Source organism: Tenrec ecaudatus, chromosome 1 (assembly GCF_050624435.1).
Source record: "Tenrec ecaudatus isolate mTenEca1 chromosome 1, mTenEca1.hap1, whole genome shotgun sequence".
Lineage (NCBI taxonomy): Eukaryota > Metazoa > Chordata > Mammalia > Afrosoricida > Tenrecidae > Tenrec > Tenrec ecaudatus.
In genome coordinates this window covers 4,203,847-4,339,523 of record NC_134530.1, presented here as the reverse complement: position 1 = coordinate 4,339,523, position 135,677 = coordinate 4,203,847, and the positions used below count along the sequence as shown (strand labels likewise).

Genomic DNA, 135,677 nt, shown 5'->3' with positions numbered 1-135,677 from the left:
GCAAGCTCCTGGGGAGGGAGGATGGGGAAGCTTAGTGTTAGCTTCCAAGCAGTATCCACTGCAGGGCAGTCAAAGCTGGCTTACAGGGCCGCTATGGGTCAGGGGAGCACTAATCTTGTGAGTTTCTAAGACCGAAGCTCTTTCTGGGAGCAGCAAGCTTTGTTTTTCTCTTGAGGAGCCACGGGTGGTTTTGAACTGCCGACCTTGAGGTCAGCAGCCTTACGCGTCATCCCTACGTCAGCAGGGCTGCTCTGAGCAATATAGAAAGTTATGAGCGTTCCTGAGACACTGAGTTGGGAGACGGGGGCGGTGGGGGAGAATGTGTGAGTCAGGCTGACAGACAGGTGGTCGATGCTGTGGTCAGGTCCATTGCCTTGGTTCTGTCGGTAATGACCCATAGCGACCCTGCGCACAACCGAAGGAGACACTGCCCCGTCCTCCATCATTCTCACGATGGCTTCTATGCTGTAGCCCGTGGCTGCAGCCCTGTGTCCATCGATCTCTGAGGGCCTTCCTCTCTTTCACTGACCTTCTGCCAGTCAAGCAACTAGTCCCAAATCCACTCCCACCCCACCCTCCCAAAAAACCAACTCCCCAATCCCTGACCGACTTTAATGTGGATCAATGAACAGTGCACTATGCGGCCAGAGGCCCTGGCAGAGAAAACAGGAAAATGGGCTGGGCTTTTTCGGGAGGATGCCCGGCCTCATGTCAGGAAAAATCTGGGGAACTTAGAGGCGGGCAGGTGGCAATGGCCTAGCTGGCCTACACCCAGGACCTGGTGGGGCAGCTGCCTTGGCCAGACCCTTCCAACTGCACCTAGTGTCCACACACGGTCAGGACACCCCCGTGGACCATTGCCACCTGCTTCACCCGGGATCCCCTGGCCTCTGTCCAAGCATGGACCGTCTGGTGGTGTTAGCTGCCCGCCAGTGGACTGATCTGCGGCTACCTCGCACGTGCAGAGAACCGGCAGGGTTTGCAACCACGTGACCAAGGTGCCAGATGAGTTCTGGTGCTGCTGCGGGTAAACTGTCAAGCTGGTAGCTGCCAGGTTGCTGGTTTGAACCCGGGGGCCAACCCAGGGGCCAAGGTTGCTGACGGCTTGGGGACTAATTTATAGTGCTCTGTTTTGGGTTGAGATGAGTCAGGATAGAGGCACCCTGGTATCGTAGTGGGTTATTAGCTAAGTTACGAACTGCAAGGTCAGCAGTTCAAAACCACCAGCTGCTCCGAGGGAGAAAGATGTGTCTTTTTATTCTCATAAAGAGTTCCAGTCTTTAAAACCCACAGGGGCAGTTCTACCCCGTCCTACAGGGTCACTGTGACACAGAATCGAAGGGACGGCAGTGAATCAGAATTGACTATAAAGTCCTTTGTTTATTAAATAATTTTATTGGGGGGCTCTTACAAATCTAATAACAAGACATCATTCAATAGTATTAAGCACACTTGTACATTGTTGCCATCAACATTTCCCAAAACAGTTTCTTTCTTATGAAGTCTTTTTGTCTGAAATGAACTTGGATGTCGCTAAAGAATCCCAGCCTGCTTCTGTTTCATTTGTCCTCCTTTTAAAGACGACAAACGTTGAGCAGTTACGGGTGAGAAATCTCCTGTGTGTGTGTGTGTGTGTGTGTGTGTGTTAAAGGCTGTGACCTTTCTCTGTAACATTATTTAAACAATTATAAATTCAACATTGGTCTCCCTTTTGTTGGTGGAAGAAGAGTTACAAAGAAACACATATTCTGTGTAGTCCCAGGGCCCACGTGATCCAATCAGATTGGTGAGAGTATCACATTCACCTCCCTCCTTCCCTAGTTTCCTGTCCCTTTCCTGGCCCGCCCTGGAGCTCCCCTCTCCCTGCTCCCCATTTCCTCGCCCCCTGCCCTCCTTGCAATCTTTAAAGCCTCAGCCTTTGGTAAGCAAACCATTTCCTTTTTATTTCTTTTTCTCTATAATAGTTCGCTGAGCACAATGTCATGTCTGGCTTTGTCCGTGTCTTAAGGTGTTCGGCGGACGCGCCTTGTGTTCTCACAAGGATCCTTATTCCCTGGTGAAGGAGTCCTGGCAGTGGAGGCGTGCTTCTGGGCTGGACTGTGAGCCTCATGTTCCACAGTTCGAAACCACCAGCAGCCCCGCAGTAGAAAGACAGTTTCCACTCCCGTCTGCACAGTCTTGGAAGCCCACGGGTGGGGCTCTGAGTCAATGGATTGTGCGTTTGTATAGTCCAGTCACGATTCCATTCTGGTGTGAATGTACCAGAGCTTGTACCATTCCTCGATAGCTGGACTTTAAAAAATTGTTTCCATCTTTTTGCCATTGTAGAACTTGCTTCCATAAACACAGGTGTACCTAGGTGTGTTCATGTTCTGTTGTTTACTTCCTTAGGACACAGACCCAGTAGAGAGACTGCAGGATTATAAGATACTTGTATTTGCATTTTTAAGGAAACTGATCTTCATAGTGTTGTACAATTCGACAATTCCATGGGCAGTGTATGAGTGGTCCAATCTCTCCACAGCCTCTTCAGCTCAGCAATTTTTATTTTCTGGGTATTTTTTCTTTAATTTTCCTGTAGGTGCCATTGTGAAGTGGCACCTCATGATTGTTCTAATGTGTATTTCTCTTTCTGATAATGAATATGAGCATTTCTTCATATGACTCTGGTCCCTGGATGTCATCTTTAGTAACGTGTCTGTTCATGCCTTGTGCCCCTATTGTATCGGGCAGGTTGTGTTTTTTTAATTTTTTATTAAGAGGTGGTGTTTTCGATAGATTTGTGAAACTAGCCCTTTCTCTGATACAGCATTGCTATTCCGCGCCACCCCCACCCCCATCTGTGCATTCTGTTGACTCACCTGATGAAGTTTATTGATGTGCATAGATGTCATATTTTTAGACGGTCCCATTCCTCGACGCTACCTTCCATAATGTGGGTATTTTTCATTGTGTATTTATGCCTGGTGCTATCACCCTTACGTTTGCCCCTATTTTTTCATTGCTGGTCTTTGTGGCTCTAGGGTGTCCAGTTAGGTCGGTAATCCATCATGAGCTCTTGATTGTACACGATGTGAGGTATGGGTCCTGGTTCCTTCTCCTGCAGGCGGAGAGCCAATGTCCCAGCACCATTTATTGAGAAGGCCATGTCTTCCACACTTAATATGTTTTAGCCCTTTATCAAAGTTCAGGTGTCTGATGTACTTGGTTGTCTTTCTGAGTTCTCAACTCCCATCTGTTGGTCGACGGATCCAACACTGCATCAGTACCAAGCTGTTTTGAGGACCTAAAATCTTTTCCTTTGGCGTGAAAGCCATTTATATGGTGCTTCCTTCCTTGGTAATAATGGTGTCATAAAATATTCATATTTATGAGACTGATTAATTTTGCTGAGCATAATATCCTCCAATTTTGTCCATCCGTGTCATGATGTATTCGACAGACTTTGAGACTTACTCTTTTTAAAAAAAAACAGCTTTCTTGATGTAGAATTCACATATCATTCAATACTCAATCACATCAAGAAGAGCTGTACATCATCTCCGCAGTCAGGTTCAGAACATTTTCGCATTCTTGCATGCATCACTGTTGCCTCCCTGCCACAGCCCCACGGAACCATCGCTCCCCTACCGTCTCTATAGACTCACCCAGCCCAGGTTTCATCCACAGAAAAGCGTCAACCACAGAAACCACACTAACAGCAGTAACAAAGTAAAACCGACCAAAAACCTCAATGGAAAAGAAAGCAGAAGATATTTAAACGCTAGAATGCATTTAAATGAATCATAAGAGAGATCAAATGACAGGGTGCTAAATTTTAACCTAACCGCATCTGCAACAAGCCACTTTCCACTGCATTCTGCATGAGAGCAAGACTATTCCCATCGCTGGTCCATGGTCAGAGGGGGTTCATCAGGGGCTTAATCCATGTGTATTTCCCTTCACTAAACAACAACAACAAAAACCCAAAACTTAAACAGCTTTTAAGTGGGTCAAAAGGGAGAACAAATAATAAGGTATTACATATTGACCAAGGTGCGCCTGCCCGAATCGACTTTGTAATGCTCACTGTATAACAGAACTGCTCACATCACTCAACTATGGCAGGTGTGAACCCTGCAAACGGATTTGGGGCTTCCACCGGCATCTACCGCCTTCTGCAAACCAGGTGTTCACAATGTAAACTCTGATACCATTCCCTCTTTCTGATTTGGATAAGATTATTTATAATCCTTGGCTCACACAGGCTGGTGTACTTTTTCTTGTGGACTTGGTTGACACCTCATTTAGATGGCTACTTGTTTAAAAACAAACCTTTAAGACTCCAGACACTATTTTTTCCGATAGCTAGACACCATCTAGTTTCTTCACCACACTTTGCTGTAGCATGCATGTCTTCAGTGATCTCTTCATGAGGCCAGGCATCAAGCAGAGCTATGCTATAAGGACTACTTATTCTTAGACGGGAGCTAGAATTAAGTGCAACCCCAACTCCATTCATTCATCTATGGTTTACACAGGTCTCTGGTTCACCTTAGAGGCCTCACTGTCATTTTATGTTAAATGACATTATCAATCATCCCCTGGGGCATCACTTCCACTTCCAGAAGTCAAAGCTGACTCATAGCGTAGCGACCCTATAGGGCAGAACAGCTCTTGTGAGACTGACTCTTCACAGGAATAGAAAACTTCATCTTTCTCCTGCAGTGTAGCTGGTGGGTTTGAGCCCATGACCTTGTGGTGAGCAGTTTAATGGCTAGCCCACTAATCCCCTAGGGCTCCTTGCTTCACTCATTTGCTGTTGTTGTTAGGTGTCAACAACTTAGTTCTTACTTTCACCGCCTGGTCCTGCACCGTCCGCACAATTGTTGCTATGTGGAAGCCCATGGTTGCAGCCACTGAGTCAATCCATTCTGTTGTTAAGAGCCTTCCTCTTTTCCACTGCCCCTCTATTTCACCAAGCATGATGTCCTTTCCCAGGATCGGTCTCTCCTGACAACATGAGATGAAGTCTTGCCATCCTTGCCTCTAAGGAGCATTCTGGTTGTATTTCTCCCAAGACAGACCTGTTTGGAATTTTTGTCAGTCCGTGTTGCTTTCAATATTCTTCCCCAGCACCACAGTTCAAATGAATCCATTCTTCACTCTTTCTTATTCAAGGCAAATCAGAAGCACAGAGGATACCACTTCACTATAAAGGCTGTTATCAGGAAGCATGCAATAAAAAGTGTTGATGAGGCTGTGGAGATACCGGAATTCCCCTGGGCTACTGCTGGGAATGGGAATGGCTCAGGGGCTTTGGAAAACAATCCTGCAATTCTGAAGGTAAAGTTGGAATGGCGACGACGTAGTAGTTGGCTGCAAGGTCAGTAGTTTGAATCCCCCAGCCACTCTGAGGGAGAAGGGTGGGACTTTCTACTCCCCTAAAGAGTGACAGTCTCAGAAACCCACAGGGCCAGTTCTACCCTGTCCTGTAGGGTCACTGTGAGTTGGGATCAACTCGATGGCAGTGAGTGTGGATTTGGGGTTACCACCGAGTGAGCGCCCCATGTCTGTGAAAGTCTGTGCTTGTTTTCCATAACCGTTTGCATGTGACTGTGTCTGCACCAGTTGCTCAGTGACATTGGCGCACATTCCACAGTGTGCAACATTTCCCTCATTGTGTTCAGGTGGTTCTAGTTTCCCTACTTCCGTATCTCCTCTCTACGCTTTGGAGCTATTGCTGACTTTGGTCTCACAGAGATGTCTTTTGCACGGAACCCCACTGTTGTTGTTGTTGTTAGGTGCGGCGGAGCTGCTTCCCACTCACAGCGACCCTGTAGCACAGAGCAGAACGGCCCCGGTGGACTTCCCACGCTGCCACTCTTTACTGGAGTAGGATTTCTCCCACGGAGGAGCAGCCGGTGGTTTCCAACTGCTGACCTTGTTGACAGCGGACCAAAGTAAAGTGTATGTCACTAGGACTCACTAGACTGTCAGTCTTTGGGAGCCGATTGGCATTTTTTCCCTGAGGAGCGACTGATGGGTGCAGCCAATCTTCTGGGTGGCAGCCTAGATCTTTAGTTGCAGGGCTGCCAGGGCGCCTAGAGACTTGCTCCATAGAGAAGGCAGGGGGTGGAGCTTGGTGAAGGGGCGGGGCGTGTGACCAACACCCCCCATGCAGATTAGCCAAAGAGAAGGCAGGGGGTGGGGCTTGGTGAAGGGGCGGGGCGTGTGACCAACACCCCCCATGCAGATTAGCCAAAGAGAAGGCAGGGGGTGGAGCTTGGTGAAGGGGCGGGGTGTGTGACCAACACCTCCCCCCCGCCCCCCCCCACCACACTCAGATTAGCCAAAGGGAAGGCAGGGCTTCGCACATGGGCCAGGGTGTGAATGAGGGGCGGGTCACTGGCGCCCAGTAGGAAGTGAGAAGACGCGAGCTTCGCGCAGGGGGCGTGGCCAGCGGCACGTGTTGAGGCGCGAGCTGCACGCGGCTCGGCGGGGCGGGGCAGGCGTGACGTCACAGACGGGCGACCCGTCTCTTCGCGCCTCCTCGGGAGCCGGCTGGGCTCTGTGAAGACGCCAAGATGGCGGCGAGTCACTATTACGGTTTCGCGCAGGGTGTCGGCTCGCAGTACAGGTAACCGCCCCGCGCGCCGCCCGCCGCCCGCCGCCCGCCCCGCGCGCCCGGCCCGGGGCAGCTGCGCCGGGGAGCCGGCCGGCCGGAGCCCTCAGGCGGCGCCTGGCGGACCGCGGGCGGCTAGGCTGGCTCCGGTGAAGATGGCGGCGCCCGCCGAGCCCGCGACCCCAGTCTGGGGAGGCCGGGGTGGGAGGGAGCCCGAGCCGCGCTGGGGAGGGGGCTGAGTCCCTGAGGGGCGGGGGAGACCTGAGCGTGGCTGGCGACGGTTCCACGGGGAGCCAAGCCCTGATTCGGGGTGGGACAGAAAGACCCGAGGGAAGGGCAGAGACCTGGGGGAAACTGAGGCACGGCGGAGCAGGGCAGGCAGGATGGGGTGGGGGGGGGAGGATAGGCACCTGGAACTTCGAAGGAAAGGGGACAGGGAGGCTGCGGAGAAGGGCTTGGGACCTTAAAGCTGGGTGGAGTAAACCAAGACCTGGAGAAGATGCCGAAGGGACCCTGGTGGCGCAGCGGTTAAGTGCTCAGCTGCTAACTGAAAGGGTGGAGGCTTGACTCCCCCAGTGGTTGCGCGGGAGAAAGATGGGACGGTCGCCTTGGAATCGGTGGGGCAGTTTTCCTCTGTCCAGCAGGGTGGCTGCAGCCTGCACCCAGAAACACAAGGGTGGGGAGGGGAAGAGAGCAGTTTAGAGAGAGAGAGAGACCAATGGATGGGACACAGACGGGACAATGCACACACACACACACACACCACCACCACCACCCCCTTTGGCATCAATATCCATCTGTCTCCTAGTGCCCTCTCTTGAGCCAGTTTCTTACTGACCCCATTAAGTCTACCAGAGATGCCCAACAGTCCCCCACCCCCACTCCCCAGGCTAGCCAGTGGCATTAACAGCTTGTTGGTCAAAGTTGAAAACGCACACACAGACCCTGTCACTGCATTGCCACTTGCTCTGTTCCTTCTGGTGGGATCTTGGATGCCAGGGGTTGGAACAAAGGACTGTGAAGAGCCAACCAAGGCCATCAGGAGCACTCCTGGTGTTGCCTGCTCCTCAGCATTTCCATGGTGGAATGTGGGACGATTGGTATTGGTGGTCGTCCTGTCCCCATCAGGGTGAGACTGAGAGCTGCTGTGCTCCTGAGGCTGAGCTGCCCCTCCTGTGCCTGCTAGTTCCTTGCCCTCCCTCCTCCCCCTTTCTCCCCTCTGTCTCTTCTCCCCATCTCCCCCACCCATCTCCTTTCTCTCTCTTCTCTACTTCTCTGCCTCCCTCTTGCATCTCTCCTCTTTCTTGCTCTCTACCTGTTCTCTCTCTTTCGCCGTCTCTCCAGTGTGTTTTGTAATCTGATGAAAACAAGGTGAATGCTCTGCTTTCCTGAGGATCCCCTTCCAGAGGAGAACGGGAGTGTTGCCCTGGTTACACTAGGGAATTGCCAGGCTCCAGGAGAGGTTTCTGGTGTCTCCCAAATGAGTGGACTTAGATCACCTCAGCACAGCTCTTATCTGGATTCAGATGACCTTATGAGGCAGCTGCCCGAGGTGAGACCAGTCAGTCTGCACCTTCAGCATCTAACCCCACGGAGAGCGGGTGCTATTCCATGAGAGACCCAAGGCTAAAGATAGCAGGGAGTTACTGCAAAGTCCTCTCTTCTCTTAGAGTCTCAGACCAGATAGATCAGGGGTGTCCTCTGGGTGCCTCTCCCCTACCCTCCCAGCCCAATTCCAGATGATTTTCACTTCACTGGATCTCCTGGGGGTTGAGTGACTTTTGTTCAGCCCCAACCCCTACTTGTGCATCTGTATCTTCCCTTTCCCCCAGCCTGGGATAGCGAGTCAGAGCCCAGGTCTTAGGAGCCCAAGCAAATGTGGCGTTTGGGCGAGAATGCGTAACCAGCCCGTGTCGGAAATCACCAAGGCAAAGACACAGTTCATCTCCCAAGGTTCTTGAGTCTGTCTTCTTGCTTCTGGAGGTGCAATGCCATTCCCTGGGGTGTGGCTAGTGCCTGCAGGGACATGCATGTTTCAGGTGGTTTGGGGGCAACTTCGTACTGGTTTGTGTCTGAGGACGTAAGGAGTGCAACGGTAGGCCCTCAGCTGCTCATCGGAAGTCTGGCTCTTCAGAAGAAAGGCCTGGCCACCAGTGTCCATAAAGACCACAGCCCAGGAAACCCTGAGGGGCAGCTCTGCACTGCCACGTGGCGTCCCTACGATGCCATCGTTGGTGTGTGGTGCCCTCGTGCTGGTTCTGACTCCTAGCAGCAGTTCGGTTGTACGACAGAAGGGAACACTGCCCGCTCCTGCGCCATCCTCACAATGGTTCTTACATTTGACCCCATTGTTGCATTGTTTGCATGCCATTCCATTTTATTCAGGGACTCATACAACTCTGATCACAATCCATACATACATCAGTTGTGGAAATACATTTGTACATTCATAGCCCTCATCGTTCTCAAAACATGTGCTTTCTACCTAAGCTCCTGGCATCAGCTCCTTACTTTTCCCCTCCCTCCCCGTTCCCACTCCCTCATGAACCCTTGATAATTTACAAATTATTATTTTGTCATATCTTATACTGTCCGACGTCTCCCTTCACCCACTTTTCTGTTGTTCATCCCCCAGGGAGGTGGTTATTTCTAGATCCTTGTAATCAGTTCCCCCTTTCCAACCTACCTCCCTATACCCTCGCAGTATCGCCACTCACACCACTGGTCCTGAAGGAATCATCCACCCTGGATTCCCTGTGTTTCCAGTTCCTATCTGTACCAGTGTACATCCTCTGGTCTAGCCAGATTAGTAATTGGGATCATGGTAGTGGGGAGAGGTTAGGGGAAGCATTTAGGAACTAGAGGAAAGTTGTATGTTTCATCGTTGCTTCATCACACCCTGACTGGCTCGTCTCCTCCCTGAGACCCTTCTGTAAGGGGGATGTCCAGTGGCCTACAGATGGGCTCTGGGTCTCTACTTGCACTCCCCCCTCATTCACTATGATATGATTTTTTTGTTCTGATGATGCCTGATACCTTTTTCCTTCGACACCTCGTGATCGCACAGGCTGGTGTGCTTCTTCCATGTGGGCTTTGTTGCTTCTGAGCTAGATGGCCACTTGTTTACCTTGGACCTTCCTCTTTTTGCTGCCCCTGTTCTATCCCAAGCATGATGCCTTTCTCCAGGAAACGGTCTTTCCTGACAATGTGTCCCAAGTTTTTGAGATGAAGGCTCGCCATCCTTGTTTCTAAGGAGCACCTTGGCGACACTTCTTCCAAGATAGACCTGTTTGTCCACGGTGTGACTCCCTGGCACCCAAGATTACAACATGAATTGAGAGTGGGATTCCCTGGTAATAAAAAAGGTTAACACACTCAGCTGCTGAGAGGTTTGTGGTTTGAGTCTACCCAGAGTACCTCAGAAGAAAGGCCTGGTAATCTACTGCCAAACGATTGCCTGTTGGAAACCCCGTGGAGGTAGTTCTCCTCTGACATGGGTGGATGGCATAGGTAGGAGTTGTGGCTGGTGGTAAGCACTGGGTATAGGCTGTCCTTGAAGGTGGCAGAGCCATGTGCTGCCCTTCTGTTCCAGTCCCTGACTGGATCTGGCATGGCCTCAGGGTGCTCTTTGGGCTTCTGTGGGGTATCAGCACACCAGGGTCATGCCTGCAGGGGAGCCAACGCCTTTGAGTTGGCCTGGTGCAGACGCAAACTGGGGCATCCAGGCAGGGCTGCTGCATGTGTACCCGTCTCTGCGGATGCCCCACCTGGGCAGTTCCAAACTGCTGCTTTCCCAGAGCGAGTCTCTGAAGCTGAGTCCTTGTGAAAGCAGACAGCCTCATCTTGCTCTTGAGAAGCATCTGGTGGGTTCAAACCACTGACCTTGCCATTGTTAGCAGCTTGATGTTTCCCTAAAGGGTCCATTTCCCGGGGTGGGAGGTGCGAGAGGGGAATAACCTTCCTTGGGAAGTGGACAGATGTGGAAGAGACCAGGTGGAGAAACTGGCTTCCTGCCCTGATGTTTCCACTGAGTGGAGGAGTCTGGTTTTGGAGCAGGCTTTTGGACTTGCCCTGGAATCTGCGCCCTGCCAGGAGGAAGGGGCCCTGCTGCCAGGCCGTGAGTGGCTTTTGCAGCGGCTGAAGGAGTTGTCGGGGCTTAAGTAGTTGGTGCTGGTTTGGGTTTCTATGTGTATGGATTTGATTGATTGCCACTCTAAGCCATCCGGTGACTCATTCAGAGAAGCCAGGGGTCATGACCTCAATCAGACAGCAAGATTGCAGTTATTATCACAAAACGGCATTTATTAAGTTTATTGCTCCTCCTGTCCCTCTACCTCTCTTCACCCTCCCTCCCTTCTTGCTTTCCTCCCCTCACCTCAGCCTGCCTTCCTTCCACTTTAAACCTGAGACCTGTTGTTCATACCAGTGCTCCTGTAGCGTCTTGGTGGGACAGACTCTGGCCTCATTCTTGGTTCCTTTCCCTGAAAGTGGGTGAGGTGTAGCATGGGAGCTGTGAGCATCCCATGAGGCTGGCAGTCGCCACCTGGGACCAGGATGTCCTGATTCCTGGCCAGTGTGCCTGCAGTGCTGCCCCACCCCCATCTCATTGAGGCTGGTGAGTTGCCAGGAGGCTCAACAGCTTTCAGCAGAACTCCCAGACTCAGGTGGACTAGGAAGAAAGACCTGGCATCTATTTCCAGAACCCCCTGTGTGGGTTGCTGTGAGTCTCTGGCCAACTCTATGGTAGCTAATACCACATGCCACCCCCGGGATGGGTCCCCACTGTGCCCTTGGACCGGAAGCTTGGTTTTTAGTGCAGTGGGCAGTTTTCTGGTGTAGTGGGTTATGTGTTGGGCTGCTAACCATCAGCTGATCCGGGGATGAAAAATGAGGCTTTCTGTTCCTTTAAAGAGCTACACTCTCAGAACCCTGTTCTGTAGGGTCACTCTGAGTCAGAATTGACCTGATGGCCGTGCATTCACTTTGGTCAGTGTAAATTGCTTTGGGGGCAAATTGCTGTCCTCATTGCCTTTGTATGAGTGTGTTCTGACTTCCACAGCTGTCCCTGCTGACCAGGCCTGGGGCCCGCTGGGACTGAAGCCCTGTGTAGCTGCTTGCTCATTGGGACTGTGCCTGGGTTGTGTGGTTTGTTAGCTGGAGCCTCAGTGTTTGACTAGTAGGTAAGGTGGGGGACAGATCTCACAATTCCAGAAAGGCTGGGCTTGGCCCAGGTTGACCCCCAACAGTCAGAAGGTAGCAGTACCCTGTGGGTGCTTGGAGAGTTGTTCACCTTCAAGGTTGCCTCTTGGTGGCTTTGAGAGGGAATGGGTCCTCCCTTCTGTAGGATCATGCTCCTTCTCAGCGGCTGGAAGAGGAGCCCAGAGTCCCCTGTAGCCAGCGTCCCGGAGGCCCCCTTCCCCATGTGAGCTGGGCTCCTGGGAGCAGGAGGGAGAAGGAATGAGTGGCGTCCAGTAACTCAGTTCCTTCAACTGCTCCCCAGAAGGGTGGCTATTTTGGGGGTACCTGACCTGAGAGGAGAAGGCACGGCAGGGGGGGGTGGGGCAGTCCAGTGACCTGTCTGCTTCCTGTCAGCATCTCCAGGACCCAGCTGGGGAGACCATGATCTCCAACACCATTCAAGGTTAAACTCAGCATCCAGGTCTTAGTGCATGAAACCGTTGGAGCAGGATTTCCAGCTGGCAGCTGTGGGTTGGAGCTCCACCCCTGGGGGAGCAGTTGGAGGGGGGGGCGGGATCAAGAGATGCAGGCTCTGCATTGTCCCAGAGGATGATCCCAGGATGCTCCCGAGAGCCCAGCCCAGTGACATTTCCACAAGACTCTCATCTTGAATTTGAAGCCTTTCATGGAGGATAGAGAGGGTGTCACCATCTTGCAGGAACACAGGTCCCCAGGATGTTTGTTTCTACCTCTGCTTCTCAGGGCAAACTTGGAGTGAGCTCCCCCATAGCCTTGGACAGAGGCCAAGCCCCTGCCATCCTCTGGGCCTCGAAGGTCCCCATTAGGTCCCCATTGGCTGTCTTTGTATCCTAAAATCGTAACTAGAAATGGGCCCCCCAAAGTCCAAACAACACCCAACAACAGGCCAGAAAGCTGACAAAAGAAATGCTGCCCGTGAGCACCACATCGCCGCCTGGCCGGCCTGGCTGGGGGGCGGGCGAGCGGCGCGCCAGGAGGCCCTGGACCGGGAGCCCTCGCCTTACCTGGGCGGGTGAGCAGCCGCGGCTGAGTACCTCTGCGCGGCCACAGAGCGCGCATTGATGGCGGCGCGGCCTCGCGGGGAGGTGTGAGCACTCCGAGTGGCCGCGGGCGCCGTGTGCCAGGGAGGCGGCCAGCCGCGGGCAGGAAGGATGCAGATGGTGGGCCGCCCGCCCCCTCCGCACACCCCCCACCCGCGCCCCTTTCCCCAGGGGCGGCTGCAGCCCCCCCGGAACAATGTCATTTTTTGTGCATGAATGAAAGTGGGCCTGGCGTTTGAATGTCTTTCAGCAGCGTGACAGAGGCAGTCAGAGGTCAGCGCCTGCTTTTAGCTCCAGTTCCGCTGGTCCCTGTTTCCTGGGGCGCCGAATAGGCAGCGGCGGGGGAGCCCCACTTTGGCATTCGTATTCAGATGAAGATAGTTCTCTCACCGCTGGGGCGGGAGCCGGAGCCCAGCGGGCTGGAGGGGCGGGGTTTCAGCCCTCGCTGGGACCCTCTGGTTGCGTGGATGGGCCAGGAAAAGGCAACCTCTCTGAGGCCCAGGCCTGGCGGGGGCGGGGGCGCGGTTGGGATGTGTGCTATTGTCCCCTGCAGATGAGGTCCTTGGAGGGGGGACGCTGCAGCCACCCAGCAGTCTCATCCCCTCTTCTTCACTGGGCCTCCTGGCTCTCCCGCATTAGAGCTGATGAAACAAGTAGTGGGTTGATAGGTCAATAAACTGAATCCGGTTTCTTAACGAAATGGGGGTAAAAAACAACAAATGTTGCCTGTGGGGCTCAGGTGGAAGGCCGGTGTTTTGAGAATGATGATGGCAACGAATGTACATATGTTCTTGACACATTGGATGTATGTATGGATTGTGATAAGAATTGTACGAGCCCCCAATAAAATGATTTAAAAAAAAAAGAAAGAAATGCTGCCTGTGACCTTGCCTTAGTTGGAGCTGGGCTTCCAGACAGGCTGCTCCGTGCTGCCATGGAGACAGCAGCTGTCAGGGCCCAAGTTCAAGGACACATTCTCTTTGTGTCTGCTGCGGCTTGTTGTGTTAGGGGGCTTTGTAAAGAGGCAGGCCCTGACACTTGGGCACACTGGGGCTGACATCTGCCCTGACCCTTTGGTTAGCTAGAAGACAGGCCTATGAAGTGAACAGTCACACCAGGGAGATAGCTGCTCCTCAGATCCCTCAATCACTTGAAATCAGGAGGATAGATAGTGCTTGCCCTAGGATGCAGTTCCGTGGGGGGGAGGGGCGGGGCAGGGAGGAGGGAAACTGAATTCCTGGGGGACGTGGGCCGAGTGCCATTGTTGAGGGGGCTGAATGTCACGACACACAAAGTATGAAACTGCTGGACATGAAACGAATGTGCTCTGTAAGCTTTCACGTCAAATCACAATAAAATGTTTTTTTAAAAAAATAGTGGCCTCTCTGGTGGTACAAATGGTGACTGAAAGGTTGGCAGTTCTAGTCTCCCAGAAGCACTTTGGAAGAAAGACCTGGCCACCCCTTGAGAAAAGTCAGCTATTGATAACCCTCTTGGGCATAGTTTTCCCCTTTGGGTCAGTGCACTGACCCCTGGCCCCCACACCCTACCCTGTAGGTCACATCCGAGTCTCAGGTCCATGGCTTAGTGCCCATGACCCAACACCAGATTTCTGGTTTGCTTTTTTTGAATGGTTGCAATGTTTTGAAATTGAGCGATTTTACTCAAACCCTGGCTGCTGGCAGCCCTCCAACTGGAGCTGCAGGCTCACCCCCTCTGTGCGTTGCCACTCTCCTGCCCTTGCTTTATGCCCGTGCCATCCTGAGAGGTAAGGTGCCCATTTCACAGGCGAGTGAGTAAACGGGCCTGGGAACCAAGAAAGCAGCTCTCCTGCTTGGGACCTCGAGGTGAGCAGAGGTGGGCCTGAGAACCAAGAGCTTGGGTCCCGGGTCCCACAAGCCCTTTCCTGCATGAGCTTCCCAGTTCCTGACCCAATGGATGCCCACAGGCCCCCGATTTCTGCAGAGCTCTTCCCATCCTGAGCCTGGCTTCTTTGCTTCTGTGTATGATTCAGTGACACTGATGAGGTTCTTCACATTGTGCGACCTTTCTCCCCACTTCTGTCCTCAGAGTCCTGAGGACAGTGGTGCACTGTCACATGGGCCACCATGGTGGGTCGGAACCAACAGCCATGACCCAACAACCCCCGCAGCTTCACAGGGCCCCACCTAGTCTGCCTTTCTGAGCCCCCACCTCAGTGTTCTCCCTGTTTCTTGGGGGTCTCTGGTGGTGCATACTATTAAGTGCTTGACTGCTAACTGAAGGGTGAACATTTTGAATCCACCTGAGGAGTCTCAGAGGAAAGGCCTGGCATTCTGCTTTTGAAAACCCAGCAGGCCACCAAGTCAGGGTCTGTGGTGGTTGTCGATCCCCAGTGTCCATGTGTGATAAGTCACCACACACAGACCCTGCAGCAACAAGGCCCAGCTCCCCTACCCAGTTCTGAAGGTAGAGGTCCAAGACCAGGCCCCCTGAGCCCAGTCCAGGAGCGGGCAGTTTGGAGGCTCCAGGAGAATCAGCTTTCTGATGTCCCCACCATCTGAAGGTCACCTGCATTCCTAGGATTTCGGCTGCACCACATCAGTCTCCCCTTCTCCCTGGTCTCAGCTTCCACGGCTCCTCCCTCCTCTTCAGAACCTTCTGCCATCGCCTTGATTCCAGCACAGCCACCCTGCGGGACAGGCTTCCCCAGGCTGTGCATCACCTCTTCCTCCCACAGAGGGACCAGTGGGTTCAAACTGCTGACCTTTTGTTTAGTAGCCCAGGGTTGCAATCACTGGGCGCCCAGGGCTCTGGTCTCCCTGTCAGACCCCGGGGTGGACCAAATGGTTTGCATTCAACTATTAACCTAAAGGTCGGCCGTGGGCACCCACCTTGCTGCACTGCTGGAGAAAGGCCTGGTGATCAGCTTCTGTAAAGATTCCAGAACACCAAACCTGTTGCCATTGGAGTCAACTCTGTCTCATAGCAGCCATAGAGATTATAGCCCAGAAAGCCCCGTGGAGAACATGGCTGTGTATGGGTTCATGGAAGCCGGATCCACCTCGGCGGCAGAGAGAGAGTGTGTGTGTCCTCACCCACATAGCCCCATCTGCCAAGTGAGGTGACACGTTCACAGCATTGAGGGCTCTTATTCTGCTGACCCCTCTTGCCCCATGACAGCCCAGGTTACCCTGCCCACCATGCCTCATAGCCCTTTGCCTGCTCCTCACTGCGCCCCTTCTCCCCCAGACCAGTCAACAGCTTTCCAGAAATCAGACAGTGAAAACCAATCACGCAACAGCACAGGACCAGGACCCATCACCTCTCAGTCCCGTTCACAGTCATAGCCAGTCATAGCCGTAGGTGGGCCTCGGGAACATCCTGTGGCTGCTTCCTGCCCCGCACTTGCCTTGCTTTCAGCTTGACAGGCAAAATCTCAGACTTCTGCAGAAGAGATGGTCCCCAGCCCTCACCTTCCTGACATCCCCACCCCCACCCTATGTCTAGTGCTTCACCTCCCTGTTCTGGCAAAGCCCACCTCCCACTGAGGAACTAGATCCTGCCCCCTCTGGGCTGCTGGGGAGCTGTGTCAGGCCCTGTAAAGACCTCAGGTGTTTGAAGGTGTTTACATCTTACTCTCCCTTGTCTTCCATCTACAGCCAGGAGTCCTGGCAGGGCACAGACAGTGCCCATGAGGATGGTGACTTGAGTCTCCCAGTGGCACTTTGGGAGAAAGGCCTAGCAATCTGCCCACAGCTTGTTTCCTCCTGTTCTGGGTACCTGGCAACTGGCCAAAAAGTCGACAGCTGGAACCCACCCAGGGGCTCCCTGGAAGAAAGACCTGGTGGTCTGCTCCCATAAGGACATCCGCCTGGAAACCCAGGGGCAGTCCGACCCCCTCACAGGGGTCCCAGAGTCAGAATGGGCTCACTCCCCTGGAGTCAGTTCCTACTCAGGGCAGGGTAGAGCGCGCCTGGGGTTTGCAAGGCTGTGACTATGGGAGTGAGCAGCCTCATGATGGATGTTCAGGGTCAGTCCGCTGCCTTGCATCCATTGCTGTCCTTGATTGTGGGACCCCACGACCCCTGTCCCCTCACCTCTGCTTCATCTGCACAGCTGTTTTCTCCAATATGCCAGTGTTGCTGAAGGACTTCAGCTCAGACCTTGAATTCCTTTTCTGTTCAGGCCACACTCCCTTGTTACTGTCACCCAGACCGGAGGCTTCAAACTGCCCTGTGTCCGTCTCTTCGCCTGGAGCATCAGAGGAAGGAGGGAGTCAGGACCAGGAGGTAGGGTGGGTACGTGTGCTCAATCAGCTCCATGAATGACTGCCGCTGCCTTAACCATGAGCGCAGAGGAACTAGATGGTAGCCGGCTGCCATGACTGCACACAGTGATCAAGGATGCTGTAGTGGGATCCTGAACCAAAGGAGGGAATGCAGAAGAGAATCTTACATTCTCAAAACCCAGATGTTGAGGAGTCCTCGAGACGATGAACCCCAGAACAGTGGCCCTGAGGTCATGATTAAACCTTCAACCAAATAATCTAAATCTGCTCTCTCTAAGCTTCCATCTAATTAATGTAAAAAAACACGTTTTTAAAAAACACCCTAATAACCTGGGCCAGATATTAGGGTATCCAGTTGACAGCTGCGAAGACAGTTGTTCCAACCTGTCTTGAGCACTCTGGTCTTAGGAAAAACCACTGCATTCTGTTGGACCTACTGTGGTGGCTGGCATGCTGGAAGCTATGTCATCAGTGTTTCAAATCCCAGCAGGCTCACTGGCAGCAATAGCATGGGGCTACATCTGACCCCTTCCAGTTCCCAAGGCCAGTTGCTACAAGTCAGAGGTCAGACATACCTCCATCCTCCATCTCTTGTCACTCCATTCCCACACCACCCATCCTCCCAGGGCACTCAGCTTCTGTGACTGTGATCGATAATCCATCCCAGTGGGCCTCACACAACTCTGAGGCCATCATTGTTGGGTTTATTAGGGAAGTAAACAGGTCAAAATTCAGGTGAGAAATGCTCAGGATACAGTTGTCCAGTCAGGACAGCAGCTTCTCCGCTGTGCCCCTCAGGCAGGCCTCTCTGACCCTCAGCACTTGCCCTGGCCTCTGCCTGCTCTGGCACTGTTCCATACTCTCTTAGCATAGTCGATGAGGGTCCAAAGGGCATGCCATTCCTCTGTAAGCTTCAACTAAAGCTTTAACGCCGTGCGTGAGCAAACAGCCCCCTTCCCCATTAAGTGCCCAGTGGCAGCCCACTCCACAAGCCAGCCTCCTGCCCCAAAGCACTCAGCTTTACTTGCTTTCTGGGCTCTGTCTTGTGCTCTGACTCTTAGTGTCTCCGTACATCAAAACTGCCCCCTGCATGAAGGAGGTTCAATGTGCAGGGATCAGAAGGTCCACTCCTGGCTCTTCTCTTTTGCTGTATGAGACCCTTCCTGCTGCTGAGAGGACCAATTTGATGGCAATCGCAATCAAACCTGTCAGCAATCCAGTCGGTATCTTCTCCCCACCTTCCTACCCACACGTTTTATAATTCACTGCATTGCCATCACTCGTGGTGAACAGACTAGGAAGGACTAGGTGGTACCTTTCTGAGGGCTTCAGCCACTGAAAACGAACAGAACATTGTCTGATACAGGGTGAGAAGGTGAGTTAAAACATGGCTGAGGAGGTGCTTCCTCCTCCAAGTAGAGTCAGTCCTGATGACACGGACGGAGCAAAGCTTCCTCGGCCTTCGTTTACTGATGGGGCACGACTCAAGAAGAAAGAGCTGTAAACATCCATTCATAACTAGAAAGTGGGAGTCTAAGAAAAGCGTCACAGAGTAAGTGGAAGGCATAAAGATCAAGAGCCTGGGCATTAGTGAACTGAAATGGACTAGTATTGGCCATTTTGAGCCAGACGATCGCATGGCTGACTGCTCAAACTCATTGCCTCTGAGTTGATGCTGACTCTTAGTGACCCTGTAGGACAGAGTAGCGGTGTCTCGCTGAGTTTCCAAGACTGTCACTCATTATGGGAGGAGAAAGCCCCATCCTCTGCTGGGAATGACAAATGACAGAGGAATGGAGTCACATTCATCATCCAAAAGAACACCCCAAGCTCCCTCGAGGTACATGCTGCCTGTGATAGGACATGTCTGTCCACCTACATGGAACCCCAACACTTGTCTTTCGGTTGGCCCTACCATGGCGGCATGTGTGGTATGGTGCTGAAAGCTGTGGTCATCGGTGTTGCAAATACCAGCAGGGTCACCCAAGGTGGTCAGGCTTCAGTGGAGCGTACAGACTCCGAAGGAATAGGCTGTCCCCATCGGAGGGATTAGCCACTGAACCCTGAGGAAAAACATTGGGGGAACACGCGCAGCACATCTCAAGCTGGAAGAACGGAAGAAAGAAAGTCAAGCTTTGAGTTGCAACGTTGAATGATGCAGGAAACATCGAATGGACTGTACCACACACAGTGGGTCGGCGTTCAACCATTTTAAGAGGCAGCATGTGATCAAGAAGCAATGGTATTGAAGGAAGAAGTCCTACTTGCACTGAAGGCATTGGCCACAAACCAGGCTCCGGGAACTGTTGGACACCAAGTGAAACGTTCCCACGAGCTGATGAAGCCTTGGAAGAGCTCACTCGTCAGCGCCAGGAAGTTTATAAGATTGCTGTTCGGTCATTCAAGAAGAGGTCTATATTTGTGCCCATTTCAAAGAAAGGTGGCTCAACCGAACAGGGAAGTTATCTGACAAAAGCATTAATAGTGTATGCAAATAAGAATTTTGCTGAAGGCAGTCAGGGTGTGATGTAGTACCGATGAAGAACACAGCTTTCCCCCAGATCCTGGATGCTTCCTCCTGCCAACTACCATGATCCGAATTCTACTTTGCAGGACTGGATAGGGCAGAGGTTGTACACTGGTGCATATGGGAGCTAGAGGCACAGGGAATCCAGGGTGGATGATACCTTCAGGACCAGGGGTGTGAGGAGCGATGCTGGGAGAGTGGAGGGTGAGTGGGTTGGAAAGGGGGAACTGATTACAAGGATCCACATGTGACCTCCTCCCTGGGAGATGGACGCAGAGAAGGGGGGAAAGGGAGACTCCGGACAGGGCATAACAATCTGTAAATTATCAAGGGCTCATGAGGGAGGGGGGAGCGGGGAGGGAGGGGACAAAAAAAAGCGGACCTGATGCAAAGGGCTTAAGTGGAGAGCAAATGCTTTGAAAATGATTAGGGCAAAGAATGTACGGATGTGCTTTATACAATTGATGTATGCATATGTATGGATTGTGATAAGAGTTGTATGAGCCCCTAATAAAATGTAAAAAGAAAAAGAATTTTGCTGAAGGTAAGTCAACAAACGCTACAGCAGTACATCATCAGCTATCAGAAATTCTAGCTGGAATCAGAAGAGGCCATAGCACGAGGAATGTGGTTGCTGACGTCAGGTGAATGTTGGCTGAAAGCAGAGAATACCTGAAAAAACGTTTGCTTGTTTATTATTGGGTGTGTGCCAACGCATTGATTGGACTGTGGACCATCACAAACTCTGGGTAGCCTGAAGAAGAGTGAGAATTGTAGAACACTCCATTATGCTCACGTGAAACCTGTACTTGGGCCCTCTCCGGGGCCTGGAGCGTGCGGAGAGAACAACCCATGTGGTGGAAGCAGAGCGGGATTGTGAGGATTTAGATGATAAGGGTAGCAACCAAAAAGATGAGAACTAAGTAAGCGAACCCAGGAACCATTGCACAAGTTTCTTTTTCTAAGGCTCCACTTCATGACTTACTCTGCCTCCACTCGGTCGGTCGGTATCGTGCCCGCAGACCACGCTGCCACTTTCCTCCCGCTCGTCCTTTCACTAAGTTAGGTCGATAACGGTGACCCGCTTCCTTCCCATTTTCTAAGCTAAGACCAGAAGTGTTGAATTTAAGCTGTTCTCCCTTTAAGAGAAGTTTGGTAGCCACCAAAGAAGGCGGTTCAGGCAGTTTGGTCAGTGGTCACAGGAGTGCTCCCATTCTCCGTCTGCGCAGTACTTAACCGTCACCATGTTGAGCAGAAGGGCAAAGACCAAGGCCACCAAGAAGCGCCCTCAGCGTGCAACATCCAGTGTGTTTGCCATGTTTGACCAGTCACAGATTCAGGAGTTCAAAGGGGCCTTCAACATGATGGACCAGAATCGCGATGGCTTCATCAACAAGGAGGATTTGCATGATGTGTTTGCCTCCCTAGGTGAAACTTCAACTGGTAAGTATGTGGACGCCATGATGAACGAAGCTCCAGGCCCATCAATTTCACCATGTTCCTTACGATGTGTGGGGAGAAGCTAACAGGACAGATCCGGAAGGTGTCCTCAGAAATGCTTTTGCCTGTTTCCGTGAAGAAGCAGCTGGCACCATTCAGGAAGATTACCTGAGAGAGCTCTGACGACCATGGGCGATCGCTTCTCGGGTGAGGAAGTGGATGAGCTGTACAGAGAAGCACCCACTGGCAAAAGGGAACTGCAACTACATCAAGTTCATGCACGTCCTTAAACACGGAGCGAAAGACAAGGATGACTGAATGAACTTCAGATTCCAGCCAAACCTTCCTTGTTGCCATTTTGGGTATTTCCGAGATGTTCCCGTAGAGCTTATTGCATGCCCTGAGCTTGACCGCTTCTGCTTTCTTGTTGTGTTTATTCTCAGCCATTTGGGGCACGTGCATCGCTGTCATCAGACTGGAAATGGGACTTTGTAAAAGTAGAACTGGGAAAAGGATCAATGCCTTATCAAAGCCTAAGGAAAATATTCTCATTTTTTTCCAATTTACTGGATTTTAACTTTTTTTTTTTTGGAAATAAAAACTTTGGAAAAAAAGAAACCCATCCTTAGACCAAGAGGCAGGTGTGTAAACACAACGGCATGGAGTCCTGCATGGTTTACAAAGTCAGGTAAGGTGTGCATCACGAGTGTATCTTGTCTCTACTGTTCCATCCGTATGCTGCTCAAGACATCCGAGGAGCTTGACGATATGAAGAAGAAGGAAGCATCAGAGTTGGAGGAAGGCTCGTTAACAAGTGGCAATATGTAGATGCCACAACCTTGCTTGCTGAAAGTGAGGAGCACTTGAAGCGTTGCTCATGAAACGACTGTAGCCTTCAGTCTGGATGCAACTCAGCGTGAAGAAAACCAAAATTCCCACAACTGGATCAACAGGCAGAATCATGTCAAACGGAGTGCAGATTGAAGTTGTCAAGGGTTTCCTTTTGGTCGGGTCCACCACTCATGGAAGCAGCAGTCAGAAACCAAATGACACATTGCGATGGGCCGATCTGCACAAAACCTCTTTAAAGTGTTGACAGCAAGGACGTCACTTTGCGGACTGAGGTGCACCTGACACAAGCCATGGTGTTTTCAGTTGACTCATATGCATGTGAAAGTTGGACAGTGAGTAAAGAAGACAGCATTTGAACAATGATGTTGGCAAAGAATGGCGAAAGTACTATGGACTGCCAGCAGAACAAATTTGTCTCGGAAGAAGTACAGCCAGAATGCTCCCTGTAAGTGAGGAAGTCAGGATTTCTCATGCACTTTGACATGCTGTCAGAGAAACCAGCCCTTGGAGAAAGACATCAAGCTTGGGAGAGGAGAGGGGCAGCGGAGAAGAGGAAGAAGACCTTGGACGAGATGGATGGACTCAGTGGCTGCAGCAGTGGGCTCAGCGTAACGATTGTGAGGGTGGGGCGGGACTGCTCAGTGTTTCGCTCTGTCTCGTACATAAGGTCCCTTGAGTCGGAACTGCCTCGACAGCACCTAGTGACACCGACAACTATATGTCAACTCAGATGATGACCTAGAAACCGCAGGAAGCAGTGGGCCCATGTTCCTGAGGGAGGAAGGATTCAGAAAAGGAGGGTGAGAATAGGTGCACAGCTCCCTCCCTCACTGCCCTGGCACCGATGCCGACTCACAGCGAGCCTATAAGGCAGGAGGGACTGCCCCTGTGGGTGTCCACGGCTGTAGCTCCTTATGGAGTGGAAAGCCCATCTTTCCCCCAAAGAACAGCTGCTATTTTCAAACTGCTCACCTTGAGGCTAGCTGCCCAACTTGTAACCACTGTGCCAGCAGGGCTCCGAGCAGAGTGTCATAATGCCGCCGAGTGCCACACAGAGAAGCTGTTGAAAAGATGGGCTCTGCTGCACATCTTCTCAACCACTACAACAAAAAGTAAACTCGTGCAATTACTGGTAAGCAGCTGCAAAAAGCCATGGAGTGGAAATGTTCTACAGAGACGGGAGATCCAGAACAGGCGAGTCCGCCGGTACAGAAAGGGGCTTGGAAAGGTGCCCTGGTGGTGCAATGGGTTAATCTTTGGACTGCTAACACTGAGTTGGTAGTTCAAACCCAATAGCCACTCGGAGGGAGAAAGATGAGGCTGTCTGCTCCAGTAAAGATTGTGAGAGTCTCAGAAACTGTGGAGGGTCCAAATCAACTGATGACAGTAGCTGTGGGTAGAAGTTGGGAAGAGGGGAGATAGGGAATGAGGATGGGGAATGAGTGGAGCTTCCAGACCCGGACTAGGAAGAAAGACCTGGTGATCCCTTCTAAAAATCCACCACTAAAAGCCCTATGGGTCATAGCAGTGCAGTCTACTGCCAGTCCTGGTGCTGGGGTGAGACAGGACAGCGTTTGGCTCTCGAGTGTGGAATTGAGATGGGTCAGCCACCTCCACAGCAGCCAACATCAACCGACATGTACAGGGGAAGGGTGGCTGCAGACACGCGCTGTGGAAGGGTCAGATGTGGCCCCTGGGGGAAGCAGAGCAGAGCATGTCTTGCTGTTGAGACCACCTTAAGCAGTGAACTAAAGGCAGGGCCTTGTGTAGGGTCATGGTACCATGGGCTTCAGAAAGCTCATGGGAAAATCCCACGATCTTTTTTTTTTTTCTTAATCTTTTCATCTTATTTTCCCTGGAGCTTTTTTTTTTTTTTTTTGAGTTTTATTTGTAATTTTTTTTTTTTTAATTTTAACAACCCTGGAGCTTTTTTAAGCCCTCACTCGTAGCCTACTCTTGGGTCATAGGGCCTTCCTGGTCCACAGATCCCCACACATGCCTGTAAAGCACGGGGACTCCAGTCTCAACAGATGTGTTGCAGATGCAGGTTCCTGGGGTCCCAGTCGTGCTCCAGCGGGGTGGTGCTGTCCACCAGGTGGTCACCCCTCGTCCCAGACTGCCTAACCTGGGTCTGGGCCCAGAGGAAATGAGCGGCAGGTTTCCAGGGCCATCGGCTGCAGCTGTTTATCCGCATCTTACAAGGAGCCAGCAGAACACACTGCTTTCAAAGAGATGCCTCCTGTTTGCCCAAGTGGGTCCCAGACGATAGATGACCAGTGGTGACCTCCCCATAGTGGGACCCCAAGGAAAGCAGGGGCACCCATGTGTGTCACCAGAGGAGAACCGTAAGACTAACATTTCAGAGGCGATCATCAGGCTGTTCTTCCAAGGTGCCCCTGAGTGGACTTGAACTTAGCCGATTTTTTGTGAGCTACCATGCATGTGAACTACCAGCACTATCAGGAACTTCAGGTTAACTCCATCCCAGAACCTGGGGCCCCTCAACTGGCTTCCTGATCAACATGCTCCTCCCCACCCAGGGCACTGCTGATGTGAAAGTTGGACAGTGAATAAAGAAGACAGCATTTGAACTATGATGTTGGCAAAGAATGGCGAAAGTACCACGGACTGCCAGAAGAACAAATTTGTCTCGAAAGAAGACACTCAGGGGTGGGCATCCTGGGCACTGTGGGGTATTGAGCAGCATCCCTAGCCTCTACCCACTATGTCGGTAGTACACCCTGCCAAGTCATGACACCCACAAATGTCCCCAGACCTCACCTAGTATGCCCTGGGGGCAGAACTGCCCCAGGTGAGGACCCTTGGGTTAATGGGCTTCCACGGACCCCTAAGACTGTCTCCTGTGATTATCCACACACTGAGGTGCCCTGGCTGACCCAAACGAAATCAAACTCACTGCTATCAAGTTGATGCCAACTCACAGCGACCCTATAGGACAAGTTAGAACTGCCCCCGTGGGTTTCCAAGACTAACTTTACAGGAGTAGAAAGCCCTGTCTTTCTCCCACAGATCACCTGGTGGTTTTGAACTGCTGACCTTGGAGATTGCAGCCCACCTATTATGCCACCAAGGCTCCCAGCTGTCTTACCCAGTGGGGTTTTATTCTGGTGGACCAGGTCAGCAGGAATGCAAACCCAGTTACTGTCTAAATCATCCATCTAAATAATCCAGCTCTGCTGAAACAAAGGCCGGATCCTTCTCTGGGGTGGGGTGCCTTGGGCACTGTGGGGCGTCAAGCAACATCTCGGGTCTCCATACAGGTAACACACCCTCCTTTAACAACCTAGACTATATCCAAACATGGCCAGTGTCCCCTGGGGGCAGAATCACCCCAGCCCCTGGTCACCCCATGTCACCCTTTGTCTCCAGACACTTATGGTCAGTGGGGTCAGACACTCCTCTCACCGATCATCCCATTTGTCCATGAGGAAGCAGGTGCAGGGCATCATTCCTCTCTGGGGACAAGTAATGCTCCCTGGGGTGCAAGTGACCACCACACCCCCAAGTCTCCTCATCCCACGCTGTACAGAACTTGTTAAGTGGGAAGCTGATTTGCGCTGTAAACTCACACACAAAAGTACAGCAAAATAGAGGCGACGTTGAGGCAATTGTTTACTTATCAAGTCAAGGCGTGGGGAACCCTAGCTAGGCTCCCAGTGCGTCGGGATTGACTCAACAGCAATGGGTTGGCTTGGGTTGGCTCATTCACACCTCTAATGATAAACCAAATTCACTGCCATCGAGTGGACTCCCACTCCTGGCAAACCATAGGCAGGGTAGAACTGCCCCTGTAGGTTTCCAAGACAAACTCTTCACAGGAGTAGAAAGCCTTATCCTCCTCCTGCAGAGAGGCTGGTGGTTCGGAACTGCGGACCTTGCAGATTGCAGCCCAACCTGTAGCCCCTACGCCACCAGGGCGCTCCTCACTGTGATGAGACGTGCCAACTAAGAAAGGTGGGTGGTAAGTGCAGGTCACCGTCCCGTGACTGCCGTGCACTAAGCCAGCCCCAGCGTGACGGGGAACCATTCCTGCAGTGCAAGTTCTGCTTGCAACTCAGAGGTGACTGTTGGCTCCTGTGTTTCTCTGTGGCTCTAGCACCCAGCCGCCGACAGCCTTCCCCCACCCAGCCAGCGGGGCCAGCTACAGCGCACCGTCCACTTCCGGGATGACCCCCACTGTGACTGCAGCGTTTCCCCCGGCCACCCCACCCCGCCCGGTCTCCCCTGTGGGGTACAGCGGGTACCAGCCCCACACCAGCCAAGAATTTGGCTACAGCATCCGGGCCCAGGAGCCCATGCCCGTGGCTACAGCAGCCTACCAGGTATCTGCCTGTCTACTCTGACACGAGGCTTGGGGTTCCTGGAGAGTGGGGCCGGCTGCAGTGGAAGAGGGCGGAGGGGTTTCCGGAGAGGCCCCTTCTCCCAGGCCGGTCACCCAGACACCCCAAACTTCACGGCCATTAGAGCGCCCCCCCCACGGGTTTTCAAGACTGTTCATCTTTCCAGGAGCAGCCGGACTCCCCCTTATTCCACAGAGCAGCTGGTAGATCTGAACTGCTGATCTGGTGGTTAGAAGCCTAACCCACAGCACCACCAGGGGTGAACAGAAATCAGTGGCATTAGAATTGCCCCACTAGGGTTTGTCTTGTGTCCCCCCAAAAACAATGTGTGTGAACCCTGACCTTTAGGCCTGTGGACAGAGGAGCTCTAGTGGCATAGTGGGTACTTGGGCTGCAATTCACATGGGCAGCAGTTCAAAACCACCATCTACTTGGTGGCAGCAAGACGGGCTTTCTGTTCCTGTAGAGGTGTAGTCCTCTGCCCTGTAGGTTGCTGTGAGTCAGCACCGACCCGGCAGGGAGGGAGTGGGCCTGGTTAAGCATAAGATTAAATCAAGTACAAACCCACTGTAAGCAAGTAGATTGCACCCAGGGACCCTGTGAATCTACAGCCTCAAAAATGCCTGTGACCGTTCTGCTGTGTCACCTGCAGACCAGGGAGTCCATGGAGCAGAATTTTCTTTGTTCCACTCCTGGCGCCCTGACAGTGTGGGGTGTGCCCTCAGCTGGTCCCTGTTGAGATGGAAAGGGAGATGAGGCCCGGAAGCGTGGGAGCACTGAGAGGGAAGGTGGGGGTCGCCAAGGGACCAGGAAAAAAGCTGCAGAGAGACAAGGACCTTCCCCCAGAGCCACAGTGAGCCAGCTTCCCCTAGAGCCGGCCCCAGAATACAGGCTTCTGGCCTCCATCTGGGAGAAAGGAAGTGTCTGTTCAGGAAAGTTTGGTCCTTCTGTTACAGTAGTGAGGAGGGACCCACACATGCCCCCTAGGGGGGCCATGACCTACCCTGGGAGGCACGTCCACCGGGGGGCAAGCCTATTCTGGGAGGCCCTCCCACCCACTGCACTCTGGGCAGCTTCACCACACTGCAGGGAGCAGCAGACCCCCCCAGACTGAGCTCACTGCCAGCCAGTCAGTTCCACCTCTTAGCGCCCCAGACAGCACTACAGGCCGTGACAGCACAGGGATCTGAGGGGCCGTCAACTGTCCACAGCCCTAGTCCCCCTCCGCAGGCTCCCAGAGAGCCGTTCCCCCAGCGGGACAGGGTCCAACTCTGTTCCCTTCCCATGCCTCCCAATCCCCCAGTACCACCCTATCCCCCTCCCGCCCTCTACACTCCTCAGCTGAATGTGGCCCACCCCCTTGCTCACCCTGCCTCCCTGTGTAAGCCCCTAATCAAATCCGTATCCCAGTCTCCTCAGCTGCCCCACCAGAGTAAGCATGTCGTTCACCGGGTGTGGGAGGAAGAGGGCGGAGTTTATCTCAGTTCCCCAAGTCAAATTCAGTCAGGGTGGAGAGACTTCCATCTGGAGGCCCTAGGGATGGGTCCCGGTCCCTCTCATTCTGTAGCCTCGGGTGTTGCATGGTGCCTGGCTGAATGCCTGCGTGCCTGGACTTGTAGCAGGTCCAGTACAGCGCAGGACTCAACACACAGACACAGGGCTCAGTGCATGTGGACATGAAAGAGGAAATGAGTGTGTGTGCAGGGCAGGGCTCAGTGCATACGGATGTGAGTGAGTGACCATGTGCCAAGCAGGGCTTAGTATATCTGACTGTGAGTCAGTGCATGGGTGAGCGCTGGCCTGCAGACCGCACTGTCCTCTTGCTCTGACTCTTGGTATCTCTCTTGGACTCTGGGTCACAGGACAGTTACAACTATGGGCCAACGGCAGCCAGCGGCTACGAAGGCCATCGATATACCCAGCCTGCAGCCAGCCACCTGCCACACAGTGCCACTGACTCTCTCTACCAGGCAGGTGAGTTCCCCAGCTGTGAAAAACCATGTGTGGACATTGTAGACCCACCAGGAGTCACGGATAGTGTGCAAAGGCCCAGTGGTTGACTGCAAAGGCTGGAGGTTCAAGTCTACCCAGGGGTCCCTGGAAGAAAGGCCTGGCAGTGTACTTCTAGAAAATCTAAAAATGGGGGTTGGGTAGACAGACGCCTCAGTCTGGCCCCAGCCCCTGCACCACATGTCACTGGCATGGTGCTAGGAGGCTAACTGGATTTCCGTGGAGCTTCCAGATGGAATGGATGAGGTGACTTCTGAGACTCAGCAGTGAGAACCATGTGGCTCAGTGTCCTGCCCACAGCCCCTCTGGGGATGGCCCAGGGCCGTCAGACATTGGTCCTGGGTGCTTGGGCCACCTTGAGTGGGTTTGGCAGGCAGCAGGGGCTGGTTGCTGAGGTTGAAGTACGGGCTGGGAGTGAGGGGAAGATTGTTCCGTGCCAGGTCGCCAGGAGCTGGTGGCACCATGTAGGGGGATGGCAGAGGGAGAAGCAAGCTAAGAGTTCTTTAGGGGTGCCCAGGACAGGAGGGTACAGCCCAGTTCTCCCCCCTCCCCCCTAAGCACCCAGAAGAGGAAGGAGCTAGGTGCAGATAGAAGTCGTGAACACAGGTCTCAGAGCCACTGCCCCAGGCTCGGCCAGCACAGACCAGCCTCTCCATATGGGGCTCGGGGCAGAGGACAGCTTGACGCCCAATCTCCAGCCAGGTCGTGAAGGCTGTGTTTGTGCCCTAGGTATTAAAGAAGGCGACAGCCAGACCCAGCCCGGAGGGACACCTCCCAGCTGCACCTATCCCACCGGGATGAGCGGCCCGACGGCAGCTTCGGCCCTGGCAGCACCAGCATACACCCTGACCTCGTACAGCGTGCCCACTGCCCCCTACTCCGGTACGAAGAGACCAGCCCGGGCTGTGTTGGGGCCCCAGGGCCGTGCACACAGTGAACACGCTGGGCGGCTGACCAGAAGGCCAGCAGTCGGAATCACGGAGAAAGGCCTGGCTGCAGCGCCCGTGAAGACGATAGTTCCACTCTCATGTGGGCTCCCTAGGGGTCGGACTCGACTCCCAGGCACCTAACCCCACCCTCAACCCCACCTGGGGTACCTGGTGTTCTACTCCCCCAAACTCAGCCCTGAAATCCCCAGGGAACATAGCTCTTCGCCAAGGGGGAAACTGCAAGTAGCAGCAGCTGGTCCCTTTGGGAAGGGATGGAGTGACCCCCACCCCCGCCACCGCCGGCCTGCACAGTCCGTTTCTGCTTCCCAGGGTCCAGCTACTCCGCCTACGAGGGATCGGCGTACTCATCCGCCGCCGGGCAGTATTATCCGCCGACACCCACCCCGCAGACGCAGTCCCAGGCGCCCACCCCATCCGCGCTGCCGGCACCCCCGCCGCCTCCCCCACTCCCGCCCCTGTCCTCGCAGTGGGCTGCTTCCGGGAACAGCCCCGACACTGGGCCCGGCGCTGCCGCCGCAGCCGCCGTTGTCGTCCAGGGCTTCTCCAAGAAGCCGTCCAAAGCCAGAAGCAGCCCCAGGCCGCCGCCACTGCACTACTGCGAGGTCTGCAGGATCAGCTGTGCCGGGCCCCAGGTCAGCCCTGCCCCTCAGGTCTGCTGTGTGTGTGCGCGCGCGTGTGTCACTGCCTGCCCTGGGTGAGGGGCCCTGCCTCCGGGGACACAGTGAGCAGAGGCGGCCGATGTGGCCCCAACGCGGCCGGGAAGGGTGGCTGCGTCTAATTGAGTGCCATTGAAGCTGGGCCACGGGGATGGAGAGATGCTGAACGCTCTGTGGAAGGCGTGGAGAGAGACGTGTGTGTGGGATACTAACGGGGTCTCCCTGCACGCAGCTGTGAGACAGAGTCGCCGCAAGTGACCAGGCGGGCATTACTGTGGTGGTCAAGCCAGGAGCAAGCAGGGACTAGACTCGCCCAGGCCAACTCCCAGGAAAAGGGCATTGGCAGTGTTAGACAGGAAGCAGAGGGGATTCTGAATATGTCACATGTCACAGGGGTGGCCATGAATATGCATTAGGGTGGGGACCGAGCCTTGACAGCCTATGGCTCCTGGGGCCCCTCACTTTTAATGTCTTTGAAATTGATCTGGTTACGTCTTCCCAGCGATTTTGGCTTCCTTGACCAAAGTACTTTTGTTCCAGGTCAACTCACGGTTGTGAGTGTCCGTTCCAAGCATGTGCGGGCAGCCAGGTCTGCTCACAGGTGACGCTCGCTCGCTGTGAAGGGCCACTTTCCCAGGAGGAGAGGGCTCAAAAAGGACCGATCCTCGGTCACCAGGAAGGAAGGCCACGTGCATTGTGGGCAGTAGTTTGAGGCATGTGTGCCCTCTGGCATGCCGTGACAGCACCTCATACCCTAAGGGGAGGCGCCTTGGGCAGCTGTGGAGTTTGCCACGTGACACGGGGCCGACAGGGTGGGCGTGGTCTCTAGGGCATCTGCGTCTGTGTGTCTACGCCTTTCTGCACGTCTGCGTGCACCATGTGTTTGTAGCTTGTCGCTGTAGGAATGGAGGAAACACAGGCTGGCTTGAGACACGGCAGGCATGCTAGACTGTGCTGACGAGTTCTTTTTTTTCTCTGAAAAGATGAGATGTCCAGCTGTGTCCCTCCCCTCACCACCTGGACCCAGAACTGGCCTGGGATGAGGGGGGGGGGACCCACAGCAACACCTGAATCAGCAGGCTGAGGGGGGCTGGGCCCTGGCACCCACACTGGACCCCCACTTGACAGCAGAAGAAGAGCCCTGCATTCCTCTCCCTCATCCCCCTCCCGGCCTTGAGCCACCACTTCCCTGAGTCCCCTAGAACCTTCTAGTGCATCTTTCCCTGTGGAGAGAGCGCTCAATAGCACCTTCTCTTCACAAGACCTGATATTTTTAAAGAGGAAATTTCTAAAGAAAGAGCCCCCTGGGAGGTGCAAATAGTGGTTAGAGCGCCAGGCCCACCTGGAGGTGCCGCTGAAGAAAGGCCTGGTGACCTGTGCACACACAGAGCCAACAGCTGGAAACCGTGTGGAGCCAGACCCAGGACAGGGTGATGGGCTCTGGCCGAGGCTCTCGGCTCTCAGTGCACACGGACTCACTCTTCATGTGGTCCGGTCGTGTGTGCTCTGACAAGTATATCATGTCAGGGGTCCCTCTCTGTGCCTGTTGCCCTGGGCATCCGGCCAAGCAGAAAGCTTAGTGTCTGTCTTGGCACTTCTAGTGGCTGGGCTGAGTATCACCCCTCAGAGTCCAGACATCGTGGTGTCACATGGCAAATGTACAAAAGAGGCACCTCTCAGCCTGTGCATGTACGTGGTATGTGTGTGTGTGTGTATGCATATCATTGTGTCTACTGTGTATACACGGTGTAGGTATATGTAGTATATTTGAGTGTATCTGTATGCATGTACGTGTCTGTTTTTATGTTTGTGAGTGTGACTGCACATATCTTTATGGCATGTGGGCCTGTGTGCGTGTGCACATGTAGCACGAGTGCCTGTGTTGTGTTTGTACATGTATGTTTACGAATGCAGGCCTGTGTGTGTGTGCTGTGTGCATGGATGTGTGTGTGTGCACGGATGTATGCCGTGCGTGCGTGTGTGCGTGCGCCTGTGTTCTGTGTACACAGCCGTATCCCTGTGGGGTCGCAGGCATGGGACCCTGGATGGCTGTCCCACAGCCCTCCGCCCCCCCCCCCCCCCCGCTGTGGGGACGCACTCGCGTGTGCATAGCCGCCTGGTCGTGAAGATCCGCGTCCATGCAGACCTCACTGCGGCTGGATGCTGCTGGCGCCTCTGCCTTCTCGCTGGATACCTCTCATGCAGTTTTGGCTTTTTGGCTTTGCCCCATCTGTGATAAGCACGCTTGACGCCGCGGGCCGTGGAGGCGCCCCTTGCCCCGAAGGGCCAGCAGAGGGAGCCACTGCACCCGGAGCTCGGGAGCCAATGGCGTGGGAAGGCAGGCCTGCCGCTTGCAGAATCCCCTGCACCCCGTTTCTTTTGGATCGCGCACCTGATACCTGCTTGCCACGGGAAGCATGACAGCACAGATGACAACATAGCCGGCATCTGCTCTCCATATGTGCTCGGCGGACACCAGAAAAAGACTCCCCCAAGCGCCGGAAGCAGAGCGGTCACTGAGAGCTACGGTGCGCCTGACGGCAGCCGGGGGTTTGCACGGCCTCCCAGCTGGGCCCTGAGTAAGGAAGACTAGAGGAGAGCTGAGGCAGAGAACGAGGTGCTGGCAGGAACAGCCCCAACAGACGAGTCTGTCTTGGAAGCCGTCCGGCCAGAGTACTCCTTCGGGCCAAGGACGGCGACTTCGTCTCAAATACGTTGAGCATGGTGTCAGGAGAGGCCAGTCCCTGGAGAGGGCGGGGCAGCGGAGAGAGGAAGGCCCTCCAGGAGATGGGCAGTGACGAGGACGGCACAGGAGCGACGGGCAGTGGGTGTGCGCGGGGTGGCTAGAAGTAGAAGCAGCCCACCTGAGAGGCGTCCGGAGGGTGCAGTTGGTGACTGGCCGTTTGAGTCCACTCCGCCGGGCCTTGGAAGAAAGGCCTGGCCCTCTGGATCCCAAAGAAGTGGCGTGTGTTGTGTGTCTGTGTACATGTATGTTTCTACAGATGTAGGCCTATGTATGTGTGTGCCTCTAAGCATGGGTGCCTGTGTGTGTGCACACGTGTGTGCGTCTGTGTTCAGTGGTACCCAGCTGTATGCCTGTGAGGTCACAGGCATGGGACCCTGCATGGCTGTTCCACACTGCTGGCACTGTCGGGACACACTCACGTGTTCATAGCCACTTGGTCGTGACGAGAACCCTTTGAGAGCCACAGGGCCCCCACGGGTCAGAATGACTCTTGCAACTCTGGCACCCCAGTCACTGCCAGCCCGGGACAGAGACACTGCCCACGCCCCAGAGAGGCTGCGCAGCTTGTCCCAGGAATGGGGCTGCAGAGCTCGCCCGGGCTCTCCCCATCCACAGACGCACGCCCGGGAATCCCTCTGTCCAAGATAATTGACCATCGCCACTTAGTGTGCCAGCTTCCTGACTCCTCTTGCCTAACACGTGTGTGTACTTACCACAGCACTTCTGTGACATGGGCTCGGGCTGCAGAAGCTGACAGAGAACACGGGACAGTAACTCACCCCACCCCTCCACCCCCCACCCCCATGGCCTCATTTTCCTCCCTAAAACCACTCAGTACCCTGCGTGTTTCCCACAATGCGGTGACACTAGGGGTTCAGCCCAGCCCCTGCCCCTGCCAAGTGTGTGGGCCGTGGTTGGAAGGTTCTACGAACCAAGTCGGGCAGTTTCTGGGTCGGACCCCGGCGGTGTCCCTGGCCCTTTTCTGAGACGGAAGTGTCCCCGCCTCGGACCTCCCTCAGACCGCTCCTGGCTTCCGAGGAGGTCAAGCTCTGCTAGCTGAGAAGTGTACTTCCCAGCACCCCCCTCCCCACTGTCCAGGCTTGCAGGCAGGCCCTTGGGCAGTGCTTGCTTGCTTTAGTGCTTTGGTTTAACAGGCATGGTTTCCTATGGGACTGTCCACACACATCCTGATTCTACGTCTCGTTGCCCACCCTCACAGTGCCAGACGCCCTCACTTCCTCCCTGCGTTCCTGTTTCCATCCCTCCCCCCTCCCACCCTCTGCCCCTCGGTAGGCACTGCCCTTTTGATCTGAAGTGGCCGGTGGTGCTCATCTGGTCATTGCTTCCTTAAGAAGCCCAGTCTATTTCCAGCAAAGGGAGGAACCCAGACTTGAACCATGGGCCCATGAGCCGGTTTCAGGAAGATAAAGTGATCCTGGGGACATTGGGCCCATCTCCCTCCTGAGCCCTTCAGGGGGGCTGGGGCCACCCACCTGTCACAACAGGTCCATTCTCTGCCGCAGACCTACCGGGACCACCTGGAAGGGCAGAAGCACAAGAAGAAGGAGGCGGCTCAGAGGTCAGGCGGCCAGCCTGACGGCAACCCGAGGGGCACGCCGGCACCACTGCGCTGTGACCTGTGTGCCATCTCCTGCACCGGGGCAGATGCCTACGCAGCCCACATCCGGGGCGCCAAGCACCAGAAGGTAGGTAGGCGGCCTTCCCTGGGCCGGGCACCTCTCCTCAAGAAGCAATGTGCCTCCTTGCCCCACCCCCCAGGCCCACTGCACCAGGGGACCCAGGGGTGCAACGGTGGTACACTCACCTGCTCACTACCCAGCAGCCTCACGGAAGAAAGGCCTGGCAACCCCTCCATAAAGAGGGGAGCTCAGGAAGCGGTTCTGCGGTGTCGCTCTGTCACAGACATGGGGGCTCTGAGCCAGCACTGCCTGAGCCCCAGAGAAGAGCCTCCCAGGGACCCAACCCACCGCCATCGAGTCGGTCCCGACTCACAGAGGCCCTGGAGACACAGTGGGTAACGTTGCACTGCTAACTGCAAGGTCAGCAGTTAAAAACTACTAGTCACACTGTGGGAGAAAGATGAGGCTTTCTGTTTCTGTAAGAGCGGCAGTCTTCTCAGAAACCCACAGGGCCGGTCTGCCCTGCCCTCTAGGCTCACCGCGGGTGTGAGTGTTCACTACATCCTCTCATCGGTGCGGTCACGCGGCCTGTGTGTGCATCTGTGTTATCGATTTTCCCCGCCTCATCCTTGTCATTGAAAGAGTGTGCATCAAGGCATGTGGCAGTGCACCTGTTTCTCCCATGTAATCTGGCAGCAATGACGTCCTTTGAGCCGAGCCATCATTTGCCCCCTTCACCCCAAGGGCCCTGCCCCCTCAGCTGCTCATCAGTGTGACCCCCTGCAGCTCCTCCTTCTGGCAAGCACACCGCTCAGGGCAGGCACTCTTGACAAGGGAAGCGAAGCTATATTTTTAAAGGGGGGTGGGACCCTATGGACTGGGAGGCACCCCTGGGGTGGTGAGTCAGCTCCTCACTGGGAGTGTCGGCTGGATGTGAGCCCGTAATGCATCTCAAAGAAGGCCCTCTGAGCCTGCATCTGGGGTCTCTTCCAGGTCTACAAGCTGCACACCAAACTGGGGATGCCCGTTCCGAGCATAGAGCCTGTGCCAGCCAGCACCAGCCCGGCCCAGACACCTGTGCCCTCCACACCGGACAGCACCCCTGTGGCCTCTGCCAGGCCCGCCTCCACCCCCAGCCCAGGCGTCCCATCTGGCAGGCTGCCAGCCAAAAGGCCCGCGACCGTGAAGGGCACTGGTGCGTGCTCCTGGGATGTGTGTGAGCGTGTGCACAGAGGGGAGGGGAGTGTGTATACGAGCACGTATGTGTACGTGTGAATGAGTGTGTAAGTGTGGGACGGATGTGAGATGTGGGTGTGGGCATGTGTCTGCATATGTGTTGAGTGTGTATCAATGTGTGAGTGTGAGGGGGAGCAGGGATATGAGTATGAGTAGGTGTGAGTTTCGTGGGTGTGTATATGTGTGTGGTGTGTCAGTGTGTAAAGATGTGTGCATATATATACATATATGTGTGAGTGAATGTTATAAAGTTTATAAATGCATGTATGTAAAGGTGTGTATGTGTATATATGGGTATGTGTGTGGTGAATATATAAATACGTGTATGTAAGTGTGCTTTTATATGTTGTGTGTATGTGTGCAAATAAGGGGGTATGTGGGTCGGTGAGTGTGTACATGTGTGTGTGTTTTGTATATATCTAAGGGTATCTGTACAAGTATGTGGGTGGGTGAGTATACATGTGTGTGAGTGCATGCAGCGTATAAGGGTGTGTGTGTGAGGGTCGGTGTGTACGTGTATAATTGTGTTTATGTGAGTATGTGTGTGTACACATGTGTGAAAGCCACCAGCTCCACTGATCCGGGACTTGAGCAAAGATGGGAGGGACATGGGGAGGGAGGCCCCTCCCCCACGTCCTGCCTGGCTCTGACTGAGTAGCTGTGACCCAGGACAGTGACAAGGAGGGCACCGCCTGAGCCAGTCAGGAGCCCTGACTGATGTACAAAGGTGGGGGTTCAGACCCTCCAGAGGCTCCACCTGGCAATCTGCTCCCCTAGAGACGACCCCATGGTCACCAGTCCGTTCTGACCCACAGTGCCGTCAGGTGCCATCGAGTCTGTGCACGGCAGAACGAAATGCCGCCCGGTCCTGCGCCGTCCTCACCACGGTCCCCATACACGACGAGCCCTCTGTTGCAGCCACGGTGTCCGTCCACCTCGTGGAGGACCTTCCTCATTGGCACTGCCCCTCTGCTCCCACTCACAGCAGCCTTCTGGGCAGTTCTCGGTTCCCAGACCCTGAGCCGGTCACCTCTGAGCTCATGCTGTCACCCCTTCTGCCAGGACTGGGGGGCCCCACACCTGGTCTATAGGGTTGTGGTCACCGCCCCCACCCTGTGGAGGAGAAAACAGGTGCATAGAGGCAGGATTCAAACCCAAGCCTGCCCGTCAGTCTCTGCCCTGCCCCCACCCTCTGCATAGGTCACCAGACCTGGGGAACAGCATTGGCTCACTGTAGGCTCCTCATCGCCCTCCAGGGAGGCTGGGGTGAGAGTCTCCCCAGGCCCCTCTGCGTAGTCCCAGCCCTGTCGTGGCGTGTGGCTGGGATGCTGGACAGGTTTCAGCAGAGCTTCCAGATTGAAAAGGACAAGGAAGAAAGGCCTGACCACCCACTTCCCAAACCCTCCGGGTCTCTGTGGGGACAGCCCTGACCACAACAGGTGTCTTAGATTATCAATGCCAAAAGGCCTGAGTGTCACACTCCCTTATCCCTGCTGCCCACAAAACCCAGACAGCACCACACCCACAGCCCCCTGGTACCTTTGAGGGCTTTCTTGGCTGAGAACCTGCTGGGAGCAGATGGCCAGGCCTTTCTCCCGCGGCACTGCTGGAGTCTCTGCCCACGCCAGTTTCCGTCATTGCCGCCTTTTCACTCTTGTATTGACCTTTGGCCTCTTGCTCACGGCCATCAAATCCATGGTGACGCACAGCGCCCCTACAGGACAGGGGAGCAGTGCCCGTCAGTTTTCTTTCTCCCACAGAGCAACTGGTGGTGCTAAACTGCTACCTAAGCGTAACTGCTCGGCCGCCAGAGGCTCAGCAGCAGTGTGTCTAAGAAATGACACGGGTTTAAAATTGAAATAACGAGCTGCTCTGCCAACATCCGATGCACCAGAAGTGGGGAGCGGGCAAGTGGTTAAGTTCTGGGCCTCCCCCTGAGAGGCAGCGGTTCAAACCCACCTACCGGCTCTGAGGGAGAAAGGCCTGGCAATCGGCTCCCCCTGAGGCGACCGCCCAGGAGATAGTGCGAGACAGTTCAGCTGTGTCCCATGGGTCACTGTGAGTGAGGACCAGCCCGATGGCCCCAGGGACATCAAGGCTGTAGACATGTCCCTCGGGCTGCCCGGTGAAGTCATCCTGGCCCTGGGTGTGGACATGGGTGGGCTCCCACTGGGGAAGGACCCCAGCGGTCTTCCTGCCAGTCACAGGGTCCCTGGGGAATGGTGGTACCATGCCACAGGCCACAAGCCATTGCATAGGAGGTGGTATGGACAGGGTGGGACATGGGTTCGTGTCCCGGCCTTCCCTGCCACGGCCTGTACTTCCTGCGGGAATCAGGATATAACTCGGTTCTTCCCTCTCAGGGCCATCTCAGCCACAGGCTGCCCAAGGCCGGCCCACACAGGCGATCCCACCCAAAGCAGAGCGCCCAGGCCTGCCGGCTGCCCGTGATGGCTCCCAGGAGACCAGGGACTGGCGAGAGGCAGAGCCTGTGGGACCCAACTATGTGGAGGAGGTAATTCCGCCCTCAGGGAGGCTTGACTGGGCACTCTACACTGGTCGTGAGTACAGTGGTCAGCCCCGCCCCCCCCCACCACTACCACCAGACTGCCTCATCCAGGCAGCGTCCCTCCCAGCACACGGGCCCAGCCCCAGTGGAGCAGAGCCAGCGTCCACCATCCACCCCAGACCACCACCACACACACTCATAGTGGCCCCAGGTGGCAGTAGAACAGCCCCAAAGGGTCATGGGAGCCTTCCTCGGCAGAGCCACCCGGTGGGTTGGAACTACCGGCCTGTGGATCGATTCTACTCAGAGACACCAAAGATAGTTTGTGATGAAAAGGGTGGGGGGTGGGGTCTTGCAGAACAAAATGTCAAAGAATCCAGACTGATGAGATCCATTGGGGCTGGAGGAGTCACAGAGCTGTTGGCTGGGAATCGGTGTCAGGCTGGGTCGCCCAGCAGCGACCACATGTCAAGGAAGCACCACAGCCAGTCCAGCTCCAGTCCCTACGCCCCGCTTCCGACTCACGTAGCCGCAGGCTGGTAACGCAGATTCAGGAAGGGAAGCAGGAAGAGCACAGGCTGGTGCATGCAGAGTCCCCAGGATCCTAAGTCAGTGGGAATGTGGCAGGGTGCCCCTATGCAACCTCCCTCCCCCAGGCTGGCAGTCCCCTGCAGGCAGGAAGGCGGAGGCTTCTCAGAGCCCCTCCCTCTCACCAAAGGTCCCACTGGATTGGCAGGCTTGACTCGACCCCTAGCCCCCCGAGTGTCTCCTCACTCGGCATAGACTCTTCCAACCACCTCGCTCTCTCCTGAGGTCACAGCGGAGCCCTCTAAAGGGTCAAGAGGGTCACCATGCCTTTGACGAGATGGCTAGTCGACGTGCAGATGAGATGGCCCAGGGCTTAGGCCGCCCGGAATGGGCCGACCCAGGACGGAGGGATGGACACCAAGAGTGTGCACCTAGCGGGGAAGGTGGTAGCCGAGTCACACGTCAGTCTACAGGGTGTCAGTGCGCCTAGCAGCTGCGCAGTGGTTTTTCCCCAAGACTACATTTAATCTGTAAACAAGACAGGCAGTGGGGAGGGTAGGCCCCTGCCCCCACCTCCCCGCCAACAAAGGTGTCTGCCGGAGGGGGTAGACTGGGGGTCAGTGAGGCTAGGAGGCAGAAGGGCACCTGGGCGGGGAGCAGGCGGTGGAGGTCAGGCTGTCCCTCCTCCCTCCCCCCCTCTTGGGAAATCCATCGCGGACTGCGCAGGGGGCGGGGTTCCGCTGGAGAAGGCCCAGCCGCTTGTCCCCGTGGCAGGTGAAGAACGAGGATGGGAGGACAGTCCGCTTTCGCTGCAAGTTGTGCGAGTGCAACTTCAACGACGCCAACGCCAGGGACATGCACGTGCGGGGCCGGCGGCACCGGCTGCAGTACAAGGTGGGCCTCGGGGAGCTCTCAGACGGTTGTCTTGGGTGGCGTGGGTGGTGGGGAGCCCCCTCTGCTGCTCACCAAAGGGTGGGAAGTTTGAGTCCACCCTGAGGTTCCTCAGAAGAGAGGCCTGGCAACCTACCTTCAGACAGCAGCCAGCGGACCAAGAGCCTGCATCAACTCCGTGCACACACGTGGCAAGTGTGTGCGGCAGAATGGTCGGGACATTCTGGAAGGCCTGGAAGTCACTCCTGTCCCTGTCACCCTCTAGAGTAACTTGTCGCCCTTACACACATAACACACACACACTGTTGAATCGATTTCAACTCCTCTCAACCCCCGAGGACAGGGTGGCGCCCTTAGCCTTTGCAAGACTGTCTGGCTCATCCTTCACCTGCCAGCAGCAGGAGGCTGTGAACCACCAACCTTGTGGTTGGCAGCGCCTCCCTTGATCCTCCAGGCCATGAGTGCACATAGAGGCTGTGTATGCACATGATGTCTTCAAATGTGTCGAGCTGGTTCTGAACAAGGGAACAAAGTACCTCCTGGTGCTGCACCTTCAAAACAGGGTCTCATTAGCACCAACAGGACCTCTGCTTTGTGGGAGAAAGACGAGGCTTTCTATCCTCATGAAGAGTTGGTCTTGGGGACCTGCAGGACCGGTTCCGTCCTGCCCCGTATGGACACTGTGCATCAGAATTGACCTGATGACGGAATGCCTGAGAGTGATAGATCCGTGTCAGCAGTCCAAACCCCTCTTGTTCGAGTGCAGCCAGGTGGGATTGGCCCCGCGGCCCCTATCTCCCAGGCCATCTGAGCAGGGGGACCGTGATCCCTAATGCCACCCCAGTCGGGAGATGAAGGTCATGTCTGGGTTCATGCTAAAGAGACCCCCAATGAAAACTCTTTTTAAAACAGCAACAGCTCTCTGAGTTGTAGCGCACCCACCAGACAGCTCACCCATCTGGAGGGAACAGCTCCATGAGGTTTAGTCTGTTCACAGTATCGTGTCAGTCGCCACCAGTCGCAGAGCATTCTCACGCCCCTCCCCCGCAAGTAAGCTGCAGCCCCAGGCCGGGCCCACCATTCACTCGGGGCCCACAGCCTGTCCCTTCTCTGCCCTCATGTTCAGGGGGAGGGTGGTCAGTTTGAGGGGATGAAAATGCAGAAGCTTGTCAGCCTTTGGGGCTCACCCTGGCCTCCCCAAGATATACACGCTATGTACAAACACATACACGTTACGTGCATGCATACACATAGAAGCACCTCAGCACAACTACGTGCGTGTATGCCCATATATGCACACATGCTAGTGAACACAACATGCTTGCACACCAGTACACACTTGTCTACACACCATATTCGTGCATGCCTGTGCACATGCATATACACCCACACATGCACTTGCACACACCCCACCTTCTGCACACACATGCACTCACATGCATCATCCCATGCATACTTTGCTGTGCACACACTAGCCCCGAGGTGCATGCACCCACAGCATGTGTATGGACACACGCGTGCACATGCACATGGACATGAACACTCAGGTCTCTGAACTCTGAGTCTTTCCCCTTTTTTTCCAGAAAAAGGTGAACCCCGACCTCCCCATAGTGGGGAGGGCCGGCAGCGGAGCCCGCAGGCTGCTCGAAGAGAAGCTGCGGAAGCAGAGGCAGAGAGAGCTGGCACGACGGCGGGAGGAGACCCAGCGCTGGCTGGCCGAGATAAGGTGCCACGATGGCCACCCCGGGACCAGCCCATCCAGGACGCCCTGCGCCCAGAGCTGTGCTGCTTAGCCAGAGCTCCCCCTCATGGGCCCTCCGCATCTGTCCCCATGCTGCCCCCTCCCGGCCAGGCGGTGCGGCCTTTGGTGTCACGGCCGGAGGATCATCCAGTCAGAACCCAGACAATGAGGGCAGGGTAGCACTGCCCCTGTGACTCTCCGAGACTGACTCAGGCAGCCTCGTCTTTCACCCTCAGAGCTGCAGGTGGCCGTCCGGTGAGGCAGCCTGACTCGCCACCACTATGCCACCAGGGCCCTTCAGGTGCCTGTGATCACTCCGCCCTGGGGACGGGTCTCTGTGCCCACCAATGCCTCCGAGGAAGAAAGACTTTGAAGTCCCAAAAAGATGTAACCTAGGAAGTAGCTCCACCTGCCTTCCACCCTCCACCCCGCACGGAGGGGTCCAGCAGGCAGGGCCAGGCTGGGAGCCCAGAGGCCTGCAGGCTGCAGCCACTCTGGTGCTTGTCACGGACTCCCCCCTCCCTCCTGTCACCCGTACCCCCTCGCCTCCCCACCGCTTTGAGCAGGTCTGTCCCCAGACTGCAGCTTGCGGAAAATTGGGTGGTGACAACTTTTTGCGGGAGTCAGGCCTGTCTGGTTCCCCTCCACATACATGTTGGCACGTGACCCTCATGGGTGGCCAGGCTCCACTAGACACCGCAGCTCTGTGTGTGGGAGGCAGTAAAAGGCAGGGCGGGGCTGTGCGGACGTGTCTGGAGGACGGGGGTTTGATGGTTCCGTCTGCCAGGTGACGACTGACTGTCCCGTCCTCTGTCCCCGCAGGCGCTACCAGAAAGAGTGCTGGCAGAGGCGTAGGGAGGGCTGGCCATCCTGGGAAGAGCACCCGAGCTGGACCTGGCCCGCCTGGCCTCCACCCCCGCTCATGGTCCGGGCCGGGGCCTCCACCACGCCCCTCCTGGTGGGTCTGTGCCCCCACTCACCCCATCCCTCTATACTGAAATGACCGATGGCTGGGAGGAGGCAGGGAGCCCACCGGGTGGCACTGTCATGATCCCCTAGTTGCATTTGGCACCTCACCGGAAGGTTCTGGAACCCCCTGTGAGCAGCCCAGAGCCATGGTGGCCCCTTCCAAGCCTCCCGCCCCTGTGTCTGTCACATTGGCCCCCTCACACCCTGCACCTGTGAGCAGGCTGCCCCTAGATGGGCACCATGCTCAGGTGTGAATAGCACAAGCGTTTCACCTTCTGCTATTTAAGAGCTGGCGACTCAGACCCACCTGGCAGTGCCATGGAAGAAAGGCCTGGCCATCTGCTGCTGTAAAGCCTCCCCGAGCAGTACCGTGCGCTCAGACTCACCAGAGCAGGCTGGCTTCCAGGGTTTCTTGGGAAGATGTACAGCCCCCTGCACGCTCCCACTGGCCTTAAAACCTGTGGCTCCCAAGTCCAAGGGAACCCAAGAGCACCCCCCTCAGGCTGAGCCCCACGATCACCAACAATCACCATGGTCTGTGTGGACGCCAGGTGGGATTGGGCACCTCACACACTGGGCCTCCGTATCCCCACACCCCCACCACCTGCGTGCCCTAAAGCTGACCTGACTCTACAGCTCCAGACCCCAACCTTGCTGTCCTGTCTCTGCCTCCCACCCTGCAGCCAGCCCAGCGGCCCGAGTCCAGCGATGACCGGCACGTCCTGTGCAGGCACGCGGCCATCTACCCCACAGAGGCCGAGTTGCTGGCCGTGCAGCAGGCCGTCTCCCACTCAGAGCGCGCTCTCAAGCTGGTGTCAGACGCGCTGGCCCAGGAGCAGGAGGTCAGCCCCCAGGCCCAGGGCGCCCAGCACAGGTAGCAGGGTCTGGGCGAGGCCTCCTTCCGTGTGGGGAGGAGGGGGAGGGGAGGGCTGGAGAAGACCTGTCTGCTCAGGCCAGCTCCACCCCCAGGCACCCCCAGATCTGGGCAGGCTGTGTCATTGTTAGGTGCTGTCCAGTCAGCCCTGACGCATCGCAGCCTGATGGACCACAGTGCACGCCATCAAAACCCTGCCAGGTCCCGCGCTTCCCCACCATGGTTACGTGTCAGCTCACCGAGGGTCTTCCTCTCCTTCCAAGCGTGACGCCCTTCTCCAGCGACCGGCAGCCTCTCCCACTTACAGGCGCAGTCTCACCACCCATCCTCACTTCTAGGGAGCCTTCTGTCCAAGCTCTGTGTGGCCTTCACTTGGCTTCAGCAGTGATCAGCTCCCGAACACGCGCACGCGCACACACACACACACACACACACACACACACACCGCATGCGCGCTCCCCCCCGCGCGTGCGCGCACACACACACACACACACACACACCCCGCATGCGCGCTCCCCCCAAAACTGGTTGGATCTCTGCCTTCCTTCCTCCCGCTCCCTCGCCACGTGACTGATAACAGATCATCTCAGGCTGTTGTCCACATCGCAGCTCTTGGTAGTCTCACGGCCACCCCGCACAACAGACCCAAGCACCGCCCGGGCCCACGCCCACCTCGCAATCCTTCCATTTGAGCCCCTCTCGTCACAGGCGTTCCTCTGCGCCAGCGGTTCTCAACCTGTGGGTCTCGGCCCCTTTGCGGGGGTGAACGACCCTTTCACAGGGCTCGCCCGATTCATCACAGTAGCAGAATGACAGTGACGAAGTAGCACTGAAAACAGTGTTATGGCTGGGGGGGGGGGGGGGCGTGAGGAGCTGTGTTAAAGGGTTGCGGCCCGAGGACGGTGGAGAACCGCTGCTCTACGCCACCGCTAAGGGCATCTCAAGATCAAGTTTTCTGTGGGTTCAGCCACACCCAGCCTCAAACTCGCTGCCCTCGCATCATGCTGACTCAGAGTGAGCCCACAGGCCAGGGTGGAACTGCTCCCCGGGGCTTCCGAGAGCGTCCCTCTTCACAGGCGCAGAAAGCCTCCTCATCTCCCTGCTGGGTTCGCGCTTCTGCCCTTGTGGTTCACAGCCCAACGCGTCAACCACTGTGCTTTTAGGGCTCCCGCCGTCGTACTGGGGGGTGAAGATCGACAGTTCTTCGTGCCCAATCTCCCACCCCTCCTGTGACAAACAGCCACGGCCGGGCCACCCTCGGCGCACGGCGGCCCTGCAGGCAGACAGAGCTGGGTGTTCCGTGGCAGGGTGGTGGGTGTGGTCAGGCCTGCCCTGCGAGCTGCTTTTCTTCAAATGGTGGAGAATCAGGATCCAAGTGGAAAAGCCCCCATGGCCCTTGTTGCTCTAGACCCACTCACCCCTCCCTGCCTCAGTTCCTTCCCTCTCTGTTGAAGAGCTCATGGCCTGGTCCCGGCGAGGCTCCCTTACCCAGAGGCCTAGAGTCCATCTGAGGGTGCTGTAGCCTGCAAAGGGGTCCCAGATCCACCTTAGCGCCACTCCCCATGGGTGGGGTGGTCAGAAGGCCTGGCTCCTCGGCCGGGTCGGGAATGAGCCCTGTGTGGTTGAGAAATGGGCATGAAATAGCATGTGCAAATGGGACCGAGATTCATCCCGGGGAGGTGCAGGTAGGGGAGGTTGAGGCAGGCACAGAGCTCCCTGAGGGTTTGGGAGCAGGGACCAGCCGTCATTTGTATCCTCACACAAAGTGCTGCCGCCCCTGCGGGTTGGGCTCGCCCCTCGTGTGACCCTGTAGTGCTGACCCATAGGGCTTCCAACCGATAGTCTTAGGGTGCCCGGCTGCCCTCGAGGCTGCGGCGGGACTGTCCAGCTGCTCCTCAGAGGAGGGATGTGACCCGTGGGTCGGCCACCCTCTGAGGCAGGTCGACTCTGTCACATGGGTTGCTCCCTGTAAGAATGAGGGTCCCTCAACACCTGGGACACTGCTGGGAGCCATCGGGCACAGGGCCAGCTTGGGCCAGCACAGCATTCCCCAGGAGCCCTGCTTCCCAGGTGGGAGGTCAGGCCAGCCACTAGGAGCCCCCATGCTCTGCCCCCTCCTCTCGGCTCTCAGCAGTGCCAGTCCCACCTCGCGGGTCCTGAAGGGCGTGATGCGGGTCGGCCTCCTGGCGAAGGGCCTGCTCCTTCGGGGCGACAGGACGGTGCGGCTGGCCCTGCTCTGCTCCGAGAAGCCCACGGGTGCCCTGCTGCGCAAGATTGCTGAGCAGCTGCCCCGGCAGCTCCTGGTAAGCCAGCCGCCGCCCCTCTTTACACCCACCCCTGGACCTTGGGTTGGGCCCTCAGCCACCTCCTGGCCAGACCATTCAGGCCAGAGCAGAGCTGGGTACAGTTGGGGGTTTGGGAGGCTGATTTGTCAGCAGGCTGCCAGGCCTTTCTTCCGAGGTGCCTTTGGGTGGACGGAAACCAGATACCTTGTTGGTTCCCCACTGAGCACACTCACTCTTGCCTGGAGAGATTCCTTTGTTGTCACTTTGCTCCTCTGCCTGTGTGTTAATGACTAACCATATATACTTGTGTACAAGCCGAGTTTTCCAGCACATTTTTAATACAGTTTTTGTCGTCAAACGAGATGCCTCGGCTGATATTCGTGCGGCTTATACTCAGGTATATAGGGTGCTCATGAAGGAGCTGTCAGGCTGCAAGAGGAAGGCTGGTGGCTCGAACCCACCCAGAAAGGACCGACTGGCTGCTCCCACGGGACAGTTCTGCTCGGTGTTCTGGGGCCCCTGGGTTGGAATGGACCCCACAGCATGAGCACCAGCCGATAACTGGGAGAGAACAGACCCCTGGGTGTTTTGACCTGTGTTGCTGGGCCAGCCTCCCTGACCCCCATTGACCAGGAGTGTGGAGCTCCTCTAGCTGCCTCTCAGGCAAGGAGCCCTGGCCGTAGTGGATTGTGTGTTGGGCTGCTAATCACAAAGTCAGCGGTTCGAAACCACCAGCTGCTCCAAGGGAGAAAAAATGAGGCTTCCTACTCCTGTGAAGTCTTCCCACCCTGTCCGACAGGTTGGACTCGAGTTTGGCTTTGTCCCTGGTTCAGCTGAGTTCTGTGGTGTCCACACGCCGGGGCATCAGCCCATAGGGTTTATTATCAGAGGCCCAGCCTCCTCCTTACCGAGTTTTGAGAGCTCTTTCCACGTGAAGGAGTTTGCCCTTTGAGAGTGCCCGATGTCGCAGGGGCAGCTGTTGGCACTTAGACTGCACGTGGGTGGCCCTAAGGGGCTAGGCCTGGGCTTCAGCCCTGCTCACAGTCTGGGGTGTGGTGAGGGGCAGGGGACGGGGAGCTAGTGCCATACCTCCCTCCGTGCGTGGGCTCCCTCATCCAGTCTGGAGGGGCGTGGCCTGGCATGGTGTCTGCCTTCACAGGTGGTGACGCAGGACAGGTACGAGGTTTCTTCGGACACTAAGGACAGCATCGTCATCTCCTCCTGCCAGGAGCCCCGGATGCAAGTCACGGTGTCTGTCACCTCGCCCGTGATGCGGGAGGAGCCCTCCACAGACATAGGTGTGGCTGCGCCCACCCCCTCCTCCTTGTTCCCCCACAGGTGCCGCTGGTGGGAGGGGCCATGCCAACGACCTCCCTGGGCTGTGGGCAGAGAGCAGTAGGGTCCTGGGCAGCCACGGCGAACCCTGGCCACTGGGTGTCACCTGCGCAGAACCGGTTGCTGGCAGAGTCCGAGTTCTCTCGGAAGCAGCCACAGCGGCTTGGCCAGGGCAGGCTTTTATGACTGGGACCCTATGTCTACACAGCCAGGCCAGATGCTGCACACACCCAACTGGCCCATTACCCCACCTCGCACTAGGGACTAGGGGACCCGGGGGCTCAGTGCCCAATCGGCACTGTCTGACAGAGGGGCAGTCAGGGCTGTGGGACCCCATGACGTACACGCACTGAGGACATGTGGTCCCTACGTCATGGGGTCCCGCTGGCCTGGGGTCCTCAGCACAGGCCCAGACACGGGCTTCTACTCTCCGATCATCTGGACAGTCCTGCACTGGGTCCCCTGCTCTCTGTCTGTCTGTCACTGATCGCCAATGCCTTCCTATCTGAATCTCCTATCCATCACCTCTAGTCATTCATCTATCCTCCTGTAGCTCTATCCACTTCCTATTTATCATGTCTATCTCCTTACTGTGTTTCTCTCAGTGGTTCTCAACCTTCCTAATGCCATCACCCTTTAATACAGTTCCCAACCATAAAATTATTTTTGTTGCTGCTTCATCACTGTCATTTTGCTACTGTGACGAATCGGGAGACCCCTGTGAAAGGGTCGTTTGACCGCCAAAGGGATCTCGGCCCACAGGCTGAGAACCGCTGCTCTCTCTATGGTCAGAGTTCTCCTTAGAGGTGAGACTGCCTCTCACAGACCTTGGACGTGTTGTCAGGAGAGAGCAGTCCCTGGAGAAGAGCACTGCTTGGTGAAGTGGAGGGGCATCGAGAGAGAGGAAGGGCCCGACAAGATGGACGGACACCGTGGCTGCCCTGGAGTGGGCTCAGGCACAGGGACAATGTGAGGCTGGGTTCCTCTTTCTCTTGTGCGTGGGGTCGCTGTGGGTCGGAGCCAACTGGACAGCACCCAAAACAGCATCTACCCCTCCATCGATCTAGGAGCCATGGTGGCACAGCGATTAAGCATTGGCCTTCTAACCGAAACGTCAGCACTACAGAGTAGCAGCCTGTCTGAGGCAGAGCATGAGCTCGCCACCCCCATCAAGAGTTACAGCCTTGGAAACGATCTGTCATCTATCAGTCATCTAGCCTCTCCATCCTTCCACCCACCCATGTGTATTTGCCCATCTTTTACCTCGTGCTCCCTTCACGGCGGTGCGGGCGACACACACCCCAACACCACCACCAGCGCAGCCCCTGCATGAGCATCCAGCCGTCGCCGCGGGCCACGGGCCGCCACTGTCCTTTAAACCACTTGCTTGTTTTCCTTTTTGACTTAAAAAAAAGAGAAGAAAAAAAATCGGTACAGCACACTGACCAGACGAGTGAAGTTGCCACCTTCAGCGCACAAGCACAGCGCTGGCTGCTTTCTTCCCGTCCCCAGAAGAAGCCCCGCCCCCGGGGCCCTCTAAACCCGCTCCCTGAAAACTGCAGTTACCTGCGAAGGGAAGGCTTTGAATCCTCAGAGATCAGGTGTCAGAAAGGAGGTCATCCGAAAAAGAAACCCAATGGGGGTGGGGTGGGGTGCAGATGTGGTGCTGTTCCACAAGGTTTAGCTCGAACCATTGCCCGGTGGAAGGGAACCCCAGGAGGGGCTCACAGAGGAAGGCAAACGGGGTGCCCCACCACGTAGCCTCAGTGAACATAACACCGCATTGTCATATTCTCCGTAATTAAAGGACTTCCAGAGAAGAATGTTCTCGGAGCAACGATCACGCTCTCCACGCAGTGTTTCCCCTTGCGGGGGGGCAGCTACAGTTTCTGGGAACTTGGCTTAGCCTGCTATCCAGGAGGGTCGTCACAGACATCACTCAGTGGCCTTCCGCTGTGGTGCCACGGGACTGGTTCCCACTCGTGTCCACCCCAGTGACAGGGGACTGCGGAGTGATTCCAGCCTGGAACTGCTAACCGGAAGTTTGGAGGTTCAAACCCCCAAGCCGCGGCTCGGTAGCTAAACGAGGCTGCCTGCTCCCCAGAATGCCAGCCTGGGTTGGGACAGGTCAGAAGCAACCCAATGGATGGCACACTTCCAACCCAAGTCACTGTTGACCCCTTCAGAGCCACAGCGCCCCCACCGGACGGGAGGAGCCCCTGCGGGTTTCCTCTCCCGTGGAGCTGCTGGCGCTATGAACCTCTGACCTCGCTGTTAGCAGCGGCCTCGCCACCACTGCGCCTCCAGCACCAGGGCGGCTTTGCGTTCGTCTCCGCGGGCGCAGACAGCTGGGCCCTGTGGTGGTTTGGTTCTGGGGCCTCACTTCAGAGGAGGTAGGATTTGCACAGAAGTGACTTCTGCACCCTGAGTGTCCCAGAAGCACCACGTGGAGGCCAGTGGGGGGGGTCCCCAGGATTGCCCCTGTGGGCCTCAGTAGAAGGAAGGGGCCTGCACCCATGTCCCCACCCTACCCCCTCAAGAACGCCTCTCGTTTTCTTATAGAAGGCGCTGAGTCGAGGCCTGACCCCGGGGACGTCTTGAGCCCTGAGCGGTGCCTGGAATCCCTGGCTGCCCTCCGCCACGCTAAGTGGTTCCAGGTCAGTGACCAACCCCATCGTGGGAGGGACTCGGGTGTGGGGTCAGGGCAGCGGGAGGGGCCGTGTAAGCAGTGGCTGCCCCTAACCTCTACGCAGAGTTGGTAGCGTCGTCCTGGGACTGCCAGGCTCCCAGACGCAGGTGGCTGGGAGATTTCATTTTGGACATGATGCTGCCTCTGCCCACTGCCAGCCACCTCATCCCTGAAACCCTGCCCACTGTTGGCTCTCACTGCTGCTCTGCCACCATGTGGAAGTGGGTCCCCCGGGTGCTCTAATGGCAAGATCCTGAGCCCTGCCTGGTGCCCGCGGCTCTGTGTGGGGCACCCGTACCCCCTCTCTGGTTCTCCCTGCAGGCACGCGCCACCGGCCTGCAGTCCTGTGTGGTGGTTATCCGGGTGCTCCGAGACCTGTGTCAACGGGTGCCCACCTGGGGGGCCCTGCCCAACTGGGTAAGACCTCCCTGGAAATCCCCTGAGGGGACGGCGCCTTGCTTCCTGGATTTAAGGGGGGAGAGGCAAGAGGGGGAGGTTGTCACCTAAGGCAGCTAGCTTCCGGCCACAGCCCCATTTGGATGCTCTTATCACAAACCCGAAGCCAGGCCAGGCCAAACCACATGCAAATTCATGAGCAGGCAAATAGGTAAGGCACCCAGGCCCTCACAGTGCCCAGTAGGGGGAGGACCCCCACCCGCTTCTGCAGAGTCACCCTGCAGAGAACAGCCCCACCCCCACGAGCCCTTCCAGAAAGCAGGCAGCCTGCACTTGCGACATTCCCTGCCTGAGAACGGTCCCCGAAGACCACCGGGCCCGCGTGAGCAAGGGCAGGGCGGTCCAACACCGCTGGGCTTTAGGGTACCAGAGGGACAGGGACCGCGAGAAGAAAATGAAAAGCTGCTCACCTAGCTCAGGAAGGAGCCCTAGTGGCGTCGTGGTTTTGCACTCAGCAGCTGGAAACCACCAGCCGCTCCGAGAGACAGGCTCTCCAGCCCCACAGACCACAGGGGCAGCTCTGCACGTCCTGCAGGGTCACTGTGAGGCAGATCCCACCCAGCGGCAGTGAATTGGGTTTGACGTATAGACCAAGAAAAGTGTGGGGATCCCAGCTTGCCGGCAGAGTCCAGGGCACAGCCCAGGGACCCCCACCTCCCGCCTACCCCTGTTCTGGGTGCTTCTCTGTGAGACCCTCCCCACATCCACTTCACGCCCTGGGTCTTTCTGTCTGTGCCCTCTCTGCCTCTCCCCGTGTGGGCCTGCCGTGTTGTGCGCACACCCACTCCCCACTCCACGTGGACTCATGCCCCCGGGCAGAGGGCCTCAGCCAGGACTGCTCTCCACCCCGTACTGCATGGTTGGAGGTTGGAGGCACCACAGAAGAACAGCCAGGCGACCAGAACCTGCTCTGAGGCACATGGGGGGGTGCCCAGGTGCATGTACACCGTGCCCACGATCCTGCAGCACTCCGGTCTCTGCATTGCGCGTTCAAATCTGAGTCAGGACTGATTCTGGGTAGTTGTCTCATGAGTCCCGGGTGCTTCTAACCAGAAGGTCAGGGATCCAGCCCTTCTCTGGAGATGAGTGGGGGCCTCAGAAACCCTCTGGGGCAGTCCTACCTGGTCCTATGGACTCGCTGGGAGCCCGGATAGCGCAGGACGCGGTGGCGTTTGGGGGTTTCGTGACTGTAAGAAGCCCCTGCTGCTGACCGGTTTCTCGGGGGCTGAAGGCTGGCACCCTGAAAAGTGAGACCCTTCACACTGGGTCTTGGCCCCACTAGGCCTTGGCAGTGGTGGGGGCAGGAGGTGGATGAGGGAGGCACACGGATGGCCCTGGAATCCCAGAGTTGTGGGGCTGCCAGGGTCCTGAGATCCATCCCTTTTCTGCTAGCAAGCCCCTTCATGGGGTCACGGAAGCCATGCCTGAGCCCCGTTCACTCTGACGCCTGTCCCCAGGACCCCAGCCCCTCGGGAAGCTCACTTTCCACCTGTCCATGTAGAAGCTCCCAGGCCCGCTGCCCCAGACATCTCCATCCGTGCCTGTGAGAGCCATGGTCACTTACCGTCCCCCCTCTGAGCTGGCCAGCCGCCCTGGGGGCACCCACAGAAGGCTGCGTGGAAGAGGTGGCACTGAGAACAAATACTCTCCTTCACCTTCCCAACACCAGCCCACCCAGGCCTTTCAGATGGGGAAACTGAAGCTTAGGGGGGCTGGCCACACCCACCCCTTCCTCCTAGGAACGTGGGTGGGGGTAGGTGTGGGTGGGGGTAGGTGGGGATCGTGGCAGAGCTGAAAGACTTCCCTTGGGGCTCGGCACAGTCCCTGCAGTGGAGGGAGGCTGGCTTTGCCTGTGGCATTAGAACTCAGGTGCTCTGTCTCCCACCCCACCCCTGCCGCCCCAGGCAATGGAGCTGCTGGTGGAGAAGGCGCTGAGCAGTGCTGTGGGGCCCCTGGGCCCCGGGGACGCCATGAGGAGGGTCCTGGAGTGCGTGGCCACAGGGGCCCTCCTAACAGGTCAGTCCACGGGGTGCGAGGCAGGGACGGGAGGCGTGGCCACAGGGGGCACGGCCAGAGTGGGTAGAAACATGTCACCACAGCCCGCTCAGGGGCAAAGAAGGGAGTGGGCCAGGCAGGGCCGGTGTGGCTAGACAAGCCGGGACGCCATCGGGAGGCACAAAGGGCCAGGCCCATTAGCAGAGGGGCGGCTTCCTGGTGGCCACAGCAGAGGCTGGTCCAGCCTTCCGGAGTGTGGTGGGCAGCATGATGCCGCATGTCCTTGCGCTCGGGGATCCCTGCCCCTGGAGTTGGGCGCAGGAAGCCGGCCTCTCCTGCATCTGAGTTGGTGTTTGGTTTGTTCCAAATGGCGTGTTCCGAGCCAGTGTCAGGATAAAACTTCAGTGTGTGCCCTTCGGCAGTACCTGATGAAGCTCGGTCTGCTACCCAGAGGCTGCTGATCAGCACTCACCCAGAGGCACCTCGCAAGCAAGGCCTGGTGACCTGCATCCTCAAAAATCCTGTGGGTCCCCGAGCCTGAATCAACTCAGAGCCACAGACAGCAGCAGCTCATGACAGAGCCCCGGTGGCACAACGGTTAAGCACTCCACCGCTCATGGCAAGGCCAGCAGTTCAAGCCCACCGGCCGCTCTGTGGGAGAACCATGAGGCAGTGAGGGGGCTTCTGTAGAGACCAGCAGGGTCTCGAAGTCTGTGGGCATTTGTCCTCTGTCCAGGGGTCACTCAGCACCAGCCCCTACCAAAGAGAACGTCTCAGGGTCGGCACTGGAGGTGACGCCGTGTGACGACGGGTGGCAGGGTCTTTTGAGAAGGCCACACACCTCCTTGCCTGGGGGACCTGGGTCAGTTTCCGAGGGAAATGCAAGGTAGGGTCAGTTCAGGACCCCGTACTCAGTTCTAGGTGACGGCCGTGGAGAGTACCTCACCAGTCCTTTCTTCTCTGATGCCCACCCCCCAAAGACGGGCCCGGGCTGCAGGACCCCTGCGAGCGTGACCCAATGGACGTCCTGGACTCCATGACTGCGCAGGAGCGGGAGGACGTCACCGCCAGCGCACAGGTTGGGGCGGGGCCTGGGAGATGGGCGGAGGGCCTGCGTGAACAGGGCAAGATCCCTGGACTTAGGGTCTGGCCCTCGCAGTTCAACCTATGCTGAAGGACAGCCCTCCCCTCCATCCTGAGTCCAGCCCAGTTTGCAGTGAGGCAATGTCTTGGGAAATGGGGAGTGGGGAGGGTGGCTCCCAGGCCAGCCTGGAGCAAAGTTGCAGCCCCCAGTGTCAGGAGGTCCACCCAGCTGAGCCCTGGCCCTGTCGTCCGTGGCGCCTGGAGCCCAGTGTAGCGTCACCGCCGGCTTGAGTGAGGACCTAAGTCCCGTGGTCCGGCGTTTCATGATTTGGGGCCTAACAGCACCAGGAAACCCAAGGTCTGAGTCCTCCAAGCAGAAGCCCCCGGTTTTGGGGTGCCTCACCGTCGCTCGGGGGCATCAGCGTGGGGCGGGGTCCTGACAGCCCGTGTTCCCCGCAGCACGCCTTGCGCATGCTAGCCTTCCGGCAGATCCACAAGATCCTGGGCATGGACCCTCTGCTACCACCTGGCCGGCCCAGGGCTCGCTTCCGGAAGAGGCCGCACGAGGTGGGTGAGGCCGAGCAGGACCAGAGTGAGCCGAAGCAGGCCCGGGGGGGCCCGGAGGGGCCCACATGAGTCGCCACTCCCAGACGGGTACACACGGCCTGCACACATGTGTTCACTTACCCACCTGTGCTTACCTGCACACATTTCCTCCCTGACCCTGAACAAGCAGATGTTCTCCGTTTGACTCATTCTCTGAAGGTGGTTTTAAAAAAACACTGTGATCGAATCATGAATGACGCCGTGCCCCCACCCCCCACCCCCATCCCCTTCCATCAGTCCCACACAGCCAGAGACAAAGGGGCAGGTACAGTCCTCTTCAACCTTCACTGCTGGTTTCAAACCTGCCCCCTTCTGCGAGCAACACCCCCCCCCCCCCCTTGAGAGGTCAGCGTAAGAATGCCCTGCAGACGTGGGGCCATGAGACTGGCTCATGCAGGGGCCAGTGTGCAGAAGGCTGGCCTGGAAGGTTCCAGTAGAGCCTGCAGGAGCCCAGACAGGGTGGGAGCTGGAGGGACCCCCGGCCCCAGGCCCTCTGCTGGTGGCGCGCCAAAGCCCTGAGCCGGCTGCCTTGCCCGTCCACTGAGTGCTTGGGAAAGGGTTTGCTGATTCAGATGTCCTCCAGGGCCTGCCCCTCCCAGAGGGGCTCTGGGCTCCTGTCACCAATGGCTCTGACCATGAGAACAGGATGGCGTGACCCGGGCACAGTATGTAACTTGCTCAAATTCCTGTCTGAGATTAAAGGTGACTTCACATCCTGGCGTCTTGGTAAAGCCCCTTGGGGCTTGGGTATGTGTGCAGGGGGAATAAACAGGTGTCTTCTCTTCCGGTGTGGACTGGCCGTCCTTCAGTTGGATGAACCCAACTGTGGCACTTCTGGGCTCCAACTGGGGCCTCGGCACATGAGAGAGAGTTTAGGGACTGTCCCTATGTGGGAAGAGATCAGCATCCTGGTGCAGCGACTCTCTGGGGGCAGGGGGACTCCCCACAGTCTGCCCAGGAGGTGGACATTCACCCGACAGATACTGGATGGACCTGGAGACCAGGGAGGCTTCCTGAAGGAGGAAGCAGCCACGCTGAGGGTGGAGGGGCAGGGTAAGGCCCCACACTAAGATCTTCATACATTTTCCCCACACTAATGAGGAGGGGTGCCTCCCAGGTAACATCTGGTCAGGCAGAGCTCTGGGGGCCTGGGTATCCAGACAGTGGGGTGGGGTACAGAGAAGGGAACAGGCTCCCAGGGATTGGGGGGATGATACATGTCAGGAAAGCCAGCCAGGACCCCCAGTTCAAATCCAAGCCCAAAGGAAAGCCCACCTTCCCGAGTGCCCCGCAGGCCCACCCAGGTTCTAGCAGGACCCCCATCCCACCCCGTCATGGCAGAAACAGACAGAGGCTCATGTCCAGTGTTCAGACTCCCCTGCTCTTGTTCCTTCCTGAGGAATCAGGACCCTGCCTCACATGTAAATAAACACGGGTGTGGCACTGACTGGCTGGGAGGTGCTCTCCCCTGCTTCTCCACTCCACCCCCAGGGGGTGTAAGTCTTGTGGGTCCAGCGGCGGTGTAAGCATCTCAGCGCCGGCGTGGGTCTCCACGTGTCTCCTCCAGCTCCAGGGCTCGGGCTCCACCAGCGTGGCTCCATGTGGCTTGTCAGCAGGAAGACGAAGCAGAGAGAGTGGGTCTGGACTCCAGTGAGCAATTCATCTTCATCGCACCTCTGAGGCCATCAAGTCGCAACCTGGTTGACAAGCTAGACTCCACCCCTTCCTCAGGTTGACAGTAGATTACGTAACTGCCACAGTCTCCCACACGGAATGTGGCAGTTCTACTGATCCTCCACTGTCCCCACATGGACTCCCTTCCTGGTGACCCCGGACACGTCAGAGAAGGGCTAGTCCCACTGGTTCTTCAGGAACTGATTTTAAAATGTTTTAAATAGTTTTATTGACATATAATTCGCATATCATGCACTTTAATAGCCCAGTCGTATTAAATGGGCAGTACAGTCATGGCCACAGTCAGTTCCAGAACATTTTCTTCCTCCTGTACTCATGATTGGCTCCCCCTTTTCTTCCGACCTCCCGTCTCATGACCCCAATAAGCCATTCATCCAGTTACTGTCTATAGACTTACCTTTCCTGGATTCATATACTAGAAAATCTACCAAAACACCAGACCAACAACAATAACAAAATAAACCTCAGGAAACCCTCAATCGAAAAGAAAGTAGGAAGTATTAAAAACGAGCGAATTTAAAATGGGTCAAAAGGGAGCTCAAATAATCAGGTGTTACATTTTAACCTAATTACATGTGCCGTAATCCAGCTTACAGAGCTCGCTATCTGGTAGCAAGGTTATGCAGGTCCCTGTGGTCAGAGGGGATGCACGGGAGGCTTCATCCGTGTGGGGACCCTGCACATGGATTTGGGCCGTCACGATCATCCATGGCCTTCTGGGAATCTGGTGCAGTAACTGATTTTTCAGAAGACGATCACCAGGCCTTTCTTCCAAGAGGTAGATCCCATCCAGAGGGCGGATTCGAACCTGTGAGCATTTGGTCATTGAGCATGGCGATGTTTCCTCAGGTGGACAGGAATGACTGTTATTTGGTTCCGACTCATAACGACCACAAGTGACAGCGTGGGACTGGCCCAGGGGACAGCCAAAGCTGTCGTCTTGCCCGGAGCTGATATTTTCTCTCCTGAGGCAGCTGGTGAACCGCTGACCTGTCGGCTTGCAGCTCAGCACTAAGCACCGCGCTGCCCTCAGTGCCTCAGTAAACAGCTGCCCAAAGCGATTCCCAAAGACAACTCTCTCTGTGCCAGAGATCCGCAGCGCTGGGCAGGTCCAAGGATGGGCTCTGTCTGCTGCCTGGGTCACTGGGCGAGCGCTGTGGGGAGGACAGCTCCAGGGCACCGTGGGAGGGCCGGCCAGCCTCGCCTCTGGTCTGGCTTGGTGGCCGGTGGCCGTCCTCCCCACGGGCGCCCTTCTCATCCACCCCTCACTGAACACCATTTCCCTCCCGGGGCTGGGAAGAAAGGCGGGTCTCCCACTCGCCAGTGGCCTCAAAGCAGCCCCGTGGACTAAATAGTTAAACACACACACACACCCCAACTCGGAAGCCCGAGGCTGGTCTACACAGCAACGAAGCCCAGCCAGGAGTCTAGAGAGACACGGGGACCAGATGGCTGAGCCGTCTGCGCGCCCCAACTCGCTGTAGGCGTCACGAAGCCGCCACCTCTGGTCTCCAGTCCCCAGCCGCCTCTTTCCCATACCCCGCCCCCACCCGGCCAAGCAGGACAAAGGTGGGGGGTGGCGGCGAGGAGAGCGGGGGCCAGACCCCCCCAAGGAGTGGGCCTGCAGCGGCGCAGCGTCGGCCCGCAGACCTGGGCTGGCGGCAAGCTACTGCGGCGGATGCAGGCGCTGCTGCCGGGGATGCGGTCCAGCACGGTCGCTAGGCAACGCGGTGAGTGTGGGATGCTGCGCGGGCCGTGGGGGCGGGGCTGGAGCTAGAGCGGAAGGCTGCAGACGCGTGCGGTGGAGAAAAGGCCGGCCAGGCAGGTGGCTGCGCCACTGCGAGGTCCTTGGGAAGTAGGAAGACGAGCTGAGGTCGCCCGGTGCGCCCTCCTCCCTAGGGGTGCGTGGGAGCTGGTTGGCCCCGTGTGGCAGGGGAGAGCTGCCCCAGCGTCTTCCTGGAAGCAAGTCGCCAGGACTTCCTCCCTCGGAACCGAAGGGTGGATTCACACTGCCCACTTTCACCTGGGTGGCCGAGGGCAAGCCACTGGCCCTGTCGTGAGGGCTGAGTGAGTGTATTCATACCGGTAAACTGGAGAGGCAGCGAGAAAGAGGCAGGCCCTCAAGGAGATGGACGGACCCAGTGGCTCAACAGAACAGTCACTGTGCGGTGGGCGCAGGACAAGGGTGCTATGGGACGGAACTGACACGGTGGCACCTAACAGCGGCAACGTTTAGCAGAGTCGCAGGCCACAGGGAAAACCCGAAACCATACCTGTCTGCTCTCATGCCGACTCTCAGGCCTTTCTTCCGCGGTGCAGCCGGGTGGAGGGTTCCCAGCGTCTCGCTCCTGCGTGATTCACGTTGTTGTGGTGGACCTTCATTACCAGGGAGTTGGCTCACACTCAGTGCTCCCACGCGCGTGCAGGATAAACGGTGCTCCGCTTATTCCTGGCGCCACCAAGGACCCCTTCATGATCAGTGCTGCTGTCCTTGGGTGCCATGGGATCGGACCCCTGGGTTAGTAACCCCTGGGCCCCATAGGATTTTCTTGTCTTTTAAAAAAATCATTTTATTGGAGGCTCTTACATCCCACACGTCAGTTGTATCAGGCACATTTGTACACAGGTTGCCATCATCATTTCCTAAACATTTTCTTTCCACTTGAGTCCTTGGTATCAGCTCCTCTCTTCCCCCCTCCCCCACTCACCCCAGTAGGATTTTCTTATGGAAGCAGATGGCCCAGGCTTTGCTCTGCAGATCCGCTGGACGGGTTCGAACAGCCACCCCTGGGGGGGGTATCACATGTCACAGCTGGGTCTCTAACCGTTTGTGCGCCCCCAGCTGTCACTATACAGCCATGGGCAGTTTCCTGGGTCTCCCATCCCCCCTCCTTTTCTTCGTATTCTGCAGCGCCGCTCTCTGGGTTAGACCCGCTTGGGTTCGCCAGGTGTTTGCCACGCCTTCTCGCCCACAGGCCACGTCCTGGCTCCACAAAAGGTCTAGAGCTGCTGCTGATGTTTGGGGGCCCCCACCTAGAATGAACCCACCCCCCTCATAAAGAGCCCCCCTCAGCCCCTCAGCTCAATAGCACTGTCCCTAAAAGTGTTTGTCAGGGAGTGACCAAAACCAGCGAAGAGGGGGACATAACCAGGTGAGAGTCGATGAGATGGCTGCTTGTATCAGGTTAGGACCACCACTCCTCTGCCAGCCTGGAGTGCTCGGGTGGCCTGGGTGCCCTCCGTCCCTGGTATTTCAAACACCCGCAGGGTCCAAAAGGAATTGGCTGCCCACCTGGGAGGAAGGAGCCGCTGGAACCTTATCCATAACTTGGAAACACCGTCAGATCCTGAAGGCCTAATGACTGGATGCGGAACATGGTCAGAGAGAGTGTCCCCCCCGCCCCACTCGGAGGTCACTAGAAACTGACGGAGGGAGGAGCTGTTTTCCCAGAGTGGTGACATGAACGGAGTGTCGCCTGTGGGGTGGGAGTCTTTGGGATCTTCATTTGCTGACGGGGCACGACTGGGGGTGAGAGGAAACAGCCGCAGACATCTAAAGATCAGAACTGGGACTAGACGAAGTATGGACCTGGGAAGGTTAGGAGTGGTCAAACATGAAATGTAAGGCTTATCGATCGATCGCTGTCCTAGGAGATTCCTGGAGAACTGGAACGGGCAGATGTCGGCCATTCTGAATCAGAACATCACGTGGTTTCTGGTACTGGGACTGAAAGCAGAGGCAGGGTGTTGCCCTCCTTGTCCAAAGGGACATGTCAAGGTCTAGCTTAAAGCGCAAGCTTGTCCGTGATAGGATTAGATCTATCCGCCCTCCCAGAAATTCCATCAACAAAACTTTATTCAAATTAGGTAGCAACCACCCACGCTAGATGAAGAAATAGAAGAATTCTATCAAGGGGTTCAGTGGGAAATTTCTGATTGGTAGCTCTTTTGTGCCAACATGGCACCCATAGGAAGGCGTGGGTGGAGTTTAGCCTGTGACCAAGATAAATGGCTCTCCCGGGTGGTCCCCTTCCTCTTTCTCCTGGATGGTCAGACCAGGGTGCTGGCAGTGCTAGCTGACCCTGCTGTTACACACAAGCCAGCCCGTGGACCATGTCGCTGGGCCTTGCTGTTCCACGCTGCAGCGCCACCCCACCTTGCCATGTCTGCTGCCTGCGGGCAGACTCTGCTCATCTGGCCACCGCTCCAGACCAGCACCTCCCACTGGCCACTTTGCACCGCCACACAGGAGGCTTGACTGCAGTCTGCTTCGCTGCGCTACTGGCCTCTGCTGGGCATGGACATCTCATCTCCCCACGTCTGCTTCCTCGGCCGTGGGCCAGCATGACTTGGGTGGCCCTTCGGTATCTTAACTACCCCACAAAAGTGAGTTGGGCGGAGCTCTCTGTACTGCTGTGCGGACTCATTTGCTGTCGTTTTCCGTTTCACGATATCAGCCTATTCTGTTACGTTTATAATCCGAAGTGTCCTGGTTTTGTTCCTTAGAGAACTGTGTTATTCTGGGTTGACTAGAGAAACAAATTCATAGAGATACTCACAGGTGTATAAGAAAGAGGCTTACCTACGAGAGCAATTGAATATTGAGAAGCCATCCCAGCCCAGTTCAGATCAAGTCCATAAGTCTGATATTAGCCCATATGTCCGACACCAATCCATAAAGTTCTTTTCAGACTCGGGAAATGCATACAATGACACCGAATGCAGGAAGATCACAGGCCAGTGGGTGGGAAGTCTTGTGGATCCGGTGGCATTGTAAGTATCTCAGCACTGGCAGGGGTCTCCATGTGGCTCCTCCAGCTCAGGGCACTAGCGTAGCTCCATGTGTCTTCTCAGCTGCAATGTCTCCCAGGGAGTGAGTGTGTGTCCACCTCCAGCGAGCTATTTATCCCCTTAGCCCCTCCAAATGAGGTCATCAAGCTGTGACCTGATTGACAGGCTGAACCCCACCCCTTCACTCTTAAGCCTTAAATTGACAACAGATTATGGAGTCATCACAAGAACCCTACCCAACACAAAACTGATCAACCATGCGATCAAGATGCAAGGATTGGCAATTCGAATGCAAACGTGGGAAACGAAGAGGAAGGAATAGTCGTTGGAAAATCCGATGTTGGTGATAGGAATGAAGCTGGACTTCCCACGATAGTACTTTGCATGACCAACTTGTTGTCTGGTTTGTAGTAAACACCTTCTCTTGACAACATGAACCACAACTGTATGCACACACAGTCTTCTCCAGGTGAAATACACAGAAACCAAACGGACTACACCTGGGAGATGAGCCAATGTCCTAAAATCAGGCCAGGGGCTGACTGTGGAACAGGCCGTCGATTGCTCCTATGTAAGTTCAAGTTGACGCTGAAAAAAATGAAAACAAGTCCACGAGAGCCTAATTACAGCCTTGAGCCGATCCCACCTGAATTTCAAGCACCCTTCCGGAACAGACGCGATGCACTGAACACTAATTAGACCACACCTGGTGAGCTGTGGGAGGCCTTCAAGACCATCATTCGTGAAGAAAGGAAAGGCAGAAAGAAAAGGCCAAGGTGGATGTAAGAAGAGACTCTGATACATGTTCATCGTAGAGCAGCTGAGGCAAATGGGAGAAAAGACGAAGTCAGAGAGCCGAACAGGACATTTCAAAGGGCAGCTTGGGGACCTGCCCCACAGGGTTTGCTCGGCTGCCTTCCTCCATGAGTCTTTCTCGCTGGGGCCGCCATGTCGGCGAGAAGCGCTGACATTGGTTTGGTAGCTAGAGGCTCAAACATTGGCTCCCACCCCGGGGCGCCTTGAGAACGTGTATCGATTTGTATTGATACCTCTGTGTATATAGTATATGTACTCTTCAAGTGTCTACTTCTATTGATATATATATACATTTATATATAAACATATATATATACATTTTATTTTATTGGGGGCTTGTACAGCTCTTATCACAATCCATCCATCCATCCATGGTGTCAAGCACATTGGTACATGTGTTGCCATCATCGTTCTCAAAACATTTTCTTTCTACTCGAGCCCGTGGCATCAGCTCCTCTTTTTGTTTCCCTCCCTCCTTCACCTTCCCTCCCTCATGAACTCTTTTTTTTTTTTTTAACAATTTATTGGGGCTCATACAATTCTTATCACAGTTCATACATATACATACATCAATTGTATAAAGCACATCTGTACAGTCTTTGCCCTAATCATTTTTTTCTCCTCTTTTCTTTTTTTACATTTTATAGGGACTCATACAACTCTTATCACCATCCATACATATACATACATCAATTGTATAAAGCATATCCATACATTCCCTGCCCCCCCTCTTGAACTCTTACTAACTTATAAATTATTTTTTTTCTCTCATCTTACAGTGACTGCTGTCGCCCTTCACCCACTTTTCTGTAGTCTGTCCCCCTGGGGGGGGTTATATGTAGATCCTTATGATCAGTTCCCTCTGTCTCCCCCCACCTTCCCCTTACCCTCCTGATATCACTACTCTTCTTATTGGTCCAGAGGGGTTCATCTGTGCTGGATTCCCTGTGTTGTGAGCTCTTATCTGTGCCTGTGTCCATGTTCTGGTCTAGCCAGATTTGTAAGGTAGAATTGGGGTGGTGATAGTGGGGGGGGGGAGGAAGCATGAAAGAACTAGAGGAAAGGTGTGTTTCGTCAGTGCTAGCTGCACCCTGACTGGCTCGCCTCTACTTCTATTCATATTTGTACTTACCCTTCCATCTTGTTATATGTCAATATATCATGGCTGTGGGGTCCAGTCTCGTGCATAGCAAGTCCAGGTAACAATGTCCAGTGGCCCCAATGCGTCCTTCAGCTGCCACCTTGCATAGGAGGTGACTGAAAGACACCAAGACCTGAGGACAAATATACCTTAGTCCTCAAAGCGGCCTCTTTGCTCAAGCCAGGTTCAACACACGGTGATGTTATCTAAGGTCTCCGAGTCGTGATGGGAGCGGGAGCCTCATCTTTTGCCCTCGGGGTGGTTGGTGGGTTTGAACCGCTGACCTTGCAGTCAGAGCAGCCTCACGGTCAACGGGCTGCATCCCCAGGGCTGAAGGTGAGTGCTCTCTGCTGCTCAGACAGTTCCCTGTGGGCTAGGACCTCCTTAGGTGGGTGGAGGACCCTGACGGCCTGGAAGACCCCTGAAGTGCCTAAGGCTGGGAGGCTGGGGGACCCTGAATTCCTAGCCCCTTCCAACCCTGTCCCCACCCCTGCATAATGGAGACAGTGTCCGTGGGGGGTCTGGGGAGTCTTCAGCCCTCATGTGGGCTCTGCTCTCAACCGGCCCAAGCGGAAATGACCTCCTTGTCGCTGTGGGTCCCAGCAGCTCCCTGTGAGAATGCCGCGGTGGGGTTTCCCACGTAGTTATTTTTACACTTTTGTTTTTTGGGTGTCGGGTGTGACTGTCCACACACCTCAGGCTTCTGATGGCCTAGCTTGACAGGAAGCTGCAGGGCCCCCGGAACTTTAAGTCTACAGCCAGGGGGTGGGGGTGGGGAGCAGGCTGGGAACCTCAGCAGCAACTGCCTGGGCCAGGGAGCCCAGGGCTGGAAGCTGAGACCCAGAGCTGTGCTTAGCTGTGGTTGGGGCTCATGGCCGCTCTGTGTGACAGAGGAGGGCTCTCCCAGGAGGCTATCTGAGCTGCCATCCTGGCGGGGGCAGACCCACAGGGCTTTGGGTCCAAGGTTAGAACTGCCAGGTGAACAGCCAACCCTTCTGTCAGCAAAGAAGTCCTTCGCAGCTGCTCGGCCAAGCACCCCCCTCCCCCACAGGTTAGTTGTTTCTGGGAAGAGCAAGACCCGGACTCACTGTGATGCGGAGTCTCTGGGTTTGTGAATCTTCCCAGGAGCAGCCGGGCTCGGCTTTGCCCTCTGAGCGGTTGGTGAAGCCGTACCAGTTGTCTCTCTTGAGTACGAGAAGCAATCGCATAAAGATGAGCAGGAACAAGCGTGGAAGCACTTCAGCGCCCAGTGAGCACTCCAGACGGAATCAGAAGCTGCCTCCCTGGCCTTCGACCTGCCGTCCTGTGAACCACTTCACTGACTCCAGTGCCTTCGACCAACTCGCTTTCAAAGGGGCGTTGGCTAAGATGGGGCAGTCGGGTAAGATGCTGGACCGCCAGTAGCTCTCAGTGTTAACCCAGGAAAGCTCCTGCCACAGGAAGCCACGGGCACAAGGACAGTCAGAAGTCATTTGGGGCTTAGTGAGAGGGCTGAGGGAGTGTGGCAGTTACATAATCTCCTGTCAACTGGAGGCAAGGGGTGGAATCTAGTCTGTCAATCAGGCTGCAGCTTGATGACCTCATTTAGAGGTGCAAGGGAGATAAATAGCTCACTGGAGGCCAGACCCACTCTCTTGGCCTTCCCTTTCCTGCTGTGGAGACACTCGGAGTTGGAGGAGACCCGTGGAGACCTGTGCCAGTGCTGAGATGCTACCACTGCCACTGGATCCGCAAGACCTTCTACCCAAGACCTGTGATCTCCCTGCATTCAGCATCATTGCATGTGCTGCGTGAGTCTGAAGAGGAATTTATGGACTAGTATCAGACACCTGGGCTAATATGGGACTTATAACTTGATCTGGACTGGGCTGGGAAGTTTTCTCAATATACAATTGCTCCTTGCTGTAAATTTCTCTCACGCACATATGAGTCTCCCTACGTTTGTACTCTAGTCTACCTGGACTAACACAGGGAGGTTCTAGAAAGTCCCATTCAGTGGCCAGTGTCAGAGCACCTAAGCAGCCGCGTCTGTGACTTCATCCAGTGTCCTGTCTCTTGCCTTCTAGGCTCCCCTCAGCTTAGCGTCTCCGCTAAGAGCTCTCTGTCTGTGTGAGTCCGGGTAGACTAGAGAAATCCAGAGACACTCATGTGTATAAGAAAGAGCTTTACATCCAAGAGCAATTGAATATTGAGAAAACATTCCAGTCCAGTCCAGATCAAGCCCATAAGTCCCATATTAGCCCATATGTCCGATACTAATCAATCAATTCATCTTTAGACTCATGCAACACATGCAAAGATACTGAGTGCAGGAAGATCACAGGCCTGTGGGTGGGAAGTCTTGTGGATCCAGTGGTGGTGGAAGCATCTCAGTGCTGGCGTGGGTTGCCACGTGGCTCCTCCAGCTCCAAGGGTCTGGCTGCCATCAGTGTAGCTCCATGTGGCTTGTCAGCAGGAATGCCTTGTGTGTGTGTGTGTGTGTGTGTGTGTGTGTCCTGCCTCCAGCAGGCTATTTCTCTCCTTTGCTCCTCCAAATGAGATCATCAAGCCGCGATGATTGACAGTCCACCCCTTCGCAAGTTGACACCAGCTGATGTAACTGCCACACTCTCCACGAGGCCTCAGGTATGCAAGCCTGGAAACAGGTCCTTCGGACTCGCAGATGTGAGACTCTTCACTTGTGCTAAGAAGCAAGACGGTCCCTTTAATGACCAAGGTGCACCTGGCCCAAGCCGTGGTGTTTACCAATGGCCTCATCTGCCTGTGAAAGTTGGACATCGAATTAGGAAGACCAGGGGGGAAGCCAGGTATTGGAAGGATGGTGCTGGTGGTGACTATTGAAATGATCCCGGATCGTCTGTCTTGGAAGAAGTACAGCCAGGATGCTCCCTAGAGGCCAGGGTGGCGAGACTTCAGTCTCAGATACTGTGGATGTGTTCTCAGGAGAGACCGGTCCCTGGAGAAGGACATCATGCTGGCAAAACGAAAAAGAGGGCAGTCCCCGGGCAAGACGGACGGAGACAGTGGCTGCAGCAACGGGCTCAGGCGCAGCAGTCGTAAAGACGGCGCAGGACTGGCGACGTTGTGTTGCACGCGGGGTGATGAGTGAGACCAGACTGGACCCTCCACGGTGTCGGCGGGAGGAAGCAGCAAAGGAGAAAGCATCTTCTCACGGGTCTCCGAAAACGTTACCCGCAAGGCAGGCGCACTCGGAGTGGGCACGAACCTGCCCGTCAAAGCAGGGGCCACACAGCCCTGAGGGGCCTGCCTTGTCCCCGGCCTGAGTTGGAGTCCATGTCGGGTCCCGTCCATCTGGGTCCCGGTCTCTGTAGCAATGTCAGAACTGATGTCAACAGCCCCCCCCACCCCCACCCCTTGAAGGCGCAAGCAAGCTCCACCTAGAAGAACCTCTTGGGCAGGGCCATCTGGTCAGGGGGCTGTTGGCCAGGGCCCTGAAGGGCTCAGCGGATCGGCCGTCTATGAAGTCTTCCCATGGCTGGCGATCAGAGACTGGGAGGAGTGGGTGAGGGGGCATGTTCGGTGTACTTGCAGCCCTGTTTTATCTCGCCAAGCACTTTTTCGGGCTGGTCATGTGGCAAAAGCCCCTCAGCCGCCACAAGGAAGTGCCCTTTATCTGGTGAGAATCCCCTTCCTCGTGGCCATGGGAGCCAGTGTCTGCCCAGCAAGCAACAGGATGGGGTCAGGCCCGATATCCCTCCACCACATCCCCTGTTTCCGCCATCTGTTCCTGCTCATGAGTCCCTGGCTCTCCTCTGGCGCTGGCATGCTCTTGCAGAGCCGCTCCCAGGAAGGCGGGCCCACGTCTCCTGCCAAGATGCCAGAAAGACCCACCTTCTTTGACCCACCTCCCCCAAATGACCTGAAACTGGAAGCTCCCGGAAAGAAGCAGGACCAGTGAGTGTAGGGGCAGCGTCTGACTTCCTGAGGTCCCCAGCGGGGAGGAGACTCAGAGTCAGCACCAGCTCAAGGCTGAAGGCTACGGGAGTGGAATCAGGCCCGCCTCCACCCTCTGGCCTTTCTGACCCAACCCTGGCACCAAGCATTCTGCCCACCACCCTGCCTGCATCTCTGCTGCGTACGGCGACGACGAAGACTCGTTCTAAAGGCCACAAAGAGCTCACAGACCATTCTCAAGGTGAGTTAGGGAAGTTAACCAGCTACAACTGAGGCTCAGGAAAGCTCAGGATACAGTTCTTTGGTCAGGAGCTCCTTAGCCTGCGCTGGGTCCTCAGTGTCATGTGGCCCCTTACCTCTGCCCTGCTGTGGAAATGTGGCCCAGCTCATGCAGGGCTGCTGACAGTGCCCAAAGGGCCCACCTCTCCAGCATCAGTCAGCCTCAGCCCTAGCTCCACCGGTTGGCAAGCCTAGCTCTTCCGATTAAGTATTTGGAAACACCCTGTCGGAAGGCACTCAGCTTTCTCCCTCTGCGGGCTGGGGAGCCGCCCTGCCTCTCGCTCTTGGTGCTGCCGCCCTGGCTGCCAGGACTTCTCTGCTGTCACGACTCTGTCTCCCGCATAGAGGAGGTCCCTCGTGTAGGGACCCGAGGGGACAAAGGCTGAGAGCCATCCCAGCTCTCCCTTCATGATGTTAGTGATCTGGGGTGGACCATTCCTGCTTCTGAGATACTTACGTGATATGCAGTGGGTGGCACCTCTGGCCAGCCCCCACTTTCAGAGGCCCATCCACTCTATTCATGGTCTCACCCCACACGGGGTGGGGTGGTGGGGGCATGTATCGCATTTACATTCTTAGCAACCTACAAGCACCTCACATCTGCCTAGGCCTGAGGCCCTGGTGGCTTAATGGTTATGCATCAGGCTGTGAGCCACAGGGTCAGCAGTTCAAAAACACCAGCCGCTTCTTGGGAGAAAGACGAGGCTTTCCGCTCCTGCAAAGAGTTGAGTGCTGGAAACTCCCAGGGGCAGTTCTGCCCTGTCCTATAGGGTTGCTACGAGTCAGCATTGACTCGATGGCAGGGAGGGCTTTTTTGTTCTGTTCCCCCCCCCCGCCCCCGCCCCCGCCCCCAGTCACTTGGTGGGAATGGCCAAGACTGGCTAGAAGACCCTCGTCAAGTAGGAATTCACTGCCCTTGTGACACAGCACGGCATCACTCGTCTCGGTCACAGAACCTTGGCTAGTGCAATGTTCAGCATGCCCGTCTGCTCCTAATTCTGCCGTGTCTGCCTCTGCTTACCAGGAGAATGCCTGGGAGCGTCGGGAGACCAGCTTGCTGGCCCGAGACTGGCCTGGTGGGCAGAGTCGTCTGATGAACTCTTGCCAGCGTCCAGCCTGAACCTCGTGGAGCCGGGACGCAGGGCCTGTTTTGAGTGATTTCATGCCTGTTTCTTTCTTTCTTTTACGGTTGCTACCACAAGGAAAACGTCGTTTTTATTAGTTACTTTCATGAAGAAAGGGGCCCATGAAGGCAAAGGTTCTTTGGCCCCTGGAAATCATGATGTAATTAAAAAGATCATTTTATTAGGGGCTCTTACAGCTCTTATCACAATCCATCCATCCATCCATCATGTCAAGCACATTTGTACATTTGTTGCCATCATCATTCTCAAAACATTTTCTTTCTACTTGAACCCTTAGTATAGGCTCATTTCCTCCCTCCCTCGTGAACCCTTGATAATTTATAAAAATATATATTTTCACGTCTTACACTGACCACTGTCTCCCTTCACCCACGTTTCTGTTGTCCGTCCCCCTGGGAAAGGGTTCTATGTCGATCATTGTGATCGGTTCCCCCTTTCTGCCCCACCTTCCCCTTACCTTCCTGGTATTGCTACTCTCACTATTGGTCTTGAGCGGTTTATCGGTCCTGGATTCCCTGTGTGTCCAGCTCTGACCTGTACCCGTGTACATGCGCTGGTGCAGCCGGATTCGTAAGGTCATGGTAATGGTGGGAGGAACATGAAAGGACTAGAGGAAAGTTGTATGTTTCGTTAGTGATCATCATCTTCTAAACACTTACTTTCTATATGAGCCCTTGGTATCAGCTCCTCTTTTCTACCTCCCTCCCCACCTCCCACCTTCGTGACCCCTTGTTTTGTTTTGTTTTCATATTTTACACCAACCACCGCCTCTCTTCCCCCACATGTCTTTGGTTCATGGCGTTGGGGGGGATATAAGTGGATCATTATGATTGGTTCCCCCTTCCTCCCCCCTCCCTCTTTCCAGTTTTTGGCTGGCTTCCACTTGGCCTCTTTGAGACCTCTGCCTTCCACGTGGCATGATAACATATCCTGTATGATCGTTTAAAATATGAATCGGCAATATTCGAAGAGAACGGAAACCCACGGACTAGGTTATTTCTGTCCAATGTGTTAACGTGTGGCTCTTTTTTTTTCTTATTTTACTTTTTTTTAATGTGTGGCTATTTTAAAAACCATCATTCAAGCTTCAACCCTGACATTTTCACGTGTTTCTGAGACACTGAGGGTGTAAATGGGTTACATGTGGAGCTGTCAACCGCAAGGTCGGCGGTTTGAAGCCGCCAGCCGCTCGGTGGTGAAAAGAGGAGGCTCTTTGCCTCGGACAGACTGACAGCCTCAGACACCCATAGGGGCTGTTCGTTCTCCTCTGTCCTGCAGGGACCCTAGGAGTAGGAACTGACTTGATGGCCGTGAATTAAGAGGCTCTTGAAGGAAAATGGTTAAAGACTAAAAATGTGTTTTAACTGAATCGCAGGTTCCAGTTACCTCAAAGCGTGCATCAAGGACACATACCTGTCCCCCCCTGGTGCTTCCAGACGTCTCTCGGTGTGGTTGTCAGGGCGTCTGTCATCAGCCTTTGCTGTGCTTGTGAGCTTATTGCCGGGCTTCGCTGTAGCGCAACAGGAGATAAAAATAGCTGCCAATTGCCTACATGGGATTCTTTCTTAGATCGTGTGCATACTATAAATAAAATTGTTTGAAAACGCTTCCCGCGCCGAACGCAATGCGCTACGACATTGCTAATAGTCGAGCACACGCCTTTCAGACTTGTCCTCTGGGGCTTATTGCTGAGTTCACCGTGCTGGCCCCACGCCCCGTCCCTGAAGCCCCTGCGCGAAATCGGACCCATGGGGACCCAGGCAGCAGGGGAGGAAGCCGCATGACCAGAAGCACCGCTGTCCTGGGGGAAGAAGGACAGCTCGGGCCGGAGAAGGCTCAACAACGTGTTGCCATTGACTTCCGCCAAATGGCGGGGGAGGCAGATAGGCCGTAAAGACCCTGGACAACCAAGTCAGAGGCTACCAAGGGGGGTGAGCGGGGGGGGGCGTGATAAAGGGGGGAACCCGTCACAAGATTGGATCTATAGCCCCCGCCCCCCCAAGGGGACGAATAACAGAAATGTGGGTGAAGGGAGACCGTGGACAGTGTAAGACACGAAATAACAATAGCAATATATAATGGATCGAGGATACACGAGAGTGGGAGGGGGATAAAGAGGAGCTGATACCAAGGGCTCGTGTAGAACATGTTTTGGAAATTATGATGGCTGCGTATGTACAAATGTGCTTCATACAATGGGGGGCTGGAACTCTATAAGAGCTGCAAGCCCCCCATACAGTGATAATGACAACGAAGATACCCAATGAAACAGATGCAGATGGCGGATCCCGAGCTTCGGAGGAGAGGATGGACTTGGAGAAGTGGATCCAATACCCAACCTTGATTGTCGTCAGCATCACTGTCTGCTCTCAGTCTAGAACCGCGGTTCTCAACCTGGGGGTCAGGACTCCTTTGGGGGCTGAGCGACCCTTTCACAGGGGTCGCCTAAGACCACAGGGAGACACATATTTCCAATGGTCTTAGGAACCGAGACACGGCTCCTCTACCCGTCTCCAGGTGGGTCCGCCAACCTGCAGATACATCCCACATAAGAGTACCCGGCGTGGACTGTTACCCAGGCTATTCCATGCTTCAAGCCAAGAGTTAATTTATTTGTCATTAGAAATAAATACTTCACAGTGTATAATTACATATTGTTTTGTGATGATCACTGTGCTTTCGTGGTGTTCAGTTTATAGTAACAAAAATACATCCTGAATATCAGATGTTTACATGACAATTCATCACAGTAGCAAAATGACAAGTGATGACGTATCAACGAGAATCATCTCATGGCTGGGGGTCCCCACCACATGAGGAGCTGTAAGAAAGGGTCTCGGCGTGGGGAAGGTGGGGAACCGCTGGTCTACAAGGTCTCTGGGTGGCCCTCCTGGCACTGTGAATGGGGGCGTCATAGCTCCCAGCGTCCCAGCCACACACAAGCCAACACAGCACAACAAACTGGCAGCCACGTGGTGGGCCCCTGAAGGTGGTAAAATGAGAACAATTCAAGATACGTGGAAATCAGATTTTGCCACCTTGTAAGACCTGCCACAGGAAGTTCTCAGACTTGAGAGCCAATGATGGCAGGCAACCACCTGAGGCCCCGCCACCCAGAAGCTGACCCAGGTACGTCGTTGTGGTTGTTAGGTAGTTTCGAGCCAGCTCCGACCCATAGGGACCCTCTGCACAACAGGGTGAAACACTCACTGCCTGGTCCTGGGGTGACCTTTCTTCCCTGCCTGAGCCAACTGACAGCCCCTCAGGCAGGGCCGTGGTCCTCGTCACCCCCCTTCCGCTCCATCACACACGATGCCCTTCTCCAGGGCCTGCTCTCTCCTGACCACTTGGCCGAAGTCGGGAAGATGGAGTCTCGCCATCCTTGCCTCTAGGGAGCACTCTGGCCATACTTCTTCCCTGACAGGTCAGTTTGTCCTTTTCACAGACCAGGGTACTCTCCGTATTCTCCTCCAGCAGCACGACTCAAATGCACCCAATCTTCGACAGCCTCCCGTATTCCACGTCCGGCTTTCACACGTGCGACGCAATGGAGAACTCCGTGGCTTGGGTCCGGCGCACCTCAGTCCTCCAGGAAAAGCCTTGTCCTTCAATATGCTGAAGTGGTCTGTGCAGCAGATTCACCTAATGACGCCTTGCCGGCTGCTTCCAGGAGCATTGATTGTGGATCCAAGCAAGACAAGATCCTTGACTGCTTGAATGTTTTCTCCATCGATCATGATGTCACCTGTTGGTCCAGTCGTGGGGATTGGGGTCTCCCTTACATTGAGGTGTCATCCACCCTGAAGGCTGCCGTCCTTGATCTCCATCAGCAAGTGCCTCGAGTCCTCCTCACCTTCAGCCAGCAAGATGGTGCTGCAGACCACAGCTTGTTATTCGGTTCCCACCACTGCCTCTTGGGCCAGGCACAAGTTCCGCAGGAGCACGATGAAGGGTTGTGGAATTCCCGTCCTTCTCAAGGTGACCCACGGCTTGTCATGGTCCACACAGTCGAATGCCTTAGCCTAGCCGATGAAACACAGAGAAACAGCGTCTGGCATCAGCAACGATGTCCCTTGTTCCACGTCCCCTTCTGAATCCGGCCTGAAGTCCTGGCAGCTCCTTCGGGATCCCCAGATACAGACGTGTCCAGAGTGAAAACAAACCAATAAGAGCAACTAGGGAGCCAGAGGTCGCGATCGGCAATGACCCTGACAAAGGAGGAGGAGGGAAGTGTGTTGTGCCGGACCGTCAAGGTGGGGCAGGCGGGGGAGGGGAGTCGCTGGCCAGAGCATACGCAAGGGTTCACTTGAGTGACGAAGAACTCAGTGTCCAAATGGGGAGCTCACAGGCACGAGCACCTGATTGAGGACAATGGCCTCACGTGGGCTGCGGTGCTGACGGCAAGCCCTTCTTAGGATGAGTGACCGTGGACGTGTCCGGGCAGTGAATTGTGCGCCAATAAATCAATCTACTCAGAAAGCTCACTGTCCGTGGACTCGATCTCAACTCACAGCAGCCCCCGGGGAGAGAGGGACAGCGCCGCTCTGGGTTTCTGAGACGGTTGGTCTTTAGGGGAGCAGCAGACCTCATCGTTCTCCCACAGGGCGGCTCGTGGTTTTGAACCATTGACCTTCAGGGCCGTCATAAAGACGAGGCTGACGACGATGATGGAGGCCGGGGAAGACCCAGAGAGGTTTTCCAGAGTTAAAGTCAACACGGGCAATGCGGTTCTGTTCACCGCCCTTGATGTTGGACATCTACAATTAGATGCTCGGAGAGACTCGTGCAGGTATGGAGGGAGTGGGTGTCGATACTGGCAATTATGAAAAGAATTCACAGAATATTTGCACGGGTGCATTTATTTTCCTTTGCTTCGCACACATCCATGAACGTGACAGAGCAGAGAGGGGGCAGAGTGGTGAAAATTGCATAGACCTCGCCAAACACCTCGAGGGGGAATGAGTCGCTGGACCTGGGGGATCATGATCATGGTCTCGGGGACACCGAGGTCCACTGGCATAGCCCCCAGAGACAATATTCTACAGCCTACTTGGCTGAGTAGCAACAGGACCTAAAAGCTCAAGTGGAGCCACCTAAGACGCAGCCATCGTCTCTCTCTGTCCAGAGGAGAGCAGAGAGAGGAAAATCAACACAGGTGGTCTCAGGCTGAGCTTTCTAGAGAAACAGAGCCCACGCCTCGCACAGACGCACAGAGAGAACTTTATAGCAAGAAAGCAGCCCAGCCCAGGCCAACTCCAGCCCTCGGTCCAGATGCTAGCCGGAGACTCAGGCTGACCGGGCTGCTGGCAGATGAAGCAGGAAACTGGCAGATCACAGGCCGGCGGGGGCAGAGTCACGCGCGTCCGAGGTTGGCAGGGACCGTTCAGGGAGCGACAGTTAGAAGGGTCACCATGTGGCCAGTCCTCCTCGGAGTCTCCCTCATAAAAGCGCCACACCCCCGAGTGGGCATCACCAGGTGAGCACCCGATGGACAGGTTGTACTCCGCCCCTCCACACCGAAAACCCAAACCGAACTCACTGCCCGGAGTCAATGCTGATTCTAACACACACACACACACACACACACACACACACACACACTCTCTCTCTCTCTCTCTCTCTCTCTCTCTCTCTCTCTCTCTCTCTCTCTCTCTCTCTCTCTCTCTCTCTCTCTCTCTGATGGGTTTCTGAGACTCCAACTGTTTCCAGGAGTAGAAAGTCGTCTTTCTCCTGCACTGGTACCGTCAAGTTGACGCCAAAGCTAAACGCAGCACAATTAAGCCCATGGACCCCAGGACCACACAAATCTCAGCCTCCGCGACTCTGAAGACCAGCAGAAGTAGGGGTCCCGGCTTCCGCTCCCCACGGCTCTGCAGAGAAGCACCTGAGGAGGTCCTGAACAGAGCGGGAGCAGACTGTGCGCTCGCAGTGAAGATCACAAAAGCAACCAGGCTCGCTGGTCAGATAGTGACTTGGGAACCCCCAGACAATGATCTGGGGTCACCCGTCAGATCTCGCCCCCGTCTTAGGAGCATCAGACGTTTCCGCTGACAGGGCAGCACCGACCCAGAGGCAGCGTGCCCACGGCTCCGAGGGCAGGAGGCACGGAAACAGGAACTGCAGGGAGGAAGTGGGATAAGTGGTCGTAGGTGGAGGGGATGATCGTGGAAGAGTTCTTTTTTTAAAACAAACATATGCCTGACTTGTTCCTTACTTGTTGAATGTAAAACTGATGATCGGCTCTGTAAACCTTCCCTAACTCACAGGGAAACGTTTAAAAGTCTTTATAGTACACGTCAAAATGAGGAAAACGAACCATAAGAACACTGCCCGGCAATTTTGCTGGCAGTCATTGTGGGCTCGTCCCCGTTGAGGGTCACCCGGTGTGGTTCCCACTCCCTTACACACCCTCCCCCCAGGAGACACCACTGCTCCAGCTATTTGCCAGAGTAAAGCTGGGCTCTGTAGGGCTGACTGGCGGGGGTGGGGGGGGGGAGCTACTGGAGAGGGTAGGTTGCCAGGGCCTCTGAGTCAGTTTCAACCTGCAACCTCACAGTGAGCTGCCAGGCTCATCAGCCATCTCCAGCACCCAGGGGCGGTGTCATTCCCAGTCCTGGCTCTCCATCCCTGGTCATCCCAGGGCAACTTCAAGTCATGGTCACCTGCTGCCAAACCCCAGCAAATGCACTGTGGGGCGTCAACTTTTCGACACTTCCACCCAACCCCTGATAAAGCCGGCTGACTGGTCCGTGAGGGATCGAGGAGACCAGGCTCAGACGGAGACCCTCTCTGGTCGAGGCTGACGCTGACCCACCCTACAGAGGCAAAACTGAGGCTGGGAGAGGCCCGGGTCTGCCCTTGAGCTCTGGGGGACTCTGGCTCCTGCCCCAATGACCCAGTCGTGTGGGTGACAATCAGAGCGGGAATGAGGGCAGCTGCGACCTGCCCGCCCTCGGCACGGCCCAGGCCTCTGCCTGGGGACTCTGACCCCGGACCACACCCAGCCCACACCTTCATTTCCTTCCGATCTTTGTTCCAGGGCCACCTGCTCAGCCAGGTCTCCTGGGAAGCCCAGTGAAATGTCAGCCGTTGGCACCTCCAGTTCCCTCCCCTGGTATGTTTACTCCTGGTGCCGTCTTGGTCTGGTTGGATACTGTCAAGCAGAACCCGTGTGACAGAGTAGAACTCCCCACACCCTCCCTACTCTCTCTCTCTCTCTCTCTCTCTCTCTCTCTCTCTCTCTCTCTCTCTCTCTCTCTCTCTCACACACACACACACACACACACACAGCTGGTCACCAGACCTTTCTTCCTTGGGCTAGCTGGGAAGGTTCCAACAAACAACCTCAGCAGTCAGCAGCCAAGCGCTCAACCATCGCGACACCTGGGCTCCTGGTCTGCTACAAGCCCAAACCAGACCCACTGGCATTCCGAGTCACGGCGATCCTATAGAACGGGAGGAATAGAACAGCCCCTGTGGGTTTCCGACAGCCTGCAAGCCTTTCCAGGAGACGTCAGCCTCATCTTTCTCCCACAGAGCAGCTCACGGGTTCGAACCGCTGGCCTAGCAGTTACCAGCCCAAAGCGTGTAGCCCAGGGCTCTGATCTTAACTTGTTGGCTTTGTTTAGAGGCTGTGCCCCGGAAGCAGCTCTCCCTGGGCAGGGCCTGCTCTTCCCAGGTGGGGTCTCAGTGCCTGGTGCATCGCAAGGGCTCAGTGTTGGGAGGAACTGGGCACTGCTGGCCTTTTGGGTGAGCGGTTCTGGTGGCATGGGGTGAAGCACTTGGTCTACTAACAGAGAGGTCGGTGGTTCAGACCCACCAGCTCCTTCCAGAGAGACCACGGTCTCTGAAGCCCACAGGAGCAGTGCTGCCCTGTCCTGTAGGGTCGCTCTGAGTCGGAATTCACTGGTGGCATAGTGGCATTGGGCTACCAACTGCAAGGTCAGCAGTTCGAAACCACCAGTTGCTTTCTCCTCAGGTAGAGTTACAGGCTCGGAATCTCACAAGGGCAGTTCCACCCCTGTTCTGCAGGGTGGCTGTGAGTCAATGTTGACTTACTGGCAGTGAGACAGACAGCCAGTGAGATGGGAACTGCCAGGCCCCCATTTAAATAGGAGCGACCAGGCTCAGGCAGCCCAGTCGCCCACAGGGCAGAGAACCAGGGTGGAGACCCAGCACGCAGCAGCAGGGGTGCTGGTTCTTGGGGCCACTGAGAGTGTGCAGGGTATAGGGTCTTCAAGGCCATGGCCTTAAGGAAGCCGATCTCCAGGCCTTACACCCCAGGCACATCTGAGTGGGTTTGAACAACCAACCCTTGGGCAAACCAGCACCGCAGAGGTTCCAAAGCAAGGTGGTGGGAGCATGGGAGGACAAAGGACGATGGCTAGCCATGCACCACCCTGCCCCAAGAACCTGCCTGTTTTGAATCCAGCAATGGAATGGGCAGGCTAGTTTTGTTGTGTGTGGGTGGGGGGGGGACCCTGAGTCCTTGCGAATCTTCTTCAATCAGGCTGCACCCGTTGAGGCAGCAGGAGTCTGGCTCTTGAGCTCAGTGAAACGTCAGAAAAGGTGTCTGGTGTGGACGGAGCCACTTGCTCACCTCTCCAAACAGGCAGCTCACTACCAAGCACGCTGCATCACGTTCCACCCCTGAAGGTGCCACTTCACTGGGTGAGTGGAAAGAACGCCCCCCCCCCGCGACAGGCCTAGGACGTGCGTAGCCCCGCCTCAGTCCCCCATCTCGCGGGGGCGGTGCCGCAGAAGCCACGGGGGCGGCGCGGGGCGGGGCCGGACCGGCGGTGGCGCGCGGAACGGCCCGCAGTGCGGCCGGCGCTAGGACCTGCGGGGCCCTCCCAGGTCGGGCGCCTTCCGCCCCCGACCCCCCGCCTCCACTAAAAAAATGAGGAAACGGAGCAACTTGCTTCAAGTTGTGCAGCCCGGGCTGCCTCGGGGCGCGGCCGGCGCGCGGGAGCCCTCCTGGGGGCGGGCGCGGGGCGCGGCCCGAGGCGCCCCTTGAGCAGGTGAGCGCGGATGGAGTGCACGCGGAGACTGCGGGCGGGATGGGACTCCTGGAGTGCTGGAGCGGGGCGGGGGCCTCCCTGGCGTGCCCGCCAGGGCCCTGTGCACGCGCCAGTGCGCGCTCCGGGCACGCGGCGGGGACGCAGCTAAGCCGGGGCTGGCCGAGCCGCCCAGGCACCAATGGGGTGGAGTGCAGGTTGGGGTATTTTTTTTCAGGGTGCAGGGGTGAGCGTCAGCAAGCACCCGCGGTGTGTGTCCTGCGCGTCCACGTGGATGGATGCGCGCTTGGGGCCCTGCGTGTGCGCGGCCCTGCGTGCGCGCGGCGCCCAGGTGTCCCCGTGGGGCTGTGTGGGTGCCGGCCAAGCGCCTGTGCGCGTGAACTCTAATGGACACGCGTGTGCGCACCTGCCCCTAGCTGCCTGCGGCCCGCGTATCTGTGGGTCCTTGGGTCTAAGCCCCGCGTGTTTCGGGGTGTAGGCGTGTGTACATGGACCAGTGCAAGCGGGATCACAGGTGGGGCTGGGACGCACACCGGAGGTCCGGGGGCTTGCCCCCACCTCCGAATACCCAGACGCCCCAAGTGGGTGAGTTGGGGGCTCATCTGGCGCCTGAGGGTGGGAACGCTGGCTGACCCCCTCCTGGGCTTATAGGAGACTGCGTGCCAGCCTGGGAGGGGCGCGAGGTGACCAGAGAGGCTGGGCTGACGGTCTGGGAAGCCCAGCCCGGGCCGCAGCGGCCCTGCCCTGCCCCGCCCCGCCCCGCTCTGCCCAGGGGGTCAGAAATACTTGGAATGACCTTGACTCATCCTGGTTTCCTTGCCCTGGAAAGAGGAAGGAACGCGCCAGTGGCATCAGCGGGGCGGCCACGGTGCTAAGCAGACCTGAGTCTGGCGCTCTGCGCCCCCAGCCTTAGCCACCGGCTGTCTCCCCAGCTCCGTGTTCCTTTGGGGACCATGGCTGGGCGGGGCTTTCTGGACCCTTTACTGACACTTCATGGCTGTGACACCCCTAAAGAAGCCCCCCGGGTAAAAGCCAGTGCCCCAGAGGGCCAACGAGAGAGCCTCGCCCAGCCAGCTTAAGCTGCAGCCTTGGGCTCTGGTCTCTGACGCTTGTCTCTACCCGCTCCCAGGTGAGTCCCCGCTTTCTCCGCGCCTGGCACCCCCCAGCCATCGGCACCAGGATGCCCACGGTGAGTCTGCCATTCGGGGGCCCTGGGACCACAGCTTCCTCCTAGGGGGTGGGTACAAGGGGACTGCAAAGAAGGAGGGGGTTGGCCTTTAACCGACGTCCCTCCATCAGATCTGCCCCTCCTTCCTCCTTCCTGGGCCCTCGGGCCCCGGCCTGCGGCGCTAATATCACTTGTTCTTTTTTTCCCTCTTACTTTCTGGGTCTGTTTCAATGTCTCCATCTCTGGCGCCTGGTCGTTTGGACTTTGACCCCACGTCCCCCTTCCTCCCCCTGCGCCCTTCCATCACGGTCCCCCCAGAGGCGCTGGGCCCCGGGGACCCAGTGCATCACCAAATATGAGCACGCGCGCCCCAAGCCCGGCGAGCTGGCCTTCCGCAAGGGCGACGTGGTCACCATCCTGGAGGTCTGCGAGGTGAGGGGGCCGAAGGGTGTGTGCCTGTGTGCGTGAGTCCACTCAGGGTGCAGGCCAGGGAGTCTTCGCACCCTGACACCCCATCCCTCCCTCCCTGGCAGAGCAAGAGCTGGTACCGCGCCAAGCATCACGCCAGCGGGCAGGAGGGGCTGCTGGCGGCCGGCGCCCTGCGGGAGCGCGAGGCCCTCTCAGCGGACCCCAAGCTCAGCCTCATGCCGTGAGTGGGGACCGGAAGGGTGGTGGAGGCCGCCCCAGCCCCGCCCTTGCACATCCTCGTGCCCACTGCTGCCCCCCGGGCCGCAGGTGGTTCCACGGCAAGATCTCGGGCCAGGAGGCTGTGCAGCAGCTCCAGCCACCGGAGGACGGCCTCTTCTTGGTGCGGGAGTCCGCGCGCCACCCGGGAGACTACGTGCTGTGCGTCAGCTTCGGCCGCGACGTCATCCACTACCGCGTGCTGCACCGCGACGGCCACCTCACCATCGATGAGGCCGTGTGCTTCTGCAACCTCATGGACATGGTCGAGGTGGGCAGAGGCGGGGGGTCTCCGGGTAACCTGTGGGGCTGAGCAGACCCTGGACCCTCAGTGGATGGGGGGAGGAATTCCACAGAACCCAGCACCCTCAATGCAGAGGTGGGGGATTGGACAGACCAGGGACCCCCAAGGCAAAGGTGGGGGGACTGGGCAGGCCCAGGATGCCCATTCAGAAATAGGGGGACTGCCCCCCTATTTCCACCCACTGGGCAGACATGTGAACTCCAAGAGCAGGACCCCCCAGTTCAAAGACAAGGAGACAGACCCCTACCCCCCATAGACCTTTAAAACTCCCACCCTGTGTATCTGCTGGGAAGATACAGGGACCTCAGAACAAAGACCCCCAAGGAAGAGATGGAGGGCGGGCAGACCTGGGGTCCACCAATGCAGAGGCACCCACCGTGGACCTCTGAGTTCACACACCCTCTCCAGAGTGGGATCAGGAACTGGGGTGACTTCCAGAGGACCCCCAGGAATCTTGGAGTTGACAATGAGCCAGATGACCCCCCACCTCCTGCTCCTTCTACACTATCCTGTTTCCATGGAAACCAGCCCATCAAGTCCCTGGGAACCAAACTGCTCTCCTCTTCCCCAGTTCCTGCCCACCCAGTCCACCAGCCACCTGGGAGGGGGACATTGGGCTCCAGGGTTCCCCACCCCCTGGGCTCACGGCTGCCTTTCCATCCGCACCCCGTCCCCACTGCAGCATTACAGCAAGGAGAAGGGGGCCATTTGCACGAAGCTGGTCACCCCTAAGCGGAAGCAGGGCACCAAATCTGCAGAGGAGGAGCTGGCTAAGGGTAAGAGCTGGGCCCCACGGAAGGGCTTTGAAACCACCAGGCTGGCTCCCTGCCCACACTAGCCCGGCCTGGGGGGCTGGTTCCTGAGTTCACGGGCATGTGAGAGCCTTGTAAGGAGCAGGCCCCCAGGGCACGTGTCTGCTTCTCACCTGTGCCTGGGGCTATGCTATGGGACACAAGGATAGATACTTGCTGCCCTTGGAGCTCGGCAGTGCCATCCATCGGCACAGGTGAGTGAAGAAAGCCTTGCCCCTGCAGTTTATCCCCTGCCCTGCATCGCCTGAGCCAGGAACCTGGACCCGAACTTGTCTCCTCCCCCTCCTACCTCAGCCCCCACTATCCGTTGGGAACTGCCCGCCATAATCCAGAGTTTTCACAAGTAGGTCTCCAGGCCTTTCTTCCTAGACTCTTAGTGTGGAAGCGCTGCTGAAATCTGATCAGCCTCCTAGCAACCCACGAACCTCCACAGACAGATGGTGGGGGGGGGGTAACTGTGCATGAGTTGCGTGGGATGGGAGTCAGACCCAGGTTTCCCACGGAAGGTGAGAATCCCGCTTCTGGCCACTAACGCCCATTAAGCCTGCACCCCTCTGCCCTACCCATCCCTGCCTCAGGCCTTTCCCTCCCTCCTCCTAGGGCACAAACCCCTCCCAGCCCTCAAGGTAGCTACATGAATAGCCACCACCATCACTCCCTGGATTTTAAGCTCTTCTGTACCCCCTGCCCCAGCTTCTAGAACCCCCCCCACCCTGGCCTGGGTTTCTGATCACAGACCACCTCCAAAGCTTCCTCCACACCAGCTGGGACCATCATGTTACTCTTCAGTCCCTCGCTTGCCTCTGTGCCTTTGCACGCCCCGTTCCCTCCACTCCAGTGCTTTTCCAGGCAGTTATTCCTCCATGAAAGTGACCGCCCCCTACACCACATCCCTAAGGAGCCTGGTAGCACAGTGGTTATCCGTTGGGCTGCTAGCCACGGGGTTGGCCGTTCTAAACCACCAGCGGCTCCTCAGGAGAAAGATGAAGATTTCTACCCCCATCAAGGGGTACAGTCTTGGAAACCCACAGGGGCAGGTCTACCCTGTCGTAGAGGGCCACGATGAGGCAGGATTGACTAGAGGGCAGGAGTTTGAGCCGACCTGCCCCAGGTCTCGAAAAAAGAAGGAACTGCAAAACACCCAGTAATAGTCATGACGTAGGATGTATGAAGCATGATTCTCGAGAGACTAGAAGTCATAGAAAATTCAATAGAGCACATAAAATTGATATCCTAGGCATGAGAGCGCTGAAACAGATTGGTCCGGGCCATTTTGAATTTAAAAAATCATGTGGTTGGTTATGTTGAGAAAGGAGTCTGGTGGCATAGTGATTACACGTTGGGGTGTTAACCACAGGGTCAGCAGTTCAAAACCACCAGCTGATCCTTGGGAGAGAGATGCGGCTTCCTACTCCTGTCAAGAGGGACACTCTCAGAAAGTCATGGGGGCAGCTTGACCCTGTCCTATGGGGTCACTGTGAGCCTGCGTCAGCCCGGTGGCATTGATTATTTTGACAATGACAATTTGCAGAGGAGTGGCATCTCATCCACTGTCAAAATGAACATTGCAGGATCTACCATGAAGTATAATGGTATCATACTCATGTGCCTACAGGGAAGAAGAGTTAATAATACAACATTTTTTTTTTGGGTGCCGAAACCCGGGACAACATTTTTTTTACAACTTTTAAAAAAAACCTCATAAGGTACCCCTCCAAAAGTACCCACTAGCTGTTAATGCCAAAGATGACGAAATAGAAGATTTTTGCCAGCATCTACAATCTGAAATCGATTTAATATGTGATCCAGTGATCATTATTCAACTCAACTCACTGCCGCCTAGTAGATTCTGACTCAGAGCAACCCTCTAGCACCAGGTAGAAATGTTGTTGTGACGTTCTGAGACTGTAATTCTTGACAGGAGTAGAAAAGCCACATCTCTCTCCTCTGAAGCAGCTGGTGGTTTAGAACTGCTGACCTTGTGGTTAGCGGCCCGATGCGTCACCACTCCGCTACTGTTGTGGCTTCCTTTGATCATTCCGAGTGGATGGAATTTGAAAGGTGGAAAGGGTGAGGGTCCGTGGTTGGAAAAGACAGCCTTGTGACAGAAACAACGCTAGGCATGACCGAACGTTGCAGGACCATTGGCGTTTTCACTGCAACTACCTTTTTTCTTGGCCAAATGGGATGCACGGGCATACACTGTCTGTGGGAAGAGATGATGGAGAAGCTCCATACCATCGGTCAGGACAAGGCCGGATCTAGGTTACCTGACTTAGAGCACATTAAAAATTGGTACCGGAAGTGGTGTGTCTCGGATGACTGTGGAGCAGACCACCAATGGCTCCTACGCAAGTTCAGGTTGAAACTGAAGAAAATGAAAGCCAGTCCTAGAGCCAAAGTACGACCTTGAGTCAAGACCATCTCAATTTAGAGGCCATCTCAAGAATCACGTTGACACATGGAACACTAAAGACTGAACACTGGACGAGGTGTAGGCCGCCATCGAGAACATCATCTGTGAAGAGAGCCAGAGGTCATTACGAAACCAGGAAAGAAATGCAAGACCAACGTGGATGGCAGACGAGACTCTGAAACTTGCCCTTGAACGTAGAGCTCAACATTCTCGAAAGATGATGACGGTCGAGAGCTGGACAGAAAATTTCACAAGCCAAATAAAGCATGATCATGAAATGTGCACAGACGTGGAGAAAGAATCCCCAAAGGGAAGAAGATCATCAGTGCTATCAGGCTGAGAGAACTGAGAAAAACTCAAGCCTTGAGTTGAAGTGTTGAGGGATGTTCAAGGATGCAGGAAGCCTCAAAAGACACGATGGTCGGAATACGCAGTCACCGTACCAAAAAAAAAAAACCCCAAAATGCCATGCTCAACCACCTCAAGAGGTCACCTATGGTCAAGAACCAACAGTCCTGAAAGAAGAAGTTCAAGCTGCACTGAAGGGTTTGATTAAAAACAAAGCCCCCGGAATCGCCAGACTACCCATTGAGATATTTTTAGCAAACAGCTGCAAAACTGAAAGCACCACCCATGTATGCCAAGAAATTTTGAAGACGGCTACCTGGCCAACCAACTCCAAGAGTTTATTTGTACCTGTGCCAAAGAAAGGTGGCACCGTCAAAGGCAAGACTTATCAAACAAGATTACTGACATCACGTGCAAGAAAACATTTGCTCAAGATCTTTTAAAAATACCGGCAGCCGTACAAGAACAAGGAGCGGCCGGAAATTCAATCTGGATTCATCCGAGAGTCAGGAATGTGAGCTGTCGGGGCTGATGTAGAGGATACCGGTAAGGTGTTTACCTGAGTTTTATTGACCTATGGCTCAAACACGTTATGGATAATAGTGTGAAGAAGGGGAATTCCCGGACACGGTCCTGCGGAACCTGACCAAAGAGGCAGTCGCTGAAGATCTGGAAAGGTGTGTGTGAACTTGTATGTTTTCACCATAGTCATTCGATCCGAGATGCATAGGAAAAGGAACAGGGCATCAGGATGGGAGGAAAGCTCCTTAACAACCGGTCATATGCAGAGGATACAACCTTGCTGGCCAAGAGCAAAGAGGATATGAAGGTCAGAGACTCTGGACTTCAATGTGGGTTACCCTTCCAGGTAGAGGACAAATCTGCCTGGGAAGAAGTAGGGACAGTGCTCCTTGGAATCGAAGGCAGTGAGACTTCATCTCATGGACTTTGAACGTGTTACCAAGAGAGGCCCGTCCCTAGAAAAGGACATCTTGCTTGGGGTAGTATAGCAGGTCAGGGAACAGCAGGGGGGCGCATCCACACAGTGGGTAACCATGGACTCAGATGAATGTGGGGGTGGTGTAGGATCAGACAGCGTGCCTTCCTCTTGTGCATGAGGTTGCTAGGGGTCAGAACCAAGTCCATCACACCTAAGAACCCAAATGTCTTACCCCCACCCCCCACCGAATTATTACATCCAGCCCCTTGAGAAGAACATGCCAGGAAAATGTGGGTGCCTGGTTGTACTTTAAAGGCTCTTGATTTGGAGAGAGAGGAGGGGGGCTGCAGAACCAATGACCAGATTGGGGGGGGGGGCGGAGGATAGAGGTGATGGGTGGGGCAGAGGTTATGGCAGCACTGGAACTGTTATCCCATCTCTATGTATGTGGTATTTTTGTGTTTGTGAGTGCTGAGTATATTCGTGGCTGGTCCGAAGTGTTACCATCAAAGGGAAGGGTCTGCTGATGGGGTCAGAGGAGGGACACCATGTCACCAGCCAGCAGAGGACAGAAGGGCAGTCCCACCCTTAACCCCCCTAGCAAGCCCCCCGTTTTTTTCCAAGTCAACCAAATCTAGGTTACCTGACTTATAAACACATTAAAAATTGGTACCGGAAGTGGTGTGTCTCGGAGAAGAGTCTGGAAGAATGGGGGGAATGCAGCCACCCATGTGACCATAGCAGGGGTCCTGTGGGGCATTTCCTAGTCTCTCACCAGGACCCAGTCTCCCCATAACAATGCCTTCTTCTCCACAGCCGGCTGGTTATTGAACCTCCAGCACTTGACCTTGGGAGCCCAGATCGGAGAGGGAGAGTTTGGAGGTGAGTAGGGGAGTGGGGTAGAGGCTGGAAGAAGAGGGGATATTACTCAAGTGCTTTCTAACTAGTGGCGCAGCCAAGCCTCAGTTGCTCACTCTGTAAATGGAGGCGCTGACAGCTGTGCCGGGGAGTGAATGAGCTCCCGGGTAGATGTTAGCCTGTCTGACACACCTCCATCATCTTGTATGTGATGGCCCCTCTGCTTGGAATGCCAGTCCCTGGAATGGTTATTCCAGAAGGTTCTCTGGCTTCCACCAAGACTTGTCAAACTCTTTTGTTAAAGGGCCAGAGTAAGTATTTTCAGTTCTGTGGACCAGATGGTCTCTGCCGGGTTCTACTTGGCGCTACACTGGGAGGACAAAAAAGCAACCACAGACAACATGCAAATGAACGGGTGTGGCCTGACGCCAATAAAACTTTATTAATAGGTTCTGATATTTGAATTTCCTATCATTTTTGCATGCCACACAATAGCATCCTTTTGTTCAGTGTGACCCTCCCCACCTTCCCCCCTGCCCCAGCACACTCCATTTAGAAATGTAAAAAGCACTGGGCCCAGGAGATGTAGGAACACAGGTGATGGGCCGGATTTGACCTCGGGCAGCTGGAGTTTGCAAACTCACACTCTCCTTGATTAGGGGGTTGTGCTTTTGGGAGCCAGGGGTTTTAAGGTCTGGGGCTTCAGCTGGGCAGGCAACACAGAGTATCAGTGTGTGTGTGTGGGGGGGTGTCCTGTATCTGTCGGCATCCCCCCTCCCCTCTCGCTGATCTTCACCCCGCGCCCACCCTCCAGCGGTGCTGCAGGGGGAGTACTTGGGACAGAAAGTGGCAGTGAAGAACATCAAGTGCGATGTGACAGCCCAAGCCTTCCTGGACGAGACAGCGGTCATGACGTGAGCCCCTGGAGTGGGCGGGAAAGGGGACAATCGGGGGGTCGAGTCCTGGCCACGCTCTCACCCACCCCATCCCACCTGGCCCCCAGGAAGATGCAGCACAAGAACCTGGTGCGGCTCCTGGGGGTGATCCTGCACCAGGGGCTCTACATCGTCATGGAGCACGTGAGCAAGGTGGGGGCCGAGCCTGCAGTGCTGGGGGGTGGGGATCCCTGAATTTATGAATAGGTGAGGATTCTGAAGGGGGCTGGGTCTGGGAAGCCATTGGAGGTGAAGATTCTGGTAAGGGCCAGGATCCAGGGGGACGGAGCCTGCAATACTGGGTGGCTTGGGTAACCCATCAAGTGTGGAGTCTGAGGTGCTGGCAGAGGTGGGGATTCGGTGGGGGCGGGGCCTGAGGTGCTGGCAGAGGTGGGGATTCGGTGGGGGCGGGGCCTGAGGTGCTGACAGGTGGGGATTCCAGCGGGGGTGGAGTCAATGCCCGTGTGGGTGGAGCCTGCCATGCTGCAGGCTGAGGTTCCCGGTGGGGCATGGCCTGAGTTGCCTGAGGGTGAGGATTTGAGGATCCAGTGGGGACCTGTCCTGAGGTGCTGGGGCGTGGGCTAGTTGCCATTGGGGGCAGGGCCTGAGGTTTTGGAAGGGTGCAGACTCGGAATGGAGCAGGACCGAGATGCCAGTGAGATGGGGTCCCCAGCTGTTAGGATCCCCAGCCTTCCACTCCTCCTGCACAGGGCAACCTGGTGAACTTCCTGCGGACGCGTGGCCGGGCCCTTGTGAACACAGCCCAACTCCTGCAGTTTTCGCTGTGAGTGGGGTTTGCAGCGCGGGTGTGGGGAAACTGAGGTGGGGAGGGAGGAGGAGCCTGGCGGGGGAAGTGCGGGGGGGACACCCCCGAGCTCCCCGCCCTCCCGCCGCCCAGGCACGTGGCCGAGGGCATGGAATACCTGGAAGGCAAGAAACTGGTGCACCGGGACCTGGCGGCGCGCAACATCCTGGTGTCCGAGGACCTGGTGGCCAAGGTCAGCGACTTCGGCCTGGCCAAGGTCGAGCGCAAGGGGCTGGACTCCAGCCGGCTGCCGGTCAAGTGGACGGCGCCCGAGGCCCTGAAAGTCGGGGTGAGCCCCAACATTCTGGGGCGGGGGCGTAGGGGGACGTGGGTGCGTTATCTGACCCCTCCGAAACCCCCCAGAAGAAGTGGGGAGCACTGGGTAAGTAATTGCTCCCTATCCATCTCTACCTGGCTCCTCCCAGTGTGACCCTTTCTGGGCTTTAGTTTTCCCATCTCTTAAATAAACTCAGGGACGGTTGGTCATTCTGACACCACACCCAAAAAATGACGTACAAATTAACTGACGCCCTTGAGTCGCTGCCGACTCACAGCGCCCCTGGAGGACCGAATAGAACGAACTACCAAGAATAAAGCTTTTCGGACCCAGGAAGCCTTCCTCTTTCTCCCCTAGAGCAGCTAGGGGATTTGAAGTCTTACCTGTTGCCAGCAGCCCAATTCATAACCCACTAAGCCACCTGGCCCATGGTGCACCAAACCCAAACCAAACTCACTGCCACGGAGTCGGTACCGACTCACAGAGTCCCTGTAGGACAGAGTGGAACTGCCCCTTTGAGTTTCCAAGATTGTAACTCTTTCCGGGAGTAGAAAGCCCTTTCTTCTCCAGAAGTGTGGCTCGGGGTTTTGAACTTCTGACCTTGCAGTTAACAGCCCAACATGTAGCCCGTGAAGCCACCAGGACACCTCTGACACCACACCGAGTGGACAAATGCCGGCCTGCTCACTGAGTCTGAGCTCGGCTGGACTGTGGGCACCTGGGGGTGGAGGGGAAGGGTCTGGGGCAAAGGCCGAGAGAGAGAGTCTTCCCAGGGGCGTCCAGCAGAAAGAGGGGCTGGAGCCTGCCCCTCAGCCTGATCTCTGTCCACAGAAATTCACAAGCAAGTCGGATGTCTGGAGTTTTGGGGTTCTGCTGTGGGAAGTTTTCTCCTATGGCCGGGCTCCGTACCCCAAGATGGTGAGCAGGGTCAGAGAGATGGCTGCTGGGTCTGGAGTGGGCCTGGGGGCCGTGGCCCTGAACCCCAACTCACACTGACATGTTCTCTGTCCACAGTCACTGAAGGAGGTGTCGGAGGCCGTGGAGAAAGGCTACCGCATGGAGCCCCCCGAGGGCTGCCCGGGCCCCGTCCACACCCTCATGAGCAGCTGTTGGGAGGCCGAGCCCGCCCGCCGGCCGCCCTTCCGGAAGCTGGCCGAGAAGCTCGCCCGAGAGCTGCGTAGTGCTGGTGCTCCGGCCTCTGTGGCCGGCCAGGAGGCCGATGGCTGCACCTCACCCCGTGCCCAGGAGCCCTGACGCCACGGGTGGGGCCCTGGGCCTGAGGACCAAGAGAGTGGGGGTCACAGGAGAGCGCAGGCCAGGCCTGAGGAGGGTCGGCCTGCCCGCTGCCCGCCCGGCTCCAGGGCAGGCCTGCAGGGGCTCCAGCAGCCCATGGACCCCACAGAGCCCAGGAAGGGCAAGGACTGATGCCTCTATAAAGACAGTGGTTCCAAGGATAGTGGCTGTCGGTGTCTCTCTGACCCTGGAGCCCTCTCTCCCTGAGGGCTCATGCCCCACCTCCACAGACCTGTGCTTTGGACCCACCCACCTATCTACCCACCCACCCATCCATCTAACATCCACCCATCTACCATCCATCTATCCACCCATCCATTCATCTACCACCCATCCATTCATCCACCCGCCCACCCATCCATCCACTCGGCCAGCAGTTCTTTTTTCTGTGGCCACTGGGCTTCACACAGCCCAGGGGCTCCGATCCACACAAGAGAACCAAGTTCAATTCCCGGCTCCTACCCCTCATGTGATGACACCACTGTCTGTCTGTCCGCGGAGGCTGGCATGTTCCTGCGATGCCCCCCAGGTCTCAGTGGCACTTCCACACTCAAATGAGGCAGGAGGAAAGGCCTGGCAGCTGGCTTTGGAAACCCAGTCCATGAAAACCATGTGGAGCAAAAGGACCTGGTCCAAAACTGACCGTGAGGACAGTGCAGGACTGGGTAGCGCATTGCCCTGTGTGCTGGGGCTGTCTGGAGGGCCACTAAGAAGGAAGCTTGTCCCCCTGAGCTGGGGGTGCCAGGCCACAGCCGACCCCCATCCTCATCTGAACCCCCCTCCCCGCCAGCTGAGCCAGACCGCAGAAATGTAACTCCAAGATCATACACTGACCTCTGGGGTGGCCCCATGAAGCCCCGCCCACCCTATGGCCTCAGTTTCATGACTATTCCTGGGGCTCAGGGAAGGGGGATAAGGCTGGAAGGGCAGGGAGTGGCCTGGCCCCACCTAACCCAGCTGTCCACTTGGCCCTGCCCCCCCCCACACCCCTAATCCACCGTCTGAGCTGACACAGCGTCTGGAGACTTCAAGCATCCTGCTAAGTCGCCCAAAGCCCCCTACACCGCTGCACACCCCACCCTGCCCCGGCGCTTAACCCTCCAGGTCCAATTAGCTAATTGGGGCTTGAGCAAGGAAGCAGCTCTCTAGCGTGTTAGAGGAAAGACATCATTAGGGGCATTAAATGCCCCCCTCCCCACCCCCTGTAACTGCTGGCCTGGGGGTTCCACTGCACCCTGACCATAGAGCCCTTGCGAGCCCATCTTACAGGTGGGCAGCTAAGGCTGAGCAGGGATACAGACCCCACAGAGTCCCTGGGAACTCCCCGCAGGTGCTAAGCTCATTCATCTCAGCCATTCTCTCTGTTGTTACCTGGCCTCAGGTGTCAGTATATCTCTGGGCTTCCCGGGTTTCCATAGCTGATTTTTGGAAAGAAGTTTTCCAGGCCTTTCTTGTGAGGGACCCCGGGTGGACTTGAACACAACACCACCACCCTGGTGTGGCCACATCCATGAACCTTTCCTCTGAGCCTGTCTGTCTCCCAAATTCCAACATTCTGGAATGATTGTCTCCACTTCTTCACTCTGGGTCTCCTGGGCCGCGCCCAGACTGGAGCCCCTAAGCAGCCCTCCCTCCAGCTCCCCACATTCACCCCTTTCTTAGCACTTGGATCCCCACTTCCCTGGCCGGCTCTCAGGGTATCTCCTGGATGCCCTCCCTGCCTCCTCAGACCAGCCAAGATCAAGGCAGCCTTCGGCTGTTCCCTTGAAACTCGATGTACCTTTAGGAAATTCTCATCATTCACTTGCCCCCAAAACAAGAACCTGGGGTCTCCCCCAAACCCCAAACTGACCCTCATCTCCAACCTGTCTCATCTTACTCCCACCTCCCAGGCTCCTCCTCCTGACCTCTGGTCCTGTCCTACCCCACTCCACAACCTGCCATAAGTCCCCAGGACCCTCCCTTCTACCTTCGACCTTGTCGGGGATTTGCAGCCTTTTTGTTGTCTCCTATTCCGCCTGCCTACCCACTACAGCCACACACACAAACACACGCACACTCCCTCCTGCTCCACTTCTTTCACTAAGCTTCCTACCTGATCCCTCCATTTCCCCCACCCCCACTGGTCCTCTTGTGTGTTTACCTGCTGGTTGTGGATCTTCCCCTACTCCCCCCGACCCAGGGGACTTTGAACAGTACCTAGAACTAGAAAAAACACCCCCAAACTCACCGACATCGAGTTCATGCTGACTCACAGCGGCCCTATAGGACACAGTAGAACTGCCTCTGGGTTTCTGAGACTGTAGCTCTTTATGGGAGTAGAAAGCCTCCTCTTTGTCTCACGGAGGGGCTGGGGGTTTGGAACTCCTGACCTGGTGATTGGTGGCCCACCGTGCAACCCACACTGCTCCCTGGTACAAAGAAAGCCCTCAGTGGGTGTTTGTTGGGTGGAGAGATGGTGGCTTCTATTCCTACGTCAAAGGCCAGCTAAAATGAGTCCACCCCCAGCCTGACCCTTGCCTGGGTCGGCGTCCATGGGAGCCAGCAAAGTCTTTGCCTCTTAAGGCTCAGCTCCCACACCCTGACCCCCACTCGCATGGACAGCTGCGAGCCCACGGGTTGGGGAGGGGGGCTACTTCTGGGTCTCCACAGTGCAAATATCAAGGGCATTTCTTGAGCATTTCCCATTTGCCAGCTGATGCCTGGGTACAGTGTGTGACATGTCTCCAGCATGCCCCCCATTTCCACAGCCAGGGAAGCTGAGGCCCAGAAAGGTGGAGGTGGCCCTTGGTAACTGAGCCTGGACACATGCGGCCCCAGCCCTGACCTCCCTCCCTCCCTCCACTAATCACCTCTGCTAATCCTCCGGGCTGGGACTGGTGGCCAGGCTGGGAGCGACGGTGGTGGCTGGCGGTGTTGGCTCTCAGAGGTCTGGCGGACGGAGGGGTGCTGCGTGGTAGTGAGCCTGGCAGAGGGCGTGAACGAGTGGTGGGGTGGGTGTGCGGGACCCCCTGGGGCAGAGGGCTTGAGGGGTAAGAAGGCACCCCTTTGGGAGCAGTGTTCTGTCTTTTCCCCTCGCTGGGTGGGGGTGGGGGTGGTCTTAGAGTGAGGCAGAGAGATATAGGGGGCTTGAGAGAGACACAGATGGGGAGAGAGACAATAGGGCCAGGGAGACAATGACAGAGACCAGAACCAAAGCCAACCCAATGCAGGCAAGTCCATCCGGACCTGTAACGATCCTATATTGGGTCTCCAGGGCTAGATCTTTACAGAAGACAGCCTCAGATTTCTCCTGAGCAGTGGCTGGTGGGTTAGAACCGCTGGCCTTGAGGTTAGCAGCCCAATACCTAGCCCCACAGCGCCACCAAGGACCTTTAAAATAGAGACAGTGACATAACCAGAGACAGAAAGGAGCAGAGAGAGAGAACCCTAAAGGGGGGACCCCGAGGTGGGGGAGGGGTCAGGTCGAATGGCAGGACAAAGTGGACAGGGACGACTTCTCTGGCAGGTGCTTGGGTGTCTCCTGTCCTCACCCTGCCGCTGCTGCCACCGGCAGTCCCTCTTGCTATCACTCCACTGTCTAGCCTGCTGCTGTCCTGCCAGGGGAGGGCCAAGGGACGAGAAGGCATGTTCCTGAGCCCAATTGAGGGGCCCACTGGTGAGGGTGGGTCCCCGGGGCCAGACAAGGAGACCTGCAAGAAGAAGCGCAGGAGGAACCGCACGGCCTTCACCACGTACCAGCTGCACCAGCTGGAGCGGGCATTCGAGGCCTCCCACTACCCGGACGTGTACAGCCGAGAGGAGCTGGCGGCCAAGGTGCACCTGCCGGAGGTGCGCGTGCAGGTGAGAAGGCCCTCAGTGCCCCGCCCACTCCCTGTACCCAGGCAGGAGATGCTGGGGAAGTTTCCTAGAGGAGGGGCTGATGGGGATGAGGCCGTGGCGGTGAAGTAGGAGTTCGCCAGATGGGCAGGAGAAAGAAGCGGTGTTTATCTCGCCTGTGCAGAGGTCAAGTTGGAACTGTTTCTGCGGAGCTGGGTGGGAGGGGGAGGCGGAGAATGTCGCGACAGAAGAGATCCAGAGGACCTTGAATGTCCAGCTCAGCGGCTCAGGCTTCATGCTGGGGGGCCTGGGGGCTCTGGGCAGAGGATGGCAGGAAAGGGCTGAATTCAAGAGATTCCAGAGCTGACTGGATGTGGGCATTACAGCGGGCAGGGTGGTGGGAGAAGGAGCAGTGGAGAAGGATGAGCGATTTCCCCGCCCCCAGGCCTGAGAGGGAGGAGCCTTAGAGGGCGGAACCTTAGAGACTCCGCCCCTAGCCATGAGAGGGCGGGGACTTAGAGAATCCCGCCCCTAGCCTGAGTGGGCGGGGCCCTAGAGACTCCCGCCCCTAGCCATGAGTGGGCGGACCCATAGAGACTCCCGCCCCTAGCCATGAGAGGGCGGGGCCTTAGAGACTCCCGCCCCTAGCCTGAGTGGGCGGGGCCCTAGAGACTCCCGCCCCTAGCCGTGAGTGGGCGGGGCCTTAGAGACTCCCGCCCCTAGCCATGAGAGGGCGGGGCCTTAGAGATTCCCGCCCCTAGCCGTGAGTGGGCGGGGCCTTAGAGACTCTCCGCCCCCAGGTGTGGTTCCAGAACCGCCGGGCCAAGTGGCGGCGCCAGGAGCGTCTGGAATCTGGCTCCGTGGCTGTGGCAGCCCCGAGGCTCCCCGAAGCCCCCACCGTGCCCTTCGTCCGCCCTCCGGCCGTGCCGCTGCCCCTGGAGCCCTGGCTGGGCCCGGCGGCCCCTGCGGTGGCCGGCCTCCCTCGCCTCCTGGGCCCGGGCCCCACCATGCAGCCCCACTGGGCGTCTCCGCCCTTTGCTCCGGCCTTCACTGACGGCTTCCCGCTGGAGGCAGCGTCCCTGCGGCTGCTGGCCAAGGAGCATGCGCAGACCCTGGACAGGCCCTGGGCGCTGGCTTGAGCCAGGTGCCCGCCCCACCTGGGGCCCCCCTGAGAGCGGTCACGCCAAGGTCATGAGCCGGTTTGCTGTCTGGCTGCCCGTCTGGGCCCACCTACGCCTCACCCTGCCTTTCCGGGAAGACTGACCCCAAGCTGGGGGAAGTGGTCACGAGGCCCTCTGGCCTGAAGCTACTGGAATCTGCCTTTTATTATGAATGTGAGCATACCAGGGGTACCCTCCAAAAATGGAATTGTGTTGGGCGGAGCTCTTGTAGTACACATTTTTCCCGATAGGCGATCATTGAGCAACTTCCTCTGAGTTAGCACATCCAGTGGCCACACCTGGTCACAGTGAATTTTCCCCTAAAAGCCGTCTCTCAAACCTCGTTTTTTTGTGATGACCAATATAAATGAACAGTGTGCGGCTGTGAAGTTTTGTTTCCTGCTGGGGGGAAATGCTGCAGAAACTGTTGTGACGTTGAACACAGCTTACAGGGACAGCGCTTTGGTAAAAACTCAAGCGTATGAGTGATTTTCTCATTTCAAAAAAGGTGAAATGTCAATGACCTCCTTCTGGACGACCATCGACGTGCATTTGGAGTTCATCCCACCAGGTCCGACTGTCAATCAAGCTTCCGATTTCGAGGTTCTGAAATATCACGTAACAGTGTGTGACAGAAACCTGATTTGTGGCAGACGGGGGACTGGTTTTGTCATGGCGACAATGCACCTGCTCATGCAGTCATGTGCACAGTTATCGACAAAAACAGCATGCCTCTCTTGCCCCACGCACCTTACTCGCATGACCTTGCTCCATGTGACTTGTGTTTCTGTGAATGCAGAGGGACATTAAAAGGCAGCAATTTGCCCTTATAGAAGAGGTGAAGCAAAAGGAGGTGCTGTCGCCATCCAAACAGATGTTTGAAAAATGTTTCCAAGAATGGAATTGCAGATTTGACAACTGTATGCTGTGTAAGGGAGAGTACTTTGAAGGTGATCAGGTTGGTTTGTAAAGAAGTTTTTTGGGGGGTAGCCCTTCATATATCCAGCCAACCCCACACTGACTTAGCAGTCATGCCCCTCTCTTCAATTTGGTGACACTGGTGACCATCTTTAAGTTGTGCAACCATCTCCCCAACCTTTCCTGTGCTGTTTCCTCCACCACACACTCCTTACCGATTCAGCTAAGCTTTTGTTTGGTTTAAAGACTTCAGGGATATTTTGGGTTTAAAGTTTAATGATTATTTCAGTTCGTCCAGCCTCTCTGGCTCCCCAAAACCTGGATTCCGGGAGTATGCAGCATGCTGTTCTCTGTCCCCCTCCCTTTTGCTCAGCATTCATAGAATCCTTGCTCCAAGAATCTGCTCCTGATAGCCAGGCACTGTCCAGTTCTTTCAGCTTCATGGCAAAGGAGCATTCGATCATGGGGACAATTAGTCACAGCCCCTGCCCGCTTTAGGGAAGTCTCCTCCTGTTACATAGACATGTGCAGGCTGGGGCTGAAATCTGGCATTGCTGCAGGCTTGGTTCTCAGTGGATACCAAGCTAGTGGGTGGACGAGGTGGACATGACTCAGGCCTGAGCTGCCCCATGTGACCCTCCCCCAGGGGCAGCCTGGGTGCACCCAGATATCTTCCTCCCTAGGCCACCACTTGGCTGACCACTCAGACAGCTCCAGGTCCTCACAACCAGTCCACCAGGCTCACACTGATACTCACCACCTGCCCTCCCCTCAGGCTCCCCACCCTGCTGACACCTGACCCTCACACCTGTGGCCTTCCTCCACCCACAGCTGCCCAACTGCAGGGAAGCCCTCTGTGAATGGTCAGTGCCCCATGCATCCAGCCACGCCCACCCCCACCTATGCACTCACCTAGTCAACTACTCATCTATCCAGACATCCTTCTTCACCCGTCTACTTACCAACCCACCCCTCAACTCAAACATCCAAGTCGCCACCTGCCTGCGCATCCAACTACTCAGCTATCTGAACATCCATCTATCCACTCACCTGTCCACGCATCTGCTTACCATCACTTCAACTGTCCATGCACCCACCCACCCTGTCTGTGCGCCCAACTATTCATCTACCTAAGCATCCATCCACTTACTTCATCCATGTACTTGCCAACCCACCTACCCACCTGCATATCCATCAATGTACACGCCCACCCATCTATTCTTCCACTCACCCATCCATTCCTGTATCCACCCACCTACCCCGTCTTCTCATCCATTCAACACATTCTCAACAACACACTTGGGGGGGGATTGAAAACAGATGAAGATTCTTGGGGAAGAGAGCCTAGGAGCCCCCAGGGCGGGGCACAAAGCCCTTGGTGACACTGCACGGTGGCTACACACACACCCCTCCCCCCACTGAGGGGGCCTACTGTGTACGGTGGAACCCAGAGAGGACAGAGGGTCTCTGCAAGGGCCGAGTCCTCGGCCAGGACCTGGCTTGGCCAGCAGAAGCACAGCCAGTCACGGTGCAGAGGGGATGGGCAGGTAACTTCTGTGTGGTGCTCCCACCCAGCCCAAGTTCCAACAAGACCCGGGTGTACCCTGGCCACATGAACCCCAAAGTCTTTATTGGCCCCCCACGGTCCTGGCCTGGGCATAGCAGGCAGAAACCTGGAGGAGGGGGTTGCCTGTTTGCGAGGGAAAAGTCTGTTTCTGGCAGGAACGTAACATGTCTGTTTGTGGGCGCTCAGGCAGCGTGGGGTGCAGCCCCACCCCCACTAGAACTTCTGGTTCTTGCTCAGCCGGTTGTGGCGCCAGATGTTGTGTTTCCGCAGCAGCCGCCAGTACTCCCGGGTCCCAGGGTCTAGCTCCTCCAGTGTCTTGGGGGGGCCCACGTTCATGTCGAACAGCCTGACGGGCAGGGGAGGGGACGGTGGGATGGAAGGGATGAGAATTAGCACCCCATGTCCCAAGGATGCAGAGCAGACCCCTGCCTCGGTCAGATACTTGTAACACCCTCCGGAGCCACCCACTTTACTGAACCTTCCAGAACTTTGCCCAGGACCCCACCCTGTCTCCTCCAGCCCCACGGGCCTCCCTGATGTTCCTGGGACTCACCAGGCCTGGGCCTGCCTCTGGGCCTTTGCATGGCCGTCCCTCCCCTGCAAGACCCTTCCCACCCATGGGGGCCTTAGCTCAGAGGACCTCCTTGGTAAGAAACAACTCACTGCCCTCAGTCGATGCCGACTCATGGTGACCCTTTCGGGCAGCTTAGCACTGGCCCTGCGTGTTTCTGAGACTGTAACTCTCGACAGGAATAGAGAGCCTCATCTTTCTCCTGCAGAGAGGCCTAACCACTCTGTCCCCAAGGCCCCAGTCCATAGGAAAGCTCTCCCCTAAACCTTAAGACTCTGCAGCCCAGCCCCTCCCCACCACCCCCTCACTCACTCTCCTCACTCCCCTGGGACAGACCTGGCGGACTTGCCTGATTTGTTTATGGTCTGGCCAGCTTCTTGCTCGTGTGTGTGTGTGTGTGTGTGTGTGTGTGTGTGTGTGTGTGTGTATGTATAAGTGTGTGCAGGTGCGCTTTGCTTCAGCACTTAGAACAAATCCTGGCACGCAATCAAGGCTTAAGAAGTATTCCTTTAAGGGAAACGGGGAGCCCTGGTGATGCAGTGGGTAAAGCAGTGAGCTGCTAAGCAGAAGGTCGGGGATTCAAACCCACCCGCCGCTCTGTGGCACCAAGATGAGGCTGTCTGCTCCCGTCAGGATTTTCAGCCTCGGAAACCCTAGGCAAGGTCGCTGTGAGAAGGAACGACCCACAGGCAGCGGGTGGTGATGGGAAAGATTTAATCCAAGCACATCGTGCACGGGGTGAGGGGTGGGGTGCCATCACCCTTAGCCCACTCACAGACAGGGCAGCCCAGGCAGAGACATCGGGACGGACCAGGCTCCCCCACCCCCCAGTGGTGCCCCCGACCTCCTCCTGGGGCAGCTGGCTGCGGGGAGCCTGGGAACCACTTACCACTCAGGGTACTCAGCATCCGGTTTCAGGAGGACGTCCTGACCCTCCTTGTAAATGTTGACGCCCATGGCGTGCGTGGTGAGCCGGACCGGGTCTGTGCACACGTCTGGATCCTTCAGGGCCTCGCTGGCCACGCTGCCCTTGCTACTTTTGCCCCCTTTCATGACTGGAGGTGGGGGTGGGGGTAGGAAGGAGGGACTCAGGTCAGCCCTGTCCCCTTCATGGAGGCTAGCTGTCCTCTCCCTCCTGGCATGGCCTCAGACCTGGTTAGGCACCGCTCCCCCTCCTTAGTTTCAAAATGATTGTGAGTGGGACAAGGGCATACTGTGACATGACGCTGGGGCTCAAAACTAAAATATAGCCGAACGATGCAGCTCAGTGACTGAGTCGCACCTTCCAAGTCCCATATTGTACCCCTGAGCAAGTCTCTGGTGGCTACGCCACACATTTATCGCCTGAAGACCTATATTCCCCTTTCCACAGTGGAGATCAGGCATGGCTGTATCTAGCTGCAACCCCATGTATGCCTTCGTTTTGCTTAAGTGACTAATATCTTAAACGAGTTTTGTTTCAGCCTCGAATTTCTGGCGAGGATCTGCCCAAGATCTCCTAGCAGTGGTCCTCAACCTTCCTCATGCCGCGACCCTTTCATACAGTTTCTCATGTGGTGGTGACCCCCCCCCAACCATACAATTATGTTCATTGCTACTTCATCACTGTCATTTTGCTCCTGTTATGAATTGGGCCACCCCTGTAAAAGGGGTTTCGACCCACAGGTTGAGAACCGCTGAGTTAGGACCTAACGATTTAGAGGTAGCAAGTAGATTCGAACCTATCTACTTGGGTCTCCAAAAACGCAGCCTATAGACCCACGCCTGCGCAGTGAAACGCACTTGTTCCCTGTCCTGCAGCTTCTCCTGCAGATTCACACTGACGCCGGCGCACTAGCAAATCAAAGCCCTAGAGCCCGGCGCCGCGGTCCACTCGCTCTGTAAGGCTCCTGCTACAAACGCGCAGGCGCGGGGAGCCGAGCGTCGGCGCTGCACGCTTGCGCACTGAGCGGTGACTCCCGCGCCTGCGCAGTACCAGCTCCCCGTGTCGCCCATAGTCCCCATCGTCGTTACCCTTAAAGCCAGTTTACCCGGTCTCTTGGCATAATTCCGGACGAGGGGCCTTCCGGGTGGGCAAAGGTTCAGGAGCTCGTGGGCCCGCCCGACGGCCCAGGTCCGGGCAGTCACAATCAGCCGTCTGGACGCCATGACAAACGCCGACTGCTTGCACGTGCACGCTTCCGGGAGACGTCAACAGCTCAAGGTGTGCTTGGGAGATGTAGGCTCCTGGAGATTTCTGGGAAGTGTAGTTTGTCCAACCATCGACGTCGACGCGGGACGCTTGAAAAAAGTTCGTGGAGAGATGGAATTAAAAAATAACGGAATTTGTCCACGGACTTGTTGAAGCCCCGTCCTATTTATTGCGATTCCCCTAAGCCTTTGTAGGCGTCCCCGGTTTCTTTATGAGGGTACTTGCAGCGGTTATTTCCATGACTTAGTGCTTTTATTATTATTTAAAGGCCATCCCCTACATAGTCCTGATTTTATTAAGCCTAAAACATAAACCTTCAAGGAGACTTCCTATATTCCATCTATCCCTGTTGCTAAATCCTGAACCTGCTTGACTTCGTGTTATACCCACGATTCGGAAGAAAGCATTATTATCCCCCCAGTTTATAATTACAGAAACTGAGGCTGGAGTGATGGTAGAGGCGTAAAGCCCCCCACTGAGCCAGCAGCTAAGCGACACCTGTCTCAAGTCTGGGGAAGCCCTGTGCTGCTAAACCCTTGGGTTGCTAAGCCCTAGGTCCAGTTTCAACAGAGACCCCAAGCAGCTGGTTTGGGTTTGTCCAAAGTCACCACCTCGCACTCCCCTGTAATACTGTCCAACGCCATATTTCTCCATCTGTCACCCCATAACGATATTTGAGAAAACAGGCAGAAAGGCCAGCTCCCGCTTTCGTGGTGCATGAGCAGTCTCGGGATTTGAGCTCTGGGCCCCACGGCCAGCTGCGGGCCCTAGCATCCTCGCGCCGGCGGGCTCCATGAAAACTACATTTCCCAGCAGACCCCGCGAGACTGCGCATGCTCAGTTGGTCTGGAGCGCTACGCGGACAGATCAGCCGGCGCCCTGGCCGGGAATCGGTGAGTAGCCAGTGCTGGGAGGGCGGCCCCTCAGTTTGAGAAGTAAGTGGCCGGGCCCAGGGCCGGTGCTTGAGGTCTGGTGTCTGAAGCCTTGAAGTCTTAAGCCCGATTTGGGAAGTCACATAACTCATAGCGGTAGAACAGAGTTCGGTGTGGAGGCTGAGTTCCGTGCTCCGCGTCCGCCTTTGAGTCTGGGGTCGGGGACCCGAGTTTGGAAGTGGAGGTCTTGCGATTAGGCCTTGCTCTGTGGCGTCTTGGGTCTCTAGTCAGATTGCCTGGGATGAAGTCTGGGTATTGAGGTAGGAGTTGTGGGAATGGGAGCAGGGTCGAAGCTGGCGTCTCGGGGCTTTGCACCTTGGGGGGGGGGGCGGGGGGATTCTGTAGAGGCAGGGTGTGTATTTCTAACTTGAGTTCCATGATTTGGGACAAAGGGGAGGAAAGATGTGGAAGGACCATGGTGATGGTGGGGGTGGGGTGACCGTTCTGGACCCATGCCCATGGGTTTGGAGCTTGCTTGCTCTTATCTCTGAGATTGCCACGTCTTGAGACTTGCCAAGTGGGTTGGAACCCCAGAGCTCAACCGGTGCACCACCGGGGCATCTTGGCACCAGCTTGATACCCAGGAAGTTTCATCTTTCCGTCTATCTTTCAGCTTCAGGAAAATGCTGACCTGAGCCTGGGGCCCAGGCATGGAATTCTCGACAATCTCCCCAGCACCTCCAGTGATGGACTTGGAGGAGGCCAAGGACCCTCCTGACTCTCAGGACCCTGCTGCTGCCTGCCAGTGGGACCCGGTGCCAGAAGCTCCGGGTACCCCGAATCAGATGGATTTGGATGGACCGAGAATCCAGGACCTGGTGCAACAATTTGAGGCCCTGCCGGGTGATCTGGAGAGTCTGCCCACAGAGGGCTCCCCCTGTCCCCTGCACATTGCCACCGGCCATGGCCTGGCCCCCCAAGACAGTGCCAATGCCCCTGGGCTCCTGTCCTCTGAGGCTGGGCGGGAAGACTTACTTAGCCTGTTGCACTGTGAAGGGTGCCTGCCTTCCCAGCCTAGGCCCCAGGCGGAGTCTCCAGAGCCTGCCCCCCGCCTGCTGCAGCCTCCTGAGGACCCAGACGTGGACACGAGCCTGCCGGAATGGTCAGAGGGGGCCTCTGCTGGGCAGGAGGGCAGCCGCAGCTCGGGTAGTTCACCTGAGCCCTGGCTGGAGACGGAGCCTCTAGTCAGGCCCGAAGCACCAGCGGCTAGCTCCCAGGTAGTAGCGACCTGCTCCCTCTGCCGCCTTGAGGCAGATTGGGGACTCAGACTCACCCCTTTCTGTCTCCTTCCAGAGTCCCGAGACCCCGACTTCGTGCCCTGTCCCCCAGGAGGGTGAGTGCCCTGCCTGCCCCTGCACCTGAGGGTTTGTTCCAGAACAGCTCAGATTAGGTTCTAAAATCTGACCTGGAATTTTCCAGCAGAAGGTTCTGGAAAGGGTGAGGATGGTTGTGAGTACATGCAGGTGGCCCAAGAGAGAAGAGATGGTCTTGGGAATGTTCTAGGTGTGGGAGATGCTCCAGTGGCATCGGGGTGTTGTGTCTAGAATGGATTGCATTTTGAGTAATGGGGGCGGAGGGGGTGAGAAGATGCCAAGAACTGACGCCCTCTCACTTCTGTGTGGGGCTTTTAGGTGCCAGAGTTGAGCTGTTCAAATAGAAATCTGATCCACGAATCCAAATATATGTACCATCTGCCAAGCTCTGACTTAGAAGCATGGGGCAAACCAGTTCTGGCCTTCTGGAATGGTCTAGCATTTCCCCAAGCTGGGTTTCCAGGTCAAAGATCAAGCTCCCAGGTTGTGGGGAGGAGAGCTGATGTGGATCTCTGTAGCACCAGGGAGCTTCTGGACTCATGTGCCGTGCTATGACTCATCTAGGAGGTACCAGAACTTGGTACTTTGCCTGGGATTCTAGCTTACAGAAGTCTAGGTTGGTGAGATTGTCCAAGGGCTGTCTGGCTCTACTGAAACTGGAACATTCTAGAATCTGGGGGATTTTAAAACTATAAAAAACAAAAACCAAACTCTCTGCCATCGAGTCGACGCCAACTCATAGCAACCCTATAGGGCAGGGTAGAACTGCCTCTGTGGGTTTCCAAGACTCAAACTCCTTATGGGAATCGAAAGCCCCATCTTTCTCCCTGGGAGCGCCTGGTGGTTTTGAACTGCTGACCTTGCAGTTAGCCCAGCGTGTGACCACGCAACCGGGGTGCCTCGCTCTTCGTTTAGAGTTGTAGAGGAAGCAAACAAACACAAACATTGCCATCAAGAACTCTGCTCTCTCTAGGGATGGGGGAGGGGGAAGAGCTGAACTTTTGGAAGTGGATCACCTGGACTTTCTTCCTACCAACCTGGAAGTTAGCAGCCGACCGCATAACTGTCAGTATCGCCCAGCCGGCTTCTAGAATAAAAATCCTGTGTGCGGAACTGGCTTGATTCTAGCGGCTTCAGAACGTTCTAGAGCAGCTCTCAGGGAGGAAGCAATAGGAAAGGAAGACGAGCCAGAGGTGGTCTAAAATGTCCCTGTCGTCAGACTTTTAAAAAGTGCCAGGTGGGATAGAGATGCTTCTGATACCTTTGCTTTCTTCCCGGAGGCCTAAGGGAAGCTCGTTCCAACAGGTAATCTCCGTACGTTAGAATATCCTGAGGTAGCTGGGGTGATTTTCCCCCAAATCCAGATCTTCCAAATCCGATGCAAATCAGACGCTGATGGCACGGTCCAATTTGGACCAACCCCAGGCGCGGCTGAGGCCGCCCTATGAGGGCGTGCTCTGCTCAGACTCCTGCGTGGACTGGGTGCCCCATCGTGGCACAGTTGGCTCCTGAAGGATGGCGTCAGAGCTAATGGCGGCTTGAATTCGCCGACGGCTGCTGTCCAGAGCTGTGGCCTCAGCAGCCACTCAGCCGAGAGTTCCTGACTGACGGACGGACCTTCTGTGGCTCCGCAGAGTGGTCTGGCTCTAGATGGAGAGGCATAGGGGGACAGTTGGAGAGGAGGGGTCCGCAGAGCCGTGATCTGAGGGGGTGGATTTTAGATGCTTCTGGCATTTCCTGGCACGTCAGGGCCCTGCTGAGGCTGCGGACTGTCGGGAGGAGAGCCTGGGACCGTCAGGAGTCCTGCGCGTGGTGATCCTGAGTCGGCCGTTGTAGATGCACGGAGTGCCAAGCCTGTGGCTTTGGGAGGATCACAGGGTCGTGTGGCTCTAGGCCTGTCAGACAGACAACTGTGGAATCTGGAGGAGCCAGTTGGAGTTCCGGATGGGGAATACTTGTTCATTCCAGTCAGGCGACCTTAGACCCCTGGGGCGGGTTGCCCGTAGCCCTGGATGGATGAAGGAGAATTCTAGAATGCTGGACACCCTGTTGTCTGGCTCTGTCTTGATGGAAGAATTCCAGAACCGTGCAGGGGGGTCACCTATGGATCTAGAATGCCGTGGCTCTCAGACTCCTGGTGCTGGCCTGGTCTCCAACAAAACCTTAAAACTTGTTCCGGAGTCAATTCTGACGCAGCGAGCCTGGAGGACGGTGCAGAACTGCCCCTCTGGGTTTCCAGGGTGGTGGTAACTCGACGTCCATGGAGAGCCTCCTCTTTCTCCTGGGGAGCCGTGGGGGGTTTCAAGCTGCTGTCCTTGGTGCTAGCAGCCCCACTAGACCAGCAGGGCTCCTTAAGACTCCCACTAAGCTGGCAAACCACAGCAACCCTGCAGGACAGGATGGGACTGCCCCTATGAGTCTCTAGACTGTAATTTTACACCAGTACCCAAGGATAGCTGGTAGTTCTGAGCTTCTGGAGGTCTAGAACAGGCAGCAGAGCTGGCTTAAGGCTCAAAGAGGGCTCTAGATCCCCGGGCAGAGGCCAGAGGGCATGGCCCTTGGCTCCAGCTGATTGGATCTCTGTGAGGCTCTAGATGCCTCAGGGGCCCAAGAGGCCAGCAAGACGGGCAGGCTGGACACTTGCACTGTTGCCCCCAGCATCTGGTCCCTGTGACCACGAAGACCTGCTTGACGGTGTCATATTCGGTGCCAAGTACTTGGGCTCCACTCAGCTGGTGTCCGAGCGGAACCCGCCCCCCAGCACCCGCATGGCTCAGGCCCAGGAAGCGATGGACCGCGTCCAGGTGAAGCCAGGACTGGATGGGTGGGTTGGGGAGGGTGGAGGGGGCTCTGCAAGAAGGTGGGGCACCAGCGGGTCTGCGGAGTTCACCACCTTCCACCTCTCCTGACCCTGCCCACAGGCCCCCGCAGGGGAGACACAGCCCATGACCGAGGTGGACCTCTTTGTCTCTACCAAGCGGATCAAGGTTCTAACCACTGACTCCCAGGTACAGGCGGGGTGGGGCGGAGCCGCCAGGGGGTGGGGCCGGCTGACAGCGAGGCCCCGCCCACCCCGCCGCTCTCCCTGCCCAGGAGGCCATGATGGACCATGCCCTGCAGACCATCTCCTACATCGCCGACATCGGCAGCGTGCTGGTGCTCATGGCGCGGCGGCGGCTGGCCCGGAGGCCCGCTCCCCACGACCGTGACCCCCGCCTCTACAAGATGATCTGTCATGTCTTCCTCTCCGAGGATGTGAGTGGCCTTGGGGCCCATCACCCTGCTGCTCGCCCGCCCAGGAGCCCAACTAGTGGCCAAGGCTTCCAGACAGGCCCTGCACAAGACCACTCCCCCCCCCCCCCCCCCCCCGCCCCTCATATAGTCTCCCTCTTCCCATCAACCCTTGAGCGGTGTGTGCTCGCAGTGTCCGTGAGCATCTAGCCCATATGGTTCTACCTTCAGCCTCTGTGCCACGTGTCAGTCCCTCCCACAATCCCCTGGGCCATATATCCCCCCGCCCTCCCCCTGCTTCCCACAGTCTCTGCGACATTATTGACTCAATCTTCCCAGAAGCGTCCAACCTGTAGGTTCTCACCGTAACAACCCCCGGGCGGTGTTTGCTCACCCGGTGTTCCGTACTCTCCCCCCCGCCCTCCGCCCCCGGGGGGGGGGGGGGTTCTGGGGAAATCCAGAGGGACGGAGAAAGTGGATACGGACGCTTGACACTGAATTGTGAGCTGAAGCCCAGCCGCTTTCAATTGTGGAGGGAATGCTGGGGAGTTTTTGTTCGTTTGGGAACTTGTGTATAAGCCTTCGGGGCATCGCAGCCTGCACCCCTGGGCTTCCCCCAAGGCCTGTGAGCTGCATCCCACCTGCTCCCATAATGCCCTGGGGCCACTGCCATCGCTGCCGCCACTGTGTCCCCCACCTTTCTCAGGGGCCCCAGGATGGCCTCCTGGGCCCCTTGGGGGGGCGGAGGCCTAAGGCGCCCGGTTCCCCTCCGCAGGCCCAGCTCATAGCCCGGGCCATCGGGCAGGCCTTCGCCGTGGCTTACAGCCAGTTCCTGCAGGAGAGTGGCATCGATCCCAGCCAGGCAGAGGCCCGGCAGAGCCAAGGGGCCCCAGGGCCCGGCCACCTCCACAACGGGGACCTTGACCATTTCTCCAACAGTGAAAACTGCCGGGAGGTGAGTGCGTGGGCACCGCCCCTCCCGCGCCTCCCCAGGGAGCCACCCTTATGGCTGCTGTGTCCCCCAGGTGTGCATCCAGAAGCGGCCAGGGGAGGGCCTGGGTGTGGCCCTGGTGGAGTCGGGCTGGGGCTCCCTGCTGCCCACCGCGGTCATCGCTAACCTGCAGCACGGGGGCCCAGCCGAGCGCTCAGGGGAACTCAGCATCGGGGACCGCCTCACCGCCATCAACGGGGCCAGCCTGGTGGGGCTGCCCCTGTCCACCTGCCAGACCGCCGTTCGCGTGAGTCCTGGCCTGCCAGTGCCTCCCTAGCAGCAGGCCCTCTCTGAGGAGGACTGACCACTCCGGTCCTATAGCCCCGACCCCCGGCTGTGTGCTCCGGGCGACTGTTCTCATCCTTCCCACAATGCCCTGGCCCGTCACCCTTTCCCGCATTCCCTGGACTGTGTGCACTTGCCTTTCCCACAATTCCCCAGACTATGTATTCTCACCCGAGGCTGGAGCTTGTTGCGAGTTACCTGGGAGCTTGGCTGCAGAGCCCAATTCAAGTCTTAACCCACAGGCCCCAGATGGGAACCAGACCCAGCAGGGTCCAGGTCCCTGGGGGAGCAACAGCACAGTCTACACCTGCCTGCCCCCTGCAGGACCTGGGGCCCACTAGGGCGGGAGGTCACCCGATGTGGAACACAAGTGCCCCCCCCCCCGTCCTTCCACTCTTCTCCCCCACACCGACCCAACCCCAGAGCCTGCCCCTCCCCACTTCTCAAGGGCCCTTTTAGAATCTAAACCCGTGGTTCCCTCTCACTACTCGGGGTCGGATGGAGACCCTGTGCCAGACTCAGCTCCCGCCCGCCCCGTAGGAGGTGAAGCCGCAGACGTCCGTGACCCTCAGCATCGTGCACTGCCCCCCAGTCACCACAGCCATCATCCGTCGACCCCACGCCCGCGAGCAGCTGGGCTTCTGCGTGGAGAATGGCATCGTGAGGCAGGGACCGGGGCACTGGGCAAGGGGAGGGCAATCACACAGCAGCCCCCTGAGCAGCCCCCCTCCCCCCCCAGATCTGCAGCCTCCTTCGTGGGGGCATCGCCGAGCGCGGGGGTGTTCGAGTGGGGCATCGCATCATCGAGATCAACGGGCAGAGCGTGGTGGCCACGCCGCACGCCCGCATCGTCGAGCTGCTCACGGAAGCCCACAGCGAGGTGCGTGGGGCCTGGGGCCCCCCTCCCCGGGGCCCCCCTCCCCTGTCCCCAGCCAGCCCTGAGCCTCCAACCCCTGCCTCCCACGCAGGTCCACATCAAGACCATGCCGGCCGCAACCTACCGCCTGCTCACTGGCCAGGAGCAGCCTGTGTACCTGTGACGCCCGGCCGCCCCGCCCTCCCCCACCACTGTGCCTTAGCCCTGCCGCCGTCCCCGCTGCGAGCCAGCCAGGGTGCCTCAGCGTGCTCCACCCACAGGTGCCTTCTGTGTAAGAACATTAAAAAAGTGTATGCACTGGGCAAAGGCTCGGCTTGGGTCTGTGGGGCTGAGCTTACAGAGAGCCCAGAGTTGTGAAAATACTGTTTATTGAGACCAGGGTGAAGGGAGCAGGTCCAGGTTCGGTCCCAGCTCCAGCGAGTGGGGCAGAGAGAGGCCACCGGGCCAGCAGGCCACTTGGAGGGCTCAGAGGTCAGTGGCCGGGCCCCAATCATAGCCCTCATCTGAGGACTCCTCGTCGTCTCGGACCCGGGTGAACTTCTTCTTCAAGGCTTCTCGCTCGAACATCCTAGGGATTGGAAGGTGGAAAGGAGGCTGTGGGCAGACCGCGCTGGGCAGAGCAGGCGCCGGTGAAGCCAAGAGCAGGTGCCCCTCCTTGGCGAACACGTATGCACTCTGCAAAACCCCAGCTCCAATACCCGCTCCTTCAGAAAGTCTTCACAGCCCTCCCAGAAATGGGATCTCCTCATGGTCCTGGGCACACAGAGCTCAGATGGCTGCATCTGGCCCTGCTTCAGCCACCAGGTGAGAAGCGCTCTGAAGGTGTGCCGTGGATTTAGGGCTCCTGTCTGCCCCACCGAGTCTGCAGAAGACGGGCGAGGGACCCCGGGACTAGGTTCTTACCGGATGCTGTCCTGGCGCCACTGACCCTGGGGGTTCCGGCTCTCCACCTTGGAGGAGTCAGGAGGTTAATATTTCCCCACAAAGGAGAAGAAACAGAGGGCTGAACCCCCAAAACACACACACACCCATTCTCCCCACCTCTATCCAGGAGGTGCAGACTTTGCCCTCTGCCCCTGCCCCTGGTCCCTCTTCTAAACAAGGAGACATGCAGCTGATAGAGTGGTGGGCCCAGGGAGGCTCAGGACTGCTGTAACAAAGTCACAGTCCACGGGAGGGCCCTGGGCAGTGGAGCAGGTGGTGCCCTGCACAGCCCCAGGGCGCCCTTCTCAGCAGGCGCCTACAGCTTCATAAAGGGTCCCGAGAATGCGGTGCCTTCCCAATTCCAGGGAGGTTCTCCGGGGACCAGGACATTCCTTAACTGCCTAAGAGCTGGCCCCCGCAGCCGGCTGCCCAGTTCACAGTCAGATTGCATGGTGAGCCGCGGGGCTTCACTGGCTAGTTTTCAGAAGCCGGTTGCCAGGCTTCTGAGCCTCTCAGTTAAGAGATTCCATGGAAACCTGCTTGGTGTCGGGGCAGCATGCCAGCCCCCAGGGACAGGCAGATGGTGACTGTGTACAAGGTGCGTCTGCCAGCATCAAACCCTGGTCTCCCAAGAGACAGGTAAGAATTCAGCCCCTCGCCTGCCACTGCCTCCAGCCCACGTGAAAGCAAGCTCCAACCTCACTGCCACCAAGTCGGTGCCGAATCCAAGCCACCCTACTGGACAGCGTAGAACCGGCCCCTGTGGGTTTTTGAGGCTGTAACTCTTTACGGGAGCAGAAGGCCTCCTTTCTCCCCAGGAGCGGCTGGTGGTCTCGAACGGCCAACCTTGTGGTTAGCGCCCAGCGTAACCACTACACCACCAGGGCTCATCACATGCAAACAGCTGTTGTCGAGTTAGCTCCGGCACGTGGCGACCCCGCCTCTGTCAGTGGAACCACTAGGCTGTCGGTCCCGGTATCTGATTTTCAGAAGCAGATGGTCAGACCCTACTCCCGCGGCACCTCGTGGTAGACTCAAAGCTCCACCACTTGTGTTCCACCATCTTTCAGGGGGCAGCCAGGCGGCCTTCATGCCCCCTGGGGGGTCAATTCCAACCCAGCAGCGCTGGGTAACAGCAGCACCAACCCTTGGCGCTTTTAAGACTGTGACCCGTGGGCAGTAGTGCACCAGGCCTTTCTTCCAAGACTCCCCCAAGTGGACCCAAAGCAGGGGAACAAACATCTTGGCAGCTTGCACCCCTCAGGGACTCACCCCACATAATAGCTACAAACCCACCACGGTCAAGTGGTTTCTGCCTCATGGACAGCCCAGGACAGCTCCCCAGACTAAATCATGCTGGGAGCAGACAGCCTGTCTCTCCCGAGGAGCGGCTGGTAAGTTTGAAGCCCTGACCTTGTGGCTAGCAGTTCAGCACTTAACCTGACAGCTCCACGTGTACGCGGTGCTGAGTAAACACTCGCGATGGTTAATGCCCTGCTGTTGTGGGTCAGGGCCCAGGCTGGGCACCCGGAGTCCTTCCAGCCACCCTGTGGTGTCAGCTCCCTGGAGGAGGGTGACCCCACGTCTAGGGCTCAGGTGTCCACATCTGAGTCCAGGGCCATCACCTGTCTGACATCCCACCGAACCTTGCAGCGGACCCCCCTCCTCCCACACCAAGACCCCTGCCTGGACCCCCTGCCCGGTCACCTGGGCTCCTGGGTGGGCTGAGGGTCTCCCATGGTCCCGAGGGCTCGCGGGCTCCTCCACCAGCACAGGCTCTGAGGACCGGGCCAACGCTGGTGCCACCAAAGGTCTCTCCATGTCCACGTGGTGCCCGCCTTCATAGGCGTAACCCTCGCCGTCAGCATAACCTTCACCATCGGCGTAACCTTCACCATCCGTGTAACCTTCCCCGTCGGTGTAACCTTCCCCGTCGGTGTAACCTTCCCCGTCGGTGTAACCTTCCCCATCGGTGTATCCCTCGCCGTCTGTCTCGTAGTCACTGTTGACCCGGCTGTCACAGCTCAAGTCAGCCGCGCTGTCAGCCAGGCCGCGGAGGGGCAAGTCCAGGTTGTCCTCCGAGGAGCTGTCCAGCTGTGGGGCAAGAGGACAGCGTGGACCTGAAACCAAGGCCCGTCTCTGGTTCCAGACCCAAGCCTTAGCTCTGTGACCCCAGCCTTCATACCTCACCCCAAATCCAGCAAGGACCCCCAGTGACCCTAGGTGCAAGACCAAGTCTTCAGGCCTGAGCTGAGAGCCTTGACCCCATGCCAAACCCAGCCAAGACTAACTCAGCAGTTCCAGGCCCTGACCTTGACCCTAAACCCCAGCCCTGCAACAGAGCAGAGACGGTGAGGAAGAATCAGAGGGACTGCGAGTCTGAGGTCAGAGTGGGCCCCAGCTCCTTGATCTACAGGCTCGAAATAAGACAAGGCTGCCATCGAGTGGATGTCAACTCATGGCGCCCCTATAGGACAGAGCAGAACCGCTTCTGTGGGTGTCCAAGATGGCAAGCCTTCACAGGAGCAAAACGCCTCATCTTGTCTCCCAAAGAGCGACTGGTGGTTTCGATCTGCTGACCTTGTGGTTAGTGGCTCAAAACATAACCCACCCACTCTCCACACTTGGGTGCCCTCTATAGGCTGAAAGGGGTTATTGACAGCCCAGTCTAAATCCCCCAGTTCAGGGGATTTAATCCTAGCCTTTTAATCCGTGGTTAGCTCTGATTTTTGACCCCAAGATGACCCTTGACCCAAGAAGGAGCTTCCTGGCTCCGAGCTGGGCCTCAAGCCTTGACCCCTAACCTCCCAAAGGGAGACCAAAGCCTGAGTTCTCCTAATGCCACCTGCCCCCCCCCCACCGTGTGCAAGGCTGTCTTTACACGAACCTTGATCCTGCCCCCTCTGCAGCCCCTCCACCCCCAAGCACCTGGTCCTCCGAGGTCCAGATGGGCTGCATCTGCTGCTCTTGGATGACGGCCTTGAGCTTCTGGTACCAGGTGTCGCTCGTGCCTTGCAGAGGGATGGTGGCTGCAGGGAGGTACATCCGCATGGTGGGTGGGGAGAGCCAGCCCGCTGCCCGCCTATAGTCCCGGGGACCTCCGGCTCCGCCCCGTACCTGTGAAAAGGTGGGCACTGTACTTGCGCAGCTTCCGGGCCTGCGCGTAGAGGCGGCGGGAGCTGCGGCGGGAGGCGGGCGCCAGCCACTGGCGCAGCGCCTTCAGCGCCGGGCGGCTCTCGGGGACGCAGAAGACCACGATGGGGTAGTACTGCACGTAGTTGAGGCGCTCGATCGCCGAGGGCGTCACGTCCAGCAGCGCGTGCTTGTCCTGGGCCGGCATCCGGTGTGCGAGAGGGAGAGACAAAGAGGCTGGGGTCAGAGTGGACCCCAGCCTCTCAGATCCACAGGCCAGCGAGATGGCACCCTGGGCAGCAGAGCCCCACTTCCGTTCCCCCAGGCCCGGGCCTCCCTTACCTTCTCTGCAATTACCCGCACCGTGTCCAGTTTAATGATTTTCGACGGTGCCTCTGTCCGGGACACGCTCTCTGTAGGGAGGAGGGGTGGCTAGCAGCTTTAGGTCCCCCTGCCCCTCCCCTGCTCAGGAGCCCACGGTGGCTCCCCGCCACCCCCGAGAGAGAGCCAAGAGTGATCACAACTCCCGGGGGGCCCCTGTTCTCTGCCTTGCCGTGAACCAGTTAGGGAGGACTTGGAGAGTGGACCGAGGCAGGAAGAGGGGCAACACTGCTTGGTGACATCCACCCGAGGGATTGGAGGGCAGGGTCCCGTGCCTCAGTTTCCCCCCAGGGCCCCCTTATCAAGCTGCCTGAGCTCCCGGGCGGGCATGGCTTGTCACCTGCGATTGCAAACTGGTCAGGCAGCTCAGCGGTCAGCTTCTGCATAGCAACGTCTGCCACGGGCCCCAGGATCACCACCGGGCGCTTGAAGCCGGCTGGGGGCAGAGAGACAACAGTCAGGGCCAAGGGGGCCAGCGTTTTGGCGACCACGTCACCTTTGGGTATGTACCACGGACTGGCCAAAGAACAAACCCATTGGGGGCAGGGGGAGTGCAGCCGTAATGCTCCTTAGAAGCAAAGACTGAGACTTTGCCTCAGGCACCTTGGGCACGTTATCAGGAGAGAGCAGGCCCTGGAGAAGGACTTCGTGCATAGTGGACGTCGTGCATAGAGGAAGGTTATCGACAGATGTATTCACACAGTGACTGCACCGACGTTCTGTTCCATTGCATAAGGGGTCACTGCGAATCCCACTCCACTCCAAAGGCACCCAACAACATCGTCCGACTAGCTGCCCAGCTAAAGACTACATCTCCCAGCATCCCTTGCAGCAAGCGGTGGCCACGTGACTCAGTCCTGGCCAATGGGACTCAAGCAGCATCGAGACACGCAATTCTGAATTGTATCTCTCTAGGAAAGGGGCAGCCCTGCGGGGAGATAGCAGCCTTTCCCCTTAGGCCATGCCAAGGAGGCTGATACAAAAGATGGAAGAAGCCTGGGTCCAGAAGAGCACCGGGCAGGGGTACTGCTCACAGAGGCATTGCTTTTGAAGGAGAAATTTCTTTTTCGGCTTGTCTTATACCGTTGTTATTTTGGGTCTCAGTTAAAGCACTTTGAAGCAGTTTAATCCCGGCCAGCAAACTACAGTCGGCATGCCAAAACTGCCCCCCATCTGTTTTTGTACATAAAATTTTATCAGCCACGTCTCCGTTTCCACAGTCTTGGGCTTCTTTTCTGGCCCAGGTGAGCGTTACCACACAGGCTAAAATCGTTACTTACTGCATGACCCTTTAAAGGAAGTTTGCTGACCCCTGGATTAACTGATAAGCCATTGCACTGATGAGGAAGTAGGTGGGGGAAGAGGCATCAAGGCAGGGCCTTGCTATTGCAAAAACACTGCTGTTGAGTGGATTTCAACTCACAGTGACCCCATAGGACACAGTAGAATGGCCCCTGTGAGTTTCCAAGGCTGTCCATCTTTACAGGAGCAGAAAACCTCATAGTTCTCCCTCAGAACAGTTGGTGGTTTTGAACTGCTGACCTGTGATTAGCAGCCCCATGCATAACCAGGGCTCCTCAGTTCCTATCTTAAAGATATAGAAATGTTTCTTCTAACCCACTGGTTGCTGGAGAGTCTATTCCAATTCACAGAGACCCTGTAGGATAGGGTAGAACTCTTCCCTCGGGTTTCTGAAACTATCCGTCTTTACAAGAGCAGGCAGCTGCTTGAACCACTGACCTGGAGGTTCACAGCCCAGCGCTTAACCCATGGTGCTACCAGGGTTCCTTTGATACCAGGCTGTACTCTATAGGGTTGCTATGGGTCAGGATCCGCTCAGTGAGTCTAAGAGATGAGTAGTCTATTAAATAAGAGAAAGACGAGGCTTTCTACACCCATCTAGCGTGACAGTCTCAGAAGCCCACAGGGGCAGTTCCACCCTGTCTGAGAGGGTTGCTCTGAGTCGGCACGGACTCCAGGGCAGTGAGGTTTAGAGTTGAGTATTCCCTTAAAAGGAGCTCTGGTGTGCTGATGGATAAGCTAGGAGCTGCTAACCAGTAGGCTGGCTGTTCAAACTCATCAGCTGCTTCTCCTCAAGAAAGACAAGGCTGTCTGCTCCCAGTAAAGATGGGCTTTCTCTTGGAGTGGGTGTGGGCCAGAATCGACTCTGTGGCCTGGAGTTTGCAGGGTGTTCCAGTGTCCCCGAGTCCATTCGCCCCCATGACGGCTCTGTGTGTGGGCTGCGTGGAGGAGCTCCTCTCCACAACTCTCAAGACTGACCTTTGGAAAGAGGTCACCAGGCCTTTCTCCCTCGGCGCCTCTGTGTGAGTTCAGACGCAAACCTTTGGGTTGGTCACTGAGCGCTTAACTTTTCATGCTCCATGAACTACGGCTCGTTCTCATTTATCTTTAAAGCAGATCTTAGTTGAGTCAAAAAGCCAGCCCCCAAACTCCCTGCCATCCTGTCGATTCTGGCTCCTGGTGACCCCACAGGTCAGGGTCGAGCCGCCACTGAGGGTTCTGGGATTGGTAACGCTTGATGGGAGTCGAGAGCCTCATTTTTCTCCCCTGGGAGGGGTGTGTACAGCTTCCGTTCCGTGTGTTTGGGCTCGCAGTCACGCCGTGGGACAGAGTCCAATAGCCCCAGAGGGTCTCGGAGGGGGTCACCTTTCCAGACGTGGCCAACCGCATCTCTCGCCCAGCGAGCGGCTGCTGAAGCCTCAGAACAGCTGACCGTTGGTGTTGCAGCCGAGCGCTTCACCATGGTGTCACCAGGCTGCATCTCCAACCCCAACCCCAATCAAGCCCACCGCTCGAATCCAGTTCGAATCCTAGGGCCCCGACAGGATGGAGGAAACGGCCCCAGAGGGTCTCCCAGACGGATCTGTCTGATCTCTCTCCAAGTCTTCTCCGCCACCAAGCCTTGAACACGGCGAGGCTGCTTCCTCCCTCCTCATCCCACATCGAGCTTTCCGACGTGACATGGGAGGTGACTGACTAGAAACACCGGGCTTGGGTGGGGCTCGCTTCCGTCTTCTAAGCAGCATCCCTGCTGGTCAGCGCCTTTAAGAGGTCTTGCGTGCAGCAGATGTGTCCAGTGCCACGCCGGCCGACATCTCTGGTTCTGCTGTATGTTTGCATAGGGTTTGAATCTCTGTGGGTGTTGACAGCCTCCCGTGTCTCCCTCGGAGGAGCCTATGGGCTTGAACTTCGGACCTTTCCGTTAGCAGCGCGAGCTTAAGCGGCAGCGTGACCAGGGCTCCTCGTGTCACATCTTCTCCTGTACAGAAAGGGCCAGACAGCTTGCAGCCTGCAGTCTCTGCGCGGCTCACCCCCATCGCATTCCAGTGACGCTTGTTCCATCTAAAGCCAGTCTGCGTCCTCTCCTCCCCCGTGAGGAAGTTTCTCTGGGATGAGCACAGATCTCATTTTGAATGACATTTCCTCATCAGGAGCTGGAGCACAGGGTGGGTCCAGAGCAGAGTCCTCCCCTGCCACGCTGGAGACCCAGGTTCAACTCCCAGCCAGAGCCCCTCGTGCTGTGAGGCCAATCGGGTTTCAGAGGAGCCTACAGACTCCAGGAGACTCAGAAGGGCATGGAGATTCGCTTCCCCAAATCGGCCAGCCCAAACCCTGCAGACTCCGGCGGTTCGAGACCACAGTGGCGAGACCGACCACAGACACTTATCCACAGAAGGACCCGCGGCACTTCTCCTTAGCCCCACTCCTTCCAGATCTTTCTCCGGCTCTTCATGGCTGGAAGCAATCAGATTCCCACCCTTTCACGGATGGGAGGTAATGCCATGCCCTTTGTGTTTCTCCGGCGGTGCAGCCGGGAGAACGGCATTCCAAGGTTTCTTTGGCTCTCCCCTATTCCTTTAGGGGTGTGTGTGTGAGGAGGCGGGGCGGAGGTTTCTCCTTAAGGACGGGACACCTGGCATTTGATCCCCTGTGCCACGAGGCTGTGTTTAAAAGCTTCACCGCTCCCCTTCCTGAAGACTGGATGCAGTGGCCTTGTCTCTTCTTCCCAGCCAGGATCTCAGGGGAAGGAGCTGTGTGCTGGGTTTTGCACGGGTCTCACGGGTGTATTAAAACGCACTTGACCCCAAACAGGCGATGTGAGCCACTCTGAGAGCACAGCCGTGTGGCACTCAGCACCCAGACCCCCGTCGAGTTCCAGAACGTCCTCGTGGGCTGCCAACAGCCCCAGCTCTCCGGGCCCCGCCCCTGTCACTGTTGGGTGCCACTGAGTGGTGCTAACTTCTAGTGACCTTGTGCACAACAGAACGAAGTCCCGCTCGGTCCTGCACTGTCCTCCCGACCACTCTCGGGTCTGAGCTCACTGCTGCTGCCAGGGCGTCCGTCCACCTCATCAAGGACCTTCTTCTGTGCCCCGCCCCTCGACTTAGCCGAGTCCCCTTCTCGTGAGACTGGTCTCTCCTGACCAGTACGTGAGACCCAGTCTTGCCATCTCGGCTTGCTTAGAAGCGTCTGGCTGCACTTCTGTTAGGTCGCTGGAGGCAGAAGGCGGGGGTTGTCCCTCCCCATGCCAAGGCCTCTCCCCCCCTTCTAAGAAGTTGGAAGCCGATGAAGGCTAGAGGCCATGGACAAACTCAGGCCCTTGAACCAGGAAGTCAGTACACTGGGTGGGCCCCAATCTAGGCCAGGTGGGCTTAATTCAGCCAGTGGGGTCGACCAGTACCGTTGACCATGCCTCCCCGTGGAGGGCCCTGGAAAGCCAGAATCGGGAGAGCCCAGGCCCTCTTGTCCAGCCGCTCCTCAGCCGGGCTGCAGTTTCTCAGGTCTCCACGTGCCCTGAGGGTGCTGCCTAACAGCTGCAACTTCCTGCAGCCTTCCTAAACACTCACTCCTTCACCACCTAGGCTTCACCGTGAATTCTTTCTCTTCAAAGCCAAGGGCCTGAGGTATTTCTCACCCGAGGAATCTAACCTGTCTTCAAGACAGATCAGTGTGTCCATTGGGCAGCCCATGGTACTTTCAATATTCACCTGCAGCCCCACAATGCATTGTGCCGATTCTCCTTCAGTCTTCCTTATTCAGTGTCCAGCTTCCACAGGCGATTCGAAATCCCATCGCTTGGGGCAGGTGCACCTTAGTCCTGAAAGTACCTTCCTTGTGTTTCAGCACTTGAAAGAGGTCTTGTGAGGCAGTGCGATGCACCCTTTGATCTCTTGCCCGCTGCTGCCACGAGCCCTGAGTGTGGATCCATGCAAGACGAAATCCTTGGCAACTTTGGTCTTAACACCGTTTATCGGGATGCTACCAATTATGAGGATTTTAGTTTCTTTTGCATTGAGTTCTGTGTCTTCCCTTCCTATTGTGTGTGCAACCCTGGCTCATCCCCTACCTGTCACGCGTATGCCTATCGGACAGCCCCTTCCTGTGACGTATGTGGTTACCTGTAATCGGGGGGGGGGGCCTGCACGCCCCAATGTGTATATAAGCCTTGGTTAGAAATATATTCTCTTTGTCTGAAATCTAGAGTGTACCTGTACCTGTATGGCATTATTTATTCAGACGGAAGAGAAGGTTATGCAGATCACCTGGTGATAAGGTTCTGCAGAGGTCCAAACCCAGGAGTTGTGAATTACTCATGTAGATTGGACGGAAGATAGCATCTGGAAAACTGCCTGCTGGGGCATGGAAATCTGCAGGCTTCTTTGAAATCCGTGATATTGGTACATTTTGGAATAGAAGTGTCTCAAATGTCTGTTGAACCAAGTGAATCTTGAGCTCAGCAAAATAAATAAGTTCCTTGGGGGAAAAAAAAAGAAATATATTCTCTTTTTCTCTCTGCACGAACCTGGCTGCTGAGACCATGGCAGTCCTGGAGGTGAGCATGGTACTATGAAATGTGCCTGACTCCTTCATTTTATCTTCTCTCCTATCTTCTAAGACTTTACTATGATCTTTATATATGATAGCTGCACAATTGCGCCGACGGCCCCCTCGATTGTTGGAGGCTGGTTGACTGTGAGAGAGTTGTAATCCACATCAAAGGCTGCAGTCCTCCATCTTCACCAGCAAGTGAAACCACGAATCTCCTTCTTGTCTCTCTGGATTTATCTGTGCTGAACATCTCATATGTCTGGGATCGCACAATACGGGGGCGGGGGCTTCAAAGTGTTTGTGGAAAACGAATTAAAAAGACGTGGGAAAACGAGGGCTTGGAAACGTCTGTCTGACCTTATCCATCCACTCACAACTACAGGCCTAGAAAAACAGCTCAACTTAGAGGAAAATCTCCATCGTTCTGAGATTGAGGTGACGTCAAATACACATTCTCCAGGCCGAAAATAGTCCCCGTTACAGCCCTCCATGAAGTAGCTGTCATAAAAGATGCTCATTACATTCCTGAACGTTTGCTCTCTGTAGTTAAGGAGCAATGAGATTCTGTTGCCCGTCACACCCTACAGAGTCCCTAGCTCTCTTCTGACGTCTCCTTCAGATACAAATAATAAACTGTGCCCTTGGGGGGGCTCAAGGACACATAAGGTGAGTACACTGGCTCATTCTATCACCCACTGACTCCATTGCGTGTCCACTCTACTCCATGTATGCCTTTTGGAAGCTCCGTCAGCCCCACGATTAGATACACCCATGGGAAAATCCATTCGCTCTCTTGGTCCCAACATCGGGAGGAGGCCCAGTGCCCTGCTTTGTCGAAAGTATTATCTTCTGCCATCGCCAAGCTGCTCCTAAGACCCGTTCGACTGTCGGGGGCCGGTAGCCCAACAAAAAGATGATGGGATTTTCCCAGGAAGGTTTTGAAGCCCCCCTCGGCTTTGTACAATCATCACGTATCCAACAGTCTGTAGGATGGGTGGTGGCCGGCGGGCGGCCGGGATGCTGGAAGCTGTGCCTGGGTGTTTTCAATCCCAGCAAGCTTGCCCGTGGGGGACAGGTTTCAGCGGAGCTTCCAGAATAAGACAGACTTGGAAGAAGGGGGGGCTGGCGATCCTCCCCTGAACAAAACTGGCCGGTGGGCACCGTATGCACAGCAGCATGTTGGCATCTGATCTTGTGGCGGAGGGTGAGACTTGGGCCGGAAGGTACTCAAAATGCGGCCGAGCAAGAGCTGCCACCTCAAAGTAGAGCCGGCCATTTCTCTTTGCTTTTTCATTCCATCCCCCCCCCCCCACGCCTTTTTAAGCCCCCTTGTATTGGGCTCATTTCGCTCAGCTTCGTGCTTTCAGGGCTGACCAATGTCACGGCGCGCCCCACACCCCGTCTTTCCTGATTTTATTGTCAATGTCGCCGACGCGAGAACCAGGATGCCAGCCACGCGTCATGACTCAATCTCTGGGTTGTTCTTGGGGTCAGTGGCCCCCACCCGGTCAGCTCTGACACATGGTCGCCTGACCTGCAACGGAACCAGAGGTGTTGAGCGATCCTTAGGAGATCAGAGGATCCATCGCACTGGGTAAATCTGCTGCACGAGATCTCTCTACGGGCTCGAAAGACCTCTCTGAGGATGTTACACTGAGGACTCGGGCGCGCCTGCCCCAGTCTGGTATTTCCGATCACCTCCTGCGCGGGTGAAAGCGGGCATTGAATATGGAAGCCCGGAGAAGAGCAGGCGCATTTGAGTGATCCTGCTGGTGAAGCGTACCGAAAGTCCCGGGGGCCAAAAGAACCAACAAATCTGGCTTAGAAGAAGTACAGCCAGGTGCTCCTTAGAGGCAAGGGTGGCGGGACTTCGTCTCAGGTCCCTTGGACATGCTGTCCGGAGAGACCAGTCACACTCGGTAAAGTGGAGGGGCAGAGAAGGCAGGGAGGTCCTTCGTGAAATAGGAATGAAACTCGGCCGCCAAGATTTCAGACACCGGTGGAGCCAGGTAGACAGGTTTCAGGGGCGTTTCCAGACTGAGACTCGCAAGGAAGAAAGACCTGGTGGTCAACTTCGAGAAAACACCCCGGAGAGCACAATTCTACTCCTGCCACACAGGGGTCCCTGTGAGTCGGCCTACTCCACGGCCACTGGTCCGTCCCTGGGGATTGTGGTATTCGAAGGCCCCACGTGGCCCAGGACAGCCGTCTGAGGCCCCCACCCGACCCCCGCCCTCCACTAGCCCCTCAGCCCACCTTCTCGAAGCACCACCCGCTCGTAAGGCGGGTAGTTGCCCTGCTTGGTCAGCGCCGACAGGTCCTCGCGGCTCCGGTGCGTGGACTTCTTGGTTCCCCGGCGAAGACCCCGCAGTCTCCAGAACTCAGCCCGTGCGTTGGGGGCGGCGGCGGTGCCGGGCAGGGTCCCCACGGCCCTTTGGGCAGCCTCCAGGCTGGCCAGCTGTTCCGCCCTGGGGAGAAAGCAGAGTGGTGGGAGCTGTGGCCCGTGCGGCGCTGCCCACGTGCTAGTCTCTGGGAGCCTGCCAGGAGCTCCAATGGAGCTGGTCCTGGATGCCCCTCGGCGCGCCCCATGAGGCCCGTAGCTGAACTGCACCCAGTTTTCTTCCACGGGGAAGGCAATCCCTGGGGACCCGTGGGTGTTACATTTTAGGCTACCAATCCCAAGGTCAGCAGTTTGAACACCCCCAGCTGCTCTTTGGGAGAAAGATGAGGCTTGTTGCTCCCACAAAGACTCACAGCCTTGGAAATCTATGGGGGAAGCATCCTCTGCGGGAGCCGTGTCCCTCCCACTGCCATCGAGAGTCAATGCCAACGCCAGGTGATCCTATAGGAGTACAGAACCCCATCTTTCTTCCGCTCCGTGCATGGTGGTTTCAAACTGCGGACGTTGCTGATCCCAGTCCAAGGCGTAACCCCTACACCATGGGCCATGTATAGCCCGTGAAGTCATCCATACCCACTAATTTCACACACCTCACCAAAGGCAAGCCGCTACGGCCATCCCGCTAGGGGTGAGTTCATTCCACGTCTCACCAGTACGATCGGCCAATGATGTTATAAATATCCAAATGGGCCTTGGGCAACAATATCCTCCCCCAGCCCTGCCCTCCAGGGTGACCATGAATCAGAACTGGCTCCATGGCAGTGAGTTTGGAGTGGGAAGCACCACTCACTACCAGAAGAACAAAGATCTGTCTCGGAAGGTCAACCAGAGTGCTCCTTAAAGGCAAGGATGAGACTTGGTGTCTTGTGCTTCGGACGTGTTATCAGGAGGGACCAATTCCCCGAGAAGGGCATCATGCTTGGTAAAGTGGAGGGGCAGCCAAAGAGAGGAAGGGCCTCAAGGAGATGGACGGATGCGGTGACAGGGTGGTGAGGATCATGCAGGAGCGGGCGGTGTTTCCGTCTGTCGTGCACGGGGTCGCTGTGAGATGGACTCAGCTCCCCACAGCACTTAGCAACCACACGAGCCTACAGGTCGGTGGCTGTGCTAGCCACACAATTTCCTGTCACCTTAATAACAGAGTGAAGGGGTGCAGCTGAGCCTATCAATCCGATCACAGGCTGAAGAGGCCTTGTGGGCGTGGCCTAATCATGAGGATTCCGGGAACTCCCAACCTTCCTCCCTGGAGGCAGGACACACTCTTGCTCTGCCTTGGTCTTCCTGCTGACAAGTCACACGGAGCCACGCTGATGGCAGCCAGAGCCCTAGGGATGCTGCCACTGCCACTGGATCCACAAGATTTCCACCCACCAGGCTGTGTGATCCTTCTGCATTCGACACCATTGAGTGAGTCTGAGAGGACTCAGTCTATGGACTAGTGTCAGACATATGGGCTAACATTGGAATTATGGATTTGCTCCGGACTGGACTGGGATGTTTTATCGATGCATTACTTCTTGATATAAAGCTCTCTCTTACACATATGAGTGTCAATGAATTTGTTTCTCTAGTCTACCCGGTCTAACACATCAGTTCAAACCCACGCAGCCATGTCTGGGAAGGCAGGCCTGTGGACCGGCTTCTGAAAGGTCACTGCCTAAACCCTACAGAGGAAGCGTCTAGGTGAGGGGGAAGGGGGACGTCAAGAGTCAAAAAGCTCTCAACAGCGGGTGGATTGGGCACGTCATTTTGTGCACCTAGTTACCTGGGGGTTACGTACACACATCCTGGGCCCTGCACCTGCACGCCTTCCCCCATGGCTCCCTGCCGATGTTGTTGAGGACTGACACTCCCATTCCCACGGGGGAAACTGAGGCTGTTGGGGGGAGGGGAGGGCCGGTGGTGCCCACCTGCTCTGGTTGGGAATGATCCCCCGCTCCTGCTCGCGATGGTCCCGACCCATGCGGGCCACCAGCCAGTACTTCCCGCCCGTGTGGCTCTGTGCAGGACCTGAGAACAGCGTGTCCACCACGTGGAAGACATCGCCGCGTGTGAAGCCCAGGCCGGATGGGGGGCTGGGCTCCAGCTCGAAGTGGGTGCGGATGTAGAAGGAGTCACCCACGCGGGACTGCACCATCTTCTGGAAAACTGCAGGGGGCAGATGGAGGCCCATGAGCTGCACCCAGGCCCAAGTCCTCCCGGGGACCCTCCTGGGGGACACTCAGGGGCCGGAGAATGAGGGGGAAGAGGGAAGAGAGAGGAGGCGAGGAGGGCCCCGAGGTTCCGTGGGCCACACACGCCCATCCACAGCAAGGACACGCAAACGTGCACATCCTCGCCCACACCCACACTCACTGTCCTGCTTCCGCTGCATCACCAGCTCCACTTCCTCGCCGGGCGACAGCCCCAGCAGAAACTGCACGGCCTCCTCACGGGTCAGGTTCCGGAAGGGTGTGTCATTCGCCTGTGGGAAGGGGGTGTGGAGTGGGAGATCCTTTGGGGGGACAAGTGCACCCCAGCAGTTTTCCCAGGGCCCAGGGTGGGGGGGGGTAGGGACTACGCTGCAACTCTGGTATCACCTTGGTGCAACATGACACTGATGCAGGCAGCCCAAATATCAAGGTCGTGACCCCGACTATCAGGTCATGACCTTGACTGGTTGTGGCTTAGATAAGAAGGTCAAGGCCAGGCAAGGTTGTGACACTAGCAACAAGGTCATGTCACGGGAAATGTGGTTATGACAGGGATATAAAAACTGACCCAGGCAACAAGGTCATGATCAGACAAGGTCATGATCAGACAAGGTCATGTCATGGAGAAAGAGACCATGGTATTAATAGAAAAGACTGTTTCATGGACCACCAGGCCATGACCTGATTGACGAGCTCAGGACTCAGTTAGGAAGGTCATGACCCAGGCCATGAGGAAGCATTAGTTGAGGCGACACAGATAGAGAACCAGTAAGATACATTTACAACATCTGTACAATCTACATCTCCATTGTCCACATCATCTGCAACTGCATCATCCCCCACTCTATCATCTAGAACACACTTATATCTCCATCTCCATCGTCTACAACTGCATCATCCACATTACCGCCTACATCAGTGGTTCTCGACCTTCCCAACGCCGCGACCCTTTCATACAGTTCCTCATGTTGTGATGACCCACCCACATAAAATTATTTTCACTGCTATGGTTATAAATTGGGCAACCCAGTGAAAGGGCTGTGACCCACAGGTTGAGAACTGCTGATCTACATCATCATCTACATCATCATCTATGTCGTCATCTACATAATCTAGATCATCGTCTACATCCTTATATCATCTACAGCATCATCTACATCACCATGATCTGCATCATCATCTGCATCATCTATATCATCTGCATCTACATCCTCTCTATCTACATCATCTATGTCTACATCGCCTCCCACCAGGCCTCACCTGCAGGATCTGGTCCCCCTTCTGGATGCCCTGCCCATCTGCCGCACTGCCCTCCTGCACGCCTGACACAAAGATGCCCACATCGTTGCCCCCAGCCAGTCGCAGCCCGATGTTGGTCCCCTTGGCGAAACGCACCACCCTCACATCAGGGCTGTACCTGGGACAGGACGGGTGAGTTAGAAAGACATGCCATGGGTGACTCACCAGGTGTCCTGAGAGCCCACCCTCCTTGGCATCCACTTCCCAATCAGCCCCACATGGTGGCTCTACTGTGTACACTGATGCAGAAAAACAGGGAGACACTAGATTGCAAGGAGAGAATCCTGGGATGGTGGGGCCTTGGGCTTGGGACAGGGACATACCCATGGTCCTCCATGCTCTGGCTGCTGGGCACGCGGAAGATGTCATAGCCCTTCTCCTGGGGGGAGTCTGGAAGGGAGAGCGCACTGCCTCAGTTGAGCCCCCACACCTAGAGGGTGTGTGGAGATTAATTTGGGGGCCCACCAATCCCATTATCTCTCAATTCCATTTTTCCATGAACTCTGGGAAGCCTCCTCATGTAAGTTCAAGTGTACACAAGGTAAGTTTTATTGGTTCTGTGTATCTATGTACACAGGGTTAACTGTCGATTCTCACTCCTCACTTCAAGTGTGCAGAATGGCACAGGCTTTCAAAGCAGACCTTCAGTCTCCTGTCTTCCAACCTGCCTCTGGGAGGGTCCAAACAGCCACATTCAGCCAGCCCTGGAGTCGCCACCACCCAGGGGCCACCTGTGTGTTTATAGCGCCTTCGTTCTGCGAGCCCAGTGGTGTAATGGTTGGTTACGCTTTGCACCCTGACCCACAGCCTGTGCCGTTCAAAGCCACCAGCTGCTGGACGGAGAAAGACGGGGCTGTTTGTAGGCTGGAGCAGGTCCACTGGTTCAGAGAAGCTCTCGACACACAGAATGCAGGACAGCTAAACCCTTCAGGACCAAGAATGCGAGTAGCGATACCATGAGGATACGGGGAAGGTGGGGGGGGGGGGAGAGGGAGAAAGGGGAAACCAATCTCAGTGATTGACATGTAACCCCATCCCACCTCACAGGGGGATGAACAACAGAAACGCGGGTGAAGGGAGACAGCGATCGGGGTAAGATCTGAAAATAATAGTTGATGATTTATTGAGAGTTCACGAGGGTGGAAGGGTGGGGAATGGAGGGGAAAAACAGGAGCTGACACCAAGGGCTCAAGAAGAAAGAAAATGTTTTGAAAATGATGATGGCAACATATGTACAAAGGTGTTTGATACGATTGATGTATGGATTGTTATAAGAGCTGTAAGAGTCCTCAATAAAATGATTTATAAAAAAAATACCAGCAGACCAGGTTATCTACTCCAGTAAACAATCGGTCTCAGAAACCCACAGGGGCAGTTCTACCCTGTCGCAGAGGGTTGCTCTGTCAGAATTGAGTGTGTATGTATATATACATTCAATTGTATATATGCACATGTATGCATACGTAACATCTATCTAGTGCGTTTAGAATATATAGATATGCATATTCATATGTGTATAGATAGCCATGCACATATAAACAGCAAACCAAGCGCCATCAGCTGTCTTCAGCGGGTAGATCTTGGCCTTCAGGTGAGTGGACGTGTGCTCCTCAGGGATTTCAGGCCTGACTCGTGGGAAGAAGGCTGGCAGGCCTTTCTTCCGCAGTGCAAACAGATTAATCCAACCAGATACCCTTTCCATCAGCAGTGAAGCGCTTCGCCACAAACCCTCGTTGGTTCTGCTTCTTGGGAGAACCCTGCCTGGGGCCCTGTCCCAACCCTGGCTCAGCCTCAGAGAGCAGGGTCAGAAAAATCAGAGGGCGGCCCCAAGCAGCCGGCTGCCCCTCACCTGGTTCTGAGATGGCTCTGGGATCCACGGAGCGCTCCTGCACGGGCCGGGTTCTCTCCCTGGAAGGGAAACCAAGCAGGGGGTGGGGGAGGAACCATGCAGTAAGTGAAGGCTGCGGCCTGGTGGTTTTGGAAGTGTCTGTTCGGTGGTCGTGGCTAGCTGACACGTGCCCTGCCTCGCAGCTGATCCTCGTGGCCTTTTCCCTTACATAAGCCTCACGGTAAGAGCCTGGGTCCCGTAGCGGGTAGCGCGTTGCATTGCAATCTACAAGGCCAGCAGTTCCAAACCACCATGCGCTCCTCTGGAGAAATGGGGCTTTCTACTCCCATAAAGAGTTAGAGCATTGGAAGCTCACAGGGGCAGTTCTACTCTGTCTTAGAGGCTCACGAAGAGCCGACATGCACTCAATGGTGGTGAGTTGAGAGCCTTACCTTGCTGAACAGCCCTCCGCCCCCCATCTCTCCACGTCCCGTCAAATTCCCCAAAGGGCAAGGACAGACAGGCACGATGTCAACATCGCCCCTTCTGCTTTGTGGGCAGTGGTGCCACCATGTCATTTCGGGCGCAGAGCCGCCCCGAGTACAGAGGAGAACAGAGACCCAGCGGGTCTCCTAGGCCGTGGCCTTTCTGAAAGCAGATTGCCAGGCCTTTCTTGCAAGGCACCTACAAGTGGGATCGAACCAGCAACCTTCGGCGTCTAGCCATTTGCCCACCCGGTGGAGTCGGACGCTGTGGAGCGGGTTCATTTTCATAGTGATCCCTGCAGCAGAGAACAACTGTCCCCCCACAGGGGGTGTGTTCTGGGTTGCAATTTTGGTTTGGATAGAAGCAGATTGCCGGGAATTTTCCCCCTCGGCGCCGCTGGGTGGATTTGAACCCTCGGCCTTCTGCTGAGCAGCCAGGTCCTTTCATTAGATTGAAATCTAGCCAAGATGCCAGAGCCTTGTGATGGGGGGCAAGGACTCTTGGGCGGACGGCGAAGGGTGGGCCTCTCCCAGGCAGACGCCCAGGACTGCACCCTGGGGCGCCCCTCCAGGTCCCTGATCCCACCCGCCCTGCCACTCAGGCCGCAAGGCATACGTACTCCGGGGAGGAGGGTGCGCTGGAATCGGGGCTCCGCTGCCTGTGCCCGGGCGGCGGAGGAATATGGGAGGGCGGCGCCTGAGACAGTTCCGAGGCCAGGTCTGAGATGTCTGTTTGGGGGGCAGAGGGCGCGCCTTTAGACTACAGAGGGGCAACGTCGAGGACCCCCTAAGCAAAGAGCCCTGACTTGCTGTGTGGCCTTGGGCGCGTTCCTATCCCTCTTTAAGTCTCGGGGGGGCCGGGCAGACCAATGACTCCCAGGGACCTCCATCCGTGCCCACCCCGGGGAGCTGCCCCCTGGGCGCTCACCCTCCAGGAGGGAGCTCTCGCTGTCGCTGACTGCCGGGGGGATGTTCACCAGGAACTGCCCGCGGTCCCTTAGCACCAGCAGCGTGAGCGTGCCCTCCGACTTCTCGATCAGCCGCCGCGTGTCACCCAGCGACAGGTTCTCGCTGGACACCCCGTTGATCTGCAGGGAGCGGGGACAGGAGAGAAGGGGCGAGTTAATGAGCGATCGGGGACTTGGCTGTTGGTTATTAGGTGCCACCGTGTTGGTTCCAGCTGCCCAGGAATCAGCATTGATCTTGGGGACACTAGAAACCGACAACTCCAAGGGGCGACTTGAAACCAACATCTCCAGGCTATGGGAAATGGGTGATACGTAAGTTAAGGGTTCAAGGCCATATCTGCTGGCATGCTGTGTGACTTGGTGGCACTGCCCATTCAGGCCTCAGGTCTCTCCACCTACTGTCTGGACCCTCACCTGTAGGATAAGGTCTCCTTCCTGCAGCCCGTTGCTCCGGGCAGCCAGGCCCGAATCTGTGATGTGCTTGATGAAGATCTGACTGCCCAGCTTGACCCCAAACTCTATGGAGGAAAGAGGGAAACTGAGGCAGGACTCCCCGAATTCAGTCTTCTTACCTGTCCTCAACCTGCCTGCCAAGACAACCCCTCCACCACAGACCCTGGATTCAATTTCATCTGCTAGGATCCCCGGTGGCACAACAGGTAAGCTCTCAGCTGCCAACCAAAAGGTCAGTGGTCTGAACCCACCAGTGGCCTGTGGGTAAAACCCTGTGACCTGTGCCTCCACAAAGTCCCCTTCCTAGACACCCTGGTCCTAGGAGCCAGAGTTAATCTGACACCACCCGCCACCAATAACCCTAACCTCCACCCACCCCAACAACAATCACCTCTACCACCAACCCCCCCAACATCGAACATCCCACCGACAACCAACAACAATCACCACCCCCAACCACCCACACCAACAACTACCTCCAATCACCACCACGACCCCAAACAGCAACCACCACCAACCTACCACAACCAATGGCACAGCAAATAGCAATAACTCTCATCAGTCACCACCACCAGCCACCAACCCATGACCCAACCCATTATCAACCAACCCCAAACCACCTACCATGCACAAACACCCACTGCCAACACCCACCAGACACCACTACCACCAGCCAACAACCACCCATCACCAGCCACCTTCACTTTACCACACATGCCCACCGCTCATCAACAGCCAGCAATCATCTACTACTTACCACCCATCACTGACAACCACTCACCTCCATCTACCATCACCATCGCTAACCAGCCACCACTCACCCCTAATGCCCAACCCCCACATACCACCAACCTCCTCCACCACCATCTACCAACTGCCACCCACCATTCTTCACTTACCACCCATCCAACAGTGACCACCTACCCAAAACAAACACTCACCCACCGCCAGCCACCTCCACCCATCACCACTCACCACCAGCCACTCACCATATACCAACAACCAGACACCACCAACAACTAACCATCAACCACCATCCACTCACCATATACCAACAACCAGACACCACCAACAACCAACAACCAGCCAACACCACCAACCAACCACCAGCCACCAGCCACTCACCATATACCAACAACCAGACACCACCAACAACCAACCACCAACCACTAACAACCAGCTACTACCTACCACTAACTAAACAACCAACCACCAACAATAACCAACTACTCTAACTAAACCACCAAACCAACCTACCACCAATCAACCATTTACCATCCCCACCCACTAGCTGATTGGCATCCATCAACACCCCAGGAGCCACCACACCCTTTGGTCCGGCACGTGCACACAGGCAGGGTCTGGGTGTGGCCTGCAGCCGGGCCTCGCCGCCTCACCCTCGCTTTCTGTCCTCCGCACCAGAGTGGACTTCAGGGGTCTCATGAGCACGTCCTGCCGTGGGAGCCGCTTGAAGCCGGACACCAGGTCCAGCCCGTTGGCCTCCGAGCCACCACTTGGGCTCCTGCGTCCATAGCTGCTCGCCCGGCTACGGCGGCCAGCCCTCGGCCGGCGGGAGCGCTTGTCCCAGGAGTGGCTAGAGCCGCTGGACGATCCCCCCTCATAGCCCCTGCCGTGGTCCGTGTCCTCAAGCTGCCGGGGCCCACCCTCCTTGTCCCAGTACTGGTGGCCTGGGCTCGAGGGGCTGGCTTTGGTGACTGGCACCTGGATCGTCCGGGGTCGCTTCACCGTCTGCAAAAAGAGGCAGGGAGGGGACAGTTAAGAGCAAGGACCAAGGAGACCCTGCCCCACCATCTGCTGGTGGTCTTAGGGGAGGTCCCAGGCCCTTCTTTGGGCCTCAATGCCCTGGCTGTAAAATGGGGACAAGATTCTAATGGCTCCTGGAAGCATGGGCAGGGGACCAGGGGGAGGGCCCAACCTGCGTCACACACAGTCCCTGTCCCCGGGCCTTAGCACGGGCTGTCCCCTCGCCCCAAGGGCAGCTCACTCACGATGTTGGCCAGCGTGGTGCAGGTCTTGAGAATCTGGATGGCGAAAGTGGAGGTGACACTCTCCATGGAGACCCCATTCACCATGACGATTTGGTCCCCTGTCCTACGGGATGATAGGAGGCAGGGAGGAGGGCTGGGTCTGAGGGAGGAGCCTCTCTGGGAGGGCTCCTCCCCGGCCCGCTTCCCTTGGCATCCCTAGGTCCATGGTGGGGGGATCGGGGAAGGTGTGCTAAATTCACTGGTCCCCAGGCTCCTGAAGACACCTATCTCTCTGGGCCTCAGTTTCCTTATCTATAAAATGGGCCCATCATAAAGCCCCGCTGCCACCCTCTAAGGAGCATGGTGGCGTAGTGGTTACACAGTGGCTGCTAACCTCAAGATTGGCCGTTTGAAACCACCAGATGGTTGGGGTGGGGGAGGAGGGAGGCTTTCTACTCCTGTAAAGAGTCACAGTCTCAGAAACCCACAAAAGCAGCTCCGCCCTGTCCTACAAGGTCCCTATGAGTCTGTACTGACTCAGGGGCAGTGAGTTTGGTTGGGTAGCCCCCAGGAACCCCTCACTCTCAAGGGATCAGAACTAGGGGTCTCCACCCTTCCTGTCCCCCCCCTCCAAAAAAAAAGAGGTTTTCAGGACTTCCTGTCCCAGGTGAGTGCTAGGGCCAGTGTGATCCCGAAAATTGTTCTGAAGCACCAGGAAGTGCTGCAGGGAGAGAGCGGAGGCCAAGTCACTGCTTTGTCCTCCTGCTGGCTCTAGGCTCTGTGTGAACAGAGCGCCAAGTGCTGGGCACCATCCGCCTGCCAAGTGCTGGCCCACACAGGTTCCACCTCCTGGCCCACGGCCCCCAGCCAGAACCTCGACGCCCTTGGTACTCACTGCAGTCTGCCCTGGGCCGGCCCTCCGGGCACCACGTCTGACACCACCACCACGGAGCTGCCGGACTGGTCTCGGCGTCCAGAGATGGCAATGCCAAAGCCCCTGCGGGGGTCCTGCGGTGGGACAAGCCACGGGAGAACATTCGCTCTGCCCTCCGGAGCTGCCCAGCCCCCACCCTGGGGACCAGCAGGCAGCAAAGGATGACCTTACCTTATTGAGTGTGGCTGTGTGCTGTTCCCAGATGGTCATGCTCTCCATGTCGGCTACCTGCTCAGAAGGGGACAGAGGAAGGTGGGTGAGGCCACGGTGGCAGACTCCTTAAGCATCAGAGGGCCCCGGCCCCTGGAGGGAACCAGGCTACAAGACTCCCACAGCCCCAGGAGTTGCTGCCTGTCTCTGGACCTCAGGTTTCCCATCTGCAAAATGGGTCTGAGTCAGCAGTTAGCCACAGCATGGGTCTGGCCCACGGGGGGGGGGGGCACTTGGCAGCATCAGCAGGGCCGAGGGGAGAGGAATATTGAATAAATCAGCTGGGCGGCCCTCCAGCCCTTGTGTTTTGGTCCGATCCCGATTAAGGGGGACCGAAGAGGAATCGATACATTTGAATATCGGGGCTGGCAAAGACTATTTATAAGATGTTGAATTGCCAAAGCAACAAGCAGATCTGTCGTGGAAGAAGTGCGGCCAGGTGCTTCTTAGGGGCCAGGATACAGGGCTTTGTCTCATGCCCTTTGGACATGGCGTCAGGAGAGACCAGTGCCTAGAAAGGGCATCATGTTTGGTCAAGTAGAGGGGCAGTGAAAAAGGAGGAAGACCCTCTATGAGACGGGCTGACCCTGTGGCCACAATGGGCTCAGGCACAGGAGCAATTGTGAGGCTGTGTGAGTCGGGTAGACCAGAGGCTGTGTGAGTCGGGACACACATATGTGTACAAGAAAGTTATGTACCAGAGCAATTGAACATTGAGAACACAGCCCAGCCCAGTCCAGATCAAGACCATAAGTCTGATACTAGCCCATCTGTCCGATACCAATCTATAAAGTCCTCTTCAGACTCACGAAACACATGCAATGACGCCGAATGTAGATCACAGGCCAGTGGGTAGAAAGTCTTTGGATCCAGTGGTGATGGAAACATCTCAACGCTGGCAGGGGTCTCTGCATCAGGGTGGGTCCATGGGTCTTGTCAGCTGCTCTGTCTCCCAGGGTGTCAGCAGAGAGTTTCCCACCTCCAAGGAGGAACATCCCAGATATCCCAGAATTCTCAGTAGAAGGCCATGCCCACTCAGAACCCTCCTTGGCTGTGATCCGATTGACAGACTGGACTCCACCTCTTCACTCATAATCCTCTCAAGTGGACAATTATGACTACCACAGCGCCGGTCTGGGCAGTGTTTTGTTCCGATTGGGTCACTCTGGTGGTGGTCGGGGGTCATCGAGTCAGGTCCGTCTCATAGGCACACTGCATTCCCCTGAAGGAAACACCTGCGTCCCCCTGCACCATCCTCAGCATCGGTGCCCTGTCTGAGCCCACTGGCAGCCACTGGGCCCATCATCTCTTCCAGGGTCTTCCTCTTCGTCACTGACCCTCCGCTTTACCAAGCGAGATGCCCTTGGTCTCCGGGCAGTCCAATCTTCTCCAGCATCACAATTCAGATGCAATAGGGAGCAGTACAGTACGCCCGTGGAACTGATGCCCATGAGTGACCTTATAGGACAGGGGAGAACTGACCCCTGTGGGTTTCCTGAGACTTTAACTGTTTATGGGACTAGAAAGCCAGGCCTTTCTTCTGCGGAGCGGCGGACCTTGCAGATCGCAGCCTGATGCGTAACCACCACGCCACCAGGGCTCCTATAATGTGGCATAGAAGGTGGGATTCTACCGCTGGACCATCACTGCCCCCCCCCTACTGCCATGGTATGGACAGGGAAACTGAGGCGGGAGGTGCACCGGTAATGGAGGGGCCAGAGGAGGCGGAGGGCGGAGCAAGGCGTAGGAGGGGCGGAGCCTGAGGTGACATGGGGATTATAATGATGTAGCGGCATTATAAGGACCCAGAATCTCCGACAGTGTAGCGGACGCCCAACCCCAGGAGCATCAGGTGGACAGCCAAGGTCAGGCGGCCAGGAGATGTTGGGAAGTGGGCTTAACTCGAGGACCGCCCCCACCCCAGGGCACACGCCCCTTCCTTCTGCAGGGCTCGCTGTGTCCAAGGTGGGTTCTTCGACAAGGAGGGGCTGCCCCGCCCCTGCCTGCTCCCCACTGTGGTACAGCATAGCATGGCAGTATGTGTAGGTGGGGTGGGGGGTTCCCTTGGCACAGTGCTCCGCCTTAGGGCACAGTAGCGCCTGGTCTTGCAGGCGCCCGGGTCACACAGGAGGGGACAGCAGGGGACAGCGTGGCCAGCCGCCTGGAGAGTGAGCAAAGAAAAACCAAGCCAAGCTCCCGGCCCCACCCTCCACGGAGAGACCCTTGCAGCCCCCCTCTGCCAGCTCTCTGAACCAACCCGACTCTGCCCCTTACTCCCAGCCTCAGTTTCCCCATCTGGACCAAGGGTACCGATTGCCCATCCTGACCTTCTGAGCCATGGGGCGCGACTGGGGCGTGGAAAGTACGCTCACAACGTGGATTGAGGGGCTTGGGGCAGCCACTGTCGGGACTAGTGGTAAGGTCGACTCTCCCGGCTCTGCGTGTCCAGTCAGCCTCACTGGTCACAACTTTAGACAGGTTGTCAAGAGAGACCGGTCCCTGGAGAAGGACATCATGGTCAAATGGAGGGCAGTCAAAATTGAGGAAGGCCTCCCACCAGGTGGATGGAAGCCATCTGGTGGCCGTGACAATGGGATCCGTTGTGAGGCTGGCATAGGACTGGCGCTTCGTTCCCATGTCCGTGGGGTCGCTGTGATTTGGAACCGACTTGATGACGTCTCACAACAAGCCGGCCACCAGCCCATAGCTAGCTGTCCAATTCTTTTTTTGGTTTCGTTTAGTTTTTCCACAACCTATTTTCCAACCCAGAATCTTTGATTTTATTGCTTTGATTTCATACTTGGGGTCATGGGATGGCCTGCCTGGAAATTCTGTGCTAAGAAATCAGCTGTGGAGCAGGTGGTCCTGGGGCGTGCCTGGGCTTGTGTGGTCTCCATGGTGACCGGCAGCTTTGCAGCAAACCTCTGGGGCTTCACGCTGTGCCCCTGGGATCAAGCTGAGCCACCTGCTGCCCCTCTACGCTGTGCAGGTTCTCTGGACCGAGGCCACCACTCCTCCGTGGCTTTCTGCACGGTGGCCCCCCAGAAGCTGGGCCTTGGTTCAAATGTCACCTCATCAGGAGGCCCTGGACTTCCACACTGACCACCCTCCCTGACACACTCCTCCCTCCCCTCCTACTGACTTCTCAAGTTAATCTCTTTCATCAGCAGGTGGGGAGTTGCTGGCCATTCGCTCAGACTATGAAGACAGGGCGGTATCTTTCTGGGCCCTCAAAGCCCTGGTCCCCAGTATCCCCTGGGCCCCCCACCAGGCCCCTTTTTCAAATCTTTGCACTTGCTGCACTTTCTGGCAAACTCCTTTTCATCCTTCACAGTCCAGGCAGCAAGCTGTGTCCCTCCCTCCAGCCTAGCCCTGGTTTCCTGGGCCCTGGGATGTCCAAGTCCACCTCCAATTTTCCTTATTGCGGTCCGGTGCCAGCAAGTCAGTTCACACCCACAGTGACCGTGTGCCTAACAGAACCAAATGCTACCCGGTCCTGGGCTGCCATCCTCACAAACAGCGCCCCGATGGGCCCGTTATCACTGTCAGTCCCTCTGGTTGGGGGTCTGCCTCTGTTACCAAGCAGTGTAAACTCCCTCTTGATCACATTTGGAAAGTAGGGGAGGTGAAGTCTGGGTGTCCTGGCTTCTGAAGAGCACTCTAGCTGTACTTCTTCCAAGACAGATTTGTTGGTTCTTTTGGCAGTAAGATTCCTCACTTACCATCTCCATTCAAAGGTATCCAAAACCCCGAATCCACGTGCAGGGTCCCCACGTGGATGAGGCCTCTAGTGAACCCCCTCTGACCATCGCTGAAGGATGTGAACATCCCAGCTATGGGACAGAGAGCATCCACCATAAGGTGCAGCTGGTCATGGCTGACGTTGTGAGGTTACAATGTAACCCCTTATCATTTGATCTCCATTTTGGCCCATTTTAAAGCTGTTTCAGCTTTGGTCTATTTTCTGCTTTCCGTGAGATTGGGGTTTTTCGGTTATGTTTGATCATTGTCAGTGGTTTCAGGTGTTTTTTTGGTTCACTTTCTGTTTGTGTTTTGTATGATTTTCTGTCTGTGAAATCCAGGATCAGCAAATCGACAGAGACGACAACTGGGTTAATAATCAACTAAGGGCACAGCGGGGGAGGTTGGGAACAACCAGGCGCTCACAACAATGAGCAGGAGAAGAAAATGTTCTGAGAATGATTGTCATGATTGCACAATACTTCTTGATACGATTGGACGATGGATTAAATTGTGTGCTACGTGAAGCAGATGCCAATGAAACCATTCTATTTTTAAATGCTAGGCATCCACGACTACTGTCTTCCGTATTCATTGTCCAACTTTCACACGCACAAGAGATAAACAAAACTACCGTGACTTGGGTGACGCCTTAGCCCGGTCCTCAAAGTCACCTCTCTGCTCTTTCAACCCCTTTAAAAGGCCCTTGGCCGCAGATCTTCGCAATTACATATGTCCTTTGATTTCTTGAGTGCTGATCGTGGAGGCAAGGAAAATGCAATCCTTGTCAATGTCAGTAGCGTCTCCATTTATCACCACGTTGCTTATTGATCCAGTTGAGAGAACCTTTGTTTCGCTTACATGGAGTTGGGACCCATCCCGAGGGCCGCCATCTTTGATCTTCATCAGCAAGGGCTTCAAGTCCTCAATGTTTTGTTCTTCACATAATTACTTTCGCCCGTTGTTTGCTCGGCATATGGATTGAATAAGCACGGCGGGAGGAGACAACCCTGGTGCACACCTTTCTGAACTCGATCCCCTACAGCATGCCCTCGTTCTGTTCGGAAGTTTGCCTCTTGGTCCGCGTACCAATTCTGCAGGAGCACAATGAAGCGGTCCAGAATTCCCACGCTTCTCAGGGTTACTCGCCATGGGTCATGATCCACACATCTTTCTGGTACCCTCTGCTTTCAGCCAAGTTCCTTCTGACATCATCTCCAGCTAGCCATGCCACGCCCACGTCTGCCTCTGGTGTGACTTTCTGGCAGTTCCGTGGGGTGTGGGGAAGAACACGCAATCCGCCGTGGAGCTGCCAGAGGAGTGGATTGCATTTGCCTTGGAAGAAGAGCAGCCAGAATGCGCCGTAGAGGCGAGGGTGGTGAGACATAGTCTCAGGGACTTTGGGCACGTCATCAGGACAGAGCAGTCTCTGGAGAGAGACAACATGCTTGGGAAAGTAGACCCAACCCAACCCAAGCTCCCTGCCATTGAGTCAATCCCAACTCATAGTGAGCCCTGGTGCTCGCGTGGCTACACATGGGGCTGCTAATCACGAGGTTAACGGTCAGAAACCACTGGCCGCACTGAGAAAGAGAGACAGGCTTTCTTCGACTCTGGTGATAACCACCCCCCCCCGGGGGGGGGCAGTCCCACCCTGTCCTACAGGGTCATGGGGAGGGTAAAGTGGGGCAGCTAGAGAGAGGAAGACTCAGCCTGGGCTACAGCCTGGGGCTGTTTTGAGTTCTGCTGTGCTAGTTTGTCTTTAAAAGTTGGAGTAAACTTTAGGGCACTTAACGACCTGAGCAAATATTGAATGATTGGCGTCCCTAGCACCCTTCAGTCCCCAAGCAGGGTGTCCTCAGGGACCTAGCATGGTCTCCCGGGACCACGGGAAGGGCAACGTGTGTCAAGAATAGGTGGGCAGGCACAGAAAAGGCCACTAGGCCCCCAAGCAGCCAGCTGTGTCCTGCATTCCCATCCCCCCCACCAGCCCCGCCTTCAGCCAGGTGAGCTCCAAAGGGGCGGGGCCTGGCCTGTAGTCCGCACCTCTGCCAAGCTAGGGCTACAAAGCTTACCAAGAGAGGTGCCCCCAAACGCCTTAAGCACCTGGCCCTAGGGGGCCGTGGGCTCACTCCTCCACACCCCCACCCCCAGGAGGGTCAGGGGCAGGGGCAGGGGCAGCAGACTCAGGAGCTGAGAAGGGGATTCTGGGAGGTGTTTGTTGCTAATTGCTTACAAAGGGGCAGCTGAAAGCAGCCCGGCTGGGATTTGGGGCCTCTGGCCACAATGCGGAGGTGAGCCAAGTCTGGGGCCACTATGGACCTCTCCGGGGCCCAGGGGAGACCCAGCCACGGGAATCATAGTGCACCCACTGAGTTCATGCCCAGGGGTGGTGGGGAGTCGTGAGGCCCCTCCAAACACAGCCACGCTCCGTCCACGGCCAGCACCCAGTCTCGCGGTGCGGCATTGCCCAATACCAGGCCAGGCAGCCCACCCAATCAGCCACTGCCCCACCCCCACCGGGCGCTACAGCTTAATCTGGGCCAATACCCCTGCTGGGGGTAGGGGAACATCTTTTTTTTTTTTTTTTTTAAAGACGCCAACTGGGTGCTAGGCGCCTAAAACGGTTCAAAAAATTTTTAACCCCTCACTCTTGGAATCCTACTCCCCCACCCCCAGCCCCTCACACATCAGCCTCTAAAATGCAGATCACCCATTTTACAGATGAAGTTCTAAGGCGGTGAGGGTCAGCTGTGCTACCAGCCACCTCATTGTCCAGTTGGTAGAAAAACTGGGTTTCAAACCCAGAGCCATGGGGACTGACTCTGGGGGCTGAGGAAGCTTTTTTGGGGTGGGGGTAGGGGGCTGCTACAGAGACATCGATTCAGTCTCAGCGACCTCATGTGAGGCAGAATCTCAGCATAAGGTTGTTGAGGTTGTAGTCTTTTGTTAGGGAAGCAGATCAAGCGATAGATCGCCAGATCTTTCTCCCGCAGACCCTCCAGGTGGATCCCAACCACCAATTGGCCGCTGGTAATAGTTGTGTCTGTCCAACTCCTTTCAGAGCTGGGGACTAGGGTTCGAGAGGTGGCCGTACAACTCAGGGTAGTGGCCAGGACCCCTGCACCTGCACCTCAGTTTCCCCACTTGTTATGCAGGTTGGATGGTCCAAGATCCCAGCCTCAGCCTTTGCTCCCACCCAAGCCCACTCCGCTCAGCCCGCGGACTGCTACTCGCCTGGAATCTCACCGCCATGGTCCACCCAGAAGCTCTTCTGCGCCCCGACCCAAGGGGGCGCCTAGATACAACTAATCGGGTCCTGGTCTGGGGGAGGAAGGTGGGGAGAGTCCGCAGAGGTGGGGACTCGCCTTCCTCCGGGCCGCTCGCCTCTCTCTGCTGCACTTGTCCCTCTTCCTCCTCCTCCCCCACACCCTCCTCCTCCCAGGCCGTCCCCGCCCCGCCCAGACACGCCTTCGGGGTAAGTAACCCCCCCACCCCACCCCACCAATCACAAGATCCAGGCCCTGGTATAAAAATTCCAGGCCGTGATTTCCCCTCAGCCGAGCACCTGCCAGCGGCGCGGGGCTGGAGACCGGCCAGGGAAGGCTTCAGGAAAGACCCGGGAGAGATTAAAAGCTCGCCCGGAACGGACTTTAGGATTTGGGCGAGGTTTTCCATCCTTGCCAGGGGCACTCTGAAGTTCAGCTAGGAAGTCTTTCGGATCCGAAGCTAGCAGACGCCTCTGCTTCTTGGGTGCAGCTCACCCCAAGGGATGTTTACCCAAATTTCTCAGAGGGGAAACTGAGGCCCAGAGAGAGAAGTGGGCTTGTGAAAGAGGTAACAGCTCCTGGCACGGGAACCTTGTCCTACAGTACGCTCAGGGACAG

The 135,677-nt window shown here is 56.5% G+C and overlaps 6 protein-coding genes and 1 pseudogene across 9 annotated transcripts; 5 read left to right on the top strand and 2 right to left on the bottom strand.

Moving 5' to 3' along the window:
• Window positions 1-6,509: 6,509 nt before the first annotated feature.
• On the top strand, window positions 6,510-54,276 carry ZFR2 (zinc finger RNA binding protein 2). Of its 2 annotated transcripts, XM_075545065.1 has the most exons (20): window positions 6,533-6,619; window positions 25,819-25,925; window positions 26,068-26,293; window positions 28,174-28,285; window positions 29,051-29,203; window positions 29,581-29,903; window positions 34,197-34,379; window positions 35,307-35,508; window positions 37,913-38,064; window positions 39,361-39,480; window positions 41,061-41,203; window positions 42,041-42,176; window positions 42,871-43,061; window positions 45,193-45,364; window positions 46,506-46,644; window positions 49,244-49,338; window positions 49,692-49,787; window positions 51,731-51,842; window positions 52,802-52,899; window positions 53,364-54,276. In XM_075545065.1, exons 3-20 carry the CDS (start codon window positions 26,138-26,140, stop codon window positions 53,538-53,540), a joined length of 2,760 nt encoding a protein of 919 aa, XP_075401180.1. In that variant the 5' UTR covers window positions 6,533-6,619; window positions 25,819-25,925; window positions 26,068-26,137; the 3' UTR covers window positions 53,541-54,276. The 2 variants fall into 2 exon arrangements, with proteins under 2 accessions (XP_075401179.1, XP_075401180.1); XM_075545064.1 differs by lacking the exon at window positions 25,819-25,925 and having other exon boundaries at window positions 6,510-6,619.
• LOC142430474 (myosin regulatory light chain 2, smooth muscle minor isoform-like) lies at window positions 20,668-21,416 on the top strand (annotated as a pseudogene).
• Window positions 54,277-77,262: 22,986 nt separating the features above from the next.
• MATK (megakaryocyte-associated tyrosine kinase) lies at window positions 77,263-87,289 on the top strand. Its single transcript, XM_075538602.1, has 13 exons — window positions 77,263-77,334; window positions 77,439-77,498; window positions 77,796-77,909; window positions 78,011-78,126; window positions 78,213-78,432; window positions 79,148-79,241; window positions 83,798-83,863; window positions 84,654-84,753; window positions 84,843-84,927; window positions 85,485-85,558; window positions 85,673-85,868; window positions 86,688-86,774; window positions 86,871-87,289. The coding sequence occupies exons 1-13, from the start codon at window positions 77,263-77,265 to the stop codon at window positions 87,108-87,110; spliced, it is 1,524 nt and encodes a 507-aa protein (XP_075394717.1). The 3' UTR covers window positions 87,111-87,289.
• A 3,487-nt stretch (window positions 87,290-90,776) lies between these two features.
• Window positions 90,777-93,254, top strand: RAX2 (retina and anterior neural fold homeobox 2). The gene is made up of 2 exons (XM_075535565.1): window positions 90,777-90,992; window positions 91,769-93,254. The coding sequence occupies exons 1-2, from the start codon at window positions 90,777-90,779 to the stop codon at window positions 92,105-92,107; spliced, it is 555 nt and encodes a 184-aa protein (XP_075391680.1). The 3' UTR covers window positions 92,108-93,254.
• Window positions 93,255-94,655: 1,401 nt separating this feature from the next.
• MRPL54 (mitochondrial ribosomal protein L54) lies at window positions 94,656-97,384 on the bottom strand. The gene is made up of 3 exons (XM_075545063.1): window positions 97,215-97,384; window positions 96,074-96,239; window positions 94,656-94,959 (listed from the first exon to the last, which is right to left on the bottom strand). The coding sequence occupies exons 1-3, from the start codon at window positions 97,330-97,332 to the stop codon at window positions 94,827-94,829; spliced, it is 417 nt and encodes a 138-aa protein (XP_075401178.1). The 5' UTR covers window positions 97,333-97,384; the 3' UTR covers window positions 94,656-94,826.
• Window positions 97,385-98,197: 813 nt separating this feature from the next.
• On the top strand, window positions 98,198-105,310 carry APBA3 (amyloid beta precursor protein binding family A member 3). 3 transcript variants are annotated; one of them, XM_075545061.1, is made up of 11 exons: window positions 98,198-98,268; window positions 98,921-99,524; window positions 99,601-99,640; window positions 102,279-102,424; window positions 102,542-102,628; window positions 102,714-102,875; window positions 103,627-103,806; window positions 103,877-104,089; window positions 104,668-104,787; window positions 104,867-105,007; window positions 105,096-105,310. In XM_075545061.1, the coding sequence occupies exons 2-11, from the start codon at window positions 98,958-98,960 to the stop codon at window positions 105,165-105,167; spliced, it is 1,728 nt and encodes a 575-aa protein (XP_075401176.1). In that variant the 5' UTR covers window positions 98,198-98,268; window positions 98,921-98,957; the 3' UTR covers window positions 105,168-105,310. The 3 variants fall into 3 exon arrangements, with proteins under 3 accessions (XP_075401176.1, XP_075401175.1, XP_075401177.1); XM_075545060.1 differs by having other exon boundaries at window positions 98,259-98,310; XM_075545062.1 differs by lacking the exon at window positions 98,198-98,268 and adding an exon at window positions 98,332-98,567.
• A 159-nt stretch (window positions 105,311-105,469) lies between these two features.
• TJP3 (tight junction protein 3) lies at window positions 105,470-135,045 on the bottom strand. The gene is made up of 22 exons (XM_075535560.1): window positions 135,028-135,045; window positions 128,011-128,067; window positions 127,801-127,913; window positions 126,927-127,029; window positions 126,315-126,666; window positions 124,879-124,982; window positions 124,425-124,584; window positions 124,117-124,225; window positions 123,033-123,091; window positions 121,507-121,573; window positions 121,145-121,301; window positions 120,048-120,156; window positions 119,603-119,840; window positions 117,548-117,759; window positions 109,782-109,877; window positions 109,403-109,473; window positions 109,046-109,256; window positions 108,857-108,957; window positions 107,872-108,022; window positions 107,636-107,766; window positions 105,908-105,954; window positions 105,470-105,572 (listed from the first exon to the last, which is right to left on the bottom strand). The coding sequence occupies exons 1-22, from the start codon at window positions 135,043-135,045 to the stop codon at window positions 105,470-105,472; spliced, it is 2,769 nt and encodes a 922-aa protein (XP_075391675.1).
• Between the last annotated feature and the right edge of the window lie 632 nt (window positions 135,046-135,677).

Bases quoted from the DNA above. Each gene is read 5' to 3' on its own strand.
- MATK (XM_075538602.1), top strand. From the start codon at position 77,263: ATGGCTGGGCGGGGCTTTCTGGACCCTTTACTGACACTTCATGGCTGT. The intron at 83,864-84,653 runs GTGAGTAGGGGA...CCCACCCTCCAG, and splicing joins CGGAGAGGGAGAGTTTGGAG to CGGTGCTGCAGGGGGAGTAC. The intron at 85,869-86,687 runs GTGAGCCCCAAC...CTCTGTCCACAG, and splicing joins CCGAGGCCCTGAAAGTCGGG to AAATTCACAAGCAAGTCGGA.
- ZFR2 (XM_075545064.1), top strand. From the start codon at position 6,567: ATGGCGGCGAGTCACTATTACGGTTTCGCGCAGGGTGTCGGCTCGCAG. The intron at 39,481-41,060 runs GTGGGCCTCGGG...CTTTTTTTCCAG, and splicing joins GGCACCGGCTGCAGTACAAG to AAAAAGGTGAACCCCGACCT. The intron at 51,843-52,801 runs GTCAGTCCACGG...CACCCCCCAAAG, and splicing joins CACAGGGGCCCTCCTAACAG to ACGGGCCCGGGCTGCAGGAC.
- APBA3 (XM_075545061.1), top strand. From the start codon at position 98,958: ATGGAATTCTCGACAATCTCCCCAGCACCTCCAGTGATGGACTTGGAG. The intron at 99,525-99,600 runs GTAGTAGCGACC...GTCTCCTTCCAG, and splicing joins CACCAGCGGCTAGCTCCCAG to AGTCCCGAGACCCCGACTTC. The intron at 99,641-102,278 runs GTGAGTGCCCTG...TGTTGCCCCCAG, and splicing joins GTGCCCTGTCCCCCAGGAGG to CATCTGGTCCCTGTGACCAC.
- TJP3 (XM_075535560.1), bottom strand. The intron at 124,226-124,424 runs GTGAGCGCCCAG...CCCCCCAAACAG, and splicing joins CGAGAGCTCCCTCCTGGAGG to ACATCTCAGACCTGGCCTCG. The intron at 120,157-121,144 runs GTGAGGCCTGGT...CCCTTCCCACAG, and splicing joins AGGGGGACCAGATCCTGCAG to GCGAATGACACACCCTTCCG.
- MRPL54 (XM_075545063.1), bottom strand. From the start codon at position 97,332: ATGGCGTCCAGACGGCTGATTGTGACTGCCCGGACCTGGGCCGTCGGG. The intron at 96,240-97,214 runs GTAAACTGGCTT...CCCCACCTCCAG, and splicing joins GAATTATGCCAAGAGACCGG to TCATGAAAGGGGGCAAAAGT. The intron at 94,960-96,073 runs GTAAGTGGTTCC...CCTGCCCGTCAG, and splicing joins GATGCTGAGTACCCTGAGTG to GCTGTTCGACATGAACGTGG.
- RAX2 (XM_075535565.1), top strand. From the start codon at position 90,777: ATGTTCCTGAGCCCAATTGAGGGGCCCACTGGTGAGGGTGGGTCCCCG. The intron at 90,993-91,768 runs GTGAGAAGGCCC...CTCCGCCCCCAG, and splicing joins TGCCGGAGGTGCGCGTGCAG to GTGTGGTTCCAGAACCGCCG.